The sequence below is a fragment of the Amborella trichopoda genome, chromosome 8 (assembly GCF_054954075.1).
Source record: "Amborella trichopoda isolate Santa Cruz 75 chromosome 8, AtrichopodaSantaCruz75HAP2 v2.0, whole genome shotgun sequence".
In the NCBI taxonomy this organism is placed as follows: Eukaryota; Viridiplantae; Streptophyta; class Magnoliopsida; order Amborellales; family Amborellaceae; genus Amborella; species Amborella trichopoda.
In genome coordinates, this window is record NC_142343.1 from 37032418 (window position 1) to 37176596 (window position 144179).

A 144179-nucleotide genomic window follows, 5' to 3' on the forward strand; every position below is an offset into this window, starting at 1 on the left:
AAATGGTGAGGTTTTCTAGAGAATGGGAAATGTGGAGCTCTAATTTTGATTGGTATTCATTTTTAAGAGCACTTCTTTATTTATGAAACTGCTGAAAGCTTTTGTCTTCATGCCATGTAAAATATTTCCACCGTGAAGCAGGAATCTGTTTTGCTTTTCTGTGACCATGAACATTTGGTCTATAATGTAAAGAAAGTGATGTGTTTCCCATAGTAATGCCACAGAGTTTTAGTTTTTGAGTATATTCAAGAGGACTTATTCTCTTTGGATTGTATTTAAATTTTCCAATTTTTGTGTCATAACTTCTGAGCGACCTCTTAGTTATGGAAAACAAATCTTACTTGTACTTTTGATCGAGGTATATATCATTGGTGGGGAAGTAGAGTAGCACCTATGTAGTATGGAATATGGTACACAAAAGGGGTATCCACTGTGCATTTCCAATGGTGAATGGTGAATATTAGCGGCAGCGTTTTAAAAAACGCCGAGTCGAACCGGACTCGCTCGGTTCGACTCGGAATTCGCGAAAAGGGACCGGATCGGTTGAAAAATCGGAAATCGTCCGGTTCTAGAGAGAACCGGACGATTCCGCACAGTGACTCGCCGATTCACTGTACGGAATCGGCGAGTCCGTACGGTTTTTTTTTTTTTTTTTTTTTTTTGTAATCCTTGATAGATTTTTTTGTAATACTTGATCGATTTTTTTGTAATCCATGATCGAATTGTTTTTGTTTTTTTGTAATCCATGATCGAATTTTTTGGTTTTTTGTAACCCATAATAGAATTTTTTGTAATCCATGATCGAAATGTTTGTTTTCTTTTCTTGTAATCCATGATCGCTTTTTTTGTTTTTTTTTTTTTTTTTATAACCCATGATAGAATTTTTTGTAATCCATGATCGAATGTTTTGTAATACATGATCGAAATGTTTGTTTTTTTTTTGTAATCCATGATCGAAATGTTTGTTTTTTTTTTTGTAATCCATGATTGATTTTTTTGTTTTTTGCTTTTTTTGTAACCCATGATAGAGTTTTTTGTAATCCATGATTGAATTTTTTGTAATCCATGATCGAACTGTTTTTTTCTTTTTTTGTAATCCACCATTGAATTTTTTGTTTTTTTTTTGTAATCCATGATCGAATTTTATGTAATCCATGATCGAATTTTATGTAATCCATGATCAAATTTTATGTAATCCATGATTGAATTTTTTGAAAATTTGTGATTTTTTTTTTTTAATCCATGATCAATTTTTTTTTTGTAATCCATGATAGAATTTTTTGAAAATTTGTGATTTTTTTTTTAATCCATGATCGATTTTTTTGAAAATTTGTTATTTTTTTTTTTTAATCCATATTATTCAAAGAGAAAATGAGAGAGATGATGATTCTGAGGCCACCCTATCCCAGCCATATTATTCACATATCGAGTCCCAACAGCAACAGTGTAGGGATGAGCACGAAATACTGTAAATTAAATGCTGAATGGCGGTTCATGCAGGGAAAGAACATATCAATATTCGCATATTCATTCAAAAACATGAAAATTCTTAATGGAGTACCCTCATTTTTTATTGAATTCCTAAAAAACAATATTTATAATGAATTTTAATAATTTTTTCGAATTTTTTTTAAGCTTTATTCTGACCGATTCACCCGATTCCCGATCCGGATCGCCGATTCACCGATCCGGATCGGTTCTTGGGAAGCCCGATCCGGGTCACCGATCCGTTTTTTAAACCATTGATTAGCGGTATGTGTGAATGGATGCTGGCTCCTCTTTGGTTAATTTTCATCGTCCGTTGTCAGGAACAGAAGGTGGATGCCCCTATGGACTACCACATATGACAGTCGATTTTAGTACACTTCACCTATTTGCTGGAACTGCCAAGTTAAATGATTATCCTAAAGGAAATGTCTCTCTCTGTATAGGTTAAACTGTCAGAAAGCTGCAATGCGTAGTCTTCGATTGGCTCGAAACAGTTCTGGCTCAGATTATGAGAGGCTAGTGTATGAAGGCTGGATCTTATATGACACTGGTCATCGAGAAGATGCTTTGGTTAAGGCAGAGGAGTCCCTCTCAATCAAGAGGTCTTTCGAAGCATTTTTCCTCAAAGCTTATGCTTTAGCAGATGCGAACTTGGATTCTGAGGCTTCAGCCCATGTCATCATGCTTCTTGAGGAGGCCTTGAAATGCCCTTCTGATGGGCTACGCAAAGGACAGGTACTGACTGAGGATACCTTAAAGAAAATAATGTATCTATAAAGATCCAACAAATACTATAATCCAATGGACTAACTGAAGTCATAATCCTCTGGGTTCATCACCATCCAATAAAATGAAGGATGGTCATGGAGACTGAGAGTAGGACTTAGGTTACATCATGTTATGGCGGCTTCCACTGCTACATCACTGTCAATCTTTTTTATTGAATGGCAATGATCTCAACAGACTATGATTTTCTGTACCTTGGACTGGTACTCTCCCCCAGAAAAAGGATATAAACTATAAATAAGTTTTGTAACTTTTTCGTTAGTGTATTTTATATCCTACTAATCTCTATTTTAATGTCTCCATTAGGCATTGAATAATCTGGGAAGTGTCTATGTCGACTGTGGTAAGCTTGATCTTGCAGCAGACTGCTATATTAGTGCTCTTAATATAAGGCATACACGAGCACACCAGGGCCTTGCACGTGTTAAATATATGAAGAATGAGAGAAAAGCAGCTTATGATGAGATGACTAAACTAATTGAAAAAGCAAGAAATAATGCATCAGCTTACGAGAAACGCTCGGAGTACTGTGATCGCGATTTAGCAAAGAGTGATCTCAGTATGGCAACCCAATTAGACCCATTGAGAATTTATCCTTACAGATACCGAGCTGCAGGTGTGCTCATTTATCTTGCTCTTTCTTGCTTTTCCTTTTCTCTTCAGATGCTGTTTCCTTAAAGGGAGTCTACTATAATTCTTGGATTATGGAAAAATTGTTCCATTGTGGTTGTTGCTATCCAATGAAATGATGAATGGTGATGGAGAGAGTGTGACCTACCAAAAGATGACATGACGCCAATAGTAGGTTCCTCTCTCTCTCTCTCTCTCTCCATCTCTATTCATCATTTCACTGGAATGTGATGAACGCAATGGACTGGTTTTTGATAGTCCATTGGATCATATACTTCCCCTTAAAAGCTTTGATCTGTCATATCAACATTACCAAGTAGTGATTGGCAGGTGCTGGTTGGTTGTTCTGGTTTTGGGATGTATAATTGTTGCCATTACTGCCAATTATCATAGATAGAGATTTAGAAAAACGAATGACGTTAATTGTGAATGGTTGACTTGCTGCTGATGTCCATTTTGGTCTTAACTTTGTGTCTGGTTATCAAAAGTATTTGTAGATAATAGGATGGAAAAACAGCTTTAATCAATAATGTTACAGTTCTCATGTGGCAATGGAAAAGAACACTCTCAAAGATTCTATGCCCTGTTTTATGTACTTCCATTTTGAAAAAGTTTATATAAAGTGTCAACCTTATACTATAGAAGTGAGGCGCACCTCAAAAACCCATTGGAAAAGTTTGTTTCGACATTGGAAAACCGTCCTATTTATCATTTCCACCTCGAGATGTATAGATATGAAGATTAAAGGATTTCAATTCTTGGAAATAGTACATTTTTAAATACATTATCTGGACCGTCCATTTTCTAGATTTTCAAGTGTTTATAGAACTGCTTGATCTACACCATTTTTGAAGTTTTAAATTTTATATTTAGGAGTGAAATTAGATTTTTAGGCAATTGCATACGTTTCCGGCACCGAAAATGCATCTTTCGGCACGATTGAGGTTTGCCTTACTTTGATTATTTAAGGTTGGTGCCCTATACAAATCACACCCATCTTAAATAACTATTAGTACTCAATTGTTTTTTTTTCATTTTAATAATTTGGCACACCATTCATAATGGTAGATTACTATGAATGATGAGTATGGTGACTAACTGTGGAAGAGAGGATTGCACATGAGAAATTTCAGGGAAATTATGAAGGTCACTGAAAAAATTGAAGAGTTGATATGTGGATGAATAGGAAGATATGGGATGAAGAGAAACCATAGTTAGCAAGTCTCCGATTAAAAGAACTCTAATTATTTCAAAAGATCTTAAAAAAATCACGACTTTTTAATGGAACCGATTTAAATCCATATTTTATTTTTTTTCAATAAAGATTTAAAAAAAAACTTCTTCCCTATAACTTTATTTCTTCGTTAACTTAATATTATTGAATTTTGATTTAAAGATAAATACATTAACAGTGGGAGTAAATTACGATTCTTGATTTAATAAAAAATTCCATAAAAAATTTCACCAATTAGCTATCTTAAGAAAAAATGTACAAAAAATACAAGCAATGTATTCCTCAAAAAAAAGTAATTAAAAAAATCGTATATCTTAAAATAATAGGCAAAATTAGAAGGAGAGCAACCTAATGAAAAATATATATTTTTTTCTTTAAACCTATAGTGTCCTTGAGCAAGAGAGAGATTCAATGATACTAAAGATTTAGGTAGCTATTTAGTGTGAGATTCAAATTTTCTTGAGCATTTTGTTTTTTTCTATGCATAAAGAAGTTTGATTAATTTCATATTTTATTTTTATTTTTGTATTTTATTGGTGTATACAACATAGCATTTTGGATGGACCACTATTTTACATATTTGGGTTTTTGCATTTTTTTTTTTTAATTAGCTGCAATCCTATATTGAGGGCGTTTTTTTGAGAAATAATCCTATACCTTGGTTCACAGTTCTTGTTATTTACTAATTAGTTCTTGTGTTTAGTATTGTTGTTGTTGTTTTATTTTGTGGTCGCAATAGATATACGATATGTTTTGTGATGTGTCAACAAAATAAGCATTGTTGCTGGATTTATTTAAAGTTTCAACAAAAACTTGTTAAGTATTATTCTAATGACACTAGTAAGGCTATAATATTATTGTTTAGTGGCCTTAGTATATCGATGCAATAGCTGCAAATCATAATCCTATATTTTATCATTTTTACATGACCGATTTTTTCACTACGTTTTCTTGAACCAAATCTGAAATATTCACAATTCTATAGCTTACCTTATTTTTTGGCGATCCGTAATTTGTGGCCCGATTTTTCCTCCGACTTTTTGAAATAAAATTGATTTGTTGCAGATGTTTTGGTCTGCCGATATTTTATTATCCCTCGACTTGCTAACTATGAGAGAAACTACTAAATTGTAAAATGAATTATATCAATTAAACTACTTTATTAGGAAAAATTTCATTAAGCGAAGCATTGCCTGAGGATGATAAAGGCATACGACTAGTGTGGTTAACAGATGTGGATGGCTTCTGCTTAAATATCTAGCGAGACATTCATTGGAGGATCTTTGTATACCACAAAACTTTAGAGGAGTTCTGAATTCTTGTAAAAAATGCTTCCCACTAGTGTTCCATGATTCGCTCAAGTCGATTCAGAATCAGGCCAGTTCCTTGGACTCGTCCTAAGGGCGAGGCAGAGTAGGGTGTACACGTATAAATAGTACGTATGCCCATTTTATTATAAACAACATCTAAATGTCTTTTTGGCCCAAATAATGTTTTTTATTAAAAAAAAGGGGTCATTAATGTAAGGGTTTCTGGGGTTCAAAAATGATATTCATCTGCAGGATTCAATCCCTGAACTTCTTGTTGAGGACCCATGCCACCTAGCCAGTGTGCCCATTGAGTCTTATTGTTTAAAGCAGGTTATCTATATGAGCAGGTTATCTATATATAACTCATTGTTTTTTTGTTTTTTGTTTTTTTTTTTAGACTCGGGCGAGTTACTTGAACTTGCCCGAGTAACTTGCCTCGGCCAGTGGACAAGTATCTTGGCTGAGTCGAGTCCCAGTACCTTATTTCCCACCAAAGTTGCAATTGGAATTTTTTAGATCTCTTAATGGGTTATATTTGAAGCCTTGAATCAAAATTAGTTAGTGCAAAAAGGTAAAGCTTGAATGACTGTGCTATGTTATTACCTATTAAGACTGGACAGGAAGTTAAAACGCCACCGGTTCGCTCAGACCAGTTCTTTGGTTAGGTAGGTCAAACAATAAAAAAATAAAAAATATGAAAATACAAAAAAACTATATATCAATTGATACACTATATTATACACCATATTTACAAAATAAGTAAATATAAATTCTCCATATCTCATGATGAACTCAAATAAGGCCCTACTTCATCAAGCAATAACAATGAAATGGAGGTCATTAAGTCATGACCTATGAACTTATGATTTACGAAGGCGTAAAAGAAACCAAAATACGCAAAATCTGTAATATGAAACAATTTCATCTATCAACATACTTCCATAGTTCTATTGAAGTTTAAAAGAACAAAAAATACAAGAAAAGTAACTGAAAATGACAACTCAAAAAAAAAAAACCCTATGAATTATGTACAAAAAAATGCACATAAGCCACAAAATAACCAAATGCCTGCAACATGAGACTATTAAAGCCAAAAAAAAAAAACTTCATCTTCAATGCAACAAACCAATCGCAAAGATTTGAAGAAAAACCCTTTTTGTTTTTTTTTTGCAAAAAACCTCAAATTCTAAAAAATGTATCTAATATTTTGTAAATATAAAATGAACAAATAAAAAAATAGGAGAAATGGACTTACTTGAGGCTTGACTTAGCGTGACTGAGTGGCTCGAATCCCTTGAAAGGTTTCCATATTTTGGCCCATATTTTGAATTTTTCGGGTAGAGAGAGGGGAAAGGAAAAATTTCCAAAATTGCTCAATTTCTTTCTCTAAATCTTGTTTTTAAAGCCCTAAACCCTTACAAAAGGTAAAAAAAATCCAAAAACAAAAAAAAAAGGTCCTCTCTTTGTTTTTTGTCATTTTGGACTCATTTTGTACCAACTGGTTCATTCTAGACCTGTTGTACCGGCCTGTCCTGGCATTCCCAGGTTCGATGCCAATGCGATGGTTAGGTCGGTTCGGGTTGTTGGGTTGACTTGATGGGGCACCATTATTGTGTTTCCCAGTCTAAAGCTGCCAGTCCAGTCCAGTCTTGATAACCTTGGTTATGTGAGAGTTGAAGTAGATAAAGTGTCAAAGAAAATAGAGTAGAACCAGCTTATGGTAGTTCTTTAGCATAGTGGCATGAGTATTAGAATATGACCCATCCCAATTTCTTTTCTTTCTTTTTTTCTTGCTGGTTAGTTGATTTTCCAATCATTTATCATTCACAGAACATTAAAATTAGTCAATATTTTGATCAACAAGTCAATCTAAAATCTACAAATGCTATGTTAACAAAAATATGAAGTTTGCATGCACCGAGTTTATAAGTAGGAAGCTTGGAATATTTAAGATGGATTAAATGTACCAATGTGAGAACTTGGAAATGTAGTAAATATACATGACGAATAGAGGCAGATGTATCAGAGAGAAACTATTTTATAAAAGAGAAGTTTTTCATTTAAAATTGGTTGGTTCCACTAGAATCAATCATGTGGCCAGTTGATGGAGTTTTGAGTGGCAGTTCCTACAGAGATCCTTAAAGAACATTGAAAAACTTCATGGTGCTCAGCAGATTACCACTAGGGACTACGTGATTTCCCACATTTCTTCTAAAAGGGACTTCCAGAAAATAAGACCCAAGGGCCCTTTCTAAGCGGTTTAGAATGTTTATATGTGTGAATGTATGTATGTATAATGATGGATATTTGCCATCCTCAAAATTGGCCTTTGATTAAAAAAGGAAGAGATTATGATGAATATTGCAACTCTCTTCACTTTCATTACAAATTTTTGTCTTTGGCTTTGTCCACTGTAACATTTACTCCCAAATGAGTTCGACCTTATTCAATGCTTGTTAGTGGCACTTGTCAGATCCATTAGCGAATTATTTACCTTTTTCATGCTTTAGCTGGCATTCATTTTTATCCTTGAATAATTATTTGGTCGCATCTATAACTTGGAACAAGTATATCACATTGATGATAAGCATAATGACAATTCTATTATGTTAAGGGTGAGGTTTGTATAAAGGGCCCACCTTATACTTTATAAGGTGCACATCTAAATTTTACCAGTTCGGTGTCAGAATCCTTACGTGGCTCGAAAATCCATGTTCAATCCAAATTATGAAATTGAAAATGCCAAAAAACGTACTGATCGAATAGATCTATAAACACTTGAAAATCTTAAAAATATACGATCCAGATAACTTGTTGTAAGATGCACTATTTTTATGACTTGAAATTCTTTTTTTTTTTCTTTTATATCGATCCATCTCAAAGTCGAGATGATTAATTGGAACGGCTTTCCAACATTGGAACACTCTTTTCTACTAGATTTTTGAGGTGCGCCTTATATAGTAAAAGTTTGCAACCTTTTATAACGTTATCCTTATATTAATGATGTATACAGTAATGACCCATCAATCATGTCATCAATTCAATCTTTTGTTTTATCGTATGCCATGGTTTGAGTTCCTTCACATATCATTCAACAACTTACTAGCTTAATATTAATATGCATGTTCCTGCAATGAAAATGCCATATCATGCAGTGTTATGCAAGAGGGTTAACATGTTATACATGTTGATAGTACGGTAACATGTTAACTGGCACAATGCACATGCATATAAACTTGATAGCATGTCATCCATGTAACCTTGTTATATATGTTGCATGTATGCTATAATGCATATGACTGTTATAATGTTGGTAACAATATGTGTATGCTTACATGTAACGCACATAATCATACCGTCTACATACATACTCATAGCATGTCATGCATGGTTTTCAGTATTGATGGATGATCACAAAGAAGCAGATGCCATAGCAGAGCTATCAAAGGCCATTGCATTCAAGACCGACCTTCAGCTCCTCCACCTTCGTGCCGCCTTCCACGAGTCTATGGGTGACATGGCTTCAGCCATGCGAGATTGCCAGGCAGCCCTTTGTCTTGATCCCAACCACGGAGACACAGCTGAAATCTATGGCCGAACATGTTCTAGGCAACAATAGGAACACAACTGAGTTCTCCAAGATTCATTTGTTAGATACCCAAAATGCCCGAAAGCCGGTATTTTTATTTTAGTCTGCGCCCAAGCAATTTTTTGTGGCCTCAGGAGACCAATGAATGTATATGAAATGGCATTTCAAGAGCTTGTGAAGAAACGAGATAAGATACTGCCCTGGGTGGTAGAATTGTCAAGTGGGTGTAAGTGGGTGCACCATTGTTGGCACTGTAAAGATAGAAAACAAAAACGAGGAAAAGAGAAGAAAATAAGATAAAAGGAAAGAGAGGGAGGATGTGTAAATTGTACGTGACATTGCGGATGGTGATTGTTTGTGATTAGAATCAATATGAGTGCAGCTATATGTGCACTCCTGTTTTTTCTCCTATTTGTTTTGTCTCATAATGCTTCTGCATTTCTTTTGTTTCAAATTTTTTTTCTCGTGATTTTTTCCAACATAAACAAAAAATTTACGCATTTCTTTGATTAAAACCAAGGTTTTGGATTGCCAATACCCCATATAGTTTTTCTTTCTTTTGTTTGTCTTCCAAAGTTTAACATGGGACCTTGATCGGAATGGACCTCTAGAGGTCATGTTGTGGATGCATCTACCCTTATCACCCAGGTCAAGAGGCTGGTCCTGCTCATGCTCTGCGCACTTATTAGGAATAACTTTGAGAGACTTGGTAATTAGATTCTCATTGTTGAGCATGCTCAGGTTCAATTGTTTTGCATTGGTGGTTTTAATACTAATGCCAATTGCAATTGATGCTTACTTTTTACAGAATCCTACTCTCTCTAAAACAACATGGATGCATGAGTAATGAATTTTTTCAGTAGTTTTTGACCTTTCCATTGGTTTATATTTTGTGCCGATCCCAAATAGTTGAGATAAGATTCGGATGATGATTGGTTTGAACTTTGTAATAGCAGTGGCTTTGAGTTCCAAACATGCCCTTGACAAATATATTTTGTTATCCCACATAAGCACTTCTCTTTTGTTAACACTTGCTGCTATCCCCTGTCTATTGCCTATTTATTCTATTTATCGCTTTTGCGTTTTGGATTTTCAATCCCCAATATAGGCGGCTTTTCAATCCCTGTGACTCTGCAGAGAGTAGAGAGATCGTATAGCTCTTTCAAATGAAACCCTCAACTTGCTTTAAACCAGTTTTTAGAAAATCAGTATCTGTATCTGCATTGTGTGCTCCTTAACTGATATATGGGCCCAAACTTATAAGCATCATCATTATCCTCGAAACTTTTTTCCAATTATTTAGGGTTGGCTAAACTGATACATAAGGGTATCGGTCATATATAAGAGTAAAAAACAAGAAGAACAAGTTAATATTTTAAAGAAGCCAACACAAATTAATGGCCGATATTTGCAAGCATCAGATATAATGGGCTTTATAATATACATTTAAGGGTAGGATACACTTCGTTAAGGATGGCGCATATGTTGCTAGGATAAAAAGAAACCTTATAGCTCCATAGAATGTAATGCAGGTGATTTCTGAAAGAATGGGAGTTTAGGACAAATGGTGCAGGATAAATGGAATGAACTTTTAATAGATGAACTATAAAATAAAAAAAAATTTATCTAATTTTTTTTATATATATATTAGAAAAAAAATAATGTTGATAAAAATATATTTAGGTATATTTTTATTTAAATATAATATATATATATATTTTATAAACCGCACTTGGATCCGGATGCGGATCCAAATAGTATTCAGGTCCAAGATTTGGACATGGACTTGATCCGTTGGATCCAATTTTTTAATTCATACTTAGACCGGCGTTAGGTTTACCTGTCGGGTTCGGGTCCATTGTCACCCTTAGTGGTACGTTACTTTTTCAGGACCTCTAGGACATGGTACTGTGTACTGTGAATGGGTAGAGATCAAATCAGTACGGCAAGGCTTGAAGTTAATTGATCCAAACCATCATTGTTTCTTGAATCCTATCTAGTGGGCCAAAGGGAAGCAGGTCGTACCTTGGTCATTGGCACTGTAATTCAGAAAATCGAAAACACGTGCAAGCCGGATTCTCAAATACCGGATTATAAGCCCAACCTGGTCCTAAAGCCACATTTTGTAGTCCAGGTGAGTTTTTTAGGACCAAGATTGGTCGGGCAAACACGTCACTCTGAATGTCGTATCATGCTTCATATGTGCCACATCTTGGACACATGTCTCCCCCATTCAGTCTCCCCCATTCACATATCTCTCTTTCCACTTCATCAATGGGCCAAAAGGATTTGAGAGGAATACCTGATCCCTCAAAATAATAATAGTAATAATAATAAGGAAAATGTTTGGTGAGTCTACCCACTCATACATCCACATTGATTTTAGAGGATCTTACGTTTTGATATATATTTTAGATCACTACAAATTTATTTCTACCTCTATCTTTAAATTTGGAGCTCTAAAAATAATGTAGATCTGATAACATCTGAAGATTGAAAATAAATAATAATAAAGTACAACACGGTAGCTATTATGGTTTCAAAAATCCTATTTTTTTTTTAAATTTATGATTGCTGCAGTCAAGATGATTGACATGTGGACTTTTGGGTCCTTAATCTATATTCAGAATGAATTTTGGAAGGGTGGATGCACTACAATCTGTACATCCAAGGACGTCAGGATTGTTTGACATCACTTTAGCTACCCGATGTCGACAATGGATAGCTCACTTCTCCGCGCAAGGCCTGCAAAAAATGTGGCTGACCTCGAGCAGAAAAACAACACACCTACAAATCCACTAATAATATTTGGCAGCTGAGCTGATATCAAACACCTATTGTAAATTTAACCTTAAGAAAGAAATCCATGTTAAATTTCCATCATCTTTAATAAATTTATGCTTTCTTCACCAGCCCTGCCAAAATAGCAAGAATGATGTGAATTATACGTACAATAACGTGTTATGGTGTCATATGACATGATGTATTGTACAATAACATGCTATCGGTGGGCTCTCTGCCATGGATGGGGTAAAAGGTAATTTAGCATGGTCCCATAGAGTTCTTGCTAGGTGGCACCCTATCGAACAACAAAAATGAAAAGATTACTTCCACAAGTATTTGGCAATCTGGCTGTCACCTTTTTTTTTTTGCATTGCCCCTTTCACCGTAAGTATTTGACATTGGGCATTCAGAAATTTGGGACTATTTATTATGTTGCCTGAGAACTTAATTGGCATTATAAATCACCTCAATACTGTTAGCTTCTTTAAGAAAGGAGTTCTTATTTGAAAAAATATATAGGAGGGCATTTGGCAGATTTGGTTGGAGCGCAACAGAAAAAGCACTATCATTTGGCAGATTTGGTTGGAGTGCATTAGAAGAACTTTTAATGTGATTTTTATGGATTTGGAAGGTGTTAAAGATCAAATTTTAGAGACTCTTATGGGATTGGTTTTCTTCTACCAGTGAAGGTGAGGAGTTTCACGGGTTGATATTTTTGTTAATCTGAAGAATCTAGCTTTTTTTTTCTCCCAATCTGAAAAATCTAGCTTTTTCTTTCTCCCACAAGGATCGTGCTTACTTTGTTTGAAAACTGCCTCCTGAAAAATGTCTCAAACTTAATTTTGATGGAAGCTCCTCAAGCAATCCAGGTCTTGTCGGAGTTGGTGGCCTGCTTCGAGACCATGAAAGGACAATTATCTTCTCTTATGCGGGTCCTTGTGGTAACACTTTGGCTTATCAAGTTGAAATTTGCTCCCTCTTGCAAGGATTGTAAATTATCGTTAGCAAAGGCATATTGGGAGACGTACTTATTGAGGGGAATTCACTTAACATCATCAAATGGTGCAAGCATGAGCAAAGAATTCATTGGTCTATCCATGTTTTTTGGTTGAAAATTTTCAATCTTTGCACTACACCGGGGCTTCGGATCTCATTCTCCCATATCTATTGTGAAGCCAATGATGCAGTTGTTGGCCTTGCAAAATCGAGCATCTCTTTACTTTTCTTGTTCATTTCTAATGCTTTAATTTCTCAGTGTAATCTGATGCTTTAAAAGCACACATTCAATAAAAATTCTTAACCTTGTCAAAAAAAAAAAAAAAAAAACTTCCACAAGTTCATATCGGCTACTCATTTATTAAGGTGAAATCTCATGTGGAATTGTATACTATGAGACCATTTACCTTTGTTACGAGGAGGTCACAAGTACCTCTAGCCATCCGATTTCAAATTGAAGAGATTGATTTGTGTCAAGAAGTTCAATTTTTTTTTTTTTTTTTTAATCTAGTCAATGACTCACTTACAACAACCTGATGTAAAATATGATATACAAGAGTAATTGTGACCTCCTTATATAAAAAATAAATGATCCTTTGTATAATTTTCCATCTTATATAAAAATGGAACCCAAAATATGGGACATGACCTCTTCAACCTAGCTAACAATTTTCGGACTTGAAATTTTGGACATTGTATGTGCTTGAAAAGAATAATGTGTTAATTGAATAGGGCAACCGTTTTTTGGATAGTCAAATCTAAGTTTTTAGGAAACTTAGTTCTAAATGTTTTCTTCAAAATTGGTTAGGCTCTAAAGTGGATTCTAAAATTTTAGTTTGAAAAAAATCATCCAAATTAGATTTTTGCTTTAGGGGTTATGTATATATATATACAATATCTTTTAAGTTCCATTCCCACCATTGATTGGAGACCCTATTCCCGCTCAACCACTCACAAAATAAACATAAAAACAAGGGATTTTAATTCATGAGACTATTGCTTTTGGTCACAGACACTCCAATCTAGTAAAATAAAATTGGAAAGTATGAGAAAGAACTTTTAAAACTTTAAGCATTGTCAATGGTGTGCTACCAGCCCCCGATTGTATATCTAATGACTAAGAGGTAATTATGACCTTTTTATATCATAGACAAATAGTTTTATTGTGACCTATAACATAGAAGTTTTATCCTTGCCCTTATCCAATCCGTCCATTCTGAATGGAGGGTTAAGATTGTCCCAATCACAATGTCACGTCTCTACACTATTTTATTTTTAATTTTTTCTATAAACTATTTTGACATCAAATTTTGGACGTCCATTCCTGTATTAACCTCGCACTAGAGAAAAATATAAAAACAATATTTGCAATAAAATAAAATAACCAAAATACCCCTAAAAGCTTCAAGGGGTATGCTGGTCATTATATTTTATCAAAAAATTAATTTTTATATTTTTTTTATAGGTGCGCCCCAATGAGAAGATGACACCTACCAAATTTCATATTCATATAATTTATATAAAAAAACTAAAAATAAAATACTTTGAGACGTTGGATCTAAGATCAAACGGTGAGTGGGGCTCTCTTGATCAAAATTGGATGGCTGAATGGTAGGGGGAGGATATATCTTCTATAATGTAGGAGAAGCATTTCCCTTATATGATTATGAAAGCAAACAACATTTTTTTTTCCTAATATCAAACGAAACCTTGAACCGAAAGAAAAGATTTATATTAGAAATTTAGGGGAAGGGCTTCAGCACGTGGAAGCACGTGGGAAGGCACATGAGCATATCGGTATTTTTATGCTCCACTTTTGTCAAAAAAAGAATTAGAAATGAGAACAAGTTGTCTTTCACAGCTCAACTCATCCTCCTTAATCCATGTGACAAACCCCACCCTTCCTCAAAAAAATATTCCTAAAGAACCCAATAAAATATTATGGAAAATTATTTAAAATTTTGGATAAGGGAAAAAGAAGAGAGGAATCCAGCCAAGATTCCATTCCCCACACTACCTTTCAAGTCCAAGTGCCTTTTGGAACCTTTACTAGAATGTGGGGCATGTTTGTGTAAACTTAGAATTAATCTATGTCCATTATATTTGGTGAAAGCAACTTATTTCTTAATTCTATCATGTAAACTTTTTTCTATCCTCAATTTTTTTTTTGAATGATAACTTGTGAATGTAGAAATGTGGTTTAAATGAATATATAAACTGTGATGAAATAAATGATGTAACTACCGAACATGGTTTTGTTATGGAGTCATGGTGGCAACAACCCTACACCCCAATCACCGTTGTGGTTTTCATTCTCAATGACACCACCCTACTAACACTTTTAAAAAATTAACTTTTAAACCATTCCAAAAAAACGGGTAGGGGCCTGTCTTCCTCACTAAATTACCCAAATAGAAAGACATTTGGTTAATGCCCATGGACAATTAGGTTTATTTTACATAACTATTGTTTTTATTTGTTTACTATTATTATTATTATTATTATTATTATCTTTCTTACTTGTTGGGAGCAATGGTTTAAAAAACGGATCGGTGACTAGGATCGGGCACCCAAAAAACCGATTCGGATCGGGAATCGGTTGAATCGGTCAGAATAAAGCTTACAAAAAATCAGAAAAAATTATTAAAATTCATTATAAATATTGTTTTTTAGGAATTCAATAAGAAATGAGGGCACTCCATTAAGAATTTTCATGTCTTTGAATGAATATACGAATATTGATATGTTCTTTCCCTGCATGAACCGCCATTCAGCATTTAATTTACTTCACACAATAGGATAAACATAGAATTATCATGGAATAAGTATATCAACATACATGGACTACAATAAAACATAAAATTAGTAACATATGATCTAAAAATAAAATGATAGACGACGTTATTGTTCTTTTTGGTCACGCTGGTGCCATTGATTGAATTCGTTTAACAATTCATTGATTCGATCTAAAAACGAATCATCGATATTAGCAGGCATCTGACTATTCCCAAATCTTTGAGTGTTAGTGTTTTGTTGTGTTTCCAATCCAAAATCCCCGACGCTTGTCCATCCTTCATGCTCACCTGCACTGTCGTGCTCATCCCTACACTGTTGCTGTTGGGACTCGATATGTGAATAATATGGTTGGGATAGGGTGGCCTCAGAATCATTATCTTTCTTATTTTCTCTTTGAATAATATGGATTAAAAAAACAAATTAACAAAATTTCAAAAAAATCGATCATGGATTAAAAAAAAATAATCACAAATTTTCAAAAAATTCTATCATGGATTACAAAAAAAAATTCGATCATGGATTAAAAAAAAAAAATCACAAATTTTCAAAAAATTCTATCATGGATTACAAAAAAAAATTCGATCATGGATTAAAAAAAAAAAATTACAAATTTTCAAAAAATTCAATCATGGATTACAAAAAATTCGATCATGGATTACAAAAAATTCGATCATGGATTACAAAAAAAAACAAACAAAAAATTCGATCGTGGATTACAAAAAAAGAAAAAAACAATTCGATCATGGATTACAAAAAATTCAATCATGGATTACAAAAAACTCTATCATGGGTTACAAAAAAAACAAAAAACAAAAAATTCGATCATGGATTACAAAAAAAAAAACAAACATTTCGATCATGGATTACAAAACATTCGATCATGTATTATTCTATCATGGATTACAAGAAAAAAAAAAAAACAAAAAATTCGATCATGGATTACACAAAAAAAAAACAAACATTTCGATCATGGATTACAAAAAATTCGATCATGGATTACAAAAAATTCTATCATGGGTTACAAAAAAAAAAAAAAAAACAAAAAATTCGTTCATGGATTACAAAAAAAAAAAAAACAATTCAATCATGGATTACAAAAAAATCGATCAAGTATTACAAAAAAATCTATCATGGATTACAACAAAAAAAAAAAAAAAAAAAAAAAAAAAATTGTTCTTCTGTACGGGACTCGTCGATTCCGTACAGTGAATCGGCGAAGTCACTGTATAGAATCGTCCTGTTCTCTCTAGAACCGGACGATTCCCTTTTTTTTCACCGATTCGATCCGTCCATGGCGATTCCCGAGTCGAACCGGGCTCGGCGTTTTTTTAAACACTTGTTGGGAGTATTATAGTGTGTGTGGAACTATCTTAAATAAGATTATTTTTAGCTCATCAACAACTTTGTGTTTTTTTAATTATTTTTATTCTAGATGATTTCAATCTATACTCTTGGATTTTTATTTTTATTTTTCATAATTTAGAGGTAAAAATAGAACTCTCGACGCCACCTTGTGGCACCCCACCACCCTGCCCACCTAAGGTTAAATGTTAATTTAAATACCAAACAATGAACTTTAGACAAATTACGCAATAAAAACTTGCAATTTAGTAGAGGCAATTTCATGGACTTCCTAGCCATTAACAAAGTGGGTGTTAGGTTAAGGAATCCTTGGATTGAACAACTGGTATTTAAAAATTTACACGCTGTTCAAACTTGCAATTTTGAATTCAGTAAAGTTTTCCAACAAATTATGGGAAATTAGATAAAGAGTTTATTATTTCTTGGGAAAAAAATAAAGCCTAAAGTCGTTCACGATTGGAAAATAACCATTCAGTTTAGTCACAAAGAATGGTAAAAAATTGCTAGACCAGAGTTCAACAAGGAAATTAGGATAACTGTAAGTGCTAAAGCAATTGCGTAAAGTCATGCACAATTACGTAGTGTCTTTTTTAGGCTTGGATTGATTTTAGTCTAAAAAATCCAACCCCAAATAGTTGAGGAAAGCATCTGATAATGATAATGATTGATTTTAATTTCAATTTATAATATTAATAGGGATGTTTAAGTGAAGTTAATGGAGAAAAGGTGACAGCGTAGTTGTTTGTTTCTTTGTTTTTTCAATTGGCAGTTGTTAGTGGATTTAATTTTGGAAAGGAGTACGCATAATCCCCCTTTTTGCTTGGTTGCCCTGGAGCATGGAATTAGGGCGGGCAATGGGCTGCAAGGCCCAGCCCAACCCAGTTGGGCCACAAAATGTGGCCTAGCTGGTCCATAACAAGATCGGCGCGGTCCGACTTGATCCCATCTTTTTTTCTGATTTTTCATTTTTCATGAGTCTAGAGAGGCCAGCTTGAACAAGGGGCTCTGTCCAAGGCAGGGTTCAGGCCTAAGGGACTCAGCTAGGTCCAGTCTGTTCTTAGCCCTACTTGGAATTATGCGTTCTTGGGGGAGTGTTTTGAAACCCTAAGCGGACTTGCATCGCCTTCGCTCAGTACGGATCTAGATGGGCGACAAGATTTCTGCTTGATCGGTTGAAAAAAAAAAAAAAAAAAAAAAAAAAAAAAAAGGATATCCGGCCCGGGGAGCAAAATATTAAATAGCCACAAAAAATAACCATACACCATGCTTATCCCCACTTTGGTCTGTTTTCTCTCTCCTTTTGGCAGCAAGTACTAACTGTACAGTAACACGAACTCTTCTACCCTTATTTTCCTTATTTGTTCATGTAGTATGTGCCGTTCTCTCATTATTAATATTTTAAGAATTTTTTTAACCATGAAAGATGCATATCAACATTTATAGATTTCCTAATAAACTGCTCACACTTTGACGTGGTCTACATGCACTAAGGGAAAGCTGTAACCTGTGTTAGATTTGAGTAGAAGCTGGATCGCTTGAGTCAAAATGCAACAAGTTTGGCTCTCGACCATCGATTTGATCTGACAACTCAAAGTGTTTTATTTTAATCTTTATATTAAAAATCATTTTGTAACAAAATTTGGGGTGTGCATATATTTGACAGGGGCATACATTTTGTTATTTATTTTCATGAGAAATATTTTTTAAAATTTTTGCTAGGTGTGCTCCAACAAGAAGATGAGATGCCCTAAATTTTACTCAAAAAGGTTTTGTAGAAAAATAAAAATTCAAACAATGGTTTGGTATGACATTGTGACATGAGCCATCCGAGTTGTCCATTCTGATCGAACGGTTGAGAAATGGGATCACGAATAATTTATACGTGGGTGTAGTGGCTTAGAAAGTTTTCACTTTCTCTGTCACCCCCAAAATTAAAGAGAAAGTTTTCCATATGAAATATGAGTGATCCCTCATCTCAACCGTCAGATCAAAGTAGATGGCTGAGATAACTTGAGTCGCAATGTCACAAGTTAACTCTCAAGTATAATATCAAATCATTTTGGAGTGATAAAAATAATAAAAAATAGAGTGTGATTTGTATAAGGTTACAACCCATGTTGTCAGATTCGTTTCGCAACGTATTTCAGTTTAGTCAGAAAAATGAAGCAATTTGATGCTTTGGCCAATTCGGGAGAAGACATCATATTTTTTTAAAATTTGATATATATATATATATATTAAAATAAAAAAATATAAAAAAAGCATTCAATTTATTTATTGAATGAGGGCATAACCGTCCTTTTACATGATGAAGAGGTAGCTTAATAATGTAACTTATTTTAATTTAATCAAAGTGGAGGACAATAGTGGAAGTTTACAAAAACAAAAAATATGCGTAATAATATGGCACTTATTAGCACGTGCCTCCGATTCGTTGAACTTGAACCTGCGTTCTCTCTCTCTCTCTCTATGCTCAAAAAGTTGCCTCCCGCAATTTTATTTTGAGCAGCGAAATATCGGGTGATATTGGTTACAACCGATGGTTTAAAAAACGGATCGGTGACCCGGATCGGGCTTTCAAAAAACCGATTCGGATCGGTGAATCGGCGATCCGGATCGAGAATCGGTCAGAATAAAGCTTAAAAAAAATTCGAAAAAATTATTAAAATTCATTATAAATATTGTTTTTTAGGAATTCAATAAAAAATGAGGGTACTCCATTAAGAATTTTCATGTTTTTGAATGAATATGCGAATATTGATATGTTCTTTCACTGCATGAACCGCCATTCAGCATTTAATTTACAGTATTTCGTGCTCATTCCTACACTGTTGCTGTTGGGACTCGATATGTGAATAATATGGCTGGGATAGGGTGGCCTCAGAATCATCATCTCTCTCATTTTCTCTTTGAATAATATGGATTAAAAAAAAAAATAACAAATTTTCAAAAAAATCGATCATGGATTAAAAAAAAAATCACAAATTTTCAAAAAATTCTATCATGGATTACAAAAAAAAATTCGATCATGGATTAAAAAAAAAAAATCACAAATTTTCAAAAAATTCAATCGTGGATTACATAAAATTCGATCATGGATTACATAAAATTCGATCATGGATTACAAAAAAAAACAAACAAAAAAAAACAAAAAATTCAATCATGGATTACAAAAAAAGAAAAAAACAGTTCGATCATGGATTACAAAAAATTCAATCATGGATTACAAAAAACTCTATCATGGGTTACAAAAAAAGCAAAAAACAAAAAATTCAATCATGGATTACAAAAAAAAAAACAAACATTTCGATCATGGATTACAAAAAAAAAACAAACATTTCGATCATGTATTACAAAACATTCGATCATGGATTACAAAAAATTCTATCATGGGTTACAAAAAAAAAAAAAAAAACAAAAAAATCGATCATGGATTACAAGAAAAGAAAACAAACATTTCGATCATGGATTACAAGAAAAGAAAACAAACATTTCGATCATGGATTACAAAAAATTCTATTATGGGTTACAAAAAACCAAAAAATTCGATCATGGATTACAAAAAAACAAAAACAATTCGATGATGGATTACAAAAAAATCGATCAAGTATTACAAAAAAATCTATCAGGGATTAATAATATAAAATAAATAAAAAAAAAAAAAAAAAAAAAAAAAAAAAAAAAACCGTACGGACTCGCCGATTCACTGTTCGGACTCGCAGATTCCGTACCGTGAATCGGCGATTCACTGTACAGAATCGTCCGGTTCTCTCTAGAACCGGATGATTTCCTATTTTTTAGGCGATCCGGTCCCCTTTTCACGATTTCCGAGTCGAACTGGGCGAGTCCGGTTCGACTCGGCGTTTTTTAAAACACTGGTTACAACCTTAAACAATAAAATTAAGGACTCTCTCTAAATTTTATTATAAATATAATTTTGGTGTAAAATTTTTTAGGATGGTTTAAGATGGGCGTCCTAAATTTCAGCCAAAAAGGTCTTGAAAAAAAAAACTAAAAATCAAATAGTTTTTTGGCATGGCATTGTGACATGAGCAATCCTAACCATTGATTTAAATCGTATAATTCCACATGGTTTAATTTTGGATTACGTAGAAGCTTCTTTTTCTTTCTCTTAAATATTGGATCACCGTAAATGTTTTTGGTGTTCATATTGAGTAGCTCACAAGTTTTTAAAAATTATACTCATTTTTTTTTTCAAGGGATTGTATACAATGAGAGCATTTATCATTAGATATCAAATTGGACAGCTTGGGGTATGTCATAATGTTCAAGAATTTTTTCTTTGAACTCTAGGTCTAGTCAATTACACACTCACAACCACTCGATTTGAAATTTGACGGACAAGAGTAACGGTGACTTCCTTGTATTAAAAGTAAATGATCTCTTTATATACTTTTTAGTTATTTGAAGGGTGAGGTTTGTACAAGGTGTCAACCCTAAATAATCACGGTGAGAAGCAACTCAAAATCTCCTTAAAGAAGATATGTTTTCGATGCCGAAATTCTTTTGATGGCCTAAAGATTTATTTTCACCCCCATTATGAAATTGAAAACTCCAAAAAAGATGTATATCTAGCAGATCTATGAACACTCTAAAATCTTGACCATGAGCGGTCTAGATAGTATTTTATAAGATGTGCTATTTTTAATACTTGAAATTCATATCGAGGTCGAGATAATCAATTAGAGTGTTTTCTAGTGACAAAACAACCTATCCTGATGAATTTTTGAGGTGCAAATTAAAGCTAACCATTTCTTTTTTTAAAAAAAAAAAGAAATAAATATATAATTTCCTCCATGGAGAGCATATATATCTTTTTGCATGGAATACTAGCACTTATGGGATTCCTAAGATATGGTAATACCTCCCTTATCATCCATCCATTGTTTAGTACCTTCTCACCGTCCGATTTCCACATTGGAGGGATGCGGTAGTGCTAGCACAATGTAGTACCGATACACTACCACAATATGTTAACCCAACATTTTAAAATGGCATATGCATATCTTTGGGTTGATATTCTCAACATGCACAAAAACAAAGCATACTGTCATTAAGCTATAAATCTTGGCAAAGTGGTTGCAAAATGGAGTGGAAGGCCCATTTTGCAGTTTCTTGGGTTGGTTTGCGCCATAAGGGCTTGCTTGATTTTTGGACGACGCAGTTTTTGTCTTATAAGAAAGTGGATATACCAAGTTTCATGGTCCTCCATAGGACTATCCACTTTTTAGTCTTAAATATAAGGCAAGTGGGTACCACCATATCCACTTTAATGTAAAACTTCCTTGCTATCAAACATGGAAGTGATACAGTAGTAGAAGACATAGTTTCCAAGAATCAAACACACCTTAAAAGTTCATGCCATAAACCTCTCACTCTCTCTCTCTCTCTCTCTCTCTTTCTTCAACTGCTGAACAAGCGATAGGGTTAGGGTTACTCAAGTACTGAGATTTTTGTACCCTCTTTCCTTGTTTCTGCACCCATCTCTGTGTGCTTGTGAATAGGTGTTTTATGTTTTTCATGTCATTTTATAGGAGTTTTTAAATATTGTTTTGGTTTTCACAACATTATTGAGATTTGATGCGTAAACTTTTTTGTGGATGATTATTATGATACTTCTAGACAGTCTAGATACAATGCTAAAATATTTTCTATTATTCTTTATATCTGATGTAGGGAAAAATAATAAACTAGAAAAAAAAACACGAGAACAAAAGTTTGAGAGATTATACTTTCTCTCTAGATCTGGAAGAGAGTCCACCCTAAGATCTTTTAACAAGATCAAACTCTTTACTCAATCACCAATATTGTTTACAAATAAGAAACCATTTTCTCTTTAAATACAACTAAAAAGGGAATAATAGATAAAAAAAATAAAAAAAATAAAAATATAAGTCTATCTTTCCCCACATTTTCCTCTATATCTTTATATTTCTCTCTCAAACTCAATCCACAAGTCCATAAAAATATGACTTTTCCTTTTAAACTCACATTAATCTTTCAATCTATCTAAAAGATAACTCCTACTATGAATCCCACGTTCCTAACCACATGATACACATCTCAAAAACAAAATAAATAACCTAAAGTTCTAAATTAAATATCTTTTATACCCCTCTAATCTCTACAACATAAAATGTAAAAATAAATAACCGCAAATAAGCTAAAACCTAAATAATAACGAACCTAGAATAAAAAATATATAAAAATAAAAATAAAGAACCTCACTGCACGAATACTTTAATGTTACGTTCTCATTAGATGTCTTGATAATAGTTTAGCGTTTCATTACTAACAAATTACAAGCATTATTCACAAATTTAAGTTACAACTTTAATTGATTTTACCTCATTCTCCACACGTTCTATATTGCAATTTAGGATGCCATAGGCTCCAACATGGCTTCCCTGGTTGGCCTCCTGGCCAAAAGAAAATAGTGTGTTTTCACGTGCGTGTGTGTGCATGTGTGTGCGTGTGCCTTTCTGTTACCGCGAGGACAAAGGAAATAAATTTTTCGAGTTTTTATCCATCCCCGGAAATCCCATCACATCATTACTGTCTATCATTGATTCAATCCCATTAAGATTCCAAAAATGGAATTTACAAACTCAAATTAATTACAGTTCTCTTTCGTGATCCCCCCATGTCAGTAGGTCTGATCATAGATGATTAAGTGATTGAAATTCCCTAATTTTAATTAAGTGATCACAATTCTAGCATACTAAATACCTGCGGTTTAAGCGATAACGATCCGATCATCACATAAACACTCTTCATATGTACTATCACGTACAATCTGCCGTTGAATCTCCACCGTACAGATAACCATTGTACAATAGATGCTCACCCATTCGACATCATAGCTACAATATACTCCACAGTGTGCAGCATAGTCCAGGACAAGCTCCCACACTATCCCAACAACGAAAACCAAAAAAACTACCAAACTAACTTTATCTTTTCAAAACCAAACAAACAAAAAGGAAACAAAAAACTAAGGATGGGGTTTCTATGACCCTCCCGACCATATGTACATATGCGGTCCCCACTAAAATTCATTTTAAAAGTGAATTTTTTATTTAATGTTTTTGTTGATTCATCATCCAGGCTAAGATGATTATGAATAAGAAAAAAAAACTAAACTTTAAAAATTAAAAATATAATATTTTGTATTTTTTTATGTACTGTCCATATCTTATTTATGCATGATACACTTTACATAACGTCCATCTTTAAAATGGACGTCAGCCCGCAGACGCATAACTTTTCAAAAACTAAATCAAATTAAATAAAAAATAAAAAATAAAAATAAAAATAAAAATAAAAATAAAAATAAAAATAAAAATAAAAATGAAGTTTTTGAAATGACATCCTTGAACTTTTGAAGTTGGCAAAAGAAAACGCGCTTCTTTTTCCTCCAAGAAAACCGCTGCCCCCGTTGCAATTGACGGAAGAAATGACGATTTTGCCCTAATCTATTCCATAAAATTAAACGGACTTCCGCGACACGTGGAACCACGTGGGAGGGCTTCCCTGATTTTTATTTCGCCCTCTCTTTCTCTCTCTTCTTCTCTCTCTCTCATCCTAAAACAGCTGTGTTTTTCGCTCCTTTCCTTTTTCACAAAATTTCAATGGTTCCCTCTCTCTTTCTCTTTCTCTTTCTCTTTCTCTTTCTCTCTCTCTAAAAAATATATTAAGAATGATCCCTCTCTCTCTCTCTAAAAAATGTGAAGATGAGCGAACCTTTCGGTTGTTTGAAAGAGTTGATGTATATTACTGGATCTTAAGGTTTCAGCCCTGTTTTTGAGAACCCACATTGTGTGATCTGAGCCCTTTATTTTTTTCTGGCATTTTCATAGCTGGATCTTTGGATTTAGAGTTTCGCATTGATCACAAATTTGGATATTTTTTTGGTGGGTTTTTTGGGCCACTGCATCTGGTTTGAATTTGCGCTAGTTCGGTGGAAGATCAGCAAAAATGGCAAGTTTTTCTTTGATTTTCGTTCTTTCTTTTTTTGGAGCTTCATGCTTATCTGAATTCTAGGGTATCTGTATTTAGGATGAGTAAAAACATAGTCTCTAGGGGGAGAATTTGATCTATTATTTTTCTTTTTCCTTGTAAATGGCAGAAAAATGGGTTTTTTCTTTTTGGGTTTTTTTATTAGAAATGGTAGGGAAAAAGATGCATTTTTCGAATTGTTTTCGAGGTGAAATTCAAGAGGCTTTTTCATCTTTTTTTTTTTTTGTGGGTTGATAATGATGTTCTACTGTGATATTTGGGATAATGCAGAAGGTTTGCTAAGCCAAAAAAATAAATTTTAGAAGTTTCGAGAATTTGAATCATGTTTTTGAAAAAGAAAATGGGTTTTTGGTGCTATTTTCCTAGATTTTAATGCGGTCTTCTTTTAGGAACTTTCTCTCCATGAGGGAAGCTTCCTAAGGCATTAACGAAATTTGAGGGATTTTTGCAGAATTATGCATCAAAAGGGGATCTGCGCATTTATGTTTGTGAAGAGAGAGACATTGACTGGTTTCTAGAGAGAGGGAAGACAGAGAAGTAACTTCTTTTTAAGAGAGAGGGGGAGGAAATTGTTTTGAAAGAGAAGTGAGACTGTTCTGTTCAAGAGAGAGGTAAACTGTCATGCCAAGTTGTTTCAGAGTGTCTGTTGCTTTAGATAGCAGATTCAGAGAGCTGTTTAGAGAGAGAGAGAGAGAGAGAGAGAGAGAGAGAGAGAGAGAGAGAGAGAGAGAGAGAGAGTCTGACTTCTGGTTCTTATTTCTCTTCTGTTTCATTTGCATTCTGTTGACAGTGAAATTGAGAGAGTTTTTTTGGTTAGAGAGAGATTGGGAACCGTTTCAAGAAGAGCGGAGGGGAATCTTCTCTCTCTACCCTTTTGGGCAGTATTTTTGAACCATTTGCAAATGTGTTTTTTTTTTTTTGGGTTATTTTCCTGTATTATGGTGATTTATGGCTGGAGTTTCTTCCACCTTTTCATGTTATTTACACCAGAATAAATAAAAGGAAACTATCGAATTTTTAAGCCTTGAGAAAAAATAAATAAATTTGGTAGTAGAATTTAAACTTCCTTTTTGACTGGTCGGTTTCAAATGTCACAGTCCAAACAAACTTTTGGTCAATTTCTTATTTTCTTTCTTTCTTCTCTTCTTTTTCTTTTTTTCCTTAATATGATCAAACCAAGCTTACTATTGGGTTTAAGAAACAGTAGAATGAAGTTAGGAATTTTCACTCTAATATCGTCCTTTTCATCAGATCTTCTCATGGTGTTTTGTACTTTTACAGTTGCAATAGCGACCCAAGAAACAACCAGTAAGCATAATCTTAGCCCTCTTCATGGATCAAAGCAACAACAACATTTCAGGATTACCATGGGGTTTCAACTCTAAACTCTCTCAACAACCGCCGAAAGGCCCACAATTGAGCAACAATTTGAACCCCAGGCCTTCTCAGCCATGGGCAAACCTCTCCCAACAAAACCCAGCCTCAAAACATCATCGAACCCCCACATTTATTGGGGTCATTCCTCAAGGCCAGTCATCATGGCTACATGATGATTTCATGGACCTTGAAGGCCCACTAAAGCGGGTCCTTCATCGAAGATCAGCCAGTGATTCTCTTGCTTTTATTGATGTGGACCCAAATGAATTTGAATGCAGGAGTAGCGGTGCTACCTCTCTTCAATCCAAGAGCGAATACCAAGATTTCGAGCGGTTGGATGATGCTGAAAATTTGATGTTAATGTTGGATGAAATCGAGCCATTTCAAAAACAACAATCCTCTGGCCAATCTCCAATGGACATACGGTTATCAGAGGGCCATTTGCTTGTGTCGACATCTGAGAACCCATCTACACCGTCGGATAATAACAGCATAAATGAGCCTTATGTTGAGAAGGCAGTGATGGCTCCTGGTCAAATCAAGAGTGAACAAGAGGTTCAGAGCGCTTGTAAGACCGAGGAAATTACTCCTTTACTGTCAAAGCCCGTGGCTGATGCTTCACCATCTACAAATGTGGGCTTGGACATGAACTTGGACCCCAAAAGGATGAAGAGGTAAATTCTCTTTCCAGTTTGTAGAACTCCTGGTTCTTTGGTTCTGGTATTCCTTCTGTAAAAATCTTTATGGCTGAGTTTGGATTAGGCTTATTTCCCACACTGGCAAACTATTCCTTCAACCATGCTTCTAGTATCAGCTCATGTAATGTGATAATTAGCACATCCAATTATTACTTTTTTTTATAATTAGCTGACCACCCAGTTAAAAAATTGTGATGATTAGGCCACCTAATTTTTGATAAAAAGGTTGATCTCTCCTGATTTGTATATTGAAATTTGTCTATCAGAATTTTAACGGATAGGTAAGCTAACCTTCTCTTAATTATTTTTTTTAACGGATAGGCGGAAATTTTCCCTGATGCGCGGCCACTATGATAATCATTACTGCTAAGTTTAGTGCCTACTAGCATTTTCCACATTGGTGAACTGTTTTGGCAACTACAATTATTGGTCTTTGATAACTTGCACTATCCAATTACTACTATTTTATAATTTGCCCTGCCAGATTATTATTGATATTGCGCACTCACCCAATTATTATTATTATTTTGATAATTAGCCCACCCAATAATATGGAATTGGTTTTTCATTCCTGTTTACATCATGATTTTCTCTTCAGAAGTTTTTAACAATTACTCAAGTTGCTATTGCAGAAAACTTTTATTCCATTTCCATATTCTTTACAGAATCTTTTTCAGTAAGCTTAACGCCGACATTCTCGTCAGCGATGAATTCTGAGGAAGGGATGCTTTTAGTTCAGTGACCAAATCCTAATTTAGTACACTCATTTATTATATCCGAAAATTAGCATAGCTAAATATTGTCAATCTCTCCTGACTTCTTGTGAATTGTCTCTTCAGAATTTTAGCAAATAGGCAATCTGCTCAGAGGTCCCGTGTTAGGAAGCTTCAGTACATATCTGAACTGGAAAGGAGCGTAAATGCGTTGCAGGTAAACGCCTCTCTCTCTCTCTCCCTCTCTCCCTCTCTCTCTCTCTCTCTTTCTCTCTCTCTCTCTCTCTCTCTCTGTGTATATATATATATAACTTCAAATATTTTTAAAGAGCAAGCTGAATTTTTGTAGAATATGGCAATTGCAGACCGAAGTGTCGACTCTCTCGCCACAGGTGGCCTATCTTGATCACCAGCGATTAGTGCTCAACATAGACAACAGCGCTCTTAAGCAGAGAATTGCTGCCCTTAACCAAGACAAAATTTTCAAAGATGGTGACAACAAATTTTGGTTCATTATGCAAGTTGTTTCTTTTAATTTTTTGGTTTTTTTTTCAAGATATTTTTTTTAAATTTTTGGTTTTCCCTTTTGTTGCAAGTTAAAGTTCATTTGAACACTTAATAAAACAAATCATCTCATTGATCCTCTCTCTTACTTCTTTTTGAACAATGCAGCTCACTTTGAAGCTCTTCAGAAAGAACTACAGAGACTGAGGCAGCTCTATCGCCAACAAATTATCCAAAAGGAAGGGCAGCAACACCAGCTAATGGACTTTGATTCAGAGCATCAGCAAAAGCAATTTGGGAAAGATGGTAATGCATGCCCATCTAATGCCATGGATGTAAAATGCCATGAACTGAAAACAGAGGGAAGAGAGGGTTCGAATGGAAATGGAAGTCCGCACATGGTGAAACCATCCAATTGCTTGACTGGTGAATCCGGCGAGAGAATGGTGAAGAGTAACATGGCATACCCATCAGATTTCATGGTCCACAACCACTGATTCAATGAGGTTATGGATTGTATCATACATGGCGCAAAACATGGCATACCTACCACCTTGATTACATGGTCCATGCCTTGACTTGTTGTTGCTCTGGTTTGTCTGTTTCTTTCCAATTTTCAACCCCAAAAATTCGATTTTTTTTGCTGTCATATTTTCTTTTTTCTTTGTGTCTTACTTGTTGAGAGTAAAGTGGGAGCCTACCCTTTCAATAAGGTTCTTTTAGGTTGTCTGTCACAAAAAGAAGCGGTGTTTTTGTTACATTAAACAGAAATTGGCGTTGCATTGCATTTTTGGATGGAGAAGTCTCTTCATCCCCTTGGTCTGGGGTTTATTTGTTTCATTAAACAGAAATTTTGGGAATTATGGAATTGAAATTTGTGTAAAGCCTCAATTTATTATTCAGAGATTATGGTTTATTTTTCCCTCACTATTTTTTGGTTGCTGTTACATCTGTTATTTGTGGCACAAAATAGGATTAGAAAAAAAAATTCTTTTTTTTAATTCATTTTAGTTTTAACAGTGCAGCCTCTGTAGGCTATCAAAGCCAAACCAATTCTTGATGGTGGAATCTTATTTGAACGAACTCTTATTCGAAGTTTCGAACACTAATAAACTTTTGTGGACTATTAACATGCAAAAAATATTGCTTTCACGGGTTTAACTCATCTTTGAAATGTTTGGTTATCAATGCAATTCAAAGTGGGGTCGAGGCTTTTGTCTAACTCTTTGAATCTGTGATTCTTGGTCTACTGCAGTTTGTTAAATTGGGTTTATTTTTTATTTTTTGCAAAGTTGCCAAAGATTTTGCGTCCGGAAATTGCAAAAAAGATTCAAATGGATTTTGAACTCCCATCAAATTTTTTTTCCTGAATTCAAATTCTCAAAATTTTAACAAAAATTTAAATTCAAAATTTCAAACTTAAAGAGAGCACATTGCATGGGATAAAGTCTTTGGCCGGGGAAGTAAGAAGTAATTAAGGCACGATAATTTAGGCGATGTTAAGGATAACCACGAATTAATTTTGAGTGGAGAGAGGTCAGCTTGCGGTTTTAGGGGGTTTGTTTCCGTAAATTAATGGAGGCGCCGCGTGATGATTCTCCTGATGCTGCGGTTCGTTATATTTATGCATGCCCTTTTTTGAAAAGTCAACAGTGGGTTCTTGCCCATTTTGGAAGTGGGAGCTAGAGAGAGAGAAAATTTTCCCAAGGGCAAGAGAGAGAGAAAAGTTTAAGGAGCAAGGGCTGGCTGGGTCTGGGTTGTGCCACCCCTAGCCATAGTTCGGTCCTAATACCCCTTGGCCCCCCAAGCCGAGTGCAACCCTGGTCATATTAGGGTGGATCTGGATCTGGGGGCAGGGCCAGCTAAAATTAAAGAAAACTAAAAAAGGAAAAACATAAAGGTAAGAAAGGGCTGGAGCGGGCCGGGCCTAATGCGGGCTGGCCGTATCCTAAGGCCGTGATGGCATGGCCCTTACCTAGCCCTTAAGCCATGCCTAGGACCTAGATAGGGGTGGTAATGGACCCAATTAGACCTGGGACCCAACTAAGACCTAGATAGGGGTAGTAATAGACCCAACTAAACTTGGGACCCAATGGGTTTACCTAACCTCGAGTCTAGGTATGGATCCAAATTTTGGACCCAAAAATTACTCGGGTATGGGTCTTGGTCCAGTCGGACCCGATCCATACCTGTAGCCATAAAAAATGTGATGGCAATCATGTCTCTTTAGACACGCGCTAAGTGTTCATATTGTTTTAAAGAAAAGTGTTTCATGTGGGTTGACTGCATTTCTACACATGCAGTCTAGAAGAGTAAAACATCCATTTTAAAGATGGATGCAAGTAGGTGTTCCATCTAAAAATAATGGAAACTAACGGTCCAAATGTTTTCTTATTAGAATTATTATTTTTAGTTTTAAATTTTTATTTATTTTTTCATATTCATGATGTCCATGTTAGAGATTACATATGCGGGCTTGGCCACATAGAAACCGGGTCCTTACAACATTTATAATATGGAAAAGTATATAAGGAGACCATTGAGCTTTGGCACAAGGTGGTCACAGTACATCTTGACCATTGGATGTGAAATTGGTTGGTTGCATTTATTTCATTGATCAAGTTCAAAGTTCAAAAGAAATTTTTTTGAACTTTATGACACACCCAAACGATTAGATTTCTTATAGGATCGTTGTAAGTAATTGTAACCTCTTTATTTCAAAGGTAAATGGCTCATTGTATATAATCCCTTGTAATATTATTGGAAAAAAAAATGGTATACGATGGTAAAAAAAAAAAAAAAAGAAGCTAATAGTCAAAGGATGACAATGAATCTGATTAGATTTGGGACCCAATGGGTTTAGGTAGGAATCCAAATTTTGAACCCGAATACTATCCGGGTCCGGGTCAAGATACAGCTGGACCTAACCCATGCCCAACCCTTTTTTTCTTTTTAACGGTAAAGTATGATTTATCATTAATTCAAATGTAAAACACAAGACATTCAAGCAAAGACACAACATTACAAAAATGAAGTAACCAACAAAGAGAGAGTATAGACTCCTCCTATGGCAAGAACATCGGCATTCGCCTTTCTACAACAATGTTTTACTATTGCCATAGAGGTTGACCAAATATCCTAAATTTGATAAAGAACAGTCCTTAATCTTAAAAGAATATGAACCTTCTCTTACTCCAGGCAATGACATTTGCTGAGTCTCATTCGATAATCCTGCCCCATTCTAAAGTGTATAACAATTTTAAACCTTCTAATAAACGTCATGCTTTTGCCTCATTTTGTTGTTGTGATACCATAAAGACCCCGAGTAAGAACATATACTGTGACCCATTACCACCCTACTATTAGGGTGGGTCTAAAAGGAAAAATATAAAGGCGAAAAACAATTTGGCCGGGCCTATCGCAGGCTGGCCTACCCTCAGGCATGGCCCTTGTCCCACCATGGGACAATTTTTTATGGCCGAGGCCCTAAATTTTTATTGCCGGGCTAACTAGGCCCGGACAGGCCACCTGGTCCATTGCCACCCCCATACGGAGTAATTCAAAACTTTGAGTCTTAGGTTTCAAATGGAATCAAGTTTAACCGCCCGTTTTTCATACCAAATATTCTCTCTCTACTCTCTTTCCATTAATTCCTCTCTCTCACCTAAAATTATGGTTCAATGTCCTGAGCCCTAGGTCATGCATGGTATTGTGATTCATACCCAACGGTCTCTTTCTCTTTCTCTCTTTATGTATGATCTAATACTAAATGTTGAGACCTTTTTTGACCTTGAGCTTATCTGTGATTAAGACGACAATAGTGAATTTTCATTGCAATTAAATGCCTTCAGTGGTTTAAGGCATTTGCTGCGGCCCATTAATGGCTAAAACCTTAATTAGCAAAGGTTATTAATAAATTAATTTCGTAATTATCGCCAACACAATGGTAAAGGTCTTATTACAACTAAGTGCCCCTTAATACCAATTAATTGTGTATCAATAATTTTGGTTCTTCTAATATGAGGTAAAGCCAGCGCATATGGCATGCTCCCGTGGGAGTACAATTGAGGCTTCAATATTTTTTTATGTTAAAAATATATATTTGTTTGGCCAGTTCAGGAAAATTGTTTTCTACTCATAGTTGAAATAGAGCTCAAGAAGTCATGTTGCGGTACCTCGTTATCCTAACCATCACGACAAGATCCCAATCGTGGTTGTATTTTGCATGATGGCTAATATAAACACATCCAAGGTTTTTGTATCAACTGCAAAAGCTTACCAAAAAAAGTTTACACAAGGTATCAACCATAAAAGCTTACCAAAAAAGGGTTGTTTAGTTGTTAAAACCCTCCAATTAGTCTTATGAATATCTAGATATACACATGTGACAAAAAAGATTTCAAGTCATAAAATAATGCATCTTGTAACATACTTGTAACATACTATTTCCATTCGAGATTTTTAAGCATCTATAGACTACCTCAATTTGTATTAAGCTTTCTATTTTATAATTAGAGATAAAACTAGATTTTCTATTTATGTTAAGACTTTATATTATTGAAACTGCATCTGACTTGATAGTGCATAATACTTTTTAATAAATGCACAATTCATACCTGCTCAATCTCTCGAAAGGATGGCGTTTGACGTTTGGATGGGTGCATAAATTACCCCCTTTTGCTTTTATACAAAAGGGTTGATAGAACTTTTTGCACTCAGAACTTATAGCTGAAATGCAGTTTTGCCATGAAAATATGCAAATAATTAATAAAAATAAAATAAGCACAAGTGTACAAAAGGTCATTTGTATTTGGTATATGGAGGTCACAATCATTCTTATCTGTCTAATTTTAAATTGGGTGATCGTAAGAGTATCATTGACTAGACGCAAAATTTAAAAGAAAAACAAATAAAAAGTTCTCGTACATCTTTACACACCTCAAGCGATCGAAGGTGACATCTAATTGTCGGGAGTAATTATGACCTCTTAACGACAAAGATAAATGGTCTCATCAATGCTACAAGATTCACTTCGCTTTGGGTGAAGAGGTCGAAGTCTTTGGATCTTCGGCCTAGACTGAAGCGAAGAAAAGCTCCAGTGCATCCGCTTCAACTAGGGTTGGCAATGGACCCGGCCCGACTTGGACCTGTCGGGTGGGTCTAGCATTTGGACCCGGTGGGTCGGGTTCAGGTCCAAAACACCCGAATATTGTATGGGTCTGGGTCCAAAACTTGGACCCGAACACTGTATGGGTCCGGGTCCGAGTCCAGCTGAATCCCAACTGTACTCGTAAATCGTTAAAGATAAAATATGTTATTTTAAGCCCTATTTATTTGGATGTATTAAGTATCATATATAATTAGAACTAGTAGTCATCTTTAGCTATTAAATGACAAATTACACAACTTGAAATCTAATAGCGGGTGATTATGACGTTGTTGCCAATAATACGGGTATATGATGGTTAAAAAAAAAAAAAAAAACTCATTGTGAGGGTGACAATAGACCCGATGGGTACAAGTATGGGTCCAATTTGTGGACCTGATGGGTCGGGTATGGGTCCAAAACCCGAATCTATTCGGGTCTTGGTCCGGGTCCAACCGGACTCGACACATATCCGAACCATTGCCACCCCTAGCTTCAGCTTGCTTCGGGCCAATTCAATCTGATTCGGCCTCTTCGGCTGAAGCACAAAATTGTCTCTTTTTTCTTTTTTGAATTCTATTATTTTAACATATTATATATATAAATATATACTTTATTTTTATATCAATTTTCAATTGAAACACCTAATTGTTTCATTTTTTTCAAACAAATAAAAAAAACTCCGAAATGAATATGACAACACTGGATCTCATAGCATACAATCCCAATAAACAACTAACATAATAATAAGCCCAATGTTTGAGCTTCAACTTGTAGAGAAGAAGAGTGACAGAGTGGAGAGGGAGGGAGGGAGGGAGGGAGACAATAAAAAGCCGTAAAAACATATACCAAAAACGGCAACACCCCATGTGTGTGATGTGTAAAAAAGTATTAGTACTTGATGATTTATCAATACGCATTTGATTAATTTAACTAATGAACCATTAGGCCACATTCTATGTATTTAACCATTATTAACGACATGTCATTGTTCTATCCATGTGGGACTCAACTTCTTTTAATTTCTTCTATTATTTACTTTTATATTTGTATGATACATACGATTATATAATATAATAAATTGCATGAGCAAAGTTCTTATTAGACCAAGTGGATGGGCTGGGAATCCCGAGTTGTTCATCACAAGGGAAAAGGAATTTTATATGCAATTCAGCAACACAGACAAACTCAAGGTATCTTGGGCTTTGGTCCATTCCTTGGCAAGGATTTAAGGTACCTAGTCTCCATGAAGGGGGTAAAGAATTGGAAAAAAAAAAAAAAAAAACACAACAATAATATGCTGCAATTTTTTTATCTTCTATTAATGAAAAATTCCCCCGACTTACCCAAAAACCAAAAAAACAAAACAACAATGACCCTTCCTTTCTCTTTGGACAGCACTTGGTCTTGTCAATTGGGGAGGAAAGAATATCATTAAAGGGCTCAAATTATTTTATCAGATCATTAAAAGACTCAAAAGATCTGATTTACCAATAAACGGTTTTATTTATGGAGTTTCATTTCATAGATACCTCATAAATTTGTTTGTAAATAATTCTCATGGCCTTTTTTCTAAGTTGGAAACCTTGGGAAATCAAGGGTATGTTTTGGGCAGTTGTCCCACTTAAGGCTCAATATAAATTACAAAAGTGCCTCTAATTTTTCATAGTTGGGAACATAGAACTGCCAAATAACAAAAATACTCCTAATTTCATACTACTAACTCAAATGAGTTAGGAGTACCTTGGTCATTTGGCAATTCCATTTTCTCAACCTTGGACAACTAATGGTATTTTTACAATTTGGCTCAAGCCACTGAAGTTGTTAAAATTACCAAAACATCCCTAATTGTTCAGTGTTTTTTGCCGTAGATAAGGTTAATTAGGAATCAATAAACAAATATTTTAAAGAGGTACTTCTATGAAATGAAAATCTTACCATGATAAATGATATGTTTTGAGGCCCCTTAATGAGCATAGTTGAGTAGAATGGAATTGAGAATGCAATTTTCATTGGCATTCAAAGCTACTCCTATGCTTTCTTATTTTATGTTTGAGGTTCCTTGGACTTATCATAATACGGTTTTGACAGCTTAGGTTTATCCACCAAGGAAGGGGATGTATAATTTAATATGAGTCCAATATCTTCAATTATAAGAAAGTGTCATAGAAAATTCCTTGGCTAACATGGGCGATCTTATTAAAACATAATAAGTCAAGTTAAGAAAATAAATTTCACTAAGAAATTTGATTAATTTATTTTCCTATAATCAAGTTGAGTTATTTTGCTTCTATTGGATCCTGCATGCCATGCCCTCCAAATCATTTGATTGGTAACTAAAATCTAGTTTAAAACAATTAATTAAATTCACCATATTTTCTCTTTTGAATGTTGCATATCCTATTGGTTAGGCTTAGTCATTTGTATATAGGCCTAACAATATTCTTATCTTGAATATCTTCCAAGTCCATGTGGTTCTACCATGGGCCATAAAGAGTCACACATGGCAAAATTGTCACAAAATTAATAATTAAACTTGGAATCATTGATTAAGAATGGATGCCTCCATTGAAAGTATCCCTTGGACATTGACATTTGTGAAATGGCACATGAATGTGCTACTAACTTAAACACCCTAAGATGCTCTAACCAGTCTTTAAAACCCCAAATAATGATAACCCTTATGCATCAATCATGATAATGATGATGAACATCATCTAAGTTTTATTCCAATCACTTGGGGTCTGCTTCACGAATCTTGTTCCATCATATAAGTTTAAAATTCCTTAATAGGTGTAGCAAAATTTTACTCTGGCTGCCATACCTAACACAACCCTCCTCTTTAACCTGAGCTTGGGATGGGTATGACCAGCTTGGGACTAGCCATGAAGAGTTAACCCTTCTGCTTCAATATTCTTTCTTTTTGTTCATCTATTTATTTGTTAGTGTCATTTTCTGCTATTGCACCACCTATTCCTATGTATATTTTCGTGTTATTTGCTATTTATTTCATCTACTACTTTTCTTTTACAAATATTTCTACTTACTCGCAGGCAATTCTTTCTAGTTTCTAGTAACAATATCCAAAGTTTGACATGATTACATTGTTAGAGATGATCTCCAAGGATCATTTCCATTTATTTTATCTGTTTTCTGTTAAGAGGATCTTCATATTTATATGTGTAAGAGATACTCTTGTCAATTGTGTAACATTTTCTTTCTTCCACTGGTTGCTTCAACCAGTGGTTTGTAAAACAGATCGCATGGCTGAATCAGTCAGTGATTCGGATCGATGAATCAATAAGGAATCAGAAGAAAACTAATGATAAAGAAGAAAGAATTTGTAGGAATTAGGCTAGTTGGGGCTGCCCGAGAACTGGATCTCCGACCTACCAATCCTTAGTCAAGCGAGTAATTCCGATTCGACCAAGCATTTTTTAGAATACTGGCTTCCACCATACATTTTATGCACTGTTATTTATGTCAAAGTTATTTCAAGCTTCACTTATCACATAAAAAAAAACCATATCAAGCTTCTATATATTTTTTAATGCTATAATAGCACGATTGCTTAAAAGCAGTGCCCAGAAGGCTGAAAAGGCCTCAATAAATTGAAGAAAAAAAGGGAATTTTTTTTAAATCATACACAAAAAAACCAATCCCATCTTTTTTACAATTTTTTAGAATTTTTTTTAGTATCCCTGAGTTGTACACAAAACTCAAGAAAACTTGCTTCGGGCCAAGCTAACTTACTCGGTCAAGTCCACTTGGACTTGATCAGAGTACTGGCACACTGCTTAAAAGATAAATCTTGCTATACCTGCTATATGATGGGTTCTTACTATAGTGGGTCTCTCTCTCTCTCTAATCAATTGTTAAAAAATGCATCAGGTGAACTTCCATAGCAAATGAAGACACTTCTATTGCAATATTCTGATGGGACTCTGCTATGATAATTAATTAATTTTTTTAAAAAAAACCGTTTCTGCCTTGAAAAGCAAGTTTTTAAATGGATATTCTACCCTTATTTTCATTTTGTTTTAGTTGTTTACGGGTGGATTTACATGCGTTGCTAAGAATAAACAAAATATTCAAAAACCAAAATCAAGGTCTTTTTCACGAAGATCCATGAAAGACTAAGAATATAAAGGACATGAAATATAAAGTATACACCTTAATTTATGTGGAACACGTAAAAATTTGGTATGAAACATGTTCGTACATAGAATGATAATTTGTTTAAAGTAGCATCAATTTTTTTATATTTTGTCAGCTCCTAAAAAAGAGTCAGAAATAAAATTTAAAAATATACTAAATTTAGAATTAAATAATTCTTTTTTAGCATGGTTTACCATTTTAAAAAGATGATAGAGGCTGTTGCTTAGAAAGGTGATAGGAAAAAGTTTATATAAGGTTGATACCGAAAAATGTAGCAATAAGGAGCACCTCTAAGATCCTTAAAAAAATGTTATTTTGATGTTGAAAAAATATCTAATTGATCATCTCGATATTGAGATATATAGAGATTTCAAATCTTTAAAACAATACATCTTACAACGCTCTGTATTTTCAAGATTTTTATGATTCTTAGAGTTTAAAATTTCGTAATTAGAGACAAAAATAGATTCTCACACCATCATAAGAATGTTCAACACCAAAATTGTATCTCTTGACAAAGTTTGGAGATGCGTCTTACTTTGATTGTTTCAGGTTGAAACCTTACAACTTAATTTATGTGGAATATACAAAATTTGTGATGAAAAATATGAAACTTGTGCGTATATAGAATGAGAATTTGTTTAAAGTAGCATTGATTTTTTTATATTTTATAAGCTCCTAAAAAAGGTGTCAGAAAATAAAAATTTAAAACATATTCAAATTTCGAAAGAACTTTTTTTTTTTTTTAAAACGGTTTACTATTTTAAAAAGTGAAAAAGTTTATACAAGGTTGAGGGCACGGCTCAAAAATTCACTAGAAGATGTTGTTTTGATGTCAAAAAACCCTCGAATTGATCCTCACAACCTCGAGATGTATAGACATGAAAGAAAATAGATTTTGAGTTTGAGAAATAGTGTGTTGTGTAATGTATTATCAGAGCCATCAATTTTCAATAGTTTCAAATGTTTATAGATTTGCTCGATCTACACTAGTTTAAAAGCTTTAAATTTTATAATTAAAGATAAAAATAAATTTTCAAGCCATCACAAATTTTTTTCCTACTAAGAAATCATCCTTTAAAATTATTTAAAGATACGCCTTACTTTGATTGTTTAGGACCTCAGCCTTATACAAACCACACCCTCTAAAAAGATGATAAAGTTTTTTTTTTTTTAACTTTAAAAAAGATGATAGGTTTCCCAAAAGTTGCTAAACTTCTGGTGAAGCTTCCAATTTGCAGAGTATTTTTTTGAACTTTTGCCGTACGCTTCCTAACCAGAGCTTAGAAGATATGTTTGCCTAGTTCAGCCCAACCAAAAGCCATGTACCCCCAAAATGTGGAAGGGCAGACCAATGTACCCTACATCCATGGGACTACGAAATATTTTCTCAAAATTTCTTCATTTCTAATGCCAACCTCAACAGTGGAAAAACAAATGATTTGGAGCTAAAAAATGCTCCAAATCCAATTCCCCTAACAAGATTAATTTAGGGCCGTCCAGAGTACCAAGACTAGGATCTCACAGCTTCAATTAGTTGGAAAAAAAAAGCTTTGACAATAGTGATGATGAAACCTTCAAATGGTGTCACCATCAGTCTAAGATCAATTTAGAGGCAAAAACAATGATGTAGAGCGCAAAAGATTGTCCCAAATGAAATTCTGCTCAAAGATTGAATGTCGACTATCCATTTTAATGAAGGCCATATTTAGGCCACAAGTCATTTTTTCCCTGTTCAAATTTATTTAAGGATGCACCAAAAATATCGAAGTCACAATTATCCCACACTAGGTGGTTTTTATGCAAGACCAAATATACAAGGTCGTCTCACCGGGCCACCACATATGAGCCGCCCATTTAAGGTTAAGGGAAAGTGCATTATGGTACATGTAGCATGTCATTAAGTATGGAGAAAAGTTTATATAGAGCCGAGGCTCTAAACAATCAAATAAGAGCCTACCTCCAAAATTTCACTAGAAGAGGTTGTTTGATGCCCAAATATCCTCAAATTGATCAACTCGACATCAAGATGCATGGATATGAGAAAAAAATAGATTTCAAGTTTTGAAACTAGTGTATAGTGTATTTTGTAACGCATTTTTTGATCGTCAATTTTCAAGTTTTCATAGATCTGTCGATCTACACTATTTTTTAAGGTTTAAACTTTATAAATAAAGATGAAAATATATTTTAAGGCTATCACAAAGATTTCCAATATTGAAACCACATTTCTCGGCACTATTTGAAGGTGGGCTCTATACAAACCGCACCTTGTTCACGGTGTTTAAACTCGGAATAGTGGGTCTAGGTCCAAGCTAAATTACCTAGTCAGCTTGCCAATTCTATTTAAAAAAATTAAGCAAATAAAAATATACATAAAATGATAAATTCAAAACCAAATATTTAACACTACATTATCCAACAACATTGGCGAGGCTCTAAGAGAAGGAATACAACATGCACACAGTATACAAAACTCTTAAGAGAAGGGGATCACATTATTTCATCATGGTAGATAACTACGCAAAGTTTAACCTCCAATAGTTTGATTAAACACTTCCATTTTGAATCCGATCCAAAAATTCAAAAAGTAACATTAATGATAATAAATAGCAGCATAGTTGGGGAGCCATTTGGAGGCCAAGCATTTGGATAGGTGAGGTTTGTATAAGGTGTCAACCTTATACTATTGAAGAAAGGTATGCCTCCAAAACTGTCAAAAGTGCAGTTTCTGTGCTACAAAGCCTTGCGCTCATATAAAAATCTATTGTTGCCCTCAATTATGAAACTTACAGTTTCAGAAATGGTGACAATCAAACAGATCTATAAATACTTGAAAATCTTAAAAATGTATGGTCCAGATAATATATTAGAGGATGAACTATTTTTAGTACTAAAATCTCCCTTTTTTCTTTTTTTTTCACATCTATGAATCTTGTGGTCGAGATGATGGATTTGAGGGTTTTCCAATATAGAAATAACCTCACTAATGGGTTCTTTAGGCACACCTTACACGTACAACATAAGGTTGAATCTTTATATAAACTTTTTCCTTTGGATAAAGGTGTGGTTTGTATAAGGCTGAAGTCCTAAACAATCAAAGTAAAACACGTCAAAAGATGTTTTAGTATAGAAGCTCGTTATGATAACTTGAAAATTTATTTTTATCTCTAATTATAAACTTTAAAGCTTCACAAGTAGCATACAATCTTTTGATCAAGCAGATCTAAAAACACTTGAAAATTGACGGTTTAAATAACATATTACAAGATACACTATTTTCAAAACTTAAAGTCCGTTATTTTTAACATCCATATATCTCAATGTCGAGATGATCAAATTTGAAGGTTTTTCAGTATCAAAACAACTTCTAGGGACTATTTGAGCCTCAGTTTGATTGTTTAGGGCCTCAACCTCATAAACTTTTTCCTTGGATAAAACTTATAAACCGGTACTGTTCCTAAAAATCTCTTAGGAATGAATGTTCAGATAATGCAGGGGAGCGTTACAATCCCTCCTTTCATGTTCTCGATGCAAGAAAAATGATCAAGAAAAAAAATGCCCCCAGGTAGGAAGTGATAAACCATTTTAATATCCATGGCAGTGGTTCCTTTGCCGAAGACAAGGAACCATGCAAGTGATTCCAAGCCCTCTCTCCCCCTGCTGGTTGTCAACCATATCCACCAAGATCTTTAGGCAGTTATCCACTTGCTACACGTTATTGCAGGCATTTTTTGACAGGATCATTCCCATTCGCGCAATAAAACTACTCCAATATCCATGAATACAGTCTCAGCATACCAACACACAGACCCGCATCTATACCAAGCATTTTACCACGAGGAGCTCATAGAACAATCATAATCAAAACGCTAAAAAGGAAACCAAAATAAGACGAGGATGACAAGTAAAAAAAGTGGGATGTTATATAAATTAGTATACTCACAAATGTGAATGGCACTTCCTATAAATATACAAACAGGGCAGGAGGAGAACAAGAGATGTCCTTTCCCCCTTGAATATAAAGTTCAAAGCTCATTTCTCACAGAAACACTCTCCCTTCATTCCTTTGATGTAATGACCAGCAAACCCAGTGCGCCTATGAGCAAGTACTGCAACATGGAGACACATTTTTGTGACACAAAAACAAACTTCAGAAGCATAGTTCACACTGTTCACCAGCTACAAAGAGCAAGCACTTCACAGTCCAAATTTCTCCTAGTAAGTGAAAAGGCTTGTGACCAAATTACGCATGACTAATTACACTGAAGCTAGCAGAAATTGTATTATTCCCCAACAATTTTCATCAAATGAACCAGAATGCATACAAGATTTAGAAAAGGAAAACAAACAAAAACGAAATAACTTCATGAAGAAAAACATAAAAAGAAATATGTGATTTGTCAAGTGACCAAGACATCCACTTCAGTGCCTTCATTTATTTCCCAAGGACAGCTCTTTATTGCCACAAACTGTTTCTGTCGCCTCAAGCAGTGTTTACAAACACAGGCTCAGGCCATGTCTCATGGAGGTCCAAGGCCAAGCCACCTGGTCCAACTTGGGTAAATCCAGAGTCGGACCAGGATATATATTTTTCTGTTATATATAAAGTAGTAACTTCTTTAAGAAATCAGAAACTCACAGTGAGTTCCAAGCTTTTGCCTCAGGATTAGCCAGGGTGCCGAGCTAAGCCAAATTGGGGGAGTCCTGAGCCGAGTCTCTGATCTTCCAACCACTGGCCTCAATTATTAAGGCAAGGATTGGAAAGGCCAGGAGGCACTCCGTTCAAAAGACTTCTTTGGTTTTGGTTAGTTCAGCGGTACTAGGGATGTGATAACATAGAAATGGCAGTTTTCTCCATATGCTATTTGCATAGAAAGAAACCAACACATTGAGAATTTGAAATCCAGTGTGTTTGTCTGTCATTTTCACAAAAAATGGTACAACTTAGGCATGCAAACCTTGCATCACTTGCAAAACCGGTATCAACAAGAGCTTTAATATGGTACTAAAAAATCAGGAGAATGTCTGAAAGCATGCAACATTCCTACCAAGAAAAACCAGCTGCATCTATTAGAACAAACACAAACCTTGATGATAGGTCTTTCAGTCATCATGATAGTGACCCAGCCAACATAAGGTAAGAACCTGCAAAAGGTAAGTGCAAATGTACTTGCGTTATCGGCTAGAAAGAAGAACCCACGTTTGACTGGTGATGATAAGTAGAACTGTATTCTTGTCATAACCACTCATTTATATTGGAAGCCAAGTGCTTGAAAAAACTTACCCCACAGCCCTCCCCATGATATGATGCTGGTGAAGCCAAAGCTGACCATGAGCATACAGAACCCTATCGTCTCCAAAATTATTATCACCTGAAGTAATGAATGATATGAATGTTAAAACACCATAAATATTCTAAACTTTATTACCCATGTCAAGCGAGACATTAATTAGAGCCATATTTAAAATACAAGTACACAGACGATTTTCAATCTTTTATGCTCATGCTTACTGCACCATGAACTCATTGGTTTTCAAATGTTAGTACCTTTTGTGAGAACATCAACCTCACCGGTGTCTTGTTGTTCATGCACCTATAAGGGAGAGCAATGAACATTAGAAGAATGATGTATTGACCTTAAATAGCAATGAAGAACTAACATCCAGCATGTTAAATTGTCAAATAGGAAATTTGAGAGCAACGCTATGCAAGAGGCCCAATCCTACCAGAAAGCAGACACCAGTAAGGGTGTCCTAACAAATAAATTGAAATCAATAGCATTGAAATATGTAGTTACATCTTTGTTATCTACCTGGATAAGAGCAGTAGTCTCCCTACAAGTGTCTATATGTATCCATGCGAGTGCATAAAAGTGGTAGATCATGATGTAAGCATTCCACTGCCAACCATGTCCTTTTCTGCATGGAACTTGGAGAACGGCCTCTGTATATGCAGTTGTGAGCTTAGGATGCAAACTTTCCATTACCCTACAAAATCCTCTAGGTATGGAATTTGGAACAGGTTGCCTAAATAAGTACAAACACAGAAAGTGTTACCACTAAATGAAATCATCAATCTCTCTGCCAGCAATGTAATCCATTTGCAGTTTGCACAGCACCTGTATCTAACAAATTATACGAATGGCCACTCCTTGTCCTTATTTCTTTAAATCCATATACATTTTAACTTTCAATTTTTGCAAATGAGGCCCAGTGATCAGTGGAAGCTACAAATGGAACTGTTCAAATAGATGAATGTCTCCTAGCACATTGTATCTCTGTTATGCTGACAATTCAGCTACAAGTTTTTCCAGCTAAATAATACTCATTTTTTAAGAACTATGGCCAGGATGACATAACAAGTCCTGGTTTCAACCTATTGAGGCTTAAAAAAGGAAGAGATCTGATTTATTCAATTGACAACTTGAAAATGTTACCATGCCACCAGGACAGCAAAATGTGATCACCAATCAATGGGTTTAAAATAGAGTTTTATTTCTACCAAAGGTACCAGACATCATCTGCACATGACTAACAGAACTAAGCACCAACAAGATATTGATTCAGTGATTAAGATTTGGCATTCACACAATGAATATCTAAAAAACAGTGTCCGTCATGTTTGAACCTCTTTTTATGAAATAATCCCTGTTAATTTGGAAAACAGAAAAGCAGTGCTTATCAAAATGGATGATAATCATTGTGAAGACCCTTTTCACTTATGCATTCTAATAGCTGGGGACAAGCTCCATGCCTCCTTGGAAACACTTTCTTGCTATAAGTATTTTGTAATATTTATTGATGATTGTTCCCAAGTGATATGTTTTGTTACTTTGAAGTTTAAGGATGCGGTCTCACATATTGTAATACTTACATCAAGATGACTATTCCTCAACAGAAGGGAAGGTTTTAGGTTCAAATGATGGACTGAGTACATCAAGAAAGGCATGTTACAATAACTTTCTTAGAAGGGAATAAACCACTAAACTTCCAGCATTCCAATCCACAATAGAAAGGGATACGTGAGAAAAAATAAACAGAGCATTGCTTTAACTCTGGTAATTGGAACGGAAGTAACCATATGTTTCCAATTGTATATGGATAAGTTATTACAATCATGATATGCAGAGTTAATGGGCATATGACCCTTTCATGGTTTGATATCACCTAATGTCACCTCTCAGAACTATCTTCTCACACATGTTGTGATTCTAATATGTTATCAAAGCATGCAAACACAAAAACCAGTGTTTCAAAAAGTGCTAGGCGGCACCTAGGCGGTCGGGGGGGTCCAAGCCGCCCAGCGCCTAGGTGGGCGCCCAGAACCGGCCTAATAGATTTTTTTTTTTTTTGTTGGGTTTTAGGTTTCAAATGAACTTAAAACCTACAATTTTGCCCATTTAGTATTAAAAAAATGACTCAAAAATACCCTAAAGGAGCCGTATTTCTGCCCCTGAGTGGGGAGCAGACCCTAGGCGCTCTGCTTTTTGCAACAATGACTAAAACTGTAGATTCACTATTTCATCAATCTTTCTACACAGATTTTATTGACAAGCAAAACATTGACAAAGAAGTCCTAGACTTTCAAGCTTCAGATCTATAATGGTCCATACATCAACACATGACAATATGGGCCAGAGACTCAAAGGTGGCTGCCTATAGATAAGGTGGACCTTACCCTCAAGTTAGGGAGCCTGAGGTCGGATATCTTAAGCAAGCAGCAAGCAGCTGGATGGTGCCTAGGCTAGTTGGTCAATTAATGGCAGCAAAAGAGAGGAAAACAATAAAGAACAAGTGATCAACAGAGAAAATAGATACTATATTCCCCTCCACTGGATGCAGCCCTGGCTGCAGTATAGTGGGCTCTGTCTGCCATAACTGCAAGCTTGGTATATTTATTTGTTTGTTCTTCAATTGAATGAGTGGATCCTACCAATCTTATACATGCTTGCAGCTTGCTTGGAAAACTGGAAATGTCTCTCCCACTTTAGTAGTCAATGTATATATTAAAATAATTACACCATAAATACACTCGCTAGGTTACAAGTCATATATTTGTGTTATACTTTACTACCCTACAAATCAAAATTTTCCCTCTTTCTTTTTGTTTTTGCTTTTGTTTTATAGCTATTTTCACCTTACCTGCAAGCTTCGAATGTGTATTTGGTTTTTCTTCAATTAAACCCAACTCTCATGTCATCTTATGTGCTTGAGTAGAAAATTCGAAATGTCTTATCACTTCATGAGTAACTGAGACAATGGATATTAATCTATTAAAGAAGTGCTCCATGGACATTCTTAATATGGTATAAGTCTAAATGAATGGCCCCGTCCGATGGAGAACACCTATCAGGTAACCTCCGTCCCATCCCTCCGCCTCTGCCATACTCTCACCCATCTCCAGGTGCCTCTATCCCAGCACACATGTTGGCTATCCATCCCTCTAACGCACTACCTTTTCATTCATTGACTCCTGCTCTCGACGTGTCTCTCTTGTCTTGCCCAAACTCCTCCCTAGCGCTAAACTCTCCCAACCCCTCTTTCGCTTCTGGGGCTTCAGCTGTTCCTCCGGCAGTAAGAAGATTTCCACTAGAAGTTTCGTCTACCTACCCCTCAGCTCCCTACCCTCCTCTTTACAAACACTACAACAACTTCATTCATCCGCCTAAGCCTTTATTCCCTCCATCATCTTCTTTCGACCCCAACCCCCCAAAGTATCATCCTTCTTCCGTCGTTCCCACCTCTATCTCGGTGGGTGGAGCTCAGTACGTCTTCCTTGAAAAACCCTTCAACGTTCTCTGGTGGGTTTTCTCCGGCCACCTCGAAATGATATTAAAGGGACACTCAGATGGGGGGTCAAGTTTTGGGAGGAACCAAATCTTACTTGTAGAGAGCTTTCTTCGAGAGGTTTCCTTTTCTCCTTCTCATTGAAAGATAACCTCCTCAGAGCCCTACACAACCATAAGCCCTGCTTCAAAGGAGCATTCCTTTCTCTCTCTAGATGGCAAAAGGAGTTGGGTGCTGGCAAGCCTCAAAATATTTGGCTCCATGCCTCAAATATTCCACTCCACGCTTGGAATGTCGACACTTTCAGAAGCATAGGGGAAGCTTGCGGTGCATTCGTAACGGTCCATTTGAGATTTGCGGTTACCCTACCCCTCAACTCCATCGGGCTGTTGATCGAGACCATAATCCCATCTCGGCTTCCTTCTTCCCTTTGGTTAGAGGTCAACGGTTTGTTCTTCCAAACCCCGGTTTCCTGGTCTCCGGCCTCACCAAACTCTGGCCACCATTTACCAGATCAACCCTTTGTAACCTCTCCATCACAAGCGGAGCACAATAGCTAGGCTTAGTGGACCACAATAGAGGGTAGGCATTGAAGAGGCCCAAAAGACAATCTTAGCAGCATAGACATTGAACGACCCAGATGGAGAGTCTTGCCAGTACCATGATGCGGCTTCCTCCCTACATCCTCCACGTGGACCTATCTCGAGGCCAGCCTAGGTTTCCGTGAAAGGCTTATCGTCCCCTCTTAGTCATCATCTCACAGCTGGTCGTTACCCCCCATCTTTGCCACATCGCAGTCCTGCACCCTTGCGTGCCCCCCATGCTTCCCAACACGCCGTGTCTCTCTTTTCAAATCCCCTTAACGATATCGCGCAGGATCTTGTGCCCACCCTCCTCTCACCTATCCCCTTAGCAAAACTAGAGGACCCGCTCACCATGCTACTTCCTCACACCCCTCTCATTGTTCCAAGAGCATCATTGCTCGTCTTGCCTGGACCTAGGGCACAAAGGGAACGTACCTTCCAAAACTCCACCTACTCAGAGAGCTCCCCCTCTGACAACCACCCAACTCCCCTGCCTCAGCCAGCTAACCCTCCCCCCAGCTCATCACCTCCCTCATCCTAGCTTCCCAACTCTCCTTGCGGCCCTCAACACCCTTCGTCACCCAATCCTCCCTCAACCTTAACTCCGTTTCCTGTTTTTCATCCTCCACCATCCCCTATTCCTTCCCCTTGCCCTATCTCTAACAATAGTAGTTCCCCTTACCGCCTTTGATTCAATTCCCCACTCATGCCTGGCCTGCTCCTCCCCCCCCGGCCCCCCACCCACCTCTCAAATCTCAACCACTTATCCTTTGCTCCCCTACCCTTTGCCTTATCTCTTACTACTACCCTTGTGCCTCCCACCATGCCCAACCCCATCTACTCCATGTCTCCTCTTCCTCCCACCGTGCCCAACCCCATCTTCTCCAGCTCTCCTCTTCCCTATTACCTTTCCCCCTCTTCGGGTCCCCAACACCTCATTGTCCCCTAGAGCCCCTGCCTGCGCCTTTGGCCAGCCCTCTCCTTGTCCTGCCTCCATCTTTCCAGACCTCGGACAAATAACCTACTTTAGCTGTTCTATCACTAAAGATCCCCTCTCGGCCAAACTCACCATCTCTTTCCTACGCTTTCTCCTCAAGTAAATCAACAACTCTCCACACCTCCTGGCTGGGAAACTTTCCCTATCCCTTTGGTCAGATTCATCCCTCCTCAGCTACAACCAACCCACCCACCTTGAATCCGCCGACCTATCTTCCGAGAGCCAACAATCGTGCTCCCCTACCTCAATGGATTCATCTTTCGTCCAAGAACTAGATAACACCCAAGGAGATGCGCAAATGTTTCTTAAAGTGATGGGGTTCAAATTCAGTGGCCTAAAAGAAGTACTGGAACACTTTATTGCCACAGGCACAAACCTTCAACCCAAGAAGTTCTCAAATGGAAGAAAAGAGCTTGCTAATCTGGAATGCTGGGTCAGCTACGACAAGCCCATTGTTAAGGTCCAAGGTCTATCCGGCCTCCCCTCACATAAATAAACCAGAATTTCATGGCCTCCTCTAGGCGCTTCCAATGGGAACCATCCACCCACTCTCTTGTAAATCACCACATCGGCCACTTCTCAATTACAGTAGTTCTATCGCGCATTTCAGACGGTTTTACCTGGAACTGCTTGGCCATCTATAGGCCCGATGCCGACAATTGGGATTCTTCCTAGGCTGAACTTCAAGCAAATGGCTGGCCATCCCCCCCGGTGTGGTGTCCAAGAGGGATTTCAATGTTACCCGGTGGTCTCACAACCGTAATTCCAATCACAGCATATCCCTAGCCATGGTGAGTTTTTGGGATTTCATCTCTAGGAACCATCTGTTAGACATTCCCTTAAAAGGTGCCCAATCACATGGTCTAACCATTCGATCAATCCCTCCTTATCCAAGCTAGATAGGTTTCTTCTCTAGAATGGGACCAAATTTTTCCTAGGACACACCCCTCTGCTCTCCCCAAACCAACCTCTGACCACAATCCCATCTTGCTTGATACCCAAGCAATCAATAGGGATCCTAAGCCCTTTCGCTTTGAGTTGTTTTGGCTAGAAAACTCAGCCTTCCGAGCTCTTGTAAGCTTGTGGTGGCAATCTTTCTCCTCCCACGTCTTTGGTTGGGCGGGTTTCCGCCTTCGACGGAAACTGCAGCTCCTAAAAAGTTCAATCAAACTGTCAAGCCTGTCGGGTGTGTGTGGCCATTAAAGGGCATATGAGTGCTTGTAAATGAACTTATTGATATAGTGGAACATGAACTCAGTGGGAGTGTGGTCATGTGTGGACCATACTAAGCAAATGATGTTTGCTGATACTAGACTGAGCTTTACAAGCTAGATCAGTCTTACCTGGACATAGAGAATAAACCGACAAAGGTTATAATGGGTCATCCCTTGATGAGGTCCGAGTATGTCCGGAAGAGTGAGCCAAGGGACTGTGTGACCCTTGTGTGATGGGGGCCTTCAAAGACAGGGCCAAAGCGTCATATCCATACTATCACACGACATACACATATGATAGCCGTTTTCGAGAAAGTGAACTACCTTTCAAGGTGAAGCTTGTGCATGTGCAAGAGATAACCCCTATGCACCATAGAGCAATGGATTGCATTAGATCTAGGTGATCTTGGTTTTGTCTCTAGGGAAGAACTTGAAATCCATAGACTGGGACCTCTTGCCCATTGGCTAGACTTTGGTGACCCACTAATGAGCCCCTGCATGGACAGTGGGTCATGGGCAACACTGGGTCGATTTGAAAAAGCACATGTGAACCGTGGTCCACAGTATAAGGTGGAGTGCCCCAGTGTATATTTATTTCTAGACCATATGGAACTTTTTACCATCAAAGTATATAATTATGTTTGCTTAAATGTTATAAAATTTTTAGATTTGTTATTTAAATTTTTCTAAATCTCTGGATATTTTATTTATCAAATTTGGATATGTAAAAACAAAGATATTTAATTATTTGAATATGATTTTATGAATTTCTAAAATCATAATATTATTTTAATATTTTTTGTATTGCATGGGAGGCCCAAAAAGATATATGGGACTATCATGTCAATTGGGTGGGTCCCATAAAGTGCCACCTAAGGTAGCACGCTCCACCTTGAGGAGCCTTCTAATTTTGGAGCTCAAGCTCATGGCTTGAGGGAAAAGATATATTGTGTTTTGGAAAGCTTGAGCTTTGAAGAAGCTTTGAATCAAATTTTGGTATGTGTGAAAAGGCTTGTGTATAAAATAGGAAAGCACAATATTATCATATATTATTTTCTTATTAAAATTAATTGACGAGAAAATGATTTAGGAAATGGGGGATAATGGTTCCAGCACTTCCATATGATCTTGATGGTCTATCATGGAATGGAGGGTTCATATCTCTCACCCCACAAGTCATCGATTAATGGTGCATATTCAATCCCACAAGAAGAGGCAACCCATGGAAAACCCTAAAACCCCTTGAGGCACTATAAAAAAAAGATGGACCTTACCCAATATTCTCTACACCATATCTCTTCTTTCTCTTATTAAAAGCTCTCTCTCTCTCTCTCATAAGCCCACATATGGGGCACACACATCTCTTAGAAACTTTCTCCCTCTCCTTTTGCTTAAAAAAGGGGCACGCTCCACTCTTGGTTTCTAGGATTTCTCTCTCCCATCTTGTGATATGAAGTTAAGGGTTTAGTAAAGGATATGTTATCACTCTTAACTACGTTATCAAGGGGTTCTACCTAAGCTTGAGATTTGATTGAAAAATGAGTTCTTGATCCATTGGAAGGTTCTGGCCAAAATTGCTTTCCCATGATTGAAGGTTGACCATTGATCCCGCGCCATCGAAAGGTAGTGACTCGGTATAGGGTGTAAGAAGCCAGGTTGAGATAATCTCTGGCACTCTCTTTGTGTTTCTTGTCATATTTACTTATTGTGTCTTTTATTATTCCCAAACATAGATTGTTGTTTTTTTGTTAGTAAAAGAAAGGTTTTTTTATGTGGCATCAAGTTTTGAAATCTTAGATTTATTTCGTTTATTTTATTTGAAGTTGATTTATTATACAACTTGATGTATCAGAGCGAGAGAGAGAGAGAGAGAGAGAGAGATATTTGTATATAATAACAAAGAAAAGACATAAATCTAGAATCTCAAAACTTGATGCCACATAAAAAACCTTTTTTTTAGTAACAAAAAAATGACACAATCTATGCTTAGGAATAATAAAAAACACAATAAGTAAATATGGCACGAAACACAAAGAGAGTGCCGGAGATTACCTCAACCAGACTTCTTAGACCACACATTGAGTCACCATCTCTCGATGACACGGGATCAATGGTCAACTTCAATCTCAATCATGGAAAAACAATTTAGGCCAATACCCTCAAAGGGAACAAGAACTCCTTTTTCAATCAAATCTCAAGCTTAGGTAGAAACCCTTGATAACCTAGTTGAGAGAGATTACATCTCCTTTACTACACCCTAAACGCTTATTTTTATATCACAAGATGGGAGAGAGAGATAGCAAAGGGAGAGAGAGAAAGTTTCCAAGAGAGAGAGAGTTTTTAAGAGACAGGCATGCCCCCTTTGTGGGCTTATGAGAAAGAGTCTTTAATAAGAGAGAGAAGAGATATGGTGTAGAGAATATTAGGTAGGGTTCATCCTTTTGTTATAGTGCTTCAAGGGGTTTTAGGGTTTTTTAAGGTTTTCCATCGGTCACCTCTTCTTGTAGGATTGAATATGCACCATTGACCTTGGGTGACTTGTGGGGTGAGAGATATGAGCCCTTCATTCTATAGATAGGCTATCAAGATCATATGGAAGGTGCTAGAACCATTATCCCCTATTTCTTAAACCATTTTACCATCGATTAATTTAAATAAGAAAATAATATATGACAATATTGTGCGTTTTTATTTATGCATAAGCCTTCTCACACATACCAAAATTTGAATCAAACCTTCCTCAAAGCACAAGCTTTCTAAAACATAATATATCTTTTCCCTCAAGCCATGAGCTTGAGCTCACAAAATTAGAAGACTCCACAAGGTAGGGTGGGCCACCCGAGGTGGCACTCTATGAGCCCCACCCAATTGACATGGTGGGCCCACATATCTTATTAAGCCTTCCATGTAATATAAAAAATATTAAAAAATAATATTATGATTTTAGAAATTCATAAAATCATATTTGAATAATTAAATCAATGCAAAATCAATATCTCTGTTTTTACAAATCCAAATTTGATAATCCAGAGATTTAGAAAAATTCAAATAACAATTCTAAAAATCATATAACATTAAAACAAACATAATTAAATGCTTTAATGGGAAAAGGATCCATATGGTCTAAGAATAAATATACACTGGGGAACTTCACTTTCTACTATGGACCACGGTCCACACTTGTTTTTTCAAATCGACCCAATATTGCCCATGATCTATAGTCCATGCAAGGCCTCATTAGTGGGTCACCAATGTCTAGCCAATTGGCAAGGGGTCGTAGTCCCAGTCTATAGATTTCAAGTTCTCCGCTAGAGACGAAACCAAGGTCACCTAGACTTGATGCAATCCATTGCTCTATGGTGCATAAGGGTTATCTCTCGCACATGCACAAGCTTCACCTTGAAAGGTGGTTCACTTTCCCGAAAACGGCTATCATATGTGTATGTCGTGTGATGGTATGTGGATGAGGCTTTGGCCCCGCCTCTGAAGGCGTCCATCACACACAAGAGCCACACAATCACTTGGCTCACTCTTCTGGGCATACTCCGACCTCATCAAGGGATGACCCATTATAATCTTTATCAGATTATTCTCTATGCCCAGGTAGCATGGGTTTTTCTCAACCAGACTAGCCGACCTCGTAAAGCTCAGCCCGGTATCAGCAAACATCATTTGCTTAGTATGGTCCACACAGGAACACATGCCCACTGAGTTCATGTTACACTATATCAATAAGTTCATTTACAAGCACTCATAAGGCCCTCAATAGCCACACACAACCAACATTTATCACTTGGCCTTTGAAGGCTTACATTATCTCTTCTTCACTTTCTCTCATCCCCATCTCTCTTTTATGTCTCACAAAATCATTAGGTGCAAGCCCCGTTGTAGAAAGGCCCGTTATCATTACCTCTGTAGTTTTATATCGATCTCCCTCAATTACAATCTCTCTCTCAAAAATTTCTCACTTATTCTCTCTTATTACATTAATCATCGCTTTTGCCATCAATCCTTTCACAAAATGATTTATGGAGGCAGCACCTTTCTCTTTGCTACTCGGATCTCATCCTGAACGTGGTCATAGTCCATCTTTCATATCGCATCATGAATTATGAACCTGTTGTCGCAGAAGATCATCATGTACCCTCATCTCATGGGGTCGTATCTTCATGGGCTCAAAGGAGTTCTTCAATCAAGATGATCCCTTTTGTAGCCATACAACCAGTGCCACACATCTGGGTTCCATGGGTGAACAACATTATAGCCTGTTATTCCAACTGGACTGTCAAACACTAACAGGTGCTCTGACTAGAATATTTAGTTTATCTGGATCTTTCATGATAGAATACCTCTATATCTGAATATCCAAGTGGCTAAAAAAAAATAGTGGGACTGTAGCAGCGCCCACTCAATTATTGCACATATATCATATACATTCTCAATATTCTTATGCCTATACCATGAGATAGTATAGCAAGTCTTATGCAATAAGTAATTCAATGCCTGTTGGTTTCACAATATGCAAAACATTCCTGAACTACAAAGGTTCAACCACACTAGTTTTATCGGTGGTAAATCCATACAACCAAGTTATCTAATCAACACAACATGTGTCAAGGAAGCCTAGCAAGACAACATTCTTACAGCATTCCCTATGGTTCAAGGTCTTAGGTAATTGAGGATTTTAAATAACTAGAAACATGGGTAAAAGCATTTGGGTATTTTAAAACCAGTGCATGAATAAATGACAATTTCTTCCCAAGTTTATAAATACCTTCAAGACTCAATGTTTTTCTCTTTAATAAAAAAGCTATTGACTTGGTGTGTGTGTGTGTCTGTATATATATATATATATATACATATATATATATATATACATTCACAAGCAATGGTTAGATAATAATATGATGATTTATAATGATTTTTCATAAAGACTTAGTGGACCTGGCAAGACTATGGAGTTTTCTCAAAACCATTCATAGACTTAAGTTTTTCTCAAATGATCCAATTTAACACATGCTTAGTCTTCATAAATCATTTTACCGCATTCACCTTTAATTTCCTACCAAGTAAAGTTCATTGCCACAAAAAACAAATCATAAAGACAATCTTATAATTTTATCCAAAGTAAAACACAACTAAAGAATGGTTATCAAAATATGACAAAATATGACAAAATACTTCTTTTTGACAAATATGGAGACTTTATCAAGAGATCATCATCACATGTAACACATCATATTACTGGACATTATTGAGAGGATGGTCACTAAAACCGGGTTCCATCAGAACACTCCCTTCATGCTTACATATTTGAATGAGCCAAACCCATCTCTCATGTTTTATATTTAGGATCATAGTCCTTGATCTAACTACATCTCCATGTATATCACTAACTTAAGTAGTTCATACTCAACCACAAGGAGGCACAAAAACATATCGTATTCATAAACCAGCTCTTTCAAATTGTTAGCACCTATCACCTAATGTTCATACACTCCATACATATTCATAAAACAAATAGCCAAAATATAACCAAAGAAGTATATGAAACATAAAATGAAAAGTTACTGAATCCTCTTTCCCTATATGACATCACCATGTAATGTGGGATAGATTTCATACCTCAAGTCATGTCGTGTGGTACCTAGGCTTTCTTGAGTATTTGCCTTTACATGTTGACAAGCTTTTGTGATCTTGAAAAAACACACAACTGATGGAGAATTTATTGGTCATAGGTCTCACATGTCACGAAGTGTCTATCTCTTCGACACTGAGATTCTCCCTTTCTCACACCGTGAAGAAATACTCTTTTTCATCCCATCATTCCAAATATCACATTCAATTCTCCTACTAATTTTTAGAGTTTCTATGCTGCCACCAAGTCTCTCTATATGTTCATTCATTTCAAAGAAATCAAGATGCTTTTATAGGTATTGTGTTTCTTCTTCTTTCCACTATTCCCAGCACTTTTCACACAGTGTCGTATCTCGCCAACACTGTATTACCTCTCTTTGAAGTTTGACTATTATAAACCATACTCATGGCATGCTATAAAACGTTTAAATGAGCCCTAAAAAGGTCTCCATTATGAGGAATCCAAAGATGTGCCTTAACACGCCACATCTTTAAATTTACTGCAAAATAGAACATGAGCATCCCATAATAAAAAAATATGATATCTCTCAACTCATAAAGAGTTTATCTCTTAATCCCTTTGAGTATTGAAATAGACTCAACAATATAAAATAGTGCTCAATTCCATCCTTAGATCATACCATTTAGTGGGTCTACGATTTAGTGACATTCACGTCGCAATACAATTTTCTAAACAGAAAACCAAGTTGCACACCTCTCAATAAAATATTTGTTTCTCTCAATTCAAAAAGAATTTCTTCCTAAAATCTTTTCTGTTGAAAACTAGACTCAAAACCAAAGCATAAAATCATGGTGTGAATCCCAAACAGTACTTTTCTTCATAAAAATAAATAAGTGACATTCACGTCACAAAATAAATCATACTGCAGAATTTCAAGATGAACACTATTTAGTAAAATTCTCTTTTCTCTCCACCCACAAGGAGTTTCCATTTCAAACGTATTTTGTTTGAAAGTAGACACAAAATGGCAACAAATATATTACTACAAGCCTCATATCACTCTGTTAAGTAGGTTTGATAAATATAGTTATTCCCATCTCAATGAAAATACACCAGACTCCAGAAAATTCAGTATGACCATTCTTCAATCCAAAATTTTTATTCCTTCCTTCCCATGGATATTTCTCTCTCAAATAAATTTTATTATAAACTAGACTCATAATGGAAGTCTAAAAACTTAGTGTGAGCCATAAAATATTCTGTTAAGAATAGAAATAAAATCATAACTTCCTAGTCATTGAAACAATTTTCGTTGCAAAAAACAACACTTGCGCACCCTTCAATAAAATGACCATAACTTTCAAACCATAAGAGTTTTCTTCATGAAATTATTTTTGTATGAAAGTAGACTCAATTTGATGAGATCCTTTCAAATTTCAACTAAAAATAAAATCATATGATTAGCGAAAATAATCACGGAACTCAATGGATAGTTCCTGGATTTTGCCAAGTCAGAATTGACACCCTTCATTGATGAGTCCATAACTCTCAACTCCCCCAAGATCTCCTATTGAAGTTTTGCACGTAGATCCTACTCTAAAAAACACATAATATCACTGAAATAGGCAATAGATAAATACCTCATTATCGTCTTCATATCATTGCTCCAAAATAGCACATAATACCCCATTCTGTAGAGTGCCTTTTCGGAGTTCGAATATTCCAGTAATTCTTCCGGAGGTGTATCACTTGACCATAAAGGTCATTAGCTTTCTTATATCTAATTCCCAACTCTCCAAAATAGTGAAATAAAAGAAATAGGGCATCAAGTTAATCTTTCTCTGATACCAATGAAAGGACTTGTGTGATCTAGCCGGAGTATATATTCTTTTTTTTTCTCTTCTTTTTCTATTCACTTTCTTTTCTTCACGGCTTTGATCACACACAAGTAGTCCTTTTACAATAAATCAACTTCAAATAAAATAAAAGGAATAAATCCAAGATCACAAAACTTGAGGCCATATAAAAAACCTTTCTTTTAATAACAAAGAAAATACACAATCTATGCTTGAGAATAATAAAATATAATAAATAAATATGGCAAGAAACACAAGAGAGTGCCGGAGATTGCCTCAACCGGGCTTCTTACACCCTACACCGAGTCACCACCTTCCGATAGCACAGGATCAATGGTCAACCTTCAATCTCAATGGAAAGCAATTTAGGCCAAAACCCTCCAATGGAACAAGAAACTCATTTTTCAATCAAATCTCAAACTTAAGGAGAACCCCTTGATAACCTAGTTAAGTGAGATAACATCTCCTTTAAAGCCTTGCCCATCGTCTTAATTTTCGGGTCCAAAAAGCCCACCTCCAGTCCATCGACCATTGAGACTCTTTGGAAGAAATCAGATCTCTCTCTCTCTCTCATTGAATTTGAATCTAGAGCCAAATCAAAACTAGACTATCTCTCGCTTCTGCATAAGAAGAAATCCATTGGGCTCAAAGAGCCAAAGTGAAGTGCCTCAAATTCGGTGATCAAAATGCATGCGTACTTCCACAAGATAGCAAATTGTTGATGGAGAGAAAACTCTATTTCTCACATCAAAGTGAGAGATGCCATCCTAGAGCAGCCCTCCCTCATCGATTAAGCTATCATCGAATTTTTTTCCTGCCTACTTTTCCATCTGCCCCATCTGGAGAAAGACCCATTATGGCTGATTTGTCTCTCAAGTCCCTATCCCACGAACAAGCTCTATGGTTGGAACGCCCCTTCCGCAAAGAGGAGATCCTCACCTCAGCCCAGACAGAGCCCTGGGCCTGGATGGGTACACCCCATTGCCCTCTTCAAAACATTTTGGGACACTTTGCGCCAGGATATCCTAGCTTTCTTTTCCGAACACACATATATGCATATATTTGTGTTAATTTTGTAATTTTTTGCATTTGAAAATATTGTAACATACTTTTTTATATACAAACATATAACATATCAAATGCGGACACATAAATGCATATATTTGTGTCAATTTTGTAATTTATAGCATTTGAAAGATTGTAACATGCTTATTTATATACAAACATGACATCTCTCAATTTGAGAATTAAACTTGTTCAAAATTTGAACACTCAAACCATACAAATTTTTTCAAATGCAATAAATTACAACCAAGTCTCCAACTCTCCATAAGCCATAATGACATCCAAGTTTCAAACTCTCCAAGTCTTCAACAAACTGACTTACCAAAGTATAAAATCACAAAACAAAATAGTCCAAACGGCAATAAGAATTTGTTTAATATCCAAAATCCAAATGGCTAAAGTCCAAACCAAGATGGTGCAATCAAAATACTACAAATAATTCCAATGAGAAAAGAAAAGTTTAGAAAATTTTACAATTCAAAATGAACTCCTTTGCCCTTTTGGGCAACTAAAAAATATGGAAAAGGGTCCATGGCACTAGCCGCCCGTTCAAAACGGGCTGCCTAGGCCTGGGCGTGCAGTGCATAGGGTCTTGGGCACCTAGCCGCCGGGCAGGCCATTTTATGCTCCTTGAAGGGAAGTAATCCTCAATTTATTCATGATGTCTTTTATTTTCCAGGCTTGACACAAAAGTTTTTTAAGTGTTTACAACTGCTGCTAAAAGGGTATTCAGTCAAGTTCAATGAAAATGAAAGTGTGATTTTTTATCAGAGGAATAAACAAACAATAGCTAAAGTGAAAATGGCGCCAAACAAGGCTTTTCCTCTTGAAATGCCTTCATGTGAAATTTATACATTGATTTCTGAAAATTTTGATAAATCCTTACTGCGGCATTTAAGATTTGGGCATTTAAATTTCAGAAGTTTGAAATTAATGGAACAAAAAGGAATGGTAATTGGTCTCCCATCAATAAATGAAGAAGGAAAAATATGTGAAGGGTGTAACTATGAAAAATACATAGAGTGCCATTTTAGAGTCATCTTGACTTGCAAGAGCTCCATTCGAACTAGTCCATGCAACATGCAAAAATCTGTGGGCCAACACAAACTGAATCATTTAATAAGAAAAGATATTTCCTCCTCTGTCTTGACGATTACAACAGGATGATGTGGCTATATTTCCTTGGACCAGAGTTGGGTTTACGGTTTACTAGATTTACGGAGTCATTCATTGCTTAAGTATCATGAGACAACCTCCTTTCTTCTTCGGCTTGAAGTTTGGTGATGATCTCGTCCAACTTCGGCATCCTCTCCCTTGTGATAAGCCTCGAAATGAAGCTCGTCCATGAGCACGGCATAGCTTTTCCTGAAATGAAGCTTTTCCATGAGCTAGGTATAGAACTCATCAACTGGCAGATCTGCATGTTTTCATCCGGCTTAACTTGGGCAGCCTCGAGTTCACGAACTAAAGTTCTGAACTGTTGTATATGCTCGGTTAACTTGCTTCCTTCCTTTATCTTCAAATCTGAATATTGTTTTATAGTTATCGTCAAGTGAGAGAAGATGAGGCATAATCGGTCTCAAGTTGTTCAAGAATCTCTTTTACAATCTTCAGGTGCTCATACTCGATAGCATGGGTGCCATCCATGCCCATATGTCGCACATGTTTTGCTAAATTGTTTTTGCACTCCCACTGAGCATATGCTTCTCTTATGGCCAGCCTTTCATAAGCATTTCCTCTTCAAACAGGTGGGGGGTCATCCGTAAGCATTTGGCTAAGTCCTTCAAAGAGGATAAAATCTATTTTTCTCTTCCAACTAGCATAATTTTTCCCATCAAATCTTTCAGACTTAATAAACTTAGCTAAGAAATATTTTGAAGTCATGTTTTTTAGACAAGAAAAAAAACAAAAAATTAGGGGAGTAAAAAATAGATGCTCTGACACCAATAAAATGTGTGACTATGTAGAACTCAAGATATTAAATTCAAAAATTTTCTTTTACTTTTATTCCAAATACCTAAATTCCACTTACAAGGGTCACTATATGTTGTAAATTAAAATAATACCCTAGATACAACCTATGATCTTTATCTTTAATGCCAAAAGAAATAAAAACTATCTAGAAGCTTTAAACTAATTTTCACTATAATTTTTAGTACAAAACAAGTTCCTGAAAAATTCACATCAAATAAGAAATAATACTGAAAATTAGTTAAAACTACTAGGAAGACTTATTGGAGGATACTTGGAGTTACCCTTACAGGTCATGGTATACCCCATACACGATTCCTTGATTGATTGCGTACTTTTACTCCTTTTAATGTTGCTGGCAATTCTAAGATAGGGAAGCTTTATAAACAATACTCTTTCTTAGGGTTTTTAAAGAGCCAAAAAACAACTAGGGTTTATAGAAACCCTATGTGAACAAACTAGGGCAAGGCTAGAGGATTTATTTCTCTCTTGGCTAATTGTACCTCTCTTCTGCAAAATCAGCAAACTTTAGCTTTAGGGTTTCATATGATACCACCTTTTTTCTTTTATTTTTTGGGTGGTGTGATACACCTAAAGACGTAGAGAGGATTGAGTGACACCAATATTGAAGAGAGAGGGTGGCATGTCTCCTTATGGGGTAAAAAGCGAGGAGGCACGTGACTACCAATTTTTAAGAGAGAGAGCAAAATTGGAATGGAGGAGAGAGAGTAGGTGCGTGAGAGATAAAGAGAATCTTCTTGTCTTGTTTAAAAAAAGTTCAAACTAGATCTTTAAATAGAACTAAATCTATCTCCCAATTTGAATAGGATTTCCTTAGGTATGTCTTATCTAACTTTCATCTAGATCTTTTATGATAACTTAGAAAATCTGTGGGGTGAGAGAGATTTAATTAGAGTCATCCATCCCACAAATCAATCATCATAATTTTTGGTGGAAAGATAGGAACCTTATCCACTTAAATTTTAACCCAAGTCCAACTCCTATTTAAATTTGAAATATAATCAAATTTAAATATTTTTGAGATCTCCTATAATTAAGGAAGATCTGAATTTTAAATAACTCCCACTAGCATAGGAAACCAAATCTTATTTATAATTAGATATGAAAATATAATTTAAGGCTATCACATAGTTTTTGAATATTGAAACCACCTTTCTCAACACTATTTTACTTTGATTGTTTAGAGCCTCGGCTCTATACAAACTACACCTTTAAGAGATTTTCTATCTTATATTTAACTAGTTTAAATGTCAAACAATATCAACAGAGTGGGGTGTGCCCCCCACTTTCTAAAAGAGTGGTGTGCCCCTTCTTCCTAAAAAGGTGGAGTGCCGGTTTTTTAAAAAAATATTTGTACTTATTTTAAGAAAGCGGGGTGTGCCTTTTTCCCTAAAAAGTGGCGTGCCCACCTTTTTTACAAAAAGTGGTGTGCTCACTATTTGTTAGAAAACTGGGGTGTGGTTCCTCTATGGGTGGCACGTGGTCCCCACTCTAAAATAACATATGTGGGACCAAGAAACCAGCACCACGTGTGTGTGTGTGGTTTCTTAGAGTAGAGACCACGTGTCACCCATAGGGAGACCACGCCATATTTTTCTAATAAAAAGTGGGTACGCTACTTTTTGGGGAAAAGGAGGCACACACTGCTTTCTTAAAATTAGTTCAAATATTTTTCAAAAAACTGACCCTCCACCTTTTTAAGAGTAAGAGGCAAGCCACTCTTTTAGGAAGTGGGGGGCACGCCCCACTTTCTTGATATTGTTTAAAATTTAAACTCATAAAAGATAAGATAGGAAATCTCTTAATTATTAATAAGATTTGGTTCCTTATTCTAGTTGGCATTATTTAAAATTCAGATCTTCCTTGATTATGGGAGATCTAGAAAATATTTAAATTTGATTGCATGTCAAATTTAAATAGGAGTTGGACTTGAGTTAAAAATCTGAAGGGATAAGATACCTATCTTTCAACCCAAAATCATGATGACTGATTTGTGAGATAGATGATTCTGATTAAATCTCTCTCACCCCACATATTTCTAAAATTATCCTGAAAGGTCTAGCTGGATATTAGATAAGGCACACCCAAGGAAATCCTATTTAAATTGAGATACAGATTTCCTTATATTTAAAGACCTAGTTTGAACCTTTTTCAATCTAGACAAGAAGATTCACTCTATCTCTCACGTAGCTACTCTCTCTCCTCCATGCCAATTTGGTTCTCTCTCAAAAATTGGAAGTCATGTGCCACCCCTCTCTTCACGCCATAAGGAGGGGGTGCCACCCTCTCTCATCCATATTGGTGTCAAGCCTCCGTCTCTCCATCTTTAGGTGTATCACACCACCCAAAAAATAAAATAATGGAGGTGGTATCATATGAAACCCTAGAGATAAGGTTTGTTGATTTTTTAATAAGACAGGTACAAACAACCAAGAGATAAATAAAACCTCCAACCTTGTCCTCGTTTGTTCACATAGGGTTTCTATAAATCCTAGTTGCTTTTGAGCTCTCTAAAAACCCTAGAAAAGAGTAGTCTACAAAGCTTCCCTATCTTAGAATTTTCAGCAACATTAAAAATAGTAAAAGTGCGCAATCGGTCAAGGAATCGGGTGTGGGGTGTACCAAGACCTGTGAGGGTAACTCCAAGCATCTTCCAGTAAGTCTTCCCAGTAGTTTTAACTAATTTTCAATATTATTTCTTATATTTTGTGAATTGTCAAGAACTTGTTTTGTACTGAAAACTATAGTAGAAGTTAATTTAAAGCTCCTTGATGGTTTCTATTTCTTTTGACATTAAAAATAAAGATTCTAGGTTGTATCTAGGGTATTATTTTAATTTACAGTAATATTTAAAAACCCATGTAAGTGGAATTTAGGTATATAGAATAAAAGAAAAAGAAAATTTTTGAATTTAATACCTTGAATTCCACATAGTCGCACCTTCCATTTTTATTAGAGCCTCTATTTTTTACAACCATGATTTTTCTTTTCTTTTTTGGTCTAAGAAACATGACTTCAAAATGTTTCCTAACTGAATTTATTTAAGTCTGTAAGATTTGATGGGAAAAACTATGCTAGTTGGAATAAAAAAATAGGTTATATCCTCTTTGAAGAAGGATTTAGCCAAATGCTTGTTGATGACCCCCACCTGTCCCAAGGAGAAATGCTTATGAAAGACAGGTCGTAAGAGAAGCTTATGCTCAGTGGGAGCGCAAAAACACTCTAACAAAGCATGTGCTACTTACAGCCAAGGATGACACCCTTGCTCTCGAGTATGAGCACTTGAAGACTACAAAGGAGATTCCTGAACGACTTGAGACCGATTATGTCACACCTTCTCTCACTGGGAAGACAATAGCTATGAAACAATATTAAGATTTGAAGATAAAGGAAGGAGGCAAGTTAACCGAGCATATACAGCAGTTTAGAGCTTTAATTCGTGAACTCGAGGGAGAGTATGTCGAAGATGGACGAGATCATCGCCAAATTTAAAGCCAAAGAAGAAAGGAGACTGTCTCGTGATACTTAAGCATTGAATGACTCCGTAAATCTGGTATACCTTAAACCCAACTCTGGTCCATGGAAATATACCCACGTCATCCCATTGTAATCATCAATAATGAGAAGGAAACATATTTTCTTATTATATGATTCAGTTTGTGTTGGCCCACATATGTCTGCATGGACCAGTTTGAATGGAAGCTCTTGTTTTTCCTTCTTATGGGAGACCAATTACCATTCCTTTTTGTTTAATTAATTTCAAACTTCTGAAATTTAAATGCCCAAATCTGAAATGCCATAGAAAGGATTCATCAAAATTTTCAATACTCAAGGCATAAATTTCACATGAAGGCATTTCAAGAGGAAAAGCCTTGTTTTGAGCCATTTTCTCTTTAGCTCACACATTCATTTCAATTGAAATTGACTGAATACCCTTTCTGCATTAGTTGTCCAACACTTAAAAAAGATTTTGAGTCAAAACGAGAAGACATCATGAATTAATTTAGGATTACCTCCCTTTGTTTTTACTGTTATTACTCATTTTCCTTCAACATTTTGAAATTTCATATCCGAGCTTGACTTGTAAAGTGATTTTTTCAACCATCTGTACAAAGCTGCTTCGATTCCATGTCATGTGATTACTACAACCACTATCCAAATACCAAATATCATGTGAACTTTCTTGAGTACTCAGGCATGAGTAAAACAGCTGATCTGAATCATTTTTTAGAAAAAATTGCTTCACTTTTCTGTTGAAACTAGAAATCTCTTTGAGAATGATTAGGAATTCTACACTTTTGACATTTAAATTGAAAAATGTTTGATTCATGACCAGATTTCTTGCAAATACAACAATTAGATTCAGATTTACCTTTTCCATCTGGATATCTTTGGCTATTGTAGTTATTTCTACCTTGGCTACTAGAAAATTTCTCTCTTCCACGACCTCTTCGAGAATTTTGAAGCATCCCACTTTCTTTATTCTCTTCAACATTTTTCTTTCCTAACACTGTTACTTTTTATTGAAAAGCATGTTCTATAGTCTGAGTTGAAAATCTACTCCTTTGGTCATGTGCTTCAAGAGATCCACTTAATTCTTGTAATGCAAAGTTAGATAAATCTTTGGATTCTTCTATGGCTACTACATAGTCAAATTTTCCAAGCAAGCTTCTCAAAATTTTCTAAACAATTTTTTTATCAGGAATAACAACTCCACAACTTCTTATTTAATTTACAATTCCAACAACTCAAGAAAAGAAGACTTGAACATTATCTTTCATCATCAAATTATCAAATTCTCTTCATAAATATTGAAGTTTAATGGAAATCACTTTTTATGATCCTTGAAATAAAATCCCATGCTTTTTTTTTATTTTGAATCAATTTTAATTTGAGGAAAGATAGATTTACTCACCTTTTTACTAGATGAAGAGAAGAGCTTTTGTGTCTCTCTTTTTATCGTTGTATTCATTTTGCTTTGCCTGCAACTAGATTTCGAGTGTTTTTGCATCTTCTAGCTCTCAATAGCCTTCTTATACTATATCCCACAGATCTTGTGAGATAAACAGAGTCTTCATTTAGAGACTCTCTAAATCATAATCATCTCCATATAAAATAGATATTATTAAGTTTTGGGTATAGTTCATATCAGAAGTGGATGCCATGGTAAAAAATTTGCGCTAAGGGGTCTTTGGGAGTACAACCTAGCTCTAATACGAAAAATTTGGTAGGGGAAATAGCAAAAAATGGTAGAGAAGATTAAGAAAAAGGTTTTCTCAATCGAAGTAATTTCACTATTTCATTGAAATAGTTTTAATTCATGCGAGATATATGACCATTGTAGTTTGGAGTAACCACGCTACTATTTACACACTTTTCCTCACGAAGTCGTTCAACTCGACCTGCAGACAACAATTTGTGAGTGGAGGCCTTATTTATAGGCCTACAAGTAAACTTAGCACACATTTTTTAAATAAAAAACTTACCTACAATTATTGGTAAAAAAATGGAGGCTATTTAACACTTACCACATACTATTAAATCAACTATTGAGGCTACCAATTGAATTCAAGGTTGCTGGCCTCACCAATCATGGAATTCAAAGTTTACAGCTCATTGACAGCATCAGCTAACATGGACTACTTTAAACTTTTGTCAACAATGGGGGCTACTAGAAGTTGATTTGAATGATGAATAACAAATTATTATTTTTTAACCATTTGTACCCTATATTATTCTGTAAGTCGTGTATGGCTGCACTTTGTAACCTATATTATAGAGGTAACACACATTTTATATGTTTCCCTCTCCCAATTTGTTTATTCATGATTCTATTATACCCATTTGAACAACCAAATCCTTACATCAACTAAATTATTGATAATCCTACAAAACAAAGAGAAATGTCAAATTACCATAGGAATGTTCAAGACAAGGTAAAACCCCCAAGACATATACACCAGGTCATCATCCAATCACATGTATGTCTCCTACCTCACCAGTTGTGACCTTCTAATATATCTATCAATATGAAAAAGTTAGTAGTGTGAAACATATCATGCATCCCATTGTGCGGTTCATTTCAAATCAGAATTACCCCTCCATCCAATAGTTACCACAATTCCTAAAGTCTTCAGCCACATGCTATCCTGGAGCCATCACTCGCTCTGAGTAAAGAAAAGCAAGGGAACAAGAATTGAGGTTCAGAAATGAACAAAGCTTGGAACCCATTCAAGCGACCCAAAGGAGAGAATTCAATTGTCTTTAGCTGGGCGTATAAGTCGAAGGCCAAGCTAAATAGATCAACAAAAAGATATAAAACCACTGAAAGGAATTGCTTAAAGGTACAGTGTGGATTATCAAGAAACCTCATCCTCTATGGCAAAGATGAAACATTTTGAGGGTGGTGATCTTATACGTACAACAACGTGGGAGAGGATATAACACAAATCATAACAGAATGATCTTGAGATGCATAGAGCAGAGGCAAGGAAATCTGAAGTCAAAATAATTCCTTACAGGGCTTGGTGAACCCATTCCAGCATTGTGTAGACACAACCCTACTGTCTAAAGCTCAACTATTTCCTTCCAACCCCAACTGTTTAAAGTCATATTGATGGGAAGAGTAGCATTAGTTGGAAAAGATCTCTAAGGATGAGATTTGAGAGCAAAAAATGATGATACGGCCAGGTAGAGAGGCTGGGCCTGTGTTGACCTTGGCCCCAGCTCGGATCCAACAAAGTTCCACACAAGCCAAGTCGCCAGCCCCTAACCCGCCCTGAACGATGATACATTATTACTGAAAATTATTAATAATGTATCTAATTGATTCATTATTCTTTTTTTTAGGGGGGGCTTTGGGGGCGGGGGCGGAGGTGGGGGTTTAGATCGATGGGGAAGGGGTTCCCTACCCATCGTAAGAATGAAATTCAAGACTTCATTTTGTGGTACCCACCACCTTGACCACCCAGGCCTTCGATCTATTCCTTATTGATGCATTAGTTTAAGAGTTGATAAATTGAATTTGGTCCAATATAGAGAGATTTAAGGAAGTGGAAAAAGGAAGGTTTTACAATTTCAAATTGAATTGCCTGCTAAATTAGAAATACATGAAGAAAATTTGAAGGAAAGTTTTAGGACTCTCATCGAATTTCATACCAAATTAGAAAGAAAGAAAGAAAGAGAAGATAACATAGGTTTTCCAATTGAAATAAATATCTAATTAGAAACAAATAAAAAAGAGATAAGATGAATAGGTTCCGATATAGAAGGCGACAAAAATGATATAAAGAAAGAGTTACAACTTCTAAATAAATTGCCCAGCCCAGCCCACTACATTTGCGGGCTTTCAAATTCAGGTCTGGCCTCTGCAGCTCGCCTTTCTATTCCACCCAGACCTGGCATGTGGCAGGCCAGAGGCCTGCTAACTATGTCAGGTGGCCTCACCCACCTGCAGTCCTACAGCCAAGGTGGATCCATTAAGTTGTTGCCATTAGACGGCTCAGCAGTTGAGTAGATCTCAGTTATTAAGCAGTGATTCATTATATATCTCTACTATTGTCTCTCACCTACTGGCCTCACTGAGGGTATGACCCTTACTAGAGCAGAATGGCAGACCAAAATTCATGTAGCCAATCCAAATAGTTGGGAAAAGGCTCTGATCATGATGATGATGCTGATTATCTTGCACCTTCTAATTATTTATCTCTACTATTATGTAACATAGTCATTCGGGTGGGAGCTATAAAGCACTCAAGGAATTTAATTAACTAATTGCAGTATACAATGGTACAATGGGTGGATCAGCTGAAAAGTCAGCTAAAACTTCGTTAAACTTACTACTATGCATATAACATCCATACCCCAATTGTATAAGCAGGATAAAGGAAACAATTCTACTCTCATGTTGATAATGGTTAGTTACGTTCTGTCCTTTTGTAAGTAAAGTTGATCACTAAGCACTTAAAAGACTATACACTTTCGAATAAAATATGATCCCCATTTTCTTTCACATGACTGCCCAACATTCAAGAATGTATGCTAATATACAAATAAATATAGAATCTACCATGAAAAGGAGAAAGTGTAAAGATATAAATTTCTTATATATGAATAACATAATGAGGAACCTCCAAGTTCAAGCAGCCAAACAATAAATAAGTAAAAAAACAAGCTGTTTTAAGAGGACAGGCTTCTCAGTGTTGCTTGAAACATTCAATAAGCAATGAATGATAATTATGACTCCAAGTTCTATAAATAAATAAATAAGCCTAGCTGTGCACTTGCCAATTTCTAAATTAGAAAATGTACTGATATCAACAATGCTTGAATAATAATAGCACCCCCCTCTAATTCAAAGAGCAATCGTCACAATTGCCTATTACTCCAAAAGATTTATGTTGCACCCTCCAATCAAAGTAATCCAAAGTAGGGGCACATGACAAGACATTGCTCTTAGAAACTCACCTTTAGAACACGATGAACAATAGGAATTTCACGTCCCTGAAAAAAAAAAAAGAGGCATATGATACTAAACTAAACAGAAATTCATAAGATATATCAAGATATGTACAACTAACTGAAAACTAAATAATTAATAATTCATCAGGGAAATGACAAAAATATATTCTAAGGATCAAATATTTTTCCAAGAAGAATTGTCATAAGGTATGATGAGAGATTTGATTTTCCTTGAATTTCTAATGTTGCTAAAAGAGGAAAGGCACAAAAGCCAAAAAAAAAAATAGTAACGAAAATTACTGAAAGTTTCGTGCACAAAATCATTGCATCCAGGCGTTGGTACATGGCATGGAAAATAGTAGTGTTGCAGAACTATGATGAAAAGGTTAAAAGCACGTTTTAGCTGGTAGTTCTTAGGAATACAGCAATGAGCCAGGGGTATGGGTACAATATTGGCAAATCATTGGTACTTACATGTAAATGTACGTATGCCAAATTTCCAATATGAAGTTCAAAGATGAAAGATGCAACAAAACCCATGAATACCTCAAAATAAAAATGAACAAAATTCTGAATGAGGAAAAAAATGAGGAAAAAGACCGACATGAAATCACAAATGAACAATTGTTGTAACCAAGACAACAAAATCATTACTGTTGACATAGAGCATTGAAAGATTTTTAGGGCAAACAAATGGTGATTGTAACACCTTTATTTCACTCTTTTCGTCATTCCATAATGAAGAATCAAAATATAATTCGGCAGACAGCCCAAATAGAAAGTGTAAAACCAGTGTTCCTGGACACGGCTGAGTTGACTGTGCCTTGCCCTATTGGCGAGGCCGAGTACCCCCGAGTCCATAGTTCACCCTACCTTACAGATGTAGAGTGAACATTACTTGGGCGAGTACTGATAGACTCAGCCGAAACCGTTGCTACCCGACTGAATATGGCATTTCCGTGATAGACTCAGGTGAATCTTATCAGGAAAATTGCAGGATTTTAACAGCAAGATTTTTCTATCCGTTGTGAGCATAATCAGGAAAGTTGTGGGATTTTAACAACAACATAATTGGTATGATTCGATTTGTGTTACAAAAACCCAAATCGATCATTTTTTATCACTAAAAATCATCCGTTTTAGGGTTCTTGAAAGGTGAAGAAAAATTTCATGAAGCTACTTTTTCTCTCTGATTTCTCCACAAAATCGCATCATAGTTGGTTCTTTTTTAAGCTAATGCAATCAAATTCAAAAGCCCTTTCCACCTTTCGGGATGAAATCAGTTAAATTTCTTGTTTCTCTCTCATTACGCAACCATTTTTCCTGATTCTTGGTTTGTTTTGAAGCTAATGCAATCAACTTCAAATGCCCTCTATTGATTCATATTTTTCTTGCTAAAATATCCACTAATTAAATGCACCACAGAGGTATATCAATGAAATGTGCAAAATCTGCTAAATCTGTTGTTTTTCTCTCATTGCTCAACCTTTTTCTCTTATTTTTGGTTTGTTTTGAAGCTACTTCAATCAAGCTCAAAAGCCCTCCACTGATTCTCATTTTCTTTGCTCAAATGTTCACTAATGCCTTCCAAAATTTTCTAATTCTTAGCCCCAACATTTTCAAATATTTAATTTTTTGGATTTTGAAAATACAAAATTGGCCGTAGAAAAAAATTCTTGAGGATTTTTGTAATATTCATCAAATGTCAGAATTTCAAAATCCAAAAATTAACAAAAAACAAATTTTTCGAGGACCATTTTTAGGATTCTCAAGAGCCAAAACAATGTCACGACCTTCAAAATTCCTAAAATGCCCATGCCCTTACTTTCGACAAAAAATTGCAAACAAATGGGGTAAATGAAATTTTGGATTTTAAAGATCTGTAAATTGCAAATAATTTTCGAACTTCGAAAACACAAAAAAGGCAATTTTTGGGGGGGAAAAGAAGAAGAAGAAACCCGAATGGGGGACATGCACGTAATCTACCCTAATATAATTTCTAGGTATAAATAATTTCTAAAAGTAATATGTGTAAATATTTACTAAATCAGTAATATATATTAATTTCAAGGAAAATAAAAATTTCAGAGTAATTTTCAAATAAGATTACTACATGTAAAATATATTAGATAGAAGATATGAATTTCTGAGTAATATAAACCTAAATTTCTAATTCTAACGAATCTAGACCTTGTTTTGGAAATAATTAATAATAATATTTCATTAGATACTTTACTTGAAATAATTTTTTGCCTTTTAACTAATAGGCCTAAGAGATGACGAGGAAGGATCAATTATGACAGTATCGGGAGAAGCACGATGATGAGGGAAATGGGTGGGTCCAATGTAATTTATTTGGAAGCGAGATGATAGGCGGCATTAATCGCTTGAAACATCACCTCGCTAAAATTCGAGGTGATGTAAAGCCATGTGGCAAGGTGCCTGTAGGTGTTGAGGAGGAGATTCAAATGACAATAGAGATTGACAAAAAGGTAAGAAGGCATAGAGAGAGAGGATCATTGAGGATGTAGGGAGGGAATTTTATCAACCCACTCCCCATGACGAGGAGTTTGAGGCTCAGATGGATTAAGTCAGACAGGCTAGCTTAGCAATGTATAATAATAGGCAAGATGCAAATGGATGAGATGTTTGCTAGACAGGCAGGAACGGCTAGTAGACGGTCTCTCTCGTCTCGGTCGACTGCCACTGGCCGGCCATCTACTACCTACCGACCCCATCTCGACCACGACCCACGATCCTATCTTGACCCCAACCCCCGCCCCAACTTGAGACCTCTACACTTAACCCACATGTACCCCAATAGCATCAAAAGAAACTTAATTGCTCATAGAGAAAAAAAAGACAAAAGCTATAAGGAAGGCAATTGCGAGATTCTTTTATCATTCATACCGCCACCCATGCCTAGCAGCTAAGTCCCACTATTATGGACTTATGGTGACTATTATAGCTAAAGCAGGACCAGGACGATAGCCCTCTACGGTTAAAGAGCTTTCAGGGAAGGTTAAAGAGCTTTCAGGGAAGCTCCTTGATGATGAGGTTACTTTAATACAATCACACATCAAAGAATTAAAATGTTCATAAGATAATACTAGGATACACACTTTATATCACATAGCTGGAAGGAATAGACGAGGGAAGCATATAGTGAATTTTTTGATCTATTATCCACTCTAGTGTAAATCTTTCCCATAAGAGGAAGACATGAAGATTATTATTCAAGGAGCTCGATAAGGTTGTAGAAGATATTGGGAAAAATAAAATGATGCAATTAGTCACAGATAATCACAAAAGCTATATAAAAGGAGGGGAACTCCTGATGGAAAAGAAACCACATTTCGTTTGGACCCCTTGCACTGCATACTCCATAGATCTAATGCTAGAGTACATTTAACAAAATATAGGCGGTGAGCAATTGCATTAAGAAGCCACAAAAGATTACTACATTTATATACAACCACTCTTATATTTTTGCATTAATGAGAGCGCACTGCGATGAAGATCTTGTCAGACCTGCCATCACAAGGTTTGCCACGGCATACCCAACTATAGAAGTGATCCTGAAGCAGAAAAGGGGCTTGAGAGAGTTGGGGGCATCAGCAGAGAGGGCCGTGGCAAACCCCTTTACTGCTTCAAGATCATTTCTACAGTTAAGTATGTCATGATCAACCTTGTGATGGCAAGTCTGACAAGATCTTCATCGTAATGCGCTCTCATTAATGTAACAATATACATGAATGGTTATATATAAGGGTCTGTTTGACAAAATAAAATTTGAATATTCAAATTTATGGAAATTTGAATAAAGCCATTAGGGTGCTTCACATATATATGAATTGTATATTATACAGATATGTCTTTTTCTGTCCATGTTTGATTATATTTTATCAAAAAAAAAAAAGGTGCAAGCAATATGCATCACGCAACTCCGTCTTTCTTCTCTACTTTCACTCTGGTTCATATTATTTTCTCTATCTACTTTCATCTTCACTCTATTGTCTCTCTCAACTCTTGCCTCAGGCTGCTACTTTTAGAGAGAGAACAAGAAGTGCTAAATTGCTCATGGAAAGCGTAATTTTGATCCATAGAAAACAATGAGCATTTTCTTTGTGAAATTCTGAATGAAGCAATGACGAGGAATATGACCTAGCTGTGCATTGCTTTCCCCAAGTTGTTCAAAATTTAGCCTTCCTATCCTATTATATTTTTCCCTATCTAAGAATGAGAGAGAAAATAGATTACTAATATTAAAGAAAGAGAACACCCACCGACCCAGATATTTAAAGCAAAAGGTTTACAAGGTGCAAGTCCAAATGTCTCCAATCCTTGGGCATTTCTCAAAGCTCACAACTTGGATATATCTGTAGTTGCTCCTTAGAACCATGAATTCAGTATCAATGGCAGGGAAATCCATTAAACCTCCAGTTCTATAAGATACCCCTCTTTTATTGAAGCATCATTCATGTTCAATCTCAATACGGGGGAGTAATACCCATCAATAGCAAGCCATATCCTTGTCCTCTTTTGACACCACAATCAGGGTCCAACATGACTCACCCCATGAAAACGCAGTGTGGTGCTTGCTTGCTCTCTTTAAGAGAACAAGAGAAGGTTGGGGTCTCCATCAAAAGAGTGGGGGCCTCTGTTAGAGATGAGAGAGGGAGATCAATGGGGAAAGACACGCAACTTTTTTTTATGGAGAAATAGAATCCCACAAAATTCAACTACGAGTTGAATTCTTGGGCATACAAACTTTTAGAAGATACGATTTATGGGTTATTTCGATATTAGAAGATACGATTTGAGAAATAGAATCCCGCAAAATTTATGGCTTTTTTCGATATTAGAAGATACGATTTGAGAAATAGAATCCCGCAAAATTTATTGGTTATTTCGATATTAGAAGATAAGATTTGATCCAATCAAACTGGGCATACAAACTTTTATAATTCCAATTATAAAAGGTTATATATTATCCATAAATATTAAGATATTAGGATGCTATCAAACATACCCTAAATGTAGTAATCTTTTGCGACTTCTTAATACAACTGATCACCTCCTTTATTTTGCTAATGTACTCTAGCATTAGATAGTGCGCAGCAATAGGGGGTCCAAACTAAATGCGGTCTCTTTTCCATCAAGAGTTCCCCACCTTTATATAGATTTTGTGATTATCTGTGACTAACTACACCGCTTTATCATCCCCAATATCTTCTACAACCTCATTGAGCTCCTTGAACAATAATGTGCTTGTTTGCCTCTTATGGGAAGATCTATACTAGAGTAGAAAAAAATTCCCTTGGGGGCAATAGATCAAAAAATTTACTATATGCCTCCCTCGTTCATCCATATAGGCATCTGACATAAGTGTGACCTCAGTATTATCCCATGACCTTTTTAATTCTTCGATGTATGATTGTATTAGGGTAACCTCATGATTAAGGAGCTTCCCTGTAAGCTCCTTCGCAATAGGAGGCTTGGCTCTTGGCTCAACGTCAGCTATAATAGTCATCATGGGTCGATAATGGGGGACTTAGCAGCTAGAAATGGGATGGCGGTATGATGAAAGCATCTCGCAATTGCTTTCTTATAACTTCTGCATTTTTTCCCCCATAACAGATTAAGTTTCTTCTAATGATATTGAAGCACATAGAGGCCAAGTCTAGAGGTCTCGCGTTGAGGTGGGGATCATGGTGGTTATAGGATCAAGAGCCAGGGTATCGGTAGGTAGAAGATGGTCGGCCAGTGGCAATAGACTGAGACGAGAGATCATCTCAGCACTAGAGGCTAAGGAGGTACAATAGATTCCGGAGTGTGAGTATCAGATGTTCCTGTCCGTCTAGCAAACATCTCGTTGATGTGCATCTGCCAATCATGATAGGCTGCTAAACTAGCATACCTGACCTACACCATCTGAGACTCAAAACTCCTCCTCCACATAGGGAGTGTTGATAAAATCTCCCCTACATCCTCAGTGACAATGATCATTTCTTTGTTCCTTCCTCCCTTTCGCAATCTCTATTTCCTTTCAAATCTCCTGCTTACAGTCAAGCACTTGTTACATGGCTTTATATCACCTCGAATTTTAGCAAGGTGATCTTTCAAGCAAGTAATGCCACCTGTCATCTCCCTTCCACATAAATTACACCGGACCCACCCCTTCCCCTTATCGTTGAGCTTCTCCCCATACTATGAAAATCGATCCTCCCTCATCATCTCTTATGCCTACTAAAGGCGGAAAATTATTTCAAGTAAAACATATAATGAAACATGCATTAATTATTTCCAAAACAAGGTCTACAATACGTAGAGTTAGAAATTTAGGTTTATATTACGCAGGAATTCATATCTCCTTTCTAATATATTATACATAGTAATCTTACTTGAAAATTACTTTGAAATTTTGTTTCCTTTCCATATAGGTCTATACAACTTGGAAATTAATATATATATTACCGATCTAGTAAATATTTACACCTATTGCTTCTAGAAATTGTTTACAGATTTTCAAAATCAAAATTTTCATTTACCCCATTTGTTCGCAATTTCTTGCCAAAAGTAGTCCATGAGATTTTTATGATTTTCAAAGTCCGTAAACTTTTTTTTCCATTTTGGCTTTTGAGAATCTAAAAATGGTCCTTAACAAAGTTTTTTAATTTGTAATTTTCGAATCTTGCAAATTACACATTTGATTAATAATAAAATAATTCTTATGGGAATTTTATTTCCTATGACCATTTTTGTACTTTCAAAATCCAAAAAATAAAAAATTTCATATTTTGACAATAGAAAAATGCTTGGGTAAAAGATTAGAAAATTTCGGAAGGCACCCCTCTTTTTCTCATTGGTGCACATTTGAGCATAAAAAACGAGAATAAGTAGAGGGCTTTTAAAGTTGATTTCAATAGCTTCAAAACAAATCAAGAATCACGAAAAATGGTTGAGCAATGAGAGAAAAACAACAGATTTTGCGGATTTTGCACAGTTCATCAATATACCTCTGTGATGCACTCCATCAGTGGATATTTGAACCTAAAAAACACGAATTGGTAATTACTTCAAAAAAAAACGTGAATCAGTAGAGGGCATTTGAAGTCGATTGCATTCGCTTCAAAACAAACCAAAAATCAGGGAAAATGATTGAGTAATATGAAAGAAACAAACATTTTACACAGTTCGCTGATATACCTCTATGAAGCACTCAATCAATGGATATTTGAGCCAAAAAAAAAGAGAATCATTAAAGGGTTCTTGAATTTGATTGCATTAGCTTAAAAAATAACTAACTATGATGTGAATTTGTGGAGACATCAGAGAAAAAAAAAGCTTGGTGGAAATTTTGTCCATCATTCAAGACACCTAAAATGGATGATTTTTAAATTTTTTATGATCAAAACATGATCGATTTGGGTTTCTTTAAATGCAAATTGAATCATATCAATTATGCTACTGTTAAAATCCAGCAGCTTTCGTTATTAAGCCTCCAATGGAATGAAAATTCCTGTTGTCAAAATCCTGCAATTTTAGTGATAAGATTCACCTGATTCTATCACGCAAAATGCCATACTAGGGCGAGTAGCAGCGATTTAGGCCGAGTCTATCAGTACTCGCCCGTGTAATGTTCACTTTACATTCGTAAGGTAGGATGAACCATGGACTTTGGGGTACTCAGCCTCACCAATAGGGCGAGGCCGATTAACTCAGCCGAGGCTGAGTCGATTCGGCCAAGTGCAAGAACGTTGGTGAAAGATGACTCAAAAAATGTTACTATCTGGGGCAAATGGACATACAACCCCATGGAGACTTGCCATCTTTATGAACATATCTTCACACTTCGCAGGGGGGCACGAGTCATCTTCAACCACATCCCCAGGGAGGCCAATGCTTAGGCTGGTCACCTCGCAAAACAAGGGGCAACCTTATACCATCAGAAGCAGTCACATGATGATCTTTTCCTCTTCTTTCAATGCTTTCTCTATCTCCTCTCCCTTCCTGCCTTCTCTAACTTCGTCTTTTTCCTCTCTTAGCACCTATGTCCCACTACTCTGCCTTTTTAACAGCCTACCTCTCATGGATAGGAAATATTTTCCTTTTTATTATTTCATTTTCTTTTTTTCCAAACCCCGTCTCTTGTGCATAACCCAAGGGTTTCCTTTTTTGTACTATAATTGCACATAAAATACAAAGTCAATGTCCATCCAAAACAAAGTAAAAAGAAAGAAAGCAAGAAAGAAAAACAGTATTTGTTGCAGCAACAAAATTGGTGGTTCCCCTCGATTTTGTTACATCATGCTGATAATGCACTTCAGTCATTCTTAAGAAAGAGGGATCAAGATCAGTTTCTAAATGCAACAGGCAAAAAGAATCAAGAAATATTAAAATTTCTTGAGACTTAAGGTCCAGTGTTAACAGCATAACTGGGCATACAAATATGTAATAACCTCAAGCCAATGAAAGGAGGGTGACAGGAAGCTTACATCAACATGAAATACGACAATTTCTCCAGTACGAATGGGATCTTTACTCATGTGCAAGAACAATATATCACCCTAAAAATAAAGGAAAAGTTAGTGAAACAAAATCCATGCCAACCAATAACAAATGATATATCATCAATGCCATCCTGAAACAAATCAAATCCCCTTCACGCATCATTGAATAAAACTAATAAAAGACACTTGTCCAAAAGCAATATGAGATACTATTCAAAACACAAAGAAATAATGAGTCAGAGACGCCATCCATAATTACAATAACATACACGATAACTGAAGATTCTTGAAATTTAGTCCCCGTGTAGACTAACTCAGTGGCCAAACTAGATCAAAATAGACTAGAATTGGATAGTGTCAACCGTTCTAATGCCATGATAACCATGACATGTCACGTGGTTTATTACAAAAATATGATAGCCATTCCAACACCAGTATTGAGACAGAAGATCCATGAACGTACTTGTACTTTGGACCAACATTCTTCGAACTCGCCCAAGTCAGGCTCGAATCGGGACCCTGGTGAGTCCCGAGCTGGAAAATACAACCTCGCTAAAGTCTGACCTTATTTTGACAGACTCAACCAAGTCTTGTAATGTTTTCACAAACTCTTGCTCGCACTTGAACAAGTCGAACCGGGTGACTGAGCCAAAGGACCCCAGCGAGTTCCAACCCAAATCCATCTTCTAAAACACTAGTAAGTAACCTGCAACTAACTACTAAAACTTTCTATCATATATCCCCAAGTTATGCTGACCATTAGAAAAGGAATTTGAGAGTCTAGCATAATTCCACATCAAATTTCTGACATAAACCAAGATTCCATGTCCGCAGCTGATTTAATTTAGAGTACTCAACAAATCATACATGCAATAATGTTTGCAGGGAGTTTTGTGAAAAAAGATACGACCCCATTTACTCTTCTTGAGGTGACTTAATTATTTTGCCCCAAACTTCAGAACTGCAATTATACCAACTCTCTCTCCTTTGGGGTAATATAGTAACATGCCAAAACAACATCTTAGATCCTAAGGTTCTAATAAAACCTTAGAAGTAGCCAAATAGAAAACCATACCACAATTCTAGCCCATAATGAAGGAACCTAGAAAAATATACTCAAACCCAATACAATGGCTAGTGATGTTGAGCTCAAGAACTATACTGAATGCTTTTACAGGAAAACAAATGATAAGTACTAGGACCTTCAAAGCTAAGCTTCAAACTCTCCAAAGCTTCCCATACTGAAATCTACCAAACCCAGCTTGCCTAGAATCAAAGAGTGCAGCAACATCCTAGCTCCAAAGCCAACGATTTTTGTCTAACTAGGACTAGAAAGCACGCCTACTCATCAACAAAGACCTCAGAGGAGAACAAATTAGCAAAAGCTAAAGTGGAGATGGCCAGATTGCAGTCCAATAGGATTTATCTTGCTGCAGCTATTTTCTTTTATTGATACATTACTTTCCTAGTATATACCTATGAACATTTAGGATCTAGTAGATTCGCCCTTGTACACCCTCCTCTTTAATGTTACTTTTCTTTTGGCATGCAATAAGCTTTATCTTGGAGCAAATATTAAATTTCAACCAAGTATATAATCTTTTTCTAATTTTCATGAGCTTTGCTAAAAAAAAGTAGAATAATACAAAGAACAAATTGCCCCCCACAGTTTTCCTGAAATTTCAAGTCTAATCCCAAAAGAAACTCTAGTTATTTCTCTCCTTTCTCTTTATTATCTAAAAAGCAAAAATAACAGAGAGACTGTTCAGCACATGGAACTGTGCGCTCACATGGCCACACATGTCCCCATGTGGCTTCACCGCTGCAACATGATATTCTTCAAAATACACAGTCCGTCAGTCCAGTTTATTACCTTCAAAAGGTTCAGGAATCTTCCAGAAGTCGCTACACAATACCTGGGAATCATTTGGGCAAGGCATGGGCCTTTGCTTAGATAAGCTCGAGTCACTTCTAGTCATGTGGGGCCTGTAGTTCTCAAGGCTAGCAGGTCATGATGTTTTGGCAAACGCTTAAATGGTAGGTCCGATTAAAGTGAAATTTGGATCATTGAAAGCTCTTTTGACTCCCTACAACATGGGAAAGGTTTTGGATAATGATAGGCTAGATTTCATAAGAAAAAACTCGAATGAACTTAGGCTATTACTATGAACTATGCTAGTAATGAAGTGGTCCAGCGGTTTGTGGGTAAGCTTCTATGGCTACATGAGAACTCTATGTGGTCCATGATGAAAATTTTCTTTGAATAAATCAGGAATACCAACCGAACTGTTTGAACTCGAGTTCTGCTATGCCAGTTTTGCCCAACAAATTAGGCTAAGAATGCCTCTAAAGGCCCAATCCTTGGCCTTGAAGTTTCACGACGTCAGCCTGCATCAGATTCTTGATGTGAAAGGCAAATTGCGGACTATGGAGCAAGAAATTTAGGTAACAAATATGGAATGCGGGACTTGTCCTTCAAATCGACATGATGATTCATTGGCATCAAAAATCTAAAATGAGTATAGAACATACCAGAATTCTAGTGGATTTCTGACACAATACTATTTACCCAAAAAAAAAATTGACACATTACCCTAGAAGATCCAAGTCAAAGATGCTAAGCAGGAGTAGATGACGAGACTTACTCATGGGTGATTACAAGAGAAAGGAGGGCTCGTCTAATGTTGGAGCTTACTGTCATCGCACCATACATTTGAAACTAAGACTCTCACAATGGACAGCAACCCAGGTACATGATGCTTAATACAAGTCTAAGTGCTATGAGGTAACAAAACGACAAGTAGCTGATTCAATGTAGATGGAAAACAACATCTGATGTACCAATGCGGCTAAAAGAACAGCTTTGGTGATTTCACATTTCTTTCTGAATCATTCCATTTCGATATGACTCTCATTTTAAATTATCCATGCATCATGAGTCTGGAGACTGGCATACGAGCAAATATCGGGCTGCACGCACTTACGTTAATAAATTGCACTATGAACCTTCAAGGAACCTGTATGATTCAATTCAATTTAACTAACGGCGATGACCCATGATGGAAGAAGTGCAAATATAAACAGCTACAACTTGTGCATAATTTTAGTGAAAGGATTCGTTGACTGGAACCCACATCAACTCAATACACACCCTGTCCTTTTGTCTAAACATGAACTAAAGGCCTAGAGTTAATACCACCAAATGAAATCCCCGACTGGATAACTTGACAAGAGAAGAATCTCAAGCCCTCCTGATTTGGAGTCATAGCTAAGCTAGGTGCATCTCCTGACCACACATAAATTATTAAGATTCTATCAACATCATCTACAGGTCCTTGAAAACATCTGGATGGTCAATTCTATTGTCATCATTAAAGGAACTAATCTCAAAGGAGACAAGCTCGATGAAGACCAGTGAACAAAGATAAGGTCCCTAAGGAGATGCCATCTCACTGAAGTTTTTACTTAGTTCCATTATCCATTGATACTTATTTTCAAATCAAATTGTCAACTAGTGAAACCAGTCCTTTCGATTTCTCATGAACACAGGGAAGTTAACTAAGCAAATGAGGTTCCTCAACAATAACAGAAATTTTATTAAAAAGAAAAGAACAAGTACAATTATATCACAAGGTTAGCTACGAGATGAAAAGAAGCGTCTCAATGACCAGTCACACTATCGACACACCAAGGCTGACAATGTCTTTCGCAAGAGCATCCTCGTTCACATTTTAGCATCTCTGTATACATGACGAAAAAGATGCAACAAGATGGGCAAAGGGTGACATCTCGAGAAAATGATTGGCGTGCCAATATGGCCTGTGGATTGACTGAGTCATTGCTTGGAGACATTCCCTAAGTTTTAACTTTTTAAAGTCCGAATATAATTGCATTATGTAGAATTTGATTTACTATAATTTCAATCTCCAAGGAAAGGTTGCAACCATTCTACTTAGTTACCAAATATCAAAAGCGAAAGAGGAGGGAAGAAAAGGAAAAAAAGACACAAGTGCTTGCGCTTTCCCATGTATTGCAAATGTTAAAATCAGTTCAACTAATTTCTCAAAACCACCGCATAAAGAAAATCAGAGACATAGGGGGCAAACAACCGCTAGATTTTTTGGCAGCTATCAAATTCAAACGAAATGAAAACTGGACTCACCCTCTTAAAACCAGGTTCCATGCTACCAGAAAGCACAACTACAACAGGTGATTCACTTCCAGTAACACACATCAATCCCTTCCATATTATGAGGGCTGATGTCACAATCAATCCTGAACCATATCATGACTACAAAAATATTAATAGCAATTAGGAAAATAATCCAACTTGAATTGATAAACATGATGAACAGAAAAAATATACAAATATCTCTAAAAACATACACCATATGGGTACTAATAGAACACGATCTATCCTTTTCAAATGAACAAATAACAGAAAAAAGAGAATATATTGTCTTTCCAGTCAAAGTAAGAGCCAGAGCCTTAAATATAAACTGTTGCTGAGTACAAGGTTCCAATTTCAGCTCAATAAGGGCCAGAGCTAGCTATTAGAGAGTACTAGGGAAGGAAGATCCATAATACAGAAGTCCTGTAGGATTGCTAGAGACAACAATGACAAAGATGATGGCTTCCCACAGCATTTCAGGATTGACACAAGTCACTATCTTAGGTTGTGGACAATAAGGGCAACACCATCAAAATAAAACGATGGCTTAGGAGGGAACGCTCAGTTTCAATAGAAACTAAGAAGCCCGTTCTGTGAGATCCTTTGTATAAGTCAAGGGTTTAGAAGTGTAGAGTAGGAAACACATCTAAATGAATATTAACAGTTTTTTGGTTCAGTACGTAGGAACCTAGATGCCAAGAAGGATGTTTCAAACCATTGTTACAATGACTCCTATCGAAAGCGGTGCTCCAGCTCCAAGAACACAGTTCTGCAGTTAAAGAGCCAGAACTCGTTCCCAACATATTCCCATTTTATTGGGAATGTGTTCCTTGTTCTCTTGGGAACTCTTTGTACCAGTGTTGTCCAGAAATCTTGGCGGCCACCAAGGCACTGTGCGGCCAGGACCCCCCAGGCCGCCTAGGGCCCAGAACATTGGATACACTTCAACTTTTGAATACACAACACAAGCACAATTTATTAAAAATTGAACAATTGCAAGCGCGAACACAAACCAATGCACAATATCAGGCATATAGCCATACAAACTCTTAAAAGCATATGGAAGAGCTCTAAGATCATTAATACATAGATCAGCAACCTCTCTCCTAAAGTTAGCATAATTTTTGTGCCTATACTTTCTCTTCACTATTTTGAACTAGTTCTTTTTTTTCTCGATAGTAGGAATTATTGATCTCCATAATAGAATAAAATTACAATTTACTATACATTTTGGTCGTTATATCTATCAAAACCCCAGTACTTATATAAACCCCATCAAGAAGCCTCATATGATCATAGTCATAGATTTGGTCATATCCCTTTACACCATTATATTCACATTAGAAAGAGACTTTCAAATTCTAATTGTGAAATGCAAAACACCAAAAGCTTTCTCCTTTTCCATTCGGTTTACACCCCTCGTTATACTTGGATGAATAAAAAGTGCATACCCTTCAAAGACAAATTCACCCCTTCACATTGTTTTTCATTTCAATCGGTTACTAAGGTAACTAACGCATCATAGGAAGTTATCATATTTCTCCAACAAAAAAAACAAAAACACACACACATCATAGGGCCCCTTTAGCCCTCTCTCATTTGCTTCTCTATGCCTCCCTACTAAGCAGAAGCAACACCATCAAAGTTCAAAGATGTGCAAAGGTGGGTGAGAGGACGTATAAACTCAAGGCCAGAGAGATGTTCAAATAATTAAAAAAACTTAAGTAGCCATGAACTTTGCTAGGCTCACTCACACCCAAGTCCAAAATCATATTGACAACAGATTCAGATAAATCAGCCCTCAATCAGCCAGACTCAAATAAGATTCCGTTGCTATTCTATATTAACTCAGCATTTGCACACAATGCTTACGTAGACCATAATTTCCCAGTTCCATTGATACTCGACAAGAGGACTCAACTCAACTTGCACTATAGTTGTTGGAAACGTCTGTGATTCCGATTCACTTCTGGAATCCAAATTGCGGAATTGCGTGTGCCAGATGATTCCCACTCTCAGAATTGCCATCCGTCTACTGAAAAATTACCGGAGGTGTGATTCCCAATAATCAGAATTGGGATCCAATAAAATAGGAACCGTGATTCCTATATGTAGGAATTGATATTCCATCATGTTGGAATCGAGTTTCCTACCTTTCAAGAATTGCACATTCCCAAACCATTCAATGGCTTCCGGAATCGCAATCCAATGAAATAGGAATCGAGATTCCTACATTACTGAAATCATTGTCCCCATCGATTTGCACACCAATCCCCTCCGGTATATGAGAGAAGTATTTTGCGAGAAAATATTTAAATTTTTACATTTTTTACAAGCTTGAAATTTGAAGTCCATATTTTTAGTACAATTAGGCAACCATATTATGTGAATCGATATCTTTGTCAGCAGTGCCACGCAATGGACTAGGTCTATCGAGAGCCCTTTAACATACTAATGAAAACAAGATCAAGCTCCCTTTATCTCCTTTCTTGGAATATATAAAACCAATAAAATGAAATAGAAATTCTCAATCTTTATTAAATGTAGTTTTTAAAAGTGAGTAAATTGATTTTAACTAAATTTCTCCAATTTAAAGATGAATTTGACCAAAAACACCCATAGGATATCTTAGTGCCATCATTTATTAAACACTATTAAATTTGCAGTAACAAATTTTTTTAATGAGCACCAATAATAAGCATTTGGTTATTGCCAGCATCCCATAGGAACGTCTTACCTTGAGGTGGGGCTACCACCCAAACGTCTTACCTTGAGGTGGGGCTACCACCCAAACGTCTTACCTTGAGGTGGGGCTATCACCCACTACATGCTTTAGAGATTGATAAATTTATTGGGTAACATGGCAAAGTATATTGTACATGGTTTCATCCCAAAAGTTTATTAAGGCTTTTTGGCTCTCACATCAAAGTGTCGGAACCTAAATAATGGGTATTTAACCCTATACAAAAATGTAATATGATACAAATGGGTTCCTGAAACTCCTCTAGTAACATAGAATGGGTCTTGGAGCTCCTCCGGTAACATGCAATTTGTGAACGTATTTCATTCAACATTTGCATTTAAACTTTGAATCTTGATTCCATGTCATTAGAACTTGATTCGATGTTGATAAAAACATCGTTTAGTACATCTACGAACCATGCCTTTTGACAATATGGATCTAGCTTCCAAACAACATGGATTCAAGATTCCTAAAAAATTGGGAATCAATGCCTCGCACACGTTGAATCGCATTGTTGTGCAACTATGAATCGTAAATTCTGTGATATGGAATCTTGATTCCAAACTTCTAGGAATCAAGATTCAAATAATAACCTGGAAGGCGTTTCGAGAAACTTGGAAACGTGATTCCGATCTTCCAGAATCATGTTTCATCTAGGGAACTGCGAAATCACGATTCCGAACCGGAACCGTGACCTCAATACATGCTTCGGGTAATTATAACTTGCAACAATGGGGAGCTAAGTAAACGTTCAACTTTCAGCAAGTAGGGATGCTCAAGGACATATTTAAAGGAAGAAAACATTACAAAGTGACTCAAGGATTAGGGAATAACACCACAAGCACAAGCACAATGTCTAGTGTTTTAACTTTGAACAACATACCAAACAATGAGGAAGAAGGATAGAAAGAAACTATAATAGACCTATTCAGATTTTAAACCAAAATTTTAGCCACTAATTAGTGTTTCAAAAAGTGCTAGGCGGTCGGGGGGGTCCACGCCGCCCAGCGTCTAGGCGCTCCCAGAACCTGAGCAGCTCAATAGAAAAACTTTTTTTTGGATTTCCTCTCTCTAAAATCCAAAATTTTGCACCTTTAGTATTAAAAAAAGTATCCAAAAGTACTCTCAACGAGGGGTCATTTCCGCCCCTGGGCGGGGCACAAGCGGTTTCTAAGGCGCCTAGGCCTGAGTGATGCGCCCAGGCCCCCAGAACCGCCTAAGTGGCCGCCCAGGTTTCGTGATTTCTTTATGATCAAAGGGTTTCTCAAAGTTGACAAAAATTGATCAAAACATCACCCATTGATATTAGATTTAATTTTTGATGTTTTATAAATCTATTGGGGGATTTTTTAGAAGATTTTGAGTCCTTAGAAGCATCTTTGAGAAGTTTGAGGATTGAGCAATCAAACTCAAAGTAAGTGCCCTAAATACCTAATTTTTATTTCTTATGCTTTATATCCTTTTTTTGTTTAAATGGACATCTTTTTTGGATTCGACTGGGCCGCCTAGGTTCTGGGCGCCCGCCTAGGCGCTAGGCGGCTTGGACCCCCCAGGCCGCCTAGGACTTGCCTAGCGCTTTTTGAAACACTGCCCGAGCCACGTAACTCGGGCTAGTCCAAGTGGACTCTGTTGGGGTTTGTAGCCTTTAAAAGGCCTAAGAGAGCTCGTAAATAAAACTATTTATAGTGGTTTGTGCACTTTAGTGGGATGTACTATGATTGACAGACCTGGGGTTGGGCAGTCTATGGCCCAAGTTATGTCTAAAACCCTTACCCTTGGGCATGTGGGACTATTGTTGAGGGTTTATTGTGCGTCATCCCTTGTTGAGGTCAAAGAGATGCCCAGAGACGTTAGTTTATAGGACATGAAAGTTGTATGGTCTCCTATGTGCAGAGGATGAGCCTATGAAAGCAAATGTCAAATCCTCAACAAAACTTCTGCACCATATTTCGAGAAGCAGCCTTATTTAGAGAAGAACGTGTACATGTGCATAAAGAGAGCATCCCCTTGCACTATAGGGAGAACTTGTAATCCACTTACTAGAATTATGGTTCCAATTTTTATTGGCTAACTTTGACGGGTCAATCATGAGCCTCTACACTTGACTGTGAGTCATAAGTCCCGTTGAGTTAGTATGAGAAGACGGTAGTGGATCATGGATCCTGACACAAATGGAGTGCCCTGATATTCACTTGTTATTTGACCTATAAGGTACCTATCCACTTCTAAGTTGTATTTCTGTGTGTTTCGGCTTTTATCGGAACTCCAAAAATACTATTTTCAACTAAAAATGTGTTCCTGTGGATTTTGGGAATTTCTAAAATTTTAAAAATAAATTTTAAATGTGTAAAAACCCTAAAGGGGTATTTATGTAATTTTTTCATAACAGGGGTATTTATGAAATTTTGGAATTTAATTTAAAATTGGTGGGACCCATGTGGGGGCTAAGGACCCAGCCCCCACATGTGAGGGGCCCACATGGGGTGTCATGTGGGGCCCACTGAGGCCACACACCCCATTATGTGGCACACCCCATATTTGGGGTTTTATTTTATACTATGTTTTGTTCTTTTAAATAAAATCCTAGTTGATTTTTTATCTTAAATTCTTTTCTCAATGAAAATTATTTTGGATAACTTTTAGATCTAGAAGTCTTTGACCAATTCAATCATTATTTTTTGAATTTGTAATTAACTCTTTGCGAGAGAATAGATTTTTTAAATCATAATCGATTGTCTAGTTGTTTATAAAAGATTAAGTTTTAACTAGCTAAAGTTCTAGATAGTTTAGAAGTGGATATGGGTCCAATTTTAGGGGATAAGGTTCCCACATATTCACTCTTGATCATGAGGGCTGATCTTGTAGATGAACGACTCAAATTAAATCTTCTCTATCACCTCTTAGATCACGTAATAATCCTAGATAATGTTAAACTCCTGATATGAATGGGACACCTGAACCATAGAGGCTTATTAATATGGGGGGTCTGCCCCTCATTCAATACATCGAACGTCTCTCCCTTCCCTCTCTCCTCTCCATGACCCTCTCCGACTTCTCTCTCATCTCTCTCTCTCTCCCTACTCCTCTCTCTTGAAAAGGGCACGCCACCCTCCCTAAGTGGCTAGGGTGGCACACCCAACATAAAGAGAAAGAAAAAGAGGGGGCACGCCCAGCCCTAGTTTTAGTTTTAGGGGAGGTGCTAACTGTGGCATGCCCCAACGTTAAAAAGAGGGTTCTTAGTGAAACCCAATTGTGACCCTAGCTCTCTTACCCCATAAGTTTCAGAAAGGGAGCTCCGAAGGTTCTTCTCAATTTCGGATTGGTGGAGTCAACAGGTTCTAGGATCAAGTGCGCTATTGGTCAGGTGATCGGGTGTGGGGTGTGGGGTGTGTAAGCCCTAAGGAGGTAACCCTAGGCAAAAGTTAGTAGATCTTCCCATATTTATTTAATTCTTATTTACCATTGTTCTTTTTTGTTTATTACCCAAAGTTATTAAGTTTTATATTAATAAAAAAAAAGAAATTTTTGAATTTACAGCCTGGAATTTTACATTGCCACTTCTTTCAAACTCATCTGAGTAGTGTATGAGCCAACAAAGGGCTAGAAATATAAAAAGTTCAAAAAATTTTAAACATAAAAATAATAGTTAAAAGCGAAGTAGACTACAAATAATATATATGTGTGTGTGTGTGAAATGCTAAGGTTAGCCCAATAGCTCATAGCTACATATGAGCCCAATGGCCCAGATTGAATCTGGGCCAATCTGACAGTCACGACTTCATTTCGTATTTTAATTTTAATTTTTTTTTTTACAAATCCAAATCATATGAAATTTTAGGCATCCATTCTTCTCATCAAGGCGCACCTAATAAAAATATTAAAAAAATAATTTGCAAAAAATAAATTGATCAAAATACCTCTGAAAAGTTTTGAGGATATTTTGGTCAATTTATTTCTTACAAAAAAAAATTTTATATTTGTATTAAATTCTCCAATTTTTTAAGAACACATGCTTAAAATTTCAAGTGATTTGGATTTGTCGAAAAAAATTAAATTTTAAATGCGAAATAAGGTCGTGACCATTAAATCGGCCCATATTCAATCTGGGCAGTTCGGCTCATATGTAGCTATGACTTAGTGGGCTAACCTCATAAGGCTCATATGTAGCTATGACCTAGTCGGCTAACCTCAGCATTTTCCTATATATATATATAAAAGATGGTTTTTGAAATTTTCATTTATAGTTGGAAACACTTAAAAAAAAATTCAAAAAAACAAAAAATTCATAAAAATAGTGCCTATGACAAGAAAATTCACAAATCATCCTCAAAAACATCATAATCATAAAAAAATATTTATAAATGGATTTTACAAAAAAAATATTTTTTTATATTTTTGCATGAATTTTTTTATTTTCCCCAAGTTTTTGCCCAATTACTCGGCTCAGCAAGGGGCCAAGTCCAAGTAACTCGGCACTGTTTTTCAGCTTGTAAAGATCAGAAAGATACAAAAAAAAAATATAACATCTTTTTGTTCTTTGAATTATCATACATACCAAAAGAAAATAAAAATGGAGAAAGAACTAAATGTAATTCCCCCGCAAGGAGCAACAATGACAACAAGACTGGCTATCAACTATCTGCAACTCTCTTAAAGCTTGGAGTAATGCAGCAGCAAATTGATAGTCTTAAACATAAAACAAAATAAACCCAATCAACAGAAGTTACAGAACATAGATAAAAGGGCATGAATTTCGAACTCACAAGAAAAAAATTATATCTAAAGTCGATTCTATTTATGGGGCACATCAAGCGCACATGAAGTTTAGATCACAGAGAAGTTAGAAACTGGCGTCTATTGACCACTACTAATCCCGAAATAAAATCTAGCATCTATAAACCAGTCCACCAAAGAAAAAAGTGAGAAAAGAAGGAAAATCAAAAAATAAGGATAAAACACTCACCAAGATTGATGAACTGTGTGAACAATTGTCTGAGCTGGACCGAACGAACAGAGTCGAGGGTTGAGCCGATCCAACCCATCCTTCTTTCTGTCTCTGCCAAGTTGAAACGCTCACGTTCTGCAGGACCTCGACCTATGTATCTCTTTCAACCGCTGTTTATAGTAACTTACCTTAGATAATCACCCTATGGCTCACCAATACGCCCGGGAAAATGGACACCTTCTATATATCAATAATCACCTAAATGACAAGGCTAATCCGATGAGTCCCCTTTCTAAAATCTATTTTAGAGATAGGATTTTGGATTTTTAATTTTAAAAAAATGAAAATCACGACCCTTCGAAAAAAATTACTTTTAAAAAATAATTATTTTTGACCCATTAATTTAAAGTTTTTGTGCGGTCTGCCATTTTCCGACATCCATTTGGGATATACATCCATCTCTAGAATGCATGTTACATGGGATGCTATTCTAACTTTTCCTTACTTAAAAGAACTTGAAAGTCAACGGTCTAAATAATAGTCACAACCGAAAGTCGAGATGATTTGAGTGTGCCCTAATTTTATACTATAAGGTTGATGCTTTATCTAAAAGTTTTTCGTACACATACAGCAATAGAACACGTGTTTTGTGTTTTAATTTCATGTATCTTTTAGAAAAAATTATAGATATCTTAATTTTAATTTTCTACGGATCTTATCTCCAATATTGAATTATATCCTAAACCCAAACATTATTTTTCTTTATATTAAGACCAAAGCATTTTAAGACCAAAGTGCTTTTTTTCCCTCTATATTTCTCTTTTCAATATATTTTTCTATATTTTTCTCTCAAACTCTCCATCTACTTACCCAAAAAAAATTATCTCACCTTTGCTCTCTCCCTCTCCACCCGTTTTTCTCTCTTTCTTTCTCTCTCTACCCTTTCTCACTCTTTCTCTCTACCCTCCCTCGTTCTTTCTTTCTAACCTCCCTCACCATTTCTCTCTCTATCTCTTTCTCTCTGCCTCCCTCACTTTCTCTCTCTTTATCTTTTTACCCTCTCTCATTTTTTCTCTATACCACTCACATGCTCATAATACGGTCTGACAGAAGGATTGAAATTTTTTTTACAGTCCAATACAAAAATGTGCCAAACTGAACATGTGAATAGTAGAGAGAAAAAATGAGGAAGGGTAGAGAGAGAAAAAGAGAGATAAAGTGTGTGGTTTGTATAGAGTCGAGGCTCTAAACATTCAAAGTAAAACTCACCTTCAAAAAGTGTTGAGAAATGTGGTTTCAATACTGAAAATCTTTGTGATAGTATTACAATACGTTTTCATATTTAATTATAAAGCTTAAAAAATATAGTAGATCAAGCAGATATATGAAAATCTTGAAAATTAACTGTCCAAAAATGTGTTACGAGATGCACAATCTCCAAAACTTGAAATTTATTTTTTCTAAAATCCATACATCTTGATGTCAAGATGATCATTTTGAGGATATTTGGGCATCAAAACAACCTCTTCTAGTGAAATTTTTGAGATGGGCTCTAACTTTATTGTTTAGAGCCATTGCTCTACATAAAATTTTTCCTTATTTAAAAGGTACGGTTTGTATAGAGCCGAGGCTCTAAACAATCAAATTAGAGCCTATCTTCAAATATTGTCAAGAAATGTGGTTTCAATATTAGAAATCTTTGACTAGTCTTAAAATATATTTTTATTTTTAATTATAAAATTTAAAGCTTCAAAAATAATGTAGATCGCGTAAATCTATTAAAACTTGAATAACTTAAAAATTGACGATCTAAAGATGCATTACAAGATACAAGATTTCCAAAACTTGAACTCCATTTTTTTCTCAAATCCATTCATCTTAATGTCAAGATGGTCAATTTGAAGATATTTGAGCACTTTTGATGTAGGCTCTAATTTGATTGTTTAGAGACTAGGCTATATAAATTTTTCCCTTATTTAAATTCGTGTGCTATATCAAAAGTGCAAAATGGTTCCACAAACAATCTTGTGTCGTGTGAAACAATCATGCAAACACTCCTTTTTTTTTTTTTTTTTTTTTTTTTTTTTTGACAAATAACAATCATGCAAACACTCTTTAAGAGCATTCTACATATCTGTGAATGGATTATAATGCAAATTTGAAGTTTATAATATAAATCCACATTATTAATCTCCACTTGACCATCTCGTCTTAAGATCAACATATATACTATACAAAAGCTTTGTTAATAAAAAGATAAAAAATCAACACAAACTCTTTTCTCTCCGACCCTATATCTCTCTCTTTGTTTTATACATCCTTGTTTTGGTTTCTAGTTTCCCTATCACTGAATAATCTTGACTATGTGATCAGCAGCCAATGTAAGTGATTCTACCAGTTTACTTTAGATGTCCGACTTTCCTTTGAATATCTAATAAATATTTGGGTGATCATCATTACGATAAGATTCGACAAAATTTTATATTGACTGCCTATCTAACGCAAACTACCTCATTTACTTGGCCTTGGACAGGTTAAAAAAAAAAATTGAAATCCTCACCCTTATTAGACTATCCTTAATTATTTGTATATCGTTCCTAGAAATATAGTTTATTTTACCTTTTTTTGGATTCAGATGAGTATGTGGTTAATGGATGAATTATGTCTCTTGTAGTGTTTAGAATAGATTGGTGTTTCATTTGTCTTCTTCTCCATGACGAGATTGAGAAGTAGACTTTAGTGTAGAAAAAATATATAAATAGAAGAGAATTTCATGAATTAGATTACAATGGAACTATAAAAGTTTTAAGTTCCATTAAATGACTTTTCTAAATAAATAATTAAATTTTAAAGATAAATCAGGTTGAAGCATTGTGTGAATTCATGAATTGTTGTTTATATAAATCACGAACTCTGTCAAAAACAGGGGCTTTGACCGAGTTTGTGAAAAATACCCACTAAGAAAAAAAACCAAAAAAAATTATCTCAAAATTTTAGGTTGGTTAGTGGAGGGCGAGCGCAGATAGAGAAGGTTTTCCACAATTGACGTCAGTAAAATGCACCTTGGATGTTGCTGCTTCATAGGATGATAGAGAGAGGGTTTCCAATGGTTCCAAAGCTTTTGTTGGAGAGAGAGAGAGAGAGATTAAGGCGTCACTGTTGGAGAGACAAAAGAGAGGTTTAAGAGTGAAGAGACAGAGGGTGGGGAAGAGACTTCTACTTTCATAGTAAGGCTTAAAGGCACATACTATATTTCCACAGAAGCATCGTGCATGTGTAATACCATGTTTTCATAGACTTGGCCAAAGTCTTGTTGAGACTTGGACCAAGTCAGGTTGGCTGGCTTAGGCTTAGGCCCTCCGCAGTTCCATACTGGAGTGAGTTTTCAATTGCTGAGAATAATATAAATGACAGACATCATTTAATTAGACAAGGTTGTTAATGGATTGATCAATTGCTGCTTTCTGAATTTATAGGTTTCTGTATTGAGATTTATGGAACAGCTACCATCTACCCCCAAGATCTTACTAAATAAGTTTACTGAACAATACCTAAGGTGGCAGGATGAGAGGGCTGTTTATGGTATAAGAAGAGGAACACGTTTTTCAACAAAAGGGATATGTTACAGCTATGAGCAGAATCCCTACAAGATTGGGATTAGTTGATGAAGTCAAAACTTCAACAAGTTACATTGATAAAGGCTATCATACAATTATTCCAACAGCATTGATGTGCTCTCTTCACCCCATGTCGAACATGGATAAGCATCGCCTTGATGTATATAGTCTTTTCATCTAACAGCCGTTCAGGATTTTCTACATGTAACCTTCTGCAGTAAAATTCACTAGTATGGGTCATATAATGTAATAAAAGCCATAAGTAACAGTAACATCACTTTGGCGATTCAGTAAAGGCATCAATTTAAATGACAAATAGAAGAGGAAGCTTCATATTCTAAAGCTCATAAACAACATTAATGATGTATCGATAGAAGTAGAAAGAAAGATGTACTTTTATCATAACAAAAAGTTAAAAGTATTGATCCAATAGATTATGGTGCACTCAATAGACCATTGGGGTAATCAATGTCCAATAAACATTGTTTGTAGAGACAGCAAGAGCAAACATTTGGGTAATTTCTTGATTTGGTGGATACCACTGTCTCTGCACCACCATTCCTCATTTCATTGACAGTGATGTTACCCTAAAAGAATTTAGGAACTACGTTTAATTTAATTAACCCGTCCATCTTTTCAGTGAACAGTAAAGTTTCCATTGAAAAATTTAAAGAAAAAAAGGAAATTGATATATCACGGCAGTAGACAAGTTCCAGAAATGCAACTAAATTTATATACAGGAATTCCAGAGCATTGGGATTGAAGAACTGTACAGGTAGCACCATATGCGAAATGTACGTAAGATTTGCACACATATTCAACATTGTTAGGTATTTTATCATAAATAAAGTCATTATAATCCATGTCCCCTTCTCATATTTTATTGTCTCTCTCTTAGTAAGAAGGAGCTTCTGATATAATACAGTGGTGGGCATAGCAAAACATAGTAAAGAAAGCCAAAAGGTATGTGTACGCATATGCTACATTACAAGTTAATCCATCATCCATTATGGACAGTGGAGGTTTATTGAATCCAGGCAGACTTTGTAATTAGAAACTACAGGTTTTTTCCACTTTGTGTGAGAATGGCTCATGGATGCCCCTGTTGTGTACCATATAACACTAACTGCTGGTGTATGGTATGAAATTTCCCTTAACATGAAGAGTTGAATGCAATTATTATCAAAATATTTTGAGAGTTGGTGTTAATTGAATAAGTTTCTTCCAAGAGTTGGTGTTAATTGAATAAGTTTCTTCCAGTGTGTATGGAAAGAAAGGATGCGGTCTCCTGATGTACTCAAAGGAGCAGAGGATATGATAAGAAGTAACTCGGAGTTTAAGGACTAGGAAATAATTAAAAATAACAGAACGTAAATTTCTGCTCTCGGATGCACTAGTGCATTTTCTGATTCTTGACTTCATGTGATGAGACTCAATTTTTTATAGAATGAACATCCAAAAATGATCAACAATCACTAACTGGCACTTGGAGTCATGGTCCCAAAAAAGAGGGGCTAAGAGAGGTAATCTGTACTTTATTTGTAGCATAGTTCATCAGTAAGATTCAAACGTGGGATGCATGATTGCAAACAACAATACCTTAACGACATAACCAATCAAGCCAAAGCCAAAGTCTAAAAAATGGTAGATTTGGTGCTTTGGGACAAACTTCAACAAAAACTAAAATCTCTAAAACTACGCTGAAGCCTAAATGAAAAGTGTCCACTGCTGATGCGTGGCAAATGTTACATATATATCAAGAACGGTTTTAAACCCAATGTACCAGTCTTCTAGAACAAACGTTGAAAAAATAAAACTCAGAAGTTATAATAAAATAAAGAATGAAAAGAACGTATCAAAGATTGGCAGATGATCGATCGTTAGATGGATGCTAGGGAACACACTCTTGTTGATGTTCCGGTTACATGTCCAATGAGATAATGCTTTTAAGGTCTGTCAGTGCAACCTCATCTCGAAGGATTCCACTATTTTTATGAATTGTCAAATCTAGAGTTTTGGAGGTTTGCAAAAAGTTGGAAATTATGTGACAGCAATAGGACTTCTCGTAGATAATTATCATTCATAATATGGTCCTGATTTGTAGCTGAATTAATTGATTTGATGTTATAACTTAGAAACACAAGGAATAACAATGGAACAAAGTTGTCTATGAGGTGAAATTCATGTAAAATTGTTTTGAATATGATGAGAAGATTTAAGCAAAGAAAGGAGTACGACTACTCTAGATTACACATCCTAGAAAAATATTTCTATTTCATTAGAATATATCAGCAAAAAGGACTAATTACTGGCATATTTTGAATAAGATTGAGACATATTGGAAAGCAAGTGACATATTGGAAAGCAAGTAACAACTTCCCCTATCTCAAGCAACTATATGTATCATCTTTTTATTTATATTTATCATCCTTATACATATGTCTTCAACATCATCATCTGAGCCTTATATTAACTATTTGAGGTTGGCTACATGAATCATGTTACACCATTCTGCTCGGTAAGTCACCATATCTCTTTTCACTACTTCCATCCATATCCTTTTGGGCCATCCTCCTGTCCTTTTAGAGCTTTCCACTTGAACCAAATCGTCCCTCCTAACCAGTGTTGTATTAGGTCTAGCTGCACATGATTAGCCCACCTAAGTCTACTTTCCCCTCATCTTATTGCCTATTGGAGCCAACCCTAAGTTCTCTCGCATGTATTCATTCTGAATTCTATCCTTTCTTATCTTGTCACTCATCCATCTCAACATCTTCATCTCAACCACACTCATCTTATAGATACGTTGTTTCTTAACTGCCCAACATTCCGCCCCATAAAGTATGGCTAGGCTTACAACCGGCCTATAAAACTTCCCCTTTAATTTCTTTAGTAGGCGGCGATCACATAATACTCCGAATGCACATCTCTACTTCATCCACCCAGCTCTAATTCTATGCGCAGCATCTTCCTTAATATCTCCATTCTCCTCGATTATCGACCCAGGATATAAAAAATAATCTCTTTTAGATATATCTATTTATAGAGAGTATAAAAGACTCACCAATATTATAAGCAACTTCACTAGGATTCACCTTCATAAATGAGTTCTATGAAGCAACCCCATAATTTTAATCAATGTCTGAGTCCATATTTATGAAATGTAGGCGGATTGGCAAATCACACATTTAACACGTGAAAGTATATTCAGACCATTATTTAAAACCATAAAACCGAATCAACATTGTGAGTGACAAAAACGAGACAACTCGCCAAGTTGGACATCCAACTTGGACAAACTTGGCCGAGTTGTTAATTTTGGAAGAAGTTAAATCTAGAATTGTTGTTGGTAGGAGTAGAACTTGGTTTCTCACCAAGCCAATCCATGCATGCAACCAATTCATCAAGACTAGCGTAAGAAAACAACACACAAAAAATTGTATATAGAAGAGATGTTTTCATTTATAAAACAATGTCCAGTCAACTCGGCAAGTTTTCCGGATATTTGAAATCAAAGTTTCTAATAACTGATTCAGATACAAGTACTTCAATATAGAGGAACTTGGAAAATTTGCCAGCTTTAAATGGAGATAGATACATACATCTCCTCCCCTGTAATGCCAATCCATTCAAAATATAGGGGTCCGAGCAGTTGCATAGCCTGGTAGAGTAATCCATGGGGGGGAACGGAGCCGTACTTCCTACAATGGTTCTCGTTATTGTTTACCGTCTTATACATCCCCCAAATGATTCAAAAGAAATCAATGGTCTAACAATTCCCACATTTCCCAATTTATTATCTGAAAAAGATGGCAATCACAACGCGAACTCATTTGCTTTAAATTATTTTCTTGGGCCCCAATAGGTTCTCATAAAATAAAATTCCTCATTATCCCTTTCTAGCTTTTCTGTTCAGTAAATCTTTTCATCATGCTTACAACTATGGTACACCCTATATAAATTTTGTAATGCTCTAGGCTATTTAGGCATTCTTGTTTCCCACTTTCTAATAAAATAGACTCACTACAGGCCCAAGCCTGAGTCAAGGCAGACAATTTGACGAGCCCCTCCAAGAAGAGGCCACATCTAAGGCTAAAATGGCCTGAAAGACCTGGAAATGGATGGCTTCGGTCGAGATTCATGACAAACCAAAAGACTCACCAGGGAGCCCAAGGCATGTCGATTTGCTGAGTTTTTAACATCAAAATAAATCAGATCAATAAAACAGTGGTAAAATATGAGACTATGGGTGATACTTAGCAGCTAGAGGTCATGTCATTGCCACCTAATGTGATCAGCTTTTATCAATAACTTCAACAACATTCTGCATCCAGCCACTAAAAACCCATTGATTTGCTGAAAAGGTATCATCATTTGCAGATTGAAATGCATCTACAAAATGAAAAAGATCGCAAGCATTACTTTAACACAGATTGATTGCAGCTAGTTTGAAATTTTCAATAGCATTAGATGGAATGGCAAATGAAAATAACATATATTTGTATCTCAACAGCTTCTCTGAGACCTAAATTCCTTGCACATCTCATGATTGTTGACCTTCCAGACATTCCTCTGAAAAACTAAAGACAAATTTAATTAAGGGTGTGGTTTGCATAAGGTTGCAACCTTAAACAATCAAAGTAAGGTGCACCTCCAAACTTTGTCATGAGATGTAATTTTGGTGTCGAAAATTCTTAGGATGGTACAAGAATTTATTTTTATCTCTAATTATTAAATTTGAAACTTCAAAAATGGTTCAAATCAAGCAGATCTATAAATGCATGAAAATCTTGAAAATGGACGGTTCAAATAGTATGTTACAAGATGTACTATTTTTAGGACTTGAAATCTCTCTTTTTCTCTATATCTATATATATTGATGCAAGATGAGCGATTATAAGTTTTTCCAACATCAAAACAACCTTTTTGAAGGCTCTTAGAGGTGCACCCTAATTCTATATTTTAAGGTGTCAACCTTATATAAATTTTTTCCTTTAATTAAACTAATGTAATACTCGATGGTTCAATAACGGCACAACTGGATTCAAGACCACAAAACTTATTATCATTTTTTGTCTTTGACTCCTTTGAATCAGAATGTTATCATTTCTTCTACTGTGTATGACACATTAGACAAGGTATCACATCCTAAGAAAGATGAAATTTCATTTTGTAAGTGAAAACAGCTCTTTTTGAGTAGACAAAACTCATCTAAGTCAACTTGTCTCATTCAATGAGTTTTATAAATGAAATATTTGGGATGTGTTAGAGTTTTTTTGTTTATATGAAGTTCTATGTTGTTCAGACATATAGATGCTATCTTCCAATGCGCAAAGATTGTTGTAAATCCTTCAATAGACACTTTGTACTTTTGGTTCTTTTTTAATATATATATAAATTTCATATAAAATTTTGAAAAACTCTTTAAGAGTTTTTTGAGTCAGCTGTTTGACTTGCAAGTTCACTCAATTTGGAAGCCAAAGCTTCAGCCAATGAGTTTGAAATGTTGAAAGGCCAATCACAACTACACAATTTTGACAATACATCGCTGCTAGGTCCACAAATATACAAAGCTCTTAAATTCCTAAAAGCATCTTGCACTGTAGTCATCTTCTTAAATGAATAAATTATTACAACAAAGGAAAACACTACGAACATAACATGGTATCACAAATAATCATATTAGGCGTACATCAATAGAAGATAGAAGCGAACAAACCATAAACCAGCTCTCAATAAAATTTAGCCAAATTAATATATAAGTAAAGAAAATTCATTTTCCAATTAAAAATAATAAAATAAAACAATGTCATTTTCCAACTAAGATTAATAAAATAAAAAATGTCATTTTCCAACTAAAATTAATAAAATAATAAAATACTACCTTTATAAAGAGTCTACTTTTGATATCTTGGGTCGATAATCTAGGAAAATGGAGAGATTGAGAACGATGTCACACATAGAACTAGAAGTTGAAGGGGAAGTTCTATAGGACAACTGTGAGACCAGCGTTACTTTATGGGACTGAATGTTGGGCGGTCAAGAAATAACACACACATAGGATGAGTGTAGTTGAGATAAGGTCGTTGAGATGGATGAGTGGTAAGATAAGAATGAGATAGAATTTGAAATGAATATATTTGGGAGAACTTAGGTGTGGCTCCAATAGGTGAGAAGATGAGACACAGTAAAGTGGGCTAGGCATGTGTAGCACAGACCCAGTACATCACATGTTGGGAGGTGAAAGTTGGTTCAAGTAGAAGGCACTAAAAGGGCAAGGGATAGGCTCAAAAGGATATGGTTGAAATTAATGAAAAAAATATGGGGACTTATAGCCTCATTGAGGGTATAGCCCTCGACAGAGCATAATGGCAAACTAGGATTCATGTAGCCAACCCCCAATAGTTGGGAAAAGGCTCTGGTGATGATGAAAAAACACCTCTATAGAGGATAGTGATACTGGGAAATAAAATCTTTCAATGAACTTTTGAGTAAAATTAACATAAAGAACCAAATTTGTGAAATATTGCTTGAACAATACAAATATTTATTGAAAGAAATTGGACAAATTTTTGGACACCAAAACTAGTAAAGCACAATGCAAACAAAAAACAAGAAACTATAACTCTCCTAAAAACCTTAAAGAACCCATTTGCTGAAGTAGAAATCTTCAAAAACTTTTTTGCTAAATTAATCATATATATTCGGAAAGGATGACGTGGGGTGGGGGGGGGAAGCAAAAAGCAAAAGGCAAAAAGCAAAAGGAGGATGAAAACTAATTGAATGAACAGTGAGTAAGCACTTATATGTTGTTGAGTACTTGTGATTTCTTAGTAGGAGAATTGTTATTGGAGGTAGTGGTGGTTTGAGAATTTCATTATCAGCGGTTTGGGTGGGTTCCATTGGTGCCTTGGTGGTGGTTTTGATGTAGGAGTTTAGGTAGTTATTGGTGAATTGGGTGGCTGAAAACGTCTTTGTCTGGGCCTAATAGAAGTACATCAAATCCAGTATAAGGGCACGTAAATCGAGTTTTGAATGGGAAAAGTCTGAAATGTTTGCATATTGCACGAAGACAATAAATGGAAGGGGCATACACCGGGTCAAGGAGCATTTTGCTCACAACTCTAGCAATGTGAGCAATGCCATAAAGTGCCCGTCCATGTCATCTACAAAAAGCCAACGAGCATTGAGGATCATGACAGTGAGAAGCAGCGTCAGCAAATAATTGCCAACGAGACTGGGAATCCTTAGTCCCTCCCCATGGAGACATTTGATTTCGATGAAGAGGATCCCCAGTCCACACCCAATTTAGACCAGTTTAGCAGGAGAGCACTCTAACTATTGATGGTGAGAAGGGCATACCATGCTCTCTCTCTCTCTCTCTCTCTCTCTCTCTCTCTTCTCTCTCTCTCTCTCTCTCTCTCTCTCTCTCTCTCTCTCTCACACACACACACACACACAGGTTCTTGGATGGAAGAGATGGCGTGTATATTAATGGCCCAAGTCGTACTAAAATTAATCCATTTGTATTCATTAGAACATAAGGTGTCATTCGTTAAATTTTGAAGGATCTTTGATACTATAGTAGATTTTAAAGAAGCTCCTAATATTTTAAATTGATATTTTAAATAAGCTCTTGATACCTTGGTTGAATCTGAAATTTGTTCCAAAAATAAGAGATGAGGCATACCAATTTTAAAGGAGGGTTAGGCATTAGATAACCTTTTAATCTAATAAAGAAAAGAAGAGGATAAGCATGCCCCTTTCTTAACACTATAAAGATGACATTCCAACTTTTGGAGAGAAAAATATTCAAGATAAAATATCACAGAAACAAACTTACTTTACTTTATATTGATAACTAGAACATAATAAAATAAGTGGTCTATAACAATGCTAGTGCTGGTGCATATATGAAGTTGTAATACCTTTTAATGCCCTAAATTCCTTGTACTTTCAGCTTCCGTTGGATCCATTGATATCCATAGGCCCAGGGTACTCCTAAGGCCCTAGATTCCACAACATAAGAAGTTGTTTGCTAAGGAAGAATGTGCTAAGAGGTCAAGGGCTATACAAACACATACAGAGAGATATGGACCAGCCTTAGATGCTCAAACATGGCTAATGGGTGGACTGATATAGATTGACAATTGATCAACTTTTTGGTGTTTTGTCACAAGGGTACTGTATTATTAAAGTCAGACGATGCCTCAAATATTGTGAAGACATCGGAGGCATTGTTTCATTTATTCATGTAAGCTATTGATGATGTGGGGCCACGAAATGTGGTCTAACTTAATATAAATGATACAGCTAGCTACTCACTTGGGCAGTTGCTGCGAGATCATTATCCCACCATATTTTTGGACTCTGTGTGCTGCTCATTGAAGAGATTTAATGCTAAAGGACATCAGGAAGATCTAGGACTTGACAGGAGTTGCAGATAAGACAAAGTACTGCAAATTTATCAACAATCATTCATTTACCCCCAATATAATGAGGAAGCATACCAATGAGAGACAGCAACTGAGGCCTACAATTACAATGCTGACTACTAATTCGCTTACAATGAAGAGCATAATGCAGCAAAACGGATGGCTCGAGAACCATGGTCAACTCAACAGCTTGGTTAGATTCCACATGGGTAAGAAAGAGTAATTCGGAGAGAGGGGTAATGGTGGACTTGATCTTGAGTAGCCAAATTTGGACCTAAGTTGCCAATGTAATTACCGACTCATCGAGCCTTTGGTGAAAGTCTTGAGGATTGTAGACAGCGAACTGCTATGGGCTATATTTGTGAAGCAATGGATAGGTCACAGGAGGTCATTGCTGCAAATGTTAAGCACAAGAAGTCCAATTACAGGAAATTTTGAAAAATTATTGATTGGAGACTGCATTGCCCTATAAATGATGTTGCCTACTGCCTTAACCTAAAATTCTACAGTAAATCCACATTTTTCATCCATCAAGAGATTTCAAGCGGCTTGCATATTGCTTGATAGGTTATTGGATTTCATCAATTGAAATGAGATATGGACATATTGTGTATTATGATTTTATTGACCATAAAGTGCATTCTGGTTTTATTTCTGCTCCTGATAAAGTTTCAATTTTTTTCTGAATTTTCTATATTTTTCTGGTTTTTTCCATAATTTCTCTATTTTATTCAAATTTTCTGTATTTTTCTTATTTTCTTCTTTTATTTTACTTATTTGATGGATCTGACATGTGAATCAGGCGGTTCAACCAATCTAACAAAATGGTGGTGCCCTCACTTGTTCGCCACTAGTCCAGTCTTGAGAACACTATTCTATAATTTATGTATTTTGTAATCTTTTTCATTTTGAAGGCCATGTTTTATAACAACCTAACATTCAAATTCAGATAGGTTATGATTTGTATCTTTGCAAAGTGAGAGTGTTATACAATTTGTTGGGCTTTTTAATTTTTATGGAACTTTGGATACGGGATTAACTTTACTAGTTTACTATGTTAATGCATTTGAAGTTCAATGTTTAATTTGTTTATTGTAATGAGCTAGTGCCTTAGTGTAGTGGTTTATGTGAAATGCATTATTGTTTTGTAACTTTGGCTTCTAAATCCTTATTGTTTTCCTACAAATCTTCTGGGTTTTTAGGAACTTCCATATTTTTTAGGAGTTTTTCTTTTTTCTCAGGTTACTTGTATTTTTCTGAATTGTAATTATTATTCAAATTTGACTGGTCTGAAGAGTGAGGAGGTTCAGTTTGATTGTCTGACCTATCCAGTGCATCCATTGGTTTAATGACAGGTCCAGTCCTGATAACACTACCCCCCCATTAAGCAGTTGGATGATAGGGATGTTGGCCCATTCAGTGATGCTCACATTCAACACTTAGATGGTTGTGGCATGGGTCGTTCACTGTCCTACCATTAAATACTTCCGTGGATGGGTTAATCACCATTGAGTACTTAGATGGTTGGAGAGTCGGTCCATGCATTTATGTTGCCGTTGAGGAGTCTTGTGTTTGGAGCCAAGCCCCATTTATCCTTTCCGCCATTAAGTACTTAAAGATATTTTACATTCCAAAACTCCAGGAAACATATGTAGATTCATGCTTGTCTTTTGCAGCGTGAAATGTTCGCCTAGACCTCTATGTTACAACATGTCAGTTGACAAAAAGTTGTTTCATATCAGAAATTCCTCACTTTCACATAAGCCAACCACACAGAACATAGAAAGTTGTCGCATAATACCTCCAACGGAACAGCAACTGCTCTGATCTATACCTGCCAAATCCAACACTACCCGGAAGGCCATTGCAATATAAAACACAGAAAATCTTTGTATGGATCTATCAATTTTTCTGATGCAATTGATAGCATATTCATTCAACAGCCCCCCAAATTGCCATAAATGATACTTCCCCAAAGGGCGATATCCATAGGCCACACAATCCTGACTTCTCTAACATAAAGAAAATTTGTGCTACACTTTATCATGTCTACGGAAGCATAAAGCCTACCCCTTGGAATTCAGTGAAGTACAACGTGGATATAAAATCAAGAACGTAGAACACAGGGGCTGAGGATCTTGAAGCAAACACTGGAGGTTGGAAGCCAAAATGGACAGCCATCAAGGGTAAAATGGTTGTAGAAGCCAAACTGGATAGCCAACAAGTGTGAAATTTTTCAAAAGGTGTAGTATGAAAGTGGCAAGCTCAAGTCTTGGGGATATTGAGGTATTTTGGTTCTGGACATCCATGAGATATAAGGTATTAAGCAGATAGGTAAAGGAAGTGACACAGATCAAAGCAAGCAGAATGCTGCTAAGGATGCCACATGGATAAATGGTAAAACTCATAAATTCATAATGAAAAATTTTAAGAAAAAAATAAGGAGGCAGAAAATGGAAAAACTTTGATGAAGGGTTTGGGATAAGAATCCAAGGTATGCTGGGATTCTTGATCCTGTCAAGTTTCCAGATAAACTGGGATAATGGAGATATTAAGGGTCCTTTAAAAGTAATGGAGATATTCATAATGAAAATTTTTAAGACAAAAATAAAGAGGCAGAAAATGGAAAAACTTTGATGAATGGTTTGGGATAAGAATCCAAGGTATGCTGGGATTCTTGACCCTGCAAGTTTCCAGATAAACTGGAATAATGGAGATATTAAGGGTCTTTTCAAAGTAATGGAGATATTAAGGGTCCTTTGGACTGGGATTCTCTCTTCCTCAAGTTTCCACCAGCATACCTTGGGATTCTCTCGTCCTCAAGTTTCCACCAGCATACCTTGGATCCTGTCAGGTTTAGGCAGAAAGTAATATTGTAGCCCAAGAAACCTGTTTATCGCCCAGGGATCCTGTCAAGTTTCCACCATCTGAAGGGATTCAATAGGAATGAGCCAATTTGGCTGAAGGGTTTGTACTTTGGAGATTGTTCTTCAATAATGTTGACTTGGTATCAGATGTTCCATGCCAGAATAATCTTTCTTGAGATCATCATAAGCTTATATTAGTTTAAATTTCTGCATGTGAGGTCATGGTTTCATACTTGCTTTTAGCCTTTTATGGAGTATATTTTCACAAATGTGTACATTTTATTGTACGAGCAAAGCATGCTAACATATAACTACATACTTTTCACCTGTATAGATCTCTACAATCATGGGAATCAACATCTCCATGGTTGTCTAACATGATCCTTAAGTATAAGAATCAAAACATTGAAATAACTTGCCATAAATAAGTTGGTGAAATGTATAAGCTGTTGAAATGTTCTGTATGATTACTTTACAACCAAGCACCTGCCCGACTTCAGAAAACTATTCAGGACACTGAAAATGGAACTTCTAAAAAAAATTCATAGAAAACATGCCGCTATCTGTTCGTAGAACCCATTTCAATTTTCTCAGGTTCGCAAATCCTTTTAGTCCATGATGAAGATCGCATGACAAAAGAACCATAAACAAATGGATAAGATCCTTTCGACTAAATAAGGTTAATTACTTTGTCCACTTTTCATCACAAAAATGGCATGATCCACCAAACAGTCCTTAAACATCGACAAATAATAGTTTGGTTGGGTTTGGAAAGAAATGGCTGTAATTAAGCCAATAGTATACACATACCAAAATATTTTGTATGCCTAAAAATATGTGGCTCCCGTGGGAGTATACTAACCATTTGCTCCATCAGGTAAAACCTAAGCTAGGAGTATTGTTTGGACTCCAAATTTTGGGGATGTAACCTTTTGAACCTAGCAACCAACTTCAAAGGAGGAAATTAAAATCACACAATCTATGAACTTGAAAAACACTACTGTCTCAAAATTGAACAGAGGTTGTATGATATACCATGATAACATGATGTCACAAATAAAATGATACACTTAACTACCACATTACGTAGACTAATAGTATGGTAGTCTAAATTACATTGTAAAGCTAAACTTCCGTTTCTTGTTTGAAACAAAAGCTAACATTCATTGTTCAGTTGCAAGAATCTTCTACGCTCCTTATGATTATGTATTCTACCCTACAAAAACAAAACAAATCCATAGATTGACTGATTGCTATAAACTCTAATTATTCATGCCCAAAATGCCATTAAGATGCCCTAATTACCTTCTCAAATAGACCAAGATTACCATCTCCCAACTATTTGGAGTCCCTACACAAATCTCGGTCTGTCATGCTGCTCTATTGAAGGCCATACCCTCAATGAGGTCATTCTCCATATCTTTCTCACTACTTCCAACCATGTTCTTTTTGGGCCTACCCTTTGCCCGATATACATTCTAATAAAATTGCAGTTACCATACCATACATCCATCCTTCCTTTAGAAGTAACCTTCCACATGTGCCTTTGGTGTCTAGTTAGTTCTCTAAGACATGGGATGGACACCTCAAAAGAAACTTTGCCAGAGCATCCTTTCCCCAAAAAGAAAATAATTTCCCATCCCCTACATGGAAACATAAACTTTCTATTTTTTGGCCACAACAATAGCTATCCAAGCTCTTTAGCATCCACTAACCCTTCTAAATTCCACCTACTGCAGTCCATCCCCTATATTACACTTACTAACAATGATTAAAAGTCCAGCACCCTAAGCTCATCCAAGAAACTTCAAACACTTCATAATAAGTTTCATGATCAAGATGGAACTCTACCAAATATAATATCATATCAAAGGCTGAGATAGCCCATCATTGCATTTGGTATTCCATGAGGTCATTAATTTAATCCTCAAAATAAAGTCCCAAAAAGATAGCCAATCACATGAAAATGGTTTTTCACTGATAAATTTAGACTGTAAACTGATACTTTTAAGCCTAATATGCATAGTTATCAAAAGTCAACCAATTACAAAAGAGCTAATATTATTTATGATGTAATAGTGTTTCGGTAAAGCCAGTGCTCCAAGGAAGTATGTTAACTTGCAACATAGAAGATAACTTTCAACATAGAAGAGGAAATCTATACGCTTTTTTATGATAAGAGTTCCCATGATGCTGAATGCTGATTGAACTTTCATAAAAAAAAACATAAAGTAGAGAGCCAATGCAGCCAAAAAAATAGAAATTTTGTACTTCACAAACAACTATAATTAGAAATTTAATACTGCACCATTATGAAGCAGTCACTAATTTGTCCAAACACAGGAAAGAACCAGAGTGCAAAAAAACTCATTGAATCACATTGCATGAAAATGTTTAAATCACTCAGCAAATTGACTCCATAGGAAGCTATGAACGACTGTAAGACATATGAGATGAAGGTTCAAGATGGATCCACAAAAAGGCCAATCAGCATAGAAATGAACACAAGTGCAAAAAAAACTATAGAATGATATTGAATGAAAACTTTTACTCAATCCTCATATTGACTTCATAGAAAGCTACGATCTACTCTAGAAGATATATAAGGTGGGAGGTCATGATGCATCCATAAAAGGCCATTACAAAGTTTCTGCATACAGCATCAAGTTTTCATATTTTGTCTCCATCATGTGCATCCAAGTTTTAAATTCTCCCAACATCTCCATTCCTTCAAAATTCAGAGTATTAAGTGTACACATGAGAAGAGGAACAAAAGTTCCAATACAATATTAGAATATTTGTCACAACGAATTTCTATCAAAAGGAAATTATAACAATCCCTAGAAGTTTGACTCGGAGAATCCCATTAGAGGTGGACCCGTGAATATAATTTTGATAATGACTATTGAAATATAATTTGGACAACCATGCGAATTTATCATACGATAACCTCAAGTGATCTCTCCCTAAAAATAGTAATAAAAAAAAAAAAAGATATTTCCCAATATGGTCCGGATGGGGGGACTAAGATCGTCCACCGACGATCCTGATCCACAATTCCCAATAGATCATTATTTTTTCAAACACTTCCGTTGCTTAAGTCATACAAGATTCACCAAGAAAATAGACTGAGACAAGGAGTGTATGAATTAAGTTTTGCCTGGTAACACACGTAGAGACTAAAATTAACCATCTGGGTTGTGTTCCACATGGACAGCATAAGCTCAACTCTACATGCAGAGCATAAGTTCAACATTAACTGACAGTTAGAGGCCCGAATCATAAACTACGAATGTATTCATCCTTTTAGTACGGTACAACAATCAAAGCTTCACAAAAATGAATGGAGGTCTCAATCAGAAAAAACACATATATTAATTCCATGGTTTTCCCAACTCCTACCATTGCATGAATGAATATCCGAATTATGAATTGTCGGGAAAGTTAAAACTTCTCACTTAATTGGGTCTTCTAGATGAATGCTGGAAAATAAAAATTGGGTTTCTGGAAGGCTGATGGATATTTCTGGATGGCTCATGGATAATCAATTCAGCAACCAAAACCAGCAGAAAGAAACGAGCAGCTTTGAAATCTTAAAAGAAGATCATATGATTATGAAACCATAAAAGACTAACTCGTAAAAGAAGAAAAAGCAGGCAAAACCATAATCAAATATCCACAGAAAAACCCAATTCAATAAAATAAGACGCTATTCACCAATCATCAAAGAACATAAAACCGAAAAAAATCCCATAAACAAAAAAAGAAAAGGAAAAAAGAAAAAAAGAAGCAGAAAACCCCAAAGAGACCAGCATCTCACCAGAGCCACCATGCTTGGCCCTCTTCATCTTCTTGAGCTCGAGCTGAGCATCCACAAACATCTGCATCCTCTGATATTCCAACTCCTTAGTGAACTCCATCCTCTGTTTTTCCAAATCTACAAGCTGTTGTTGCTTTGAAGTCTCAACCCTCTCATATATCTCACCAAACCGAGCAATTGCTCGAGCAAGCTCTCTAAAAGCTGCTCTAGGTTCAGAGAACCCATTCGATCGACCAGGACAACTCTCAGTCGAGTCTCTGGAATCACCAGAGCTTGCAATTCCTCTACCCAAAGGTGACCCATTTATGGCATCTGCAACTAGGGGTGGCTTCTCTTTGACGGGTTTTACTGTAAAAGTCACAGGAGCCCTTGTTACACGAGAAACGAGCTTTTGGGACTTTTTAGATGGACCTATAAGGTAATCAAGGCGAGCATAGAAGGGCCATTTGGGGGTGTAGGCACCATTAGAGGCGATAATTTTCGCCTTCTCAAGCTTGAACTTCTTCTTCAGAGTATCAATTCTGTTCTTGCATTGGATATCAGTTTTGAAGGATCGAGATGATGTTGAATGTCGAGAATTTACAGCTTCTGCAACTTCTTTCCAATGCTTCTGCTTGAGGTTTCCTCTGTTAAGGTGGAGGTACCGCTCGCCCCATGCCTCGACTAGAGTGAGAGTGGCTCCTTCGCTCCAGCAATCTTCTCGACCATTAGAGGTGGGTGTCGTGGTTATGGTGCCATCTTGTTGCTTGGTGGAGGTGAGGGCCAGAGAGAGCGCGCGGCTCTGTGTGGTGGCCGGTGGGTGGGATGCAATTGGGGTCGCGTCAGGTTCGTCCATGAGTGGGTGGCTAGTTCTCTCTGTTTCTGGTCTCTCTTTCACAGCTCCGCTCTCTGGAGCTGTGGACTGAAGATCGGCAAATCTCTCTCCCACCCTCTCTCTCTCTCTCTCTCTCTCTCTCTCTCTCGCCTTGGCGTCTCCTGCCCACCCACTCACTCTTCTCTCTCTCTTCCTGAAACCAGCCTCGCACCAGACTGAGTCTACTTCATTCTTCTCTCTCTCTTCCACTCTCTCCCTCTCCCTCTCCCTCTCCCTCTCCTTCCATCACTCCGCTGACTCACCACCACTCCCTCTCTCTCTTCCCCTCTCCTTTTTCTCTTCTCCCGGACTCTCCAACCAACCCCTCTCTCTCTCCTTTCTCTCTCTACTCTCTCTCTCTCTATACTCTCCTCTCCCCTCTCTCTCTATACTCTCCTCTCCCCGCAATCTACTCTACTATTTCTCTCTCTCCTCTCTCTCCTCTCTCTATACTGTACACTCTTTCTCTCTCTACTCTGTCGTCTCCCGTCTATTTTGTTGGGTACGCTTTTCCATCTCTTCGGTACGAAGAAAATGATCAGAAAACACGCCGATGTTTCGTTCGAAGGTCGATCATAAACGGCTCTACTTTTTTCAAAATTAGCCGAGACTGACCAATCCCTCTCCCTTTCCATTGTGAGAAGTATACTATTTTGTTATACATGGGTATCATAATCGCCAAAAAGTAGTACAACCCCCATGCACAAATATATGCAAGGAATGGGCCCAATATAACATAATTGTGGGACCTGCCCATTGATTAATATCCAATGAGCATTCCATTGCGAACACATGTATATGTATAGTTAAAGGATGCTGAGTATGCATGTGGGGATCTAAATAATTGGTGATCTGAATCAGAATTGACCGATTCAAATAAAAAAAAAACAAAGGACATGCTCATCCTGCCCCAAAATATCAAGAACCGGTTAGTTCATGATATGAACTAGCTAGAACTGGCTTTATCCTCTTATTTTTACAGTTTTTATTAGCCGGTTCAATTAATCTAATCGATGATCTAGATTGTTGATATGTCCAAACATACTAGTTTTTCAAATTGGGATACAAACCTTTTTTTTAAGAGAAAATTACATATACTCCTCGAGATGTAGCTTCTTAGACAACCTCCCTCCAACTGCTTTTTAGATGACTCACTAAACCCAAATACGATTTTGTGTGGCATTATAGTCTCGCAGTTCTTAGTTGCAGTCTAGCACTTGCTTAGAGTTGTCCAGCAGTTCTTAGTTGCGATCCAACAATGTTGCTTCTAGATGCACTCTCTGGTCCAACAATTTGGTAATGCGGTCCAGCAATTCTTAATTGCAGTCTGACACTTTCTTAGAGTGGTCTCGCAGTTTTCAATGGTAGTCTTGCAGTTCTTAGTTGCGGTCCAACAATGTTTTTTCTAGATGCACTCTCCAATCCAATAATTTGTTAATGTGTTATGGCAGTTCTTAGTTGGGGTCCAACAATGTTTTTTCTAGATGCACTCTCCAATCCAATAATTTGGCAATGTGTTATGGCAGTTCTTATTTGTGATCCGGCACTTCCTTAGAGCGGGCCGATAGTTTTCAATGGCTGCCCGACAGTCCTTAATTGCAATCCAACAGTGTTTCTTTTAAATGCACTTTCCGGTCCAGCAATTTGGTAATGCGGTCTAACAGTTCTTAATTGCAGTCTGGCACTTTCTTAGAGCGGTATGGCAGTTTTCAATGGCGGTCAGGCATTTGTTTTGACTAACGGGCTAATGTCGTACGATTTGGCTTTCGGTCCAGCAGAAATATGTGCCGACATAAGAATGTGTCATCAAGGTGTACAGGAAGAAGCATTTTTATCCTTACACCTATGATTTTTTTACTTGAGGGGGTCTTTTCTAGAAAAGCTAGTTTTGAGGTAAAAATTGTGATTCGAAAAAATAGTTGTGGGGAAGATGTATAAAAAGTTGAATCAAGGAGGATTTTAGTAATTGTTTCTTTTCTTTAAACCTTGATGTAGAAGAATGGAATGTAGAGGGATTTGTTGCGGCACATGACGGAGAGGTAGCATACTGTTTAGAGGCAAGAATTACTCTACATGCTACCTGAGGTAGGATTAATAAGTTCTTTAAATGAGAGACGAGGTGGACTCCGACTTTAAGTTCCATTTCTATGTATGTGGCTCATGCCCCATCAATAGTAATGATCTTGGATAAGATCTCTCTCTAGCATATTATCTTCCTAAATTCCTTTTAGTAGAAAAGATCACTTTTAAGGAAGGAGCATCTTTCGTTATTTAATATTTTATTACTGAAACTAGCCAATTTAACCCGGGCTCGTTTCTTTTATTTACCGAACCATCTTTAAACCTCAACATAAAGCGTATCATTCAAAAGATCAATCCCTTTTCTCTTGTTTCTTTGATCTACAGTCGCTGCACATTATTGATTAAGAGTTGAGACAGAACTTGTCAAATCTGTTTTCAATGCACTTGAATAACTTCGACAAATGTTTCAAAATCTTAATCGGTAGGGTGGATTTTGCACCCCAAGTATATGTGTAGGATCATTGGATTGGTGATCCATATCACTTTGGATTGGTTCCAAACAGCGACACAGGAAAATATTAAAAATAAAAATAAAATACAAATTAAAATAGACTTTCATGGGGGTGCGGAAGAGAACAAAAAATATGAAAGGGGGGATTTATGGGGGAACCGAGCCGGGATGGATACTTTCAAGAAACCCATTTGGTCTTATTAGAAGATTCCCAGTCTAGATTGGTAATTCCTAAATCGGATCGCCAACTGGTGTTCAAATAGTCGCCAATCGGAATCGATTTCGACAGGGATCCTCCACAAAACTGGAAATTGGACCAATTTAAACTAATCATTCAATTCCATCAGAGAACTGTGCAATTCTATCAAAAGAATAGTCCATTCCACGAATCGACCCAGTCAATTGAGATCAAAAGAATAGTCCGTTCCACGAAGCGAGCCAGTCATTTGAGGAACGAAAACCAAACCCTTCTTTTGACCACAGCATGCCATTATTTTACTTTTTGGTCATTTTACATCTATTTTCAATTAAAATCCAGCCATTTTTTTCGTCTTTAATCTCTACTAGATTTCTCATGTTTAAACCCATATCGCTAAAATAAAAATTTGAGAACATTTGAAAGCAATAATTTATTTTGAGAATAAATTTGTTTAATATATTTTGGTCTATTTTCATTTTTTTTCCCAGATTAAATGTATTTTTTGACTTTTCCCCATACCAAAACCAATCGGAACACTTTAATATGTTTTGAATTTCAGAAAGAAAAAGAGAGGATCTGTTTTTAGGCACTTGAAAGTAAACCAGTTTGATTTCTATTTGAATTGAAATCAAACAAGCTTAATATAATTTCTTGACTTTTCCCCATATCAAAACCAATCAGATCGGTTTCATGTGTTTCGAATTTCAGGAAAAAAAAAAGAAATTTTTTTAGGCACTTAATATTCAAAATCTTTGAAAGTAAACCAGCTTGATTTCAAATTGAATTGAAATCAAACAAGCTTAATATGTTTTCAATCACAAAAATCCCAAAACTTTTGAATCAAGACCAGATGATTTTCTTTTTATAATTTATTTTTTGAATCTGATTTTTTTTGACAATTTTTTCAACTTTTTCCCAATATCCGCCTATCTAACTTGTTCTTTCACACTCATTTTGTGTGAAATTTGTCCCAACATGCTTCTGTTTGAGCCCCCTACAAGCCTTTTAAAATTATTTTTCAGAACGAAGCACCTTTTTACTGAAATCTGAATGCTCAAAAATTGGGCTTTTTGGAAACCGAGTAAAAACCTTTCCAAATCTTAGTTTGAAATGATTTAAATCCGGTTGCTAGATTAAACTAATTTAATTCTTTTTCTAACAAATAACAATGTCAAAGTTTTCTTGGGTTTTTTCTTGTTTTTAACTTATTAAAAAGGAAAAATCAGTTTTAATTCATTTTCTTTAACTTATTTCTATTTTAATTTTTTACAGATTCACCCAATTGGTGACCCATATCATGAATCTGCAATCCAAATCGGTCCAACGAGGGACTGATTTGGATAGCAAATCTGTGTTTGAAAATCTTGATTCATCCATTAAATTGGCACCACTAGACCATACGCAGTCGCAAATTCTTATGACAGAGATCAAATTTGGATCATATAGTCTCAACCTCTGACAGTTCACTTCCCTTCCATACGGTTGACACTACATGCCAATGCTTTACATACATGAATCTAAGAAAAGAAAATCCCATCTTCACAGTTCACATCAAGAAGTAACTCTGAGGTTCATCCAGCTCAATGGGGAAACAAGGTCTCTCCATCTCTCACTTTTTAATAAAACACTGCTCTTATTAGAAACTCTAAATCTCTCTTTCACTATGCTTCCCTTGTACATTTCCAAATCTGAAATTTTTGCGACATAAAAGTATAACTCTGTTCAAATTCAGCATTGTGGTGAGGGCATAAAAGCTTGAAAACTAATGCCTGAAGTTCAAAATGCAACTTACCCACCCATTAGAAGAAAAAAAAGGGGGAACAGTATAAACTACAACTGAGGTTGCATTTGTCTTTCAGGAGAAATATCTATGGCACGTGGATGCTAAAGTTTAACTCACAAAACTGATCAGATAGAAAGCAACAGCGCTTAACATGGCAGCAAGAAACATGTTGCACATGGATGCTATAGCTCTTGACTCGTTAAGGCCTACAGGGAATCTGCATTGGCCCACTGAGGGATCAACAGTTGTGATTAACCCCAGCCCATCAAAGTTGCACCCCTCAGACGTCTGATTCCAAGCTTGGTAATAACTATTAAAGGCATACGATGCATTTCCTGGCCACCCCAAACCAAAGCAAGAACCACCATCTAACAAAGCCGTGCAATCAGCCTCAGCACAAGCCTCTTGAACCTTAGCTGAGACATTTGAAATGTCCTTATTGTTATTCACTACACACCACTTCAGCGACATATACTCCACACCTTTTGAATTTACTAGGTCCCTTGAACCTTGGCCTAGATCCACTTGGTACTTAGCCTGGCCATCAAAAGTGAACACACCCCAATGTCTCTCGAACCCCCCATTGATTAACTTCCTCTCGTTTTCATCTAACAAGCTCAAGATATAGAACTCTTCCACTATAGTTCTATTTGGCCTTAGTGGTGTGCCACTTTTGCTCTTTAAATGATCCTTAAGACCTTGAAGGAAGGCCCTCGCATTCGCTGAGGTGGCGTTTCGAGACCCATCAGTTGGCCAACCTATTTTCCCAATCAGAACTTCCATTTTACCAAAACCCAGATTAGATAAGGCAGTTATGAGAGTGTCGATGCTTTGATCAAGGTAGTTTCCGTAGGTGCTTTTGCCATCCTTAAGATGGTGGGAACTGGGGCGAAAGATAGCATAATCTATGGGGAAGCTCTTGTTTTGATAGACATTTAGGAAAGGGTAGAGGTTTATGACAAAGGGCGAACGGTTCTTGGAGAGGAAGGAGAGAAGTTGAAGCATGGTTGAGTTAAGATCGGGTCGAAAGTGGCCTTCGGAAGGGAGGCCTGAGGGGTTAGAGAGATAGGCATCAGCATTGCATGGGACCACTACTTTGACCCTGGTTTCAAGTCGAGCTTTGACGAGTGCTAGTTGAATGTTGATGGCTGCACCCACAACATATGGCTGGAATTGGCCTTTGTATATATGTAGAAATGGTTCGTCTCCAATAGCAATAGACCTGCAAAGTCAGCAATCAGAAGGCTTGTGTACACAGAAAGTACATACATGCATATCTACGCATGTGGGAAGGTGTAATGACCCAATTTTTCAATCGATCATGGAAAAATGAACAGTGATGACCGCGATGGGAATTGATCTTACATAGTCCATTGACCATACATGGTCATTGTCCCCCCAACAGACACACATATTTTAAATTTTCTTTTAAGGAAAAGGTAATTTTTTTGAAAAGAAATATTCAATTGATGAATGATGTTCCCATTGAAACAAAAAATTTTATTTGATTTAAATAGATGTAGATGCTCATAAATATAGAACAAAGTTAACTTATTGATCAAAGAGTGTTAGTACATTTCCTTTATGGTGCCATACAAGGTCAATAGATACAATTACAGCATTTGATCCAACACTCTACTGCATTTGCAACTGCATCACTCATACAATGGTTACCTTGCTTTTCTTCCATGCCATGACATCCAAGTCTTCATTGTCCCAGAGTCTATAAAAGCCCAAATCATGTCAATATCAATCACCAGGTAAAGGACTCGTCAAATTCAACTCCAGAAATTTGATTAAATCCTTGGGGCACTAAATCTTCTTGTAACATTCAACACTAAAATTAGATTTCAGTTACAGTCAAAGGCCCATGATATCTAATAAGATTATGTTATGATGTGAAACAAGTGGCTTGCTACCATTGTTCTCAAGTTAAGTTATTTCATCAGACATTATAGCCAACAAGTGAGCAGTGTTACAACGTGCCATATTTCAAATCTCCCAGCATATACAACATCTTGAGCGACTCATGAGGGGAGCTCCTATGGGCAGGAGGGGGTGACTGTCACCACAACCACCTTGTTTTCTTGAACACTATCACCCTACCCAAAAACAAGGGGGGGCCCAGTGTCACGGCCCTAGTTCAAGCCCCATGCTTCGACCGTGCGACACTCAATCCTTGATCGATTAAGGATGAGTCAGCCTTCCTACCACAAGAACAAACATGCACCAACCAAGAACCACCTCACACACTAGCTTATCCACAAGTATGCACCACACACACAGATTTGAAGCCAAGCACACCATAAGAGAAGGACACACGAGTTGGCTCAAGAGCCTTATAAATCCACTATAACTCAAGAATGCTTTACAAGGTCTCACTCTTCTGAGGTTAATTACAAATGACGGCTCCTCCCCCTTATATATGCTCAAGGCCTTACAACCAATGGTCTAGATACATCCACTTGGCACACATCTGACGGCTAAGACCTTCTAGCCTTTAAAAATCTCTAGAGCACTCCACACAATCCAGCACTTAGGACACATCTAGAAAAACCCATTAGAACCCTCATGAGTTTGCTAGACTGCTCTAGAACCTTCCGGACCCAACTGATAGAAAAATTGGGACCATGTACATGATGTACAAGGTATTGCTAGCACTATGCATAGCAACATCTGTGGGGCGTGACATTCTCCCCCACCTAATCTAGTGACGCCCTCGTCGCAGTCCTTCCATGACGTGTACTCACCCTTGTGTAGCAACAATGCATATGCGTGCTCCTAGCTTGCCTTGCTAACCAACACGCTCTTCCTTCTTAGCCATGTACTTGGCATGCATTACTCATCAATGTTTCTACTGACTGGTTGTCTCCTTCCAGCTTGCCTTGCTAATCAACACGTTCTTCCTTCTAGCCATGTACTTGCCATGCATTACTCATCAATGCTTCTCCTGGCTGGTTGTCTCCTTCGGATGTGCTTCATAGTCAATTTCTTCGGTTTATGCCCCACATCCTTCCTGACCATGCTACGCTGACCATCCTTCATCTTAGTTCCCTTCCTGGCCATCTTGTCATAGACAATCTCTAGCTTGGGTGCTTCCTAAACCTTGGAAGCACCCTTCCTTAGTCTTCGTGTGCTCAACTTGGCAAGGAATAATCACCTTATGTTCCCCTCTTTCAGGTGTTCCCACCATCCTAGCCATAGGAGGCAGCTCCCCCACCATCGTGATCTGCATAACCTACAGGATCCTACAAATTGCCCTGGTGCCTTGCACCACTGGCACCATGCATGGTGTGCCTTCCTCCATGATGCACACCGATCTGCGAATCGCATGGGCCTCACCTTTACTCGGCTCTGGAAGTACATCCCTAGGACCACCTGATAGTCATCCATTGGTACTATGACTGGTCAACCTTGCCACTCCATAGGCCAAGGCGTGTGTCTATCCCACGAGTTGTGCCATGGATGGGCTTGGCCTCTGAATTCACTGCCTTCACCCATCCTGTCTCCTTGGCAAACCGCAAGCCTATCCGATTAGCCTCATCCTTGGAGACAAAGTTATGTCTTGCCCCGTGTCAAGCATAGCCTTCATGGTCTTTCCATTGATATGGGTCTCTATGTACATAAGACCCTTGCTTGGGACCAGCGGTCTCTCCGTGTCAGCCTTCATCCCATTGAAGAGCTGTAGTGACCCCATCTGAGTCTCCTAAACGCCACCCGCATCCTTAAGGTCGTCTACTGTAGCATTTAGCTTCGCCACGAGGGCGCCAAGGTACCCTTTCTTCGGGCAATCTCGTGCCCTATGCAGTTCTTCGCATATAAAGCACTTCAGGCTTAGTGGCATGGTTCCATCCCTCTCAGAGCAATCTCGAATATGATGTGATCCTTTACACTCATGGCAAAAGTGTTGAGTTGTGGGCACGTCCTGTTGGCCCTTGTTATTCCATCCTTCCCTGCCTTCCTTCCATCCTATGGGCTCAGCAGGTGCTTCCATGTGGCCTCTCCACCCTAAGGGCTTACCACGCCCTCCTCTTGGGTTGAAGACCTCTCCTCTTGGTCTCCCCCACCATTGTCGTAGTCATTCATGTAAGGACGCTGCCTAGAGGGGCCATTCCTTCTGAGCTCAACCAACTGTTCGGCCAGCGCCATGGCAGATGCTAGGTCTTGAACCCCATGTCTTTGGAGTTCCTGTTCATCCCAGGGCAGCAAGCCATCCATAAAATTGAAGAACAAGTCCTTCTCAGCCAAGTCTGGGATCTCTAGCATGAGGGTTGAGAATTCTTTCACATAGTCACGGATGGACCCCATGTGCCTTAGTCGTTTCAACTTTTTGCGGGCCAAGTACTCCACGTTCTCAAGATAGAACTGCCTCTCGATTTCCCTCTTGAAATCATCCCACATATCAATGGTGCAGGTCCCCCACTCAATATTGGCATGCCACCTTCACCACCACAATGTAGCTGTGTCTGAGAGATACATGGTGATTGTATGCGCCTTGGCCCTTTCATCCACTAAGGATATGGCCTCAAAATACATCCCTTGCCCCATTGAAGGTCTTGGGTTCAGGTAGACATACCTTAGGGACTTCTTGGGCCACCAGTGCCCCATTACTTACAGCCCTCTTGCATAGAGTCAGGCACCTCTTAGTTCCGCTACCTGCTCCTGCAACTTAGATAGCACACCCATCACTTTGTCCTCAAAGGCTGCCCTCTCTATTTTGTTCGTATTTGTCACCTCATTGAGGGTCAACAGCATGCCAGTCCTTAGGCCCTCAAGCACACCCTCAAGGCCTTCTATACTCTTACCAAGTTGTTCAAATTGATCTTGTCCATAACCCACAGCAAGTTCTAGTCGTGCCACATGTTTCTCAATGGCAGCCAAGGGGTCCTGAGGGTCCTGAGACTTCTGCCCTTTTTCCCTCCTCCTTGCTGGTATTGCCACGACCTTGCCCACTAGCCAGGTCATCCTTGGTCACCTCAGAAGTCATCACGTCCTCTCTTAGCCCACAGATAAGCAGTCAACATAAGCTCCCACGAGCAAGCCTGATGGTTCGCTCGAACCTTGGCTCCGATACCACTTGTCACGACCCTAGTTGAAGCCCGTGCTCTGTGCAACACTTGATCCTTGATCCGTTAAGGATGAGTCAGCATTCTTACCACAAACACAAACGTGCACCAACCAAGTCTAGTACTAGTGCGCACCACCTCACATACTAGCTTAACCACAAGTATGCATCACACACATAAATTAGAAGCCAAGCACACCACAAGAGAGGGACACACAAGTTGGCTCAAGAGCCCTATAAATCCATTATAACTCAGGAACGCTTTACAAGGTCTCATTCTTATGAGGTTAGTTACAGATTAGGGGTCCTCCCCATTATATAGGCTCAAGGCCTTACAACCGATGGTCTAGATACATCCACTTGGCACACATCTAGCGGCTAGGAACCTTCTAGCTTTTACAAACCTCTAGAGCATTCTACACAATCAAGCCCTTAGGACAAACATCCAAACCCAACTGATAGAAAAAATGGGACAATGTACATGGTGTACAAGGTATTGCTAGCACTATGCATAGCAACATCTTTGGGGCGTGACACTAAGCACTCGAAGCCTCAGATCTGCAACCTAGCCTTGCTGGGGAAATGGTGATGGTGCTTTGCAGCTCAACCTAACCATCTCTGGGAGGCTGTTTTGAGGTGAAAATATCAAATTGACCTCTCTGCTTGGCTGCCTTCTCCCAAATATGACCTCTAGACATTTGGTGGGGTGGTGGTATAGCATGACCAGTCATAGCCATTTTAAGCCTAACTTGAGGTTTAGGGCTAGGGAGGAAAGAAGGGTCAGATTCTGGCTTGACTTAGGATAAGAGACACGAGCCTCCAAATTCAATACCCTCTCTCTCTTCCAAATGGTAGTAACCCTGGAGGCCACCATTTTCCATTCCTGTGAATTGTATGGAGCTACTAGATTTTGGCGTCCTTTAGAAGGCCGCTGCAAGACCATGATATTTATACATTTGCCTCATTATTAGCTCTACTCCAAAGCTCTTACCTTCCTCTATATGGCCCAAATTGTTGCATCTGGTCACCAGCGGCGTCCCGTTCTTGGTCTCCTCTTTGTATGGCACACTGCACCAACCCACCACCCTCTGCCTCATCTTTATACACTGTGGATACAAGGGTGCAGCTGAACCCAATCCCACCTAACATCCAAAACTTCTGCAGGATTGATATCCTGATGAAGGGTCCTTACAGTAGAAAAGCTACAACATACAGGGCTACCCTTTCTTAAAAGGTGCCTCATGTGCAAGTCAGTGGAAGAGACCAATGCTCACTTCTTTCTACAATGCGAGCTGGCATCACAACTTTGGACCAAGTTGCTCCATAGTTTTGGGTGCCAGTGTTTTAAAATGCGAGATGCGACCCTAATGCGGTGGGGGGCCAATGCGACGATGCAGCCCGGATGCGGGTGCATCGGGATGATGCGGTCAATAAATATAAAAAAATTCTAAAAAATTTAAAAAAATAAGTTAATGCATAAAAAAAAATATGAAGGTGATATATGTGATAGTAGATATTTTAGTTTAATGATTAACTTCAAAACTAGTAGCTGTCGGAGATTCTGTATCCAGTTATCCACCCATATAAGTATTTCCACAAAGCAAGCATATCACACAATTTCTATCTTTGGGATTTTTTAGTTTAGCATATTTCCAACCCGGATCCTTATTACTAGAAGATTGGGAAGAAGACATTGCCCCAGAAATATGTATAATAGTAATATTATACAAGGAAAAAAAATTTACCGACTCTGTGAAGTACTGCTCGATTTCTTTACGACCTCTAAAACCCCCGATTTTTTATCATAAATTCACCCCAACATCTCCAAATCAACAATCAAAGGCATCCAATGAACATCCAAGTATCAAACAACCGCCAAATCGAAGATTTCGATGAAATAAAAATTCTGCCTAAATTTTTTTTTACCTCGATTTGATGCAAAAAGAGCCACAAAAGTGGCAGAAAATCTTCGTTTAGGGCCCCTAATACCCCCCCAAACAGTTTCTCTAACATTTAGATGGTCAAAAAGACCATTTTGTCCCTTCCCGAGGGGCAAAATAGAAAAAAAATTTGACAAACACTGTAGCAGCGAGATGCGGTGCGATGCGGCCTATGCGGGATGCGGCTACAATGCGGCCTGATGAAACGCATATGCGGCCGCATCTATCAAAAGCGCATATGCGCCTGTTTCTGATGCGAATGCCAGCGCATCCTGCATGATGCGGCCGCATATGGGGCGATGCGGCCGCATTTTAAAACACTGGGTGGTACCACAATAAATACTCCAACATTTCCAGTCCTACTTGCATCCCATTCCACAGCAGGTATCTTCTTTGGCGAGCGTCAATGGTGGCAACCATTTGGGTACTTAGGGCCAAAAGAAATATGAGAGGAGGCCAACCCTGAAAGCCTAAGGGACCATACCAGAGCCATGGTGATTCACCAGGCCCAAAATCATAAAAGCCTTAAAGGCATTTCAACCACCAATTGTCTTTAACAGTTGACAAAAGATCTTGTCTTCAAGGCCCGCACGTGTTTCTTGCTCCTCCCTTTCAAGTACCCCGGAGGTCAATCGGATAAAGCTTGACTTTAATGGCTGCTCCCTTTAGAAGTCTATTTCGAGACCACATTGGAAACATTCTTCTCTCGTACACAGGTCCTATTGGCCTTGCTGATTCGATCTTGGCGGAGGTAATAGCGCTTTTAACAGGCATCGAGAGATACAATGGTAGACTGGGGATTTCTTCGTAGAAAACGGAGATTCAAAAAATGTTATTACTTGGGCCTCAGGTGCTTCCACCTGCCCTTGGCACCTTGAGCACACCTCTTTCCTATAAAAGCATATTCACATCTCCTTCTCACATACTTGGCACGAGGCCAACTCTAAAGCAGATGCTCTTACAAAAGAAGGAGCTTCTACAGGACTCAGCAGTGGAACCCAGTCAACAACTTTTTGAGCTTGGTTCAACATATTTTGGTCCACAGATTTTTTTTTGGTTTCTTTCAGTATGTATACAGTGCTCTTCGCACGCACCATTTTTTGTACATGATCTCAAAGGCTTTGTGAGGGCCCACTTCTTTGGTCGTAATTTTTGGCACATAACGCAAAGATATGGTAAACATTCCCCCCCCCCCCCCCCCCCCACCCCCCACCCCCCACCCCCCCCAGCCAAAAAAAAAACATCCAGTTTTTTGTTTAATAAAAAGAGAATTACGTTAAACATTATCAAAACCTCATTCTTTTTCTTTTATTCAACGCAATGCTTGTAACAAGACATCCGTGACGGTTTCATGAAACACTGAAAGTGAAAACAAGAAACTTACTTGAAAGAATCCAGTTCTGACATTCTAGAAAACTTAGAAAGAAAATTTGATGCTCTTAGGGGAAATCATAAAATAAAGGTTATTAATGAATAAGCTGTCATGTGTTGGTTGAGAACCAGAAGGCCCCATAGAGATGATGCCCACAGCATATGGCAAGCAATCAGGAACGCAACATGTCCAACTGGACGCATAAGATCCGTTACTGGTGGAGATGGTGCTTTCATAGAGAACGACCATGATAGGAATTAAACCTAAAATGTAGGCCCACAGATGGAAGAGAACATGGGTACAAATGTCTGTGAAGAACTGAGAATAGGCAACAGAACTAGAAGACTCAAAGTGTCTGAGAGATCTAGATATTCACGCTGAAGGAGAAAGCAGCAGCTCAAAGAAATAGTATGAGTATGATGTCTCAAGATTGGTTCCCCCCACTGGGCATAATCTAGTAAATCATCACAAATGGCAGACAAGTACAATAACAGTGCTTCTTAACAGACAATCCATGCCAAGTTGCTAGATTGCATCCAGTGGTTTGGTGATAACACTTGATGCCCTTGAATGTGCTCCTAGAACGAGTAAAAATAGTTGCAAGTGTAATCACTCACCCAGGCAACCATGCCTAACCACCATGGACATAGCACCACTTATCAACACAAACAAAAAACAAAAGACGCACATAATATTGAAAACCAAAAGGATTGCATGCAATCCTAGGAGATTGGCAATATGTGTGCTCATCTGGAGATGTTTTTGAAAGGCCAAAGTTGAAGGTTTTATATCACAAAAAGGTCAGTATATTTTCATATTGGCATATGAATGGATAGCAAGATGCATGAAATTTGCCCAGAATACTAGTGGACAAATATAATAGCCAAGCTAAACATCAACATGGAATCAGGATTCCCCATCTCCATATGAGGGTTTCAGAAAAAACTCTAAAGTTAAATTAGCTGTCTTAGAATTGTCACACCCAGATTCCATAAAATAAGCACCTGCATATACTCCTATGCCCCAAAATGAACATGCAGCCACAACATCAAGAATATATGAGAGGGTGAGTATATCCTTGATAACAATTGGCACTTCAATATTAGTTTTAAGATGGATTTGGTGGAAGCATCAACAGAGATAATCACAACATCATCAATATAAACAAAAATTTAACAATCTTCATGCCCAAGCAACAAAGTTTGTAACACACTATAGCAACCCCTTAAACAGCCGGGGCTTGAAATACCTCAAATCAAGTTCTCTGAGCTTGATTGAGCAGAGATGCAAGCTTGTAGAACTAGTAAAATAATTTAGGGTACTCTTAACATCAAACAGAATGACCATCTCAACGGCAATGGAGAACAGAACTCAAACAATCGTAAGTTTTGCAAAAAACACAAATGGCTCCAGTAATCTGCTCCCAAGGTTTTAAAAATCGGAGATCTGGATCGAAAACAGCCAATCCGGATCGGGAATTGGTCAAGTCAATCTGGATTCTACTAAATATCCGGAACCACTAGTTCCCCCATGAACTTACTAGTTCGGGCCAGTTCTCTGACAGAACTGGCCAATTATGTCATAGAACGGCTCCCGCTTTATTTTTCAAATATTTTTCAAATTTTGTATTCCCTATTTTTTTTTATTGTTTATTCACTAGTTCACTAGGTCAGATCGCCAATCCAAACTGCTGATTCGAACCTAGACCAATTTTCTGGAAAGGCAATTGTGGTCATCGAACCGTGTTTTTAAGCTTGGTTCAGTCGGTTCTCCGTTCACAACGTTCAGTCTCAAATCCAATCCCTCCTTCACTCATTCACTTCGTGAACTGCTACTAGCTCGTATACCAGCTCGTCTTATGTACTTATTATGCTACCGCAACTTTTCTCCCTCCATTAAAGCACTTCTAACTCACCTAGAACTCAACTAACAGGAACTCGAAACCCTAACACCAAACTTGAAACTAGGAAGACGAAGAAAAGACGACGAAGTAGTACCGTCTGCTAGTCCCTCAAAGGCTAGCAGGAACAGGAACTCGAAACCCTAACACAAGTTCCATAGTATAGTTGCTAGATGAGCCTTGCACTTGAATCCATACAATAAGGTTTCAACCTTATAAATCGCCTTAGGCAAATGGGGGCCTCACAAATGAGAAGTGATATCAAATCCTAGGTATGATCACATTCCGATTCCTCAAACTCCTCTTGGGTGCCCCTTGCCAAATTCTTGCTTTACGCAGCTTCTTTGTATGAACAATGGTCCTGATTAAGAAAAGGTCCAAGGAAGGTATATAAAAGCAAAATGACAACTAAAACAGAAAACAAAGCCATAACTAGCATGTGGAGCTAACAAACAGGACGAGCAATGAATAGATAAGCCAATATCAGTCAAAATCGATGATGTTGTAGTGGTTTCCAGGCCCACCAATCTGTAGAAGCGTAAGACTTCAAAACATATCCCTCATCACTAGATGGTACAATTTGTCTAGACTCCAAAACCTTCTCTTGAATGAATTCTGAGATTATAAGCCTCTGATCTCAAATGGCTGTTCTGTTAAGCTAATAAAATGAATACAGCCTAAGAAAATGATATAACATTGTAAAAGAGAAGGGAACAAGTTATTCACAAAATATGCTTTTCTTTGTGTCCAGCTACTTCACTTTAGAGTATAACATTGTACGCCAAGACGAATCATGCAACATATTCTACGCATGAACTTAGGCATGTTCTCTCAAAAACTAGAAGTGGTAGTGAATCCTTAAATAATCATAAATGTATCCCTATCATCATCATCATCATCATCATCATCATCATCATCATCATCATCATCATCATCCGATCCTTATCCCAACTATATGGGGTCGGCTACATAAATCCTAATCTGTCATGCCGCTCTATCAAGGGTCATACCCTCAATCAAACCATAATTCACCATCTCTTCTCACTAATTCCATGAATGTCCTTTCGAGCCTTCCCCTTGCCCTTTTGGAGTGTACCATAAATGTGTCCCTATAAAATCATCAAATATCATTATATAGGTCACTCAAATAGAGCATGAATTTTATTGACTTTACATGACATGTTTCAACCATTTTATGAAAAGTACGAAATATATATGCTAAACATAATTTATATTAAAATTCATATTTTTTTCATTAAATATCCCATTTCAAAGTGCATGAGAATATGGATAGGTTCATATAATGACCCGGTTGAAAAAGTGTCCCAGGTCCTAATATATCGCATATACTAATCATCTTCCAGTTTAAATATCTTAACAATGAACATTTTTATGAAAATCAAACAACAGAATAAGCTAATACAGATCGAGAAATATTATAACTAATAGAATGTACAACATCACATCCTCAGTACAATTATACAACATATACTAGCTATACTGCTTCATAAATTAGGAGTGGTAGCAAATCCTAGATACGATCATATAAAAAGGGGTGTGGTTTGTATAAGGTTGAAACCCTAAATAATCAAAGCAAGGCATACCTCTAAATAGTGTCGAAAGATGATTTTTCAGTAGCCAAAATCTTTGTCCTATGGTAGAGGCACTTTGCCCCATCTTGAGGCTCACCTCATTAGTGGTCACTCATGATCCCTCTATACCCCCCTCCCTATCCCTCCTCTCATCTCGACATCTGTTACACCTGGCAACCCTCCCTCTCTCCCACCTCGGGGTCTAGTGGTGACTCCTCAACTTTCTCATCTCCCGCCTTTTCCCTCCTCCAACCCCCAGTCTCTCTAAACAGCGCTTCAAAACCACCACCCCGTCGCCTCGTTTTCCTCCCCTACCCTCATGATACCCCTAGGACATGTCGACCCTCTACACCCTAACCCCTATTTCCCTCTTCTCCCCTCTTAGGTTCCTCCACAAGCTCGTACTGTTTCATTCTTCTTCCTCCCCTTTTCCCTTTTCCCTCTATTCCTTCTATCCCTCTTTCCTCTACCTTTTCTTCTACCCCTCTATCCTCGTCTAGACCACCTCCCATATTGCCTTTGCCTGCACCCCTTCCCTCTTCCTCCTCATCCCCCATCATGCTCTGTCAACAAAAACAACATCCCATGCTCCTTAATAGAAGGTGGAAACCACAAGGCAATTCTGCCCCCCTCCACCCCCTTCCTTACACCCCTCTTGTACAACTAGTACCCTCCCTCTCTTACTTGCACTTCATTGGCTTCCCCTTTCCCTCCTCTGCTTCAGATTCCAGCCCATTCCCCCTTTTCGTTTTCTCATAGACCAACCCCTAAGCCTCCTATACCCTCTAACACCTTTGCCAATCCCCTTCCAAATCCCTCTGACTGGGACTTAAACCATTCGGATTTAGATTGCCTCATTTCCCTACCACTGGAAATGCGATTGGCTTTCAACGCTTTCCATTCTTCTCAAGGTAAGATTCCCCATTTTATCGCTCCTCTTAATTAATTCTTCTCCCCTCTTCCTTTATCTCATTCCCAACCCCAATCCATTCTCCCCCTCTAACAGCCACTCTGTTGCAGATAATCCCTCCTAACACTTTAGCCAACATGCCCAACTCGTCGTCGTCCTCCCCTCCGCCCTCGAACCCCATCCCCTCTTCTATCCCACTTACACTGTTGATTTAGCAGTCTCCAGATGAGGACATTAACTCGGATATCTAATGGCCTATCGCAGTGGACAATCAGGAACTTGAAAGGATAGATAGAGACGAGCATACCATGGGAAACATGATCTAGACTATGAGACTAGTTTACGATGGCAACATTGCCAACATTGTTGACTCTCTCAGACACGAACATTGCCAACATTGTTGACTCTTTCAGACACGATACTGGTGCCGCTCAAGTCAGTGCCTCTTCGAAAAACCCTAAAGGCTTTAGAGAACTAGCTAATTTACATTTGATATTAATTATGATTCCCCTACTCCATCCTATAGACAAGTCCCTCTCCTTGCTTCTTTATCTTTGAGCCCTAAGAAGCGTAGATTTAGAAGGAAACAATCCGTACACCCCAACTCTCCTAAATGAAGATCCTATGTTGGAATATTAGGGGGCTTGGTAGTCATACTAAGCATAGTGAAGTTCGATCCTTCGTCTCCTCAAATCACCTAGAAATACTGGGATTTTTCGAAACTAAGCTCACGGACTCAGCTTTACTCCTAATCAAGGACACTTGGGGAAGGAGGCCCTACAGGTTGATAAAAACTCTCTGGGGGCATTTGGGTCCTGTGGAATCCTACTATTCTACAGGTTATCTCATCTTTTATTAAATACTATTTCATCAATGTTCTTTTTCGCTGAATTTTTTATGATCTATCTCTCAAGGTCTCCCTTGTCTACAACCCCAATTGTCCTTCTGCACGCCAAGCACTTTGGCCTGAGCTCACGTCGAAAAGGCTCTCTACTAACATCCCTTGGCTTCTAGGAAGTGATTTTAACATTGCGAGATGGGTTCACGAGAAGAGCTCCAGTGGTCGCATTACTGCTTCCATGAGAGCCTTCTCTAACATGATAGTGTACCCCTTCTTAATATTCCTCTCTTAAGGGCATCCTTCACTTGGTCAAACCATGTTGCCTCTCCTATTATGACTAAAATCGATGAGTTTCAGGTCTCCAACTCTTGAGAATCTAGTATTCTTGGTACTCACACTTTTGTCTTTTCTAAAATTACTTCAGATCATAAGCCTATCCTCCTGGATACTAATCCCATCCCTCGGGTTAATAGGCCTTTCAAATTTGAATTGTTTTTCCTTGATGAACCTTCTTTCTTAGAAGCCGTTGGACCTCCTTCTCGGTCGAAAGATGGGCCGCTTTCATATTATCCAAAAAATTACGGCGCTTGAAGGGCTCCATCAAACAGTGGAGTCGTAACATCCTTCACAATTTCAGGGAACAAATTCTAGAATGCACCACTCTTATTCATTCCCTAAATACCCTGGAGGAAGCTAGACCTCTTTCACACCAAGAATTAGTGGACAAGTCCTTGGCTAAACAAAATCTTCTGCAACTCTTCAAAAAGGAAGAGACTTTTAGTATCAAAGGTCAAGAATCAAGTGGCTCAAGGCAGGAGACCAACATATTGCCTTCTTATATAAAACCGCTACTGCGAGAAGAAGAGGCAATGCAATACCCAAATATCTGTAAGTAACAATACATTGTTAATAGGTTCATAGCCAGATTCTTTAAAATCTTTTCTCGGTACCGACTAGGCCTAGGCCGTCCCTAGGTGACCTCTCCTTCTCGTTATCTCTGATTATTCAATCTAGCTTGAAAGATCTTTCTCAAAGGAAGAAATTCATAAGGCCGTCCTTGACCTCGGCAAGGATAAAGCCCCTGATCATGATGGTTTCCCCATTATCATTTTCCAAGAATCTTGAGATACATTGGCATCAAATCTCCTAAATTTGTTTAATGAATTTTTTCATAGAAGTCACCTAAACTCTGCCCTTAATTGTACTTTCATCGCTTTAATCCCCAAGATAGGAGGGGTCGAAAAGTTGAGAGACTTCCACCCTATTAGCCTACTTAACTCATCCTACAAAATCATGGCTAAAGTCTTAGCCACTCGACTTCAAGCATATCTTCATTCTGTCAATTTCCCTACTCAATCCGCTTTTGTTGCTAGTAGGCAAATTCTTGACGGGGCTTTCTCTTCCCATGAAGCCTTTCACTCCAGACTCAACTGTAGGGTTTAGGGCCTTATCATTAAGCTTGACTGGGAAAAGGCCTACGACAAAGATGATTGGAACCTACGAGACGCACTTCAGTTGTTAATGGGTTTTGGCTTCAAATGGAGATCTTGGATCAAGGCTGGCATCTCCAACCCTCATTTCTCTATTCTTATCGATGGATCCCGAGTCGGATTCTTCCCGTCTCCAGAGGCTTGTGGCAAGGAGACCCGCTCTCCCCTTTCCTTTTCACCATCATTGGGGAGCTCTTTTCTAAATTTCCTTTTAGGCTCTATGATAGGGGCATCCTCCAAGGCTTCCAAATTTCCTCTAATGACCCGGTTGTTTCACACCTTTATGGCAATGACACTGATTTTTTGCAATGCCAACCCAACTCAATTGGATAACCTTTAGTTGTTCCTTAGATGCTTCGAAGCCACTTCTGGGAAGAAAGGTAATACGTCGAAAACCAAAATGATGAACGCTAGGCTTTCTGAGGCAGATACTTTGCTCATCATCTTGGTTGTGGCACTGACTCTCTTCCTTCAACATATTTGGGTCTCTCTCTCTGATTTGGAAAACCAAGGAAGCATCTCCAGCACAATATTTTAGAAAATTTTACTTGGAAATTTGTCATTTGGAAGAGCAGATACTTCTCCCTTGGGGGCAGAATCACTCTAATTAAAGCTACCCTTGCTATCATTCCCATCTACCAAATTCCCTCCTTTGTGGCACAATATCTCGAGAAACTTATGAGGAATTTGCTTTGGAGCGGCACCACAGATGGCTATAAATTTCATTTGGTCTCATGGGAGAAGATTTGCACATGTAAGAAGTGCGATGGTTTAGGTATTAAGAGGCTCAAAACCATGAACTCTGCCCCTTGGGGAAATGGTGGAGGAGATTCACCTTCCCCCATACCCTCCTCTAAAAGGACATTATCCGTGCAAAATATGGCCTAGAGGACAATGGGTGGTTGCCATGTACCCCTCTATTTAGAGCTTCCGGGGCTTGGAAGTCCATTTCCCCCACCAAATGTGCCTTCAAGGCCTTCACAAGATTAAAGTTAGGCAATAGCCTTAGAACTAGATTTTGGAAAGACCTCTGGGTTGGATCTCAAACTCTAGACCTCCTCTTCCCTACCCTCTTCCTTTGTCGTCGACCAAGATGCCCTTATATAGCTCATTGTGGTTCGCTCTGTTTCTTCTTTGTTTTGGACCCCGATATTCAGAAGGAATCTCATGACACTGAATTATCCTCTCTAAACTCCCTCTTGCAACCCTTGACCCCTATCTTCTCTCTATTCACTAGGTAAACTCTCTTGTTTGGTCTCCCAATCCCTTGTTTTACTCCTCTCTCCTTCTTAACCTCAATCTTCCACCTTACTTAATAAAGTGTGGACCTTCCCTATTCCTCATAAAGTCCAGGCCTTTCTGTGGGTTCTGCTCTAGGGCAAAGTGTTAGACCACCTTCAGAGACGATGAATTTCCCTCCCCAACCATTGTATTCTAGGCCACCAGGAAGAAGAGTCCATTCCCCATCTCTTTATCCATTTCCATGTGGTCTTTTTTAAAACTCTTAGGTCTCCAATGGGTAACCCCTCAATCTGTAATGGACCTTTTCTTGGTCTTCGCCTCCCTTCCTTTCCCTAAGAATGGTAGAAAACTTTGGCATATTGTTATCGCGGCCCTTTCTTGTTCAGTTTGGTTGGAAAGAAATGCTAGAACCTTTCAAGGAATTGCTAGACTTTTGTCATCTTTCTTGGATTCAGTCGTCTCCCTTGTTTCCTTCTGCACTAGCAACCTCCCTACATTTTCCCACATTCTCATTTCTCAACTCCATGACAGTTGGGTTAGTCTACTATCTTTACCTCTTCGTCCTCCTCGATTAGAAGCTTGTGGCATCCCCCACCTCGAGCTTCTTTCAGTATTTTCCTCTGTTCTCGGGGCCACTTGGAATTTCAGACTCCAACCCAACAAAGACTCTCGCTTTACTCGAAGGTCTTAAGAAGATTTGCTACACTCATTTCCATTTCTTGACAGTACAAGTGGAGTGTGTGACCCAAGAACTGTCATTTCTTGGGCTGCTAATTTAGTACAACCTCCTTGGCTGTTCGCGTCCATTTTTTAACTCATCACTATCATTTGCAGAGATCTACCGCCAGTGACCTTCACACTCATCCTTAGACGTGCCAACTCTGTGGCGGACGACCTTGCTAAGGGAGGCGCTTGAAGCAACTTACCCTCTCTTGAGTTCTTGGTACAGGTATGCTAAATTTTCCTCTCAAGTCCCCTCTCTCTCTCTCTCTCTCTCTCTCTCTCTCTCTCTCTTAGACTATTATCTCTTTTTGTGCCCTTTTATTTCTCTCTTCTTCTAACCCCCTTGTCACCCTCTCTCCCAATCTCCTCTCACCTTAGACTTCTCATCCTTGCGCCTCCATTTGCTTCTCCCCTGCCACTGTAAAAAAAAAAGTGAGGAAAAGGAAAGAAAAACAACAAGAAGAACGAAAAAGAGAACTCGAAAAAAAAAATGTAGAGAAAAAGAAAAAACAAAAAAAAAGAGAAAAAGATATATATATTAATCACTGACGGGTTGACCTTAAGCCCTTCTACTTCTTTCTTCTTTCCCCCTAAGGTAACATCTTCTTCTAGTCTCTCTCCCCCCCATTTCTTCTCTTATCCATCTCTTTTCAAGGCTTATTTCCTCTTCTGGCCCACCCCACTCTCTTCTCCTTTTCTCTCCCATCTCTTTCTCTCATCTTCAACTAGCTCGTAAGGGAGAACTACCGCAGTACGAGGGATAGATGATGCCTCAGCTCCTTCCCCTCAACATCTCTCAGCTTGGTAGTTCGTGACTGCACAGTTTGATAGGCTGGAGGCATTCCATCTCCTGAGGACCAATTGTGGACCGTGCAATCTCCTTCCCACCCAACTGGTCACACCTTCTACCCCTTTCTCTCCCGGACCTGAAGCATGTACTCACTCGATTTCGAACAGCCGAATGCTTTCCACCTCCTGAAGAAAAATCGAGGACCCATCCTCTTGCATATTACCTTCTTTAGTCCCTAAGCCCCTTCTCCATAGTTATCTTCTTTTTTGTATTTCCACCCTTCTCCCTTCTTCCTTATATACGAGGGTCACACCTTTTTCTCCTCTTTTTTCGAGTTCTTTCATTTTCTTATTTTCTCTTCTTCTGCCCCCTATACTTTGAGCACCCATCTTGTGGGTGTCGATTGGCCACATCTTGTGTATCTATATTCTTTTTGTTTATTTTAACCCAATTTCAAAAAAAGAAAAATCTATGCAATAGCCTGAAAATTTATTCTCATCTCTAATTATAAAATTTAAAGCTTATAAAATGGTGTAGATTAGGCAAAGTTATAAACATTTCAAAATATTGAAAATTGACGACTAAGTTAATGCATTACAAGATGCACTACTTCCCGGACTTGAAATCCATTTTTTTTTCACGTCTATATATCTCAAGGTCGAGATGATCAATTTAAGGGTTTTTCGACATCAAAACAACCTCTTCTAGTGATCAGTGAATTTTAGAGATGTGCCATAATTATTTTCAGAAATTTGGTTCTATCCAAGTCCTATTTTTCGAAAAGTAAACTACTGTGGTTAGGAGCAAAATTGAGAACAGCATTCGGCTCATTCATGAAAACAAAGTCAATTGTTCCTACCAAAACAGGAATTTCTACAACGATATTAAGCTTAGCACACCCCGGCACCAAAATAAGAAAAAAAAAATAGAAAAGGTTAGATATAAAATTATAAGCCATTGAAATAATATTAGATGACTTATAAATAAAGCAAGTATTATCATTGTTTTTCAAGAGTGGTAAAATTGAGAACCAATAAAGTTAGAAGAAATCGAACTATGAAGCCCATCAAAATTAAGATGGTGAAGTATCAGATGCCTCGGGCAAATGAATTGACAAGTAGTGTTTAAAAACTCGACGAGTCCGGCTTGAACTTGCCCAGGTTCCAAATGACACTAACTCGAATGACCCTAATCTTGACGACTGTGACCAAGTCTTTAAAAGAACAGTGATTCTGGTCGGAGTCTTGCCAATCAGACATAGGACTACACGAGCGAACTCGGACTGTCACCTTGTCTGGTTCCATGTTTCAAAACTTTGCGGGCAACAAAACATGAGACTATGGATGGTTTCATCCAATACTTAGTTGGAGAAGTATCCCAAGTCCCAGTATTATGGCCTATACCACAACTTCTAGTTAAAGTTTTTTTTAGAAGGTTATCTAGTTAAAGATATTAAATAGGACAAACATAATAAAATAAAACAACCTAACAAAGACTAAGTACTGTTAGAAATTAGAAATAAAAGAATGTTTTTGGTCATTTTTAGAACACAATAAACATTAGAAAGACTCCAAGCATTACCAGAAATAATAAAACTTATATTGCCAACGGTCAAAGGAGGCCTATTAGCAGTATACAGAAGCCCCATCTTCTCCAATTTCACAAAAATATACCCATATATTGTTAACACTTCCACATTATAGGTTCACAAAAGCCCCATATTATATCCAGTCATTGAATCATTGAAATGAATGGTTGTAATATGGGGCTCTCATTTAGTTGTGAAAGCCCACCCTTGCACATGGTTTTTGACCTCATATTCACCCTCAGACCTTGTGGCGTATTGGAATTCTAAATGAGGTGGTTGTCCAAAAACACATCAGCAGATCAATAGCTTTAATGCCAATTTTCTGCATTTAATTTGCATACAAAAGTAAAGAAGCATCATTAAATAATCTTCAACTTCAGTTTTTTCACTTGTATAGAGCCATGCCACACATCAGCACTTAGATGGTGTGCTCCACAAATTCTTTACGAACTCAGCATTTGCAAGTGCCAATAGATCCCAATCTTCCAATCTGGTCTTTAATGAGCAACCTACGTGAAAACCAGAGTTGTATAGTTACAAATATTTCTATTCTTCACTAGCTAACCTACTTCGGTTTTTTCACTTGTATAGAGCCATGTCAGACATCAGCACTTAGATGGTGTGCTCCACAAATTCTTTAGGAACTCATCATTTGCAAGTGCCTAGAGATCCCAATCTTCCAATCTGGTCTTTAATGAGCAACCAACATGAAAACCAGAGTTGTATAGTTACAATTATTTCTATTCTTCATTAGCTAACCCACTTCAGTTTTTTCACTTGTATAGAGCCATGCCAGACATCAGCACTTAGGTGGTGTTCTCTCCACAAATTCTTTAGGAACTCAGCATTTGCAAGTGCCTAGAGATCCCAATCTTCCAATCTGGTCTGTAATGGGCAACCGACATGAAAACCAGAGTTGTATAGTTACAAATATTTCTACTCTTCACTAGCTAACCTACTTCCTAATCCAAATTTAATATGTAGGAAACGAGGAAGCCTCTTGATTCGCAAACACTTCCTTTCTATACCACCTTTGAACCAGTTCAGTTGAACAGACAGGTGCCAGAGGTAAGTGTCTACGAGTGTAAATTAGACTACTAAGGGCAATATTTCTTACCACAAGTGTAAAATGGACTACTAAGGGCAATATTTCTTACTACATTGAATTCATCCTTAGAGGTCAAATATAGCAGGGGCCTTGGATATTTCTCATAAGGGAATTCCAGTTGTTGATCAATAACAAATTCACAATTCATAAATTAATTATCTCTCATCAACAAAGTGGAAGACACTGATGCATCATCAGTTTCAGAGAAGGCAGATTTACACAAACAACTACACAACCAATAAACTTTCTTCAATATCTGCAAATAGAGCATTAGAGAGAGGTGAAACCAAATGAGAGAAAAAAGGAGTGATAGAAGAAGGAAAAAAGTTGCAGTGCAGGAAAGAGAAATACAAACAGCAAAGAGCCAATTCCTTCCTTTAGTTCATAGTTTCACAACCATAAAAACAGAATTCCTATTACTTTCCAACTACTCTTATTCCTGCTTCCTGTCCATTTATAACCCACCATGTAAACATCTAAATGAAGACAGAAGAACTAAAATTCATAATATATCACCAAACAATAACCATTAACTCCACAAGAACAGAGAAATGGAAGGATAAATCAGCAAAATGTGTGCGACAGAGAGAGAGAGAGAGAGAGAGAAGAGAGATACTCGATAATAACGCCTCCGGTTTTCGATTGGTAACGAGTGATGTTATCGTGGACCCAAGCAGAGGCAGCGAGCTTCGATGAGTTGAGAGCCTTAAGCATAGAATTTGGGATACCCACCATTACTCTGATTCCTGTTCCACTGAGAGCTTCAAGAGCCAAAGGATCAGCATCATCCAATTTCACTTTGCTCACATTGTTAGCGAGGAGAACATTCACAACAATGGCAGGTGGAAGAGGATTAGAAGAAAGAGAACCCCAATTCACCCCAACTCCCCACGCCACCCTTAAACCCCATAAAACCCAAAACCACCACAACCAAACTGCCATCACCCACTTTCTCACTCTAAAACTGCTCACACAGAGACTTGGATAAAACCCAACATAACCACGACATTCCCAGTGCTCACTTTCTCACTCCAAAACTACCAATACATAGACATGGGCACAAAATCACCACCACATTGCCAGCACCCGCTTTCTCACTCTAAAACTGCTTGTAAAAGCAAATGGATGTGGGGTTTCTTTCTGGCCTTGCGAACATCGATGCTGGTAAACCCTGAGATAAATACAGAAGGTAGACCCTCCATAATATCCTTACAATAGCTCCGCAGCTACTTTCACAGAGGCACGGTCATGGAGTTCCCCTATTTCACAGAGGCACGGTCATGGAGTTCCTCTATTTACAACGCAACGTGAAGCAGGTAAGCCATGACGGACGTGACAAGGAAGAAACTCACAGAGAAAAGAGAGGTCATAGAGAGGAGAAGGGTTTATGGAGAGAGAAAAAGGTTCATTTATAGAACACCACTAAAAGACGCAGGCAGAGTTCATATATTACCCAGAGAGAGAGAGAGTTCACATAGTACCCAGAGAGAGAGAGGGGGAGGGAGCGTCTAGAGAGAGAGAGGGAGGGAGCGTCTAGAGAGAGACAGAGAGGGAGTGTCTAGAGAGAGAGAGGAGAGAGAAAACAATAAGAAGGAGACTGACATTCTCCATTTGCGCCACCGTGGCATACCTATGCTATTCGTAAGGAGATTTGCGCTGGGCCCTTTCTTTCAATTGGACGGTCCAGATTTCATACATTTTATAAAAGCAGGTGCTTATAATAAAGGTTTTTCTGAGCCTGAATTTCAGATGATTCATGGAAAAAACAAAGAGCACACGCTTTTATGTCCACTTTAATAATGAAAAAGACACATTCGGTTTCAAGGAGGAGAGCTTTTACGCACCGACCCTCTACTTTTTCCCAGATTCCCTAATACCCTGGATGGAAAGGTTTTGTATTTCCCCTCCAACAAACAAGATTTATGCTTTCTCCGCCATCCAGTCATCTAATTTTGATAAAGGGAGCTATTCATTGTTTGATATTAGATCCAACGTTTCAAAATATTTTATTTTTAATTTTTTAATACAAACTGTATGAGTATGAAATTTGGTACGTATCATCTTTTCATTGGAACGCACCTAAAAAAAATATTAAAAATAATTTTTATAAAATATAATAATCAAAATAACGAAACTTTTAGAGTTATTTTGATTATTTTATTTTATTGAGAATATTTTTTTATTTTTTTTAAAAGTTCAAGCTTAATAGAAGATTGGACGTCCAAAATTTAGTGTCAAAATAATTTATAAAAAAAAATTAAAAATAAATAGAGACATGACCTTGTGATTGGGGCAATCTTAGACATCCATTCAAAATGAATGGTTGGATAAGGAAAAGTATATAAGTTTTAGAAAAGATATCTCTCTATCTTTTATTTGTAGGTTTCATATCTTGATAAACCAAATGTTTCAAAATTTATCTTTTAACCCTCACTACTTTAAACCTATTTTTTAACCTAAACAAATGTGATAAATACGTGCTCTTTCTAAACCCAATCATTTCTCTCTTCACTTATATACCCAAAACTTCTCTTTCTCTCTCTTCCCGAATCTCTCACTCGCTCTCTCCTCCTGTGTTTCTCCAAACACTTTTATCTCTCCTCCTGTAACTTCTCACCTCCATGAAGCCCTTCTTTTTTTAGAAGTTTAGGAGGATGGCTTTTAAAAAAGGCATGTCTTTTTAGTTTTGTTTGGCCTAAAAAACAAGTTTAAAATAATTTAAGGGTTAGAAGAAATAAAATCTACAATTTTATGCCTCAATATATCTTTTAAAACTTTGGATCTATTATGAAATAAAACTTAAAAATAAATGGTATAGAAATATTTTCCCTAAATTTTATGTTGTGGGAGAAATATAAAAAGCTTGCCCATGTTAACTTGACTATGTAGAATGACTTCTCCTTCCGTGTTCCACAAAAAGTATCTCTTCTGCTCCATTTTCTAATGGGAGCTCTAGAGGGGGTGGGACCTAAACCTCAACCAGGGTAGACTCGAATCGGGTCTAGATATAGGTTTAAAAATTGGACTCAACGGGTCAGATCAGGTCCAAATCTTTGACCTGAACGCTATTAGGGTCTGGATCTAGATCCATGTATCGACCTGGACCCAAATCTGAATAATATTGATATTTAAATAAGATTTACCGCATAATATTTAATTAAATTTTAAGAAATGTAACTATATTTTTTTAGTTAAATATTTAAATAATGCATGCATATATTTCATAAATTTATAAAATATATTGAAATAAATAAATATTTTGATCTTTGGTTCGGGTCCGATTGGGTTTGAGTTCAGGTCTAGGTCCAGGTCCTAAAATATATTTTTAGGGTCTGGCTCTAAGTCCAGGTCTAGCCAGTCCTGGACCCAACAAGACCTATTGCCACTCCTTGTCCTACGAAATTGAATTATACAATTTGTTTTATTTTGCACTTCAGTGTGAATGGGGTCATTGCAGCACGAATGGAACTCAATATGTCATATTGTGGTGATCCACCGCCCTAGTACCCAGAATTGAACCCATATCTAAACTATACACATTGTCTCATACCAAAAAACATACATAGATTCACTTATTAAATTTTTGAAATTTTATTGAAATACACCTAAGAGTTGAACTTTTTTTATATTTTACCCTCTTTTTCTATTGTTTACTTTCAAATAGCCATCAAATACAGATCACGAGTTGGAATAGTTGAAAAAGAGTAAAATGTTAAATTATTGATATTATAAATGTATTTTGAACTTTCGTATCATTTTCATTAGAGTAAAAGTTTTATTTAAATAATTATTAAAATACACTTTATCTATTTAATTTTGGGAAATTTATAAATAAGTATTATTTTATTTTTGATAGTTAAAACTAGTTTCATATAATTCGTCTGTTACAATGAAGTTGTATTTTTTAGAATACGAACTACATTTTTATTTTATCTATTTTCCTATATATTAGATTAAACTTAAATTTGATAGGTTTATACTTCTCTCTATACATAAAAAATATTTCAAAATAACTTAAAATAAATAAAAACTACTAAACTTCCTCTAAATATTACCATAAAGTTCTACTGTGAAGTTTGATTTTCTAAAATAAAGTGAAATGTTGTATGTAAATGCCTATTTTCTAACAACTTCATAAGTACATGATATGGTCTTTGATGACCTTGCTGGTAATTCTTTTCTTAATTGATATGACATTCTTGGAAATGTAATGATCATGATTCTCGATGGGAATGGGCCCGGCTTGTGTGGTCAGGATAGTGGAGGTGCAATGTAAAGATTTTGTTCATGCCTCGTATTTGAAATTAGGTAGTTGTATGAGTGTTGTTGATTAGACTTAAATTTTTTTTTAAATAAATAAATCAAACTTCATAACATGGCTCAAGTCATCCAATTTGACATCTAATGGGGAAAAATTTTGTATGTTAATATTCGTGCTTTATGTTTATCAATTTATTTGTTTTAGCTTTTTTATATTTAAAAAAGATATGAAAAGCACTTATGATTTCTTAGTTAAGGGAAATAAAAACTTAAATTTTAACAATGTACTCAACAAAGAAAAATGTCTTACCATTAAAAGCTACCGTTGTGCTCACCATCCATCATTGAAAACGGATGGCAGACGGCCAAGCTGCACACCGTAATATCATATACATAGGCTCTGCACCTAATACCTAATGGGAAAAGTTTCTATGCTTTCCCTACAGCATAGAAGTTCTATCCTCCCCCTACCATCCAACCGTCCAATTTTGATCAAGAGAGCCACTTACCATTTGATCTTAGATCCGACGTCTCAAAGTATTTTATTTTTATTTTTTTATACAAATTGTATGAATATGAAATTTGGTAAGTGCCATCTTTTCATTGGGGCGCATCTTTAAAAATATTTAAAATAATTTTTTTATAAAATATAATGACCAAAATACCCCTTGAAACTTTCAAGAATATTTTTGTCATTTTATTTTTTTGAATTTTATTTTTTTTATATTTTTCGCAAGTGCGACTTTAATAAAAGAATGGAAGTCCAAAATTTGGTATCAAAAAAGTTTATAAAAAAATAAAATAATAAGCGTAGAAACGTGAAGTTGTGACTGGGGCAATCTTAACCTTCCATTCAGATTGGGCGGTTGGATAAGAGGGAGTATAGAACTTTTATGCTGTAAGAGAAAAGTAGAAAGCTTCCCCATACCTAAAACCAATAGAGGGCACGTGCTCCACTTCCTTGTTGCTCAAAATGAGGATCCTCTCTCTACAAAACCACCTATTAATTGGAACTCAGCTCTTGCTTTTTTCTTTGCCAGGATGCAGCCCCATCTGGACAACAAAGAAGACCCAAGACCAGTTTTGAAAGAATAACACAGATTTTGTTTAGTGAAAGCATGGAATCCACGCCATGGTTGCTCGATTTAAGAGAGTTGGGTGGTTTTATTGGATCTCAAGCCAAGTGGGTGTTTTTCCTTTGTGAAACGAAACTGGGTCTTGGTTTTGAGGGATTTCAGGCTTCTTGATTTGGGTTTTTTTGCGTAAGAAGGTGGACACCTTATATTAACATTGCGGTAAAATTTACAGTGTTTGGTCGTTGAATTCCTTGGATCTCGTTCCAAGTGGGCGTTTTCCTTGAATCTCAGTCCAAGTGCGCGTTTCATCTCTCTAAAAATCCAGCATCTCTTTTGCTCTCCGCAAAATACAAGATTTTTTCCTTTTTGTTGAGGTGAGAAAGACACAAGGATTTTTGGTTTGTATATTTTGATTATTGGGTTCCTCTTCCGCCCTGAATCTAATCGACCTGGCCAAATTATAGGATTTTTTCTTCGCTTCTTTTCGGTGCAGTGGGAAAAACTGAAGTCTTCAGCCGAAGTGAAGCGAACTTAACAATGTTGTTTTTAATTTTCTAGAATAATATTTATTTATAAATGAATAATAAATTTATTAATATGTGAGAGAATAATATAATTAATATAAAAAAAATATTATCTAATAAAAACCAATATGTGAAGATGGATCCAACAAACTCTCTCTTTCTATAACCGAATGTGTCAATTTATGATTAAAAATTTATTTTAGTGATTAATATTCAATACACTACAAGTGCATATCACTAGTCCATAGTATATGTGTTTCACTATTGGCTAAATGGATGAATTAAAGTTTCTAAGATTAAAATTCCTAGTAACGTGGCCAAGTAATGTAATAAGCCTTTTGGCGTCCATATTCCTATCGACATAGGAGCCATTATGAGTTTCGAACACAAATTGGGCAAAACCCAAAATGAAGATCTGGAATTTTCATGTTTGCACCACCCATACGATATAACCACGTAATATTTAATATTTGTTTGGATGTGATGTAAGGATCACAACCTATGACCCTATGATATTCTTCCTCTTGTTAAGTGATATTTTCATCACTAAAAATAAACTTTTTTAGTGGATGTTCTCAAAAGGGTTTTGATAGAGAGAGAAGCGTGTGGGTGGGTGGGTGGGTCAGTGAGGGAGCTATTGTAAAGAGAATAGAAACAGGAACTTATAGAGAGAAAACCTTGGGGTTGAAAATTGGGAGTTTTACAACAAAACCATAGCACCACTATTTGGGGCTCATTTTGGGCCGTTTTTCTCAACATTTATTCACAGTATCGGTGAATCGAATAAAGCAATCGATTGTAGGTAGTTTTGTGGTAGAAATTTCTTTTGTTTAAGCTTTAATTGATACTGTATCAGGTAACTCTACAAAACCCCAATCTTGTAAGTTTTTCTCTTGATAGTGAATACATCTTTACTATCTTACCCATGAACGTATCCTATCTTGGGTGAACCATGTAAATGTGCATGTCCCCGTCTATTTTCATTTGTGTTGTGTTTTGATGATTTCTCATATTACTTGCTTTCTTGTATATTTATTTTTCCAATTATATTGCATTTGTAATTGCATATTAGGCATGTTATTTGAGTGTTGCAATCATTGTGGTGGAGTGCTCACCACATCTAGTGGGATTTGAAATATCCCGATTTGCTAAAAAGGGGTAATCGGGTTATCCCGATTTTATAACAAGTGATATCAAAGCTCAGGGAATTAGGGAAAATGACATTTCACAAGTTTAAGGTGGAGAAGTTTAATAAAAAATATAATTTTGAAATTTGAAAATTAAAAAATGCAAGATTTATTGGTACATCAAGGGCAACACAAGGCATTACTTGGAAAAGATAAAAAAAGATAAATATAATCGATGATGATTAGGATGAACTCTATATGAAGGCACGGGCCACTATTTGCTTGTATTTGGCGCATGAAGTATTGCTTACATCGTTGGGAAAAAGTCAATAAAAGATTTGTAGGAAAAATTATAAAGTTTGTATTAAACAAAATCTCTCACAAACCGAATTTTCTTAAAAAGGAAATTGCAATCATTAAGAATGAAAGATGGTGCAAATGTGTTGGAACACTTGAATGACTTTAATAACATCATTTGTCAACTTGAGAGTATTTGTGCGAGAATGGATAATGAAGATAAAACGGTCATCTTGCTTTGTTCATTGTCAGAATCTTATGATGACCTAGTTACTACATTGAGTTGTAGTAAAGAAGATTCTCTTGATTTGGGCTCGGTGTGTAGTGCCCTACTTACCGATGAATTTCGAAAGAAGACATCCTTGGGTAATTTGGTAGAATCAAATACGAAAGCTCTTGTGGCAAGACGTCGATCGAATGAATGGGGTGGTTCATCGAGGAATCATTCAAGAAGTAGTTCAAGAACTCGATCAAAATCTAGAGGGTCCAATAACAATAATGTGCGTTGCCATTGTGAGAAACCTGGTCTTATAAGGAAGAATTGTTTTAAAATAAATGAGATGAATTCTTCCAAAGCTCCTAATACGGAAGGGGAAAGGCCAAGTGAATCTAATAATGAAGCAAATCAAGTTGAAGAGTCTACATCCAGGTTCATTGAAGATGATGTATTGATGGTGGCATATAATTCAATATTCTATCAAAATTAGATACTTGATAGTGGAGCCACCCATCACATGTGCCCACATATATCATGGTTTGACTCATATGAGTCATGTGAAGGAGGATCGGTATCCATGAGTAATAATTCCACTAGCAAGGCATTTGGAATGACTTCGGTTGGCCTAAAGATATTTGATGGGACTATTCGGGCAATTAAGGATGTTAGGTATTTGCCAGAACTAAAAAAGTGCTTGATTTCCTTATTTTCTCTAGATTTGAAATGTTACAAGTTTACCAATCAAGGTGAAGTAATCAAAATATCGGAAGAGGCTCTAATTGTGATGAAAGGAGTCCTAGTTGGGAGCTTATACAAGTTATTGGGAAACATAACAATAAAATGGTGAAATGAATTCTGTGGTCGAAGGTGATGAAGTTTCATTTCGCCTGTGGCATAGAAGATTGAGGCATATGAGTGATATGAGTATAGAGGTCTTAATGAAGATGAATTTTATTTCTACACTTGAATTCAAGGATCCGAATTTTAAGAGCATTGTGTCTATGCGAAACAACATAGACAACCTTTCAAGGCCGGGAAGCATATAAGCAAGTGCAAACTTGATTATATTCACTCGAATGTTTGGCCCCTTCACCAACTGTATTTTGTGGAGTACATTATATTTTGTTTCATTTGTTGATGACTTCTCAAGAAAAGTATGGATCAAACTTTCAAGTCCAAAAGTGATGTGTTTTGTTCATTCAAGAATTTTAAAGCTAAAGTTAAAAAATCTATAAGGCATCATATCAAAGTTATTTGAACCGACAATGGTAGAGAGTTTGTATCAAAGGAGTTTGAAAGTTTTTGCAACGCTGAGGGAATTATTAGGCATTACACAAATGCTTAGAATTCTCAACAAAATGGTGTGGCCGAGAGGATGAAGCGCACTTCGATGGAGCGTGCGAGGTGCATGTTAAGTAATGTCGATGTAGAACAAGAGTTATTGGTGTAAACACCCCAGTTTAAATCTGAAAAATTTTATGATTTTCTGAACCCTTAGGACCACAATATCCTAATAGACCCAATTTAATTACCCCAAAACTACCTAAATCCTATCCAAATTTGACATAGAGCCCTAGAGCTTTCTAACAGTCAGAGAATCGTCTAAATCGAACCTATGGATAAAGAGAATAACAAATGACAATTTAGTCTATGTGAGACCCAACTGTCAGGCCGCGTGTCTGGCTGTAACGGGCCCAACAGGCCCAGACTCGGGCGAATGATGTAGTCAACGCATCTGATGATGCAATAACAGCGTTTTCTTTAATTAGATAAGGTTAAAACTTCAAGATAAATCCAAAAAATTTCGAAAAAACTTTAAAAAATTTAGGAATAATCACCAATTGAATGTTATAAATACCCCATTTCCCTAACCCAAAAGGAGAGAGAAAAAGAACCAAAAAAACCTTAGAAGTTCTCGAAATTAAGAAAATTACTCAAAAATACCAAAAATATGAAAAACCCTTAGAAAATTCCTAAAAATTTAGGAAAAATCTCCAAGAATCCAAAAAAATTAGAGAAAATATCAGAATTCATATTCAATCTCCGGAGATCACAAAACCCTTAAAAAACTAAGGAAATTCTCCTCTAGACCCCAAGAAAGACCGACAACTTTAGAAAAATCTCTAGATTGAAAACCCTAGAGAAGATAGAAACCCTAGCCTCCTAAAGTCCTAACCCCCAATACTGAGAAAACCTAGATCTATGGCACAAAAACCCTAGATCAAAACTAGAATTAGGGCACAACAACCCTAGATCTAACCCTTGACACTAGTGATTTGCTGGTCAACATCCGAATTAGAGAGGCAAAGAGGACCGGTTCTGATACGGGCGAGCCCTCGAAGGCTCAAAAATCCCGAGCCATCCGGCCCGATTTTGTATTCTTTCTTCATCTCTCTTTCTTTTTTTTACTATGTTACTTCTTTTATTTATTTTTGATCTGTTAACTTCTCTTAAAAAGCGTATTTTAATGCTCTGGATCATACTGGCTCTGCCACAGATCTGAAAGTAGGTCTGCTCGTTTTCGGGCAAATCTAGCCTCAAATCTAAATTCGATCTGTCCTACTTTCTCTACCACTTTAATTACATCTTTTTAATTAGTTTAAGGTGTTAAAATTTGAGAGATCTTCATCAGAAGATCTGTCAGATTTTCATCGTAGGTTTTCTGAACCCTTAAGACCACATTATCCTAGTAGACCTAATTTAATTACTCCAAAACTACCAAAATCATATCCCAATTTGAAGTAGAGCCCAAAAGCTTTCCAACGGTCTAATAATCGCTTGAATCGGACCTACGGATAAAACGATAAAATAAATGACAATTTAATCCCTGTGAGACCCAACTGTTTGGCCACGGGCCAAGCTGTAACGGGCTTGACAGGCCTAAATGTGGGCTGATAACACAGTCAATACATCTGATGATATAGTAAACACGTTTTTTTTAATTAGATAAGGCTAAAACTTCAAGATAAATTCAAAAAATTCTGAAAAAACTCAAAATTTTTTAAGAAAAATCATCAATTGAATCTTATAAATGCCCCCTCTCCCTAACCCAAAAGGAGAGAGGAAAAGAGACCAAAAAAGCACTTAGAAATTCTCAAAATTAGGAAAATTACCTAAAAATAATAAAAATAAGAAAAACCCTTAGAAAATTCTATTTAAGAAAAATCCCCAAAAATCCCAAAATATTAGAGAAAATCTCAAAATTTATATTCAACCTCTGGAGATCACAAAACCCTTTAAAAAACTAAGGAAATTCTCTTCCAGACTCTGATAAAGACCGACAGCTTTAGAAAAATCTCTAGATTGAAAACCCTAGGAAAGATAAAAACCCTAGCCTCCTGAAGTCCTAACCCCCAAGACTGAGAAAACCTTGACCTAAGGTCCTAAAACCTTAGATCAAAACTAGACTTAGGGCACAACAACCCTAGATTTAACCTTTTACACTAGAGATCTGCTAGTCAACATCTGAA

The 144179-nt window shown here is 36.9% G+C and overlaps 5 protein-coding genes across 15 annotated transcripts in view; 2 read left to right on the forward strand and 3 right to left on the reverse strand.

Moving 5' to 3' along the window:
• The window catches only part of LOC18425381 (ethylene-overproduction protein 1), a 16533-nt gene extending 7087 nt beyond the window's left edge, over positions 1-9446 (forward strand). For all 3 annotated transcript variants that reach the window (XM_011631023.3, XM_020662004.2, XM_006829936.4), the window contains 3 exons: positions 1932-2223; positions 2581-2890; positions 8847-9446. In XM_011631023.3, the coding sequence (XP_011629325.1) occupies positions 1932-2223; positions 2581-2890; positions 8847-9067 (823 nt within the window). In that variant the 3' untranslated portion in view covers positions 9068-9446. The remainder of the gene's footprint in view (positions 1-1931; positions 2224-2580; positions 2891-8846) is intronic.
• A 15277-nt stretch (positions 9447-24723) lies between these two features.
• LOC18436559 (basic leucine zipper 2) lies at positions 24724-29191 on the forward strand. Of its 3 annotated transcripts, none has more exons than XM_088874322.1 (6): positions 24724-24976; positions 25467-25626; positions 26297-27066; positions 27930-28020; positions 28169-28295; positions 28476-29191. In XM_088874322.1, the coding sequence occupies exons 3-6, from the start codon at positions 26348-26350 to the stop codon at positions 28802-28804; spliced, it is 1266 nt and encodes a 421-aa protein (XP_088730448.1). In that variant the 5' UTR covers positions 24724-24976; positions 25467-25626; positions 26297-26347; the 3' UTR covers positions 28805-29191. The 3 variants fall into 3 exon arrangements, with proteins under 3 accessions (XP_088730448.1, XP_088730450.1, XP_088730449.1); XM_088874324.1 differs by having other exon boundaries at positions 28169-28320; positions 28476-28606; XM_088874323.1 differs by lacking the exon at positions 25467-25626.
• A 12321-nt stretch (positions 29192-41512) lies between these two features.
• Positions 41513-88687, reverse strand: LOC18433778 (uncharacterized). 4 transcript variants are annotated; one of them, XM_088874327.1, is made up of 8 exons: positions 88559-88687; positions 76667-76738; positions 68175-68210; positions 43428-43641; positions 43163-43208; positions 42899-42986; positions 42702-42759; positions 41513-41723 (listed from the first exon to the last, which is right to left on the reverse strand). In XM_088874327.1, the coding sequence occupies exons 4-8, from the start codon at positions 43596-43598 to the stop codon at positions 41673-41675; spliced, it is 414 nt and encodes a 137-aa protein (XP_088730453.1). In that variant the 5' UTR covers positions 43599-43641; positions 68175-68210; positions 76667-76738; positions 88559-88687; the 3' UTR covers positions 41513-41672. The 4 variants fall into 4 exon arrangements, with proteins under 4 accessions (XP_088730453.1, XP_011623003.1, XP_088730452.1 ...); XM_011624701.3 differs by lacking the exon at positions 43428-43641 and adding an exon at positions 80844-80956; XM_088874326.1 differs by lacking the exon at positions 43428-43641 and adding an exon at positions 80844-80972.
• Positions 88688-92116: 3429 nt separating this feature from the next.
• Positions 92117-108399, reverse strand: LOC18433410 (sequence-specific DNA binding transcription factor). 2 transcript variants are annotated; one of them, XM_020666819.2, is made up of 3 exons: positions 107280-108399; positions 96443-96549; positions 92117-92369 (listed from the first exon to the last, which is right to left on the reverse strand). In XM_020666819.2, the coding sequence occupies exons 1-2, from the start codon at positions 108112-108114 to the stop codon at positions 96452-96454; spliced, it is 933 nt and encodes a 310-aa protein (XP_020522478.1). In that variant the 5' UTR covers positions 108115-108399; the 3' UTR covers positions 92117-92369; positions 96443-96451. The 2 variants fall into 2 exon arrangements, with proteins under 2 accessions (XP_020522478.1, XP_006843516.2); XM_006843453.4 differs by lacking the exon at positions 96443-96549.
• A 3883-nt stretch (positions 108400-112282) lies between these two features.
• On the reverse strand, positions 112283-134819 carry LOC18433368 (O-Glycosyl hydrolases family 17 protein). Of its 3 annotated transcripts, XM_011624702.3 has the most exons (3): positions 133825-134819; positions 130096-130140; positions 112283-113869 (listed from the first exon to the last, which is right to left on the reverse strand). In XM_011624702.3, exons 1-3 carry the CDS (start codon positions 134148-134150, stop codon positions 112756-112758), a joined length of 1485 nt encoding a protein of 494 aa, XP_011623004.1. In that variant the 5' UTR covers positions 134151-134819; the 3' UTR covers positions 112283-112755. The 3 variants fall into 3 exon arrangements, with proteins under 3 accessions (XP_011623004.1, XP_006843517.1, XP_088730456.1); XM_006843454.4 differs by lacking the exon at positions 130096-130140; XM_088874330.1 differs by lacking the exons at positions 130096-130140; positions 133825-134819 and adding an exon at positions 114322-114523.
• Positions 134820-144179: the final 9360 nt, after the last annotated feature.

Excerpts from the sequence above, each read along its gene's own strand:
- LOC18433410 (XM_020666819.2), bottom strand. The coding sequence starts at position 108,114 with ATGGACGAACCTGACGCGACCCCAATTGCATCCCACCCACCGGCCACC. Across the intron at positions 96,550-107,279 it reads GGCCAAGCATGGTGGCTCTG|ATGCATTTCAATCTGCAAAT; the intron begins GTGAGATGCTGG and ends TTCATTTTGTAG.
- LOC18433368 (XM_011624702.3), bottom strand. The coding sequence starts at position 134,150 with ATGGCAGTTTGGTTGTGGTGGTTTTGGGTTTTATGGGGTTTAAGGGTG. Across the intron at positions 130,141-133,824 it reads ACCGGAGGCGTTATTATCGA|TGGCAGGGGAGAAGCAAATG; the intron begins GTATCTCTCTTC and ends TTTTTTTTACAG. Across the intron at positions 113,870-130,095 it reads GCAAGGATGAGAAGTCTAAG|GTCTATTGCTATTGGAGACG; the intron begins GTGAGAGGAGAT and ends CTGACTTTGCAG.
- LOC18433778 (XM_011624701.3), bottom strand. The coding sequence starts at position 88,637 with ATGGGTTGGATCGGCTCAACCCTCGACTCTGTTCGTTCGGTCCAGCTC. Across the intron at positions 76,739-80,843 it reads TGGAACCTGGTTTTAAGAGG|GGTGATATATTGTTCTTGCA; the intron begins GTGAGTCCAGTT and ends CTTTATTTTTAG. Across the intron at positions 41,724-42,701 it reads CTGAAAGACCTATCATCAAG|TACTTGCTCATAGGCGCACT; the intron begins GTTTGTGTTTGT and ends TCCATGTTGCAG.
- LOC18436559 (XM_088874322.1), top strand. The coding sequence starts at position 26,348 with ATGGATCAAAGCAACAACAACATTTCAGGATTACCATGGGGTTTCAAC. Across the intron at positions 28,021-28,168 it reads GGAGCGTAAATGCGTTGCAG|ACCGAAGTGTCGACTCTCTC; the intron begins GTAAACGCCTCT and ends TGGCAATTGCAG. Across the intron at positions 28,296-28,475 it reads AGACAAAATTTTCAAAGATG|CTCACTTTGAAGCTCTTCAG; the intron begins GTGACAACAAAT and ends TGAACAATGCAG.